This window comes from Aotus nancymaae, unplaced genomic scaffold (assembly GCF_030222135.1).
Source record: "Aotus nancymaae isolate 86718 unplaced genomic scaffold, 86718_ANA_hifiasm-v0.15.2.pri h1tg000014l, whole genome shotgun sequence".
In the NCBI taxonomy this organism is placed as follows: Eukaryota; Metazoa; Chordata; class Mammalia; order Primates; family Aotidae; genus Aotus; species Aotus nancymaae.
This window is the reverse complement of record NW_026988425.1, coordinates 72,270,930-72,415,108: the sequence shown is the minus strand read 5'-3', so window position 1 is coordinate 72,415,108 and position 144,179 is coordinate 72,270,930. Positions and strand designations below refer to the sequence as shown.

Below are 144,179 nucleotides of genomic sequence, written 5' to 3'. Positions count from 1 at the left end.
ACAGCATGCAGGTCCCAGGGAAGGGAATGGAGAAAATGGACCGAAGTTTTTGATAAGGTTCATCGTGATCCGGACGGCCTGGGCCTGTCCCATTCTCTGTCCAGGAAGAGGAGGGGAACACAAGGTGAGATTTTCATTTGTTTTTTTCCCCAGAAACTGTCAATGCTGTAGACTTAAGGCCTCCTTAAGAATATCCTCTATGCAGGAGGGGATGGAAAAATCTCTGGCCCTAACTCTGACAGGAAAGCCTGGTTTTAGCATTGAAAAGGTGATTGAATACAGCTTGCTTTTCTCCAGGGAGGAGAGACAAGATGGAGTGCCAGAGAGGCCGAAGGCAAGGCATTGCTGCAGCAACGTGGAGGCTTTCTGCCCTGCCCCACACCCCTCATCCATCAGCCCCAACCTTCCCCGTCATGGTTTTCCCAGATGAGGCCTGATTGTTGATTTCTTTCACGTGTGTGTGGAATTAACATATTCTATCCCTTTCAATGTTGAATTAACTTTGCGACCAACTCATTAAGGACAGAAATTAAAGACTTAATTTAAATTAAATTTAAGTCTTTAATTTCTGTCAGCTTTGACAGAAATCCCACTGAAGGTTTGTCAAAGAGCCATTGGAGAGTTCTAAGTGGTCTTGCTTGCAGAGGGCAACTGCCCTTGACCTCCATTTATACTTTTTGCAGTACTCCTGCCTGGCCTTCAGGGGTGCAACTGGGATTGAAATTACATTTACCAAACATCAACGTACTGATATTAGACCTTAAAAGAAGAAATGTAAAACAGTAAACATCTACAGTCTTTTATGTAGAAACAGTAAACTCGGGACATTTTTATTCATTGATTCCTTCCTTCAACCAAATTGTGACTAAGAGTATCTACTATTTGTCAAATTCTAAGAATAAATTCTAAGAAAAAGAACAAATTCTACCCTCAGCTTATTCAAAGTCTAGACAGGGAAGCAGAAAATAGCAAATAATTACTATATGGTGTGATATGTACCATAGCCGGAAGAGAAATATACTGAAAACTGAGAATTCAAAAAAGATTGAATTAATGGTTGGTGGGTTCATAATAAGCAACTACAATAAATGAGGAATATTAGAGGATTATTCTGAACCTGCTAAGATCATTGGAGAGGACAACCTTGTATGATGATAGGTCTGATTCCTGGGTTGGGTATTGAGCAAGCTCGGGCTGGACCTGGGATGCATTTGGGTTATACCGTATACCCCCAGTTTCACCCTAGCAGCAACGATTGTTGGAAGCAGTTTATCTACTTTATGTCTGTCCACCCCATTTTTATAGTAAAACGTCTGCTAAAAATGATGTCAGTAAAAGCAGTCCCCGTAGTGAAGTCGAGTGTTACTTATTTCTGGGACACTGGGTGTGTAACAGTTGCTTGTAGGGAGTAGGTGGCTCCACTTTCCCTAATCAAAAACAGGGAAGTTCTGGCATTGAGCCAGGAGGGTTGGGCAACTGGATTGGGAGGCAGAAAATCAGTCATTGTCTCTGCTTTTTCCCTGGTTTGTGGAGTGTCACAGCTCCAGAGACACACTTTTCTTGTCTATAAAATGGGAATAATGTTTGCTTCCACCTTACTCATTTAAAACCATTTCTTACAATTCCTAGTCATTGTGTCATTTGTAAAAAGCTTTTGTGGATGGTGGTATGGTTTGGCTGTGAATCTCCACCCAAATGTCATCTCAAATTTTAATCCTTCCATGTTGAGGGAGGGATCTGGTGGGAGTGATTAGATCATGGGGGCGGTTTCCCCTGCACTGTTCTTGCGATAGTGAGGGAGTTCTCATAAGATCTCATTTTTTTTTTTTTTTGAATTGGAGTACCACTCTGTTGCCCAGGCTGCAGTATAGTGGCATGATCTTGGCTCACTGTAAAACCTCTACCTCCCAGATGTCAAGCAATCTCTTGCCTCAGCCTCCCAAGTAGCTGGGGTTACAGGCATGTGCCACCACGCCTGCTAATTTTTGTATTTTTAGTGAAGATGGGGGTTTCACTGTGTTGGCCAGGCTGTTCTCTAACTCCAGACCTCAAGTGATCTGCCTGCCTCGATCTCCCAATGTGCTGGGAATACAGGTGTGAGCCACCACACCTGGCCGTGATCTGATGGTTTAAGAGTGGCAGTTTTGGCTGGTTGTGGTGGCTCAAGCCTGTAATCCTAGCACTTTGGGAGGCCAAGGTGGGCAGATCACCTGAGGTCAGGAATTTGAGACCAGCCTGACCAACATGGTGAAACCCCATCTTGAAAAAAAAAAAAAAAACAGTGGCAGTTTTTTCTGCGTGCTCTCACTCTCCTGCTGCCATGTAACATGTGCCTTACTTCCCCTTTGCCTTTCACCATGATTGTAATTTTCCTGAGGCCTCCCCAGACATGTAGAACTGTGAGTCAATTAAACCTCTTTTCTTTATAAATTACCCAGTCTCAGGTAGTCTTTATAGCAATATGAAAACAAACAGAGATGGCCAACATTTTCATTAGGTGAAGATGTTTAGCTTTCATTTGTTTGTTTGAGCCCACTCCTTGTAACTTAGCATGGAGACGGTGCTGAAGAAATGGGGCCTTGGTCATTGTTAATAGAAGGAAGAATCCTGGGAACATTGGGTTATCATCATGAGGGCACCCGGAGATGGGAGAGTGAGTGGAAGTACCCAGAGTCTGGCAGCAAAGGCACCAGGCCTGGGGTGCCTCGCTCACAGGCATAGGGGGAACAGCATGGCAGATGTTATGGGTGGGTGCCGTCAGGTGGTGATGCATGATATGTTTGGGCTGTGCCCCCATCCAAATCTCAATGCCCAGTAATTGTATCTCCCAGAATTTCTATGTGTTATGGGAGGAAACCAGGTTGAGGTAATTGAATCATGGGGGCAGGTCTTTCTCATGCTATTCTCGTGATAGTGAATAAGTCTTATGAGATCTGATAGGTTTATCAAGGGTTTCTGCTTTTGCTTCTCCCTCTTTTTCTCTTGCTGCTGCTGTGTAAGGAGTGCCTTTCGCCTCCTGCCATGATTCTGAGGCCTCCCCAGCCACATGGAACCATAAGCCCATTTGAACCTCTTTTCCTTCCCAGTCTGTTATGTCTTCATCAGCAGTGTGAAAATGGACTAATACGATGCATATCCCCTCGTGCCCCATCTTCACTCTCCTTAAAATGAGAGCACCAAGGGTATGTCCAGACCTGTCACAGAAGAAACATGAATGTCTATGCCACTTAGAAAAAAATGTTCAGCCGTACTGAGTCAAGCAAAATGTGGACTAGAAATGATACTAGTTTTACCTACCAAAGTGGGAAAAAATAGAAGATAATGCACAGTGCTGATCATTTCCCGAAACAGGCACTACTGCTAGAGGGGATGGATTTGTTAAAGCTTTCTGGAAACAATTCAACAACATCTATCAGGAACTTTAAGAGTATTTAAACTTTTGTTCCAATATCCCAATCCTGGAAACCTAAGAAAAAAGAAGAGATTATAGGGTTAGAAATTTCAATAAAAACATTGCAAGAATAAAATTATTTATATTAGAAAAGAGTTAAACCACTTCATTGTCCCCAAATAGGGCAAGCGTTAAGTAAATGATAAAAAATCCATAGGATTAGACTATTATGCAGCTATTAAAAATATTATACTTTTTTTTTTTCCAGACAGCGTCTTGCTCTATTTCCCTGGCTGGAGTGCAGTGGTGCGATCTCGGATCACTGCAACTTCTGCTTCCCGGGTTCAAATGATTCTCATGCCTCAGCCTCCCAAGTAGCTGGGATTACAGGCACCCACCACCACGCCCAGCTAGTATTTTTATTTTTAATAGAGACAGGGTTTCTCCATGTTGGCCGGGCTGGTCTCAAATTCCTGACCTCAGGTGAGCTGCCCTCCTCGGCCCCCCAAAGTGCTGGTATTACAGGCATGACCCACTGCGCCTGGCACATTATATATATTTTTTCTTTTGAGACATGGTCTCACGTTATTGCCCAGGCTGGAGTGCAGTGGTGCGATCACAGCTCACTGCAGCCTTGAACTCTTGGGCTGAACTGATCCTCCCTCCTCAGCCTCCCGAGCACCTGAGACTATATAGGTGCACACCAACATGTCCAGCTAATTAAAACAATTTATTATTTTTTTTAGAAATAGGGTTTCACTATGTTGTCCAGGCTGGTCTCAAACTCCTGAGTTCAAGTGAACCTCCCACCTTGGCCTCCCAAAGTGCTGAGATTACAGGTGTGAGCTATTGCACCCAGACTAAAAATCATACTTTCCAAAGAATGACCGACATGGATAAATGCTTCTCCTACGGTGTTAACTTTTTGTTGCTGGGAAGCCCAGTGCAGAATGGCATATAGACCACTCCTGTGCACGTGAAAGGTTGGAAGGATATTTTCCAAAGTGCTAACACATCATTTCTGAGTTGTAGGATTGCACGATTACTTCCTTCTTTGTATTTTCCAATATTTCCTAAATATTCTAAAGTGAGTCGCACAATTTTGATGAGTAAGTGGGGAAAGATGTCATTAAAAAATGATTGCACCTGCCTGACTGCAGCCGGTGCTCTCTGCAGCGGATCCTCTGCCTTTGGCAAGAAGCAGATTTCATGAGCCTGGAGACCCTGCCAGGAAAAGTGCAAGGAATTGGAATAATTCAGCCTGGGGCCTGGCCAGGCCTGGTAGAGAGAGGGATGGGGCAGAGAAGCCCATCTGGGGAGAGGGGCCTTGTTTCTCAGGTGCATCCCCAAATTGAGCTATGCTCACCTGTGGACTCCCAGGACCCCAAATGAAAGAGTAATTGCTGGTGCCAGACAGAAGGCCCAGCTAAATGCCACCTTGACTCTGGGGCTGTCTGCCCAGTGCCGTCTTGAAGAGCGAGGGGATGTGCCTGGACAGACGCTCAGGTAGACCCAGCTTCTGTGCCCTAACCTCCATCACACTTCCCTCCAAAACCTGTGGAGCAGCTTGCCTGGGAGTCCTGGTTAATTTCCCCCCTGCTGCATTGTCTAGCACTTTTCCTCTCTGTTCAGTAACGTCAGCATAGCCAGGGAGCAGGTTAGATGTGCAGAAGCTCAGCTCTGGCTTACAGAACAAGAATGTGCAGTTCAGCAAATCCCCGGGGTACTCAGCAGCACTGAGTTTGCAGCACTGCTCAGCTCCCCTTGCTGGGGGATGGACCTCAGACTGGGCTGGGCTTGGGGGAGCAGGGAGGAGGAGGAGAGTGCTGAGGAGCTGCGGAGTGGGGGGCCTGAGGGAAGCCCCATTCCAATCAGTGGGATGGAAGCAGGAGTGGCTCCTGAGGGGAGGCAAGAACACCTGGACAGAGCACTGAGCAGCCCTCATTTCTGCCACTTGGGGTGAAAGGGTGAGCAATAGCTTATCCCAGGGCAACCTTCACTAGGAATGTGCAGGGTTTGGGGATAGTCTCTCCCTGTTCCTCGCAGGGTCTCTGGAGCTTGGTAGGAAGCAGAAGGAATTATTTTCATTTTCCAGATGGTTTTATAGGGACTGGGGGAGGGAGCCTGGGAGATTGTCAGCCTACTGGGAAAGCTCAGAGCCCTCTCCTCACTCTAATGGTGCCAGCTGGCTCTCAGGCCAGATAGGAAGGCTGTGCCCAGGCACACCATCATTCCAGATCCTGGGAGAGTTGCCAGGAATTCGGCAGCTGGGTTTTCTCATCACAGCTGAGGTCCTTCATTGGGGTGTCTGGGAGGTACAGAGAACTTGGGCTACTTTCTTTTCTTTCCTTCTTTCTTTTTTTCTTTATAGTCCATTTTATTAATTTTCCTCAGCTTTATTAAGGTATAATTGACAAAGATGAGCCACTGTTATTTTGAGGGGTGGTGGTGGTTCCCAATGTACTAAAAATGCAAAAATGCCAGCCAGGTGCAGTGGCTCGTGGCTCATGCCACTTTGGGAGGCCGAGACAGGTGGCTGGCACTTTGAGAGGCCAAGGCAGGTGGATCACTTGAGGTCAGGAGTTCAAGACCAGCCTGGCCAACATGGTGAACCCCCAACTTTACAAAATATATAAATTAGCCGGGCCTGGTGGTGCATATAGTCTCATCTACCCAGGAGGCTAAGGCAGGAGAATCACTTGAACCCTGGAGGCAGAGGTTGCAGTGAGCCAAGATCGTGCCACTGCACTCCAACCTAAGCGAGAGAGCAAGATTCTGTCTCAAGAAAAAAAAAACCTGCCAAAACAAGTTAAAATGTTACAGTATATTTTTAAGAAATGTTACATTTTAAAAATGAGTGCTTAGAAACACATCTCGGGTGAACATGGATAGAACTTTATACTAGTTTGCTAGGGCTGCCATAACGAACTACTGCAGGATAAGTGGCTTAAACAGACATTTATTGTCTCACCGTCCTGGAGGCTGGAAGCCAGGGATCAAGGTGTTGGCAGGGTTGTTTTTTGAGGCCCATCTCCTTGGCTTGCAGATACCATCTTCTCCTCGTGTGTTCATGTGGTCTTCCCTCTGTGTGTGTCTGTGTCTGTGCCAATTTTCTTCTTCTTATAGAGACGCCCTTATTGGATTAGGGCCTGCCCTCACGACCTCATTTTAACTGACTGACCTCTTAACCCTATCCTCCAAATGCAGTCACATTCTGAGTTGCTGGGGGTTAGGACTTCCACATATAAATTTTGGAGGGAGACAACTTGGCCCTTAACAAACATCATTTGGAAATAACATAAAAGTCTAAAAGTCCTGTCTTGAATGTAAAGCCCAGGCCCAGAACCTGTCTTCTTGCCCCTACCTCTGTCTATGTCCTGGACTCTTAAGCCATCTAGGTGGGCAGCAGGAGGTATCTGATTTTTCCTGGTTGTGTGTTGTCTTAGTCTGTTTGGGCTGCTAAAAGAAAAATACCATAAACTGGTGCCTTAGAAACAGCAGAAATTTATTTCTGACAGTTCTGGAGGCTGTGAAGTCCAAGATCAAGGTGCAGGAAGATTCAGTGTCTGGCAAGGCCCACTTTCTGGTTCATAGAGGACACTTGCTTGCTGTGTCCTCATGTGGTGGAAGAGGTGAGCTAGCCCTGTGTGGTCACTAAATCCTAACCACGACGGCTCTGCCCTCATGACCAAATTACCCTTCAGAATCCCACCTCCTTATGCCATCGCTTTGGGGTTTAGGATTTCAACGCATGAATTTTAAGGGGACACAAACATTCAGTCCATTGTATGTGTGGGGTGGGTAAGGGAGAAAGGTCCTCTCTCCCTCTTGCCCGACTGGCTGCTTCTTGCCCACTAAATTCAACTCTACTTTGCCCTCACATGGATCCCAGCAGCTGGCTTCCCTTTTGGTAGGAATGTTTGAGGTCATGGCGTCAGCTGATGCCCATGGCTGGGTGCAGTCTCCTCAGGGGCCAGGATTCTGTTGCCCCTGTGGTTGGGGCATGCATGAAGAAGCAACATGGTGTCTTCTGTCCCTGAAGATGTTCCTCAAATCTGGAAGGACATCCCTGAGGAATTATTCAGTAATCACAAAGTACAAAACCCTCCTGTGTTCACCTCTGCCTGAGAACCTGCCCTTTTAGAAGGGAGATTCTGGCTGGGTGCGGTGGCTCATTCCTGTAATTCCAGCATTTTGGGAGGCAGAGGTGGGTGGATGACCCGAGGTCAGGAGTTCAAGGCCAGGCTGGCCAACATGGTGAAACCTGTCTCTACTAAAAATACAAAAATTAGCCAGGCATGGTGGTGGATGCCTATAATCATCCCAGTCACTCGGGAGGCTGAGGCAGGAGCATTGCTTGAACCAGGGAGGCGGAGGTTGCCGTGAGCTGAGATGGCACCATGTACTCCAGCCTGGGCAACAAGAGTGAGACTCCATCTCAAAAATAAATAAATAAATAAGGAAATTCTCCTCTTTCAAGGAGAAATGGGTTATGGGTTGAATTGTGTCTCTGAAAAAGATATTTTGGAGCCCTGTATTAGTTTACTTTAACACTGCTGATAAAGACATACCTGAGACTGGGTTACTTATAAAGAAAAAGAGGTTTAATGGACTCACAGTTCCACATGGCTGGGAGGCCTCAAAATCATGGCAGAAGGCGAAAGGCACATCTTACATGGCAGCAAGCAAGAGAGAAAACTTGCTCACAGGAACTCCCATTTATAAAACCATCAGATCTCATGAGATTTATTCACTATCATGAGAACAGCACGGGAAGGACTCACCCATGATTCAATTACCTCCCACCGGGTTCCTCCCATGACACTTGGGAATTATGGGAGCTACAGTTCAAGATGAGATTTGGGTGGGGACACAGCCAAGCCATATCAAGCCCTAACCCCTGGTACATCAGAATGTGATTATATTTGAAGATAGGGTCATTATAAAGGTAAAAAAAAGTTAAAATGAGGTCACTAGGATGGGCCATCATCTGATATGACTGGTGTCCTTAAAAGGGGGATATTTGGGCATGAAGACATCAGACAGGCGTAGGGGGAAGATGATGTGAAGAGACACAGGGGGAAGATGGACAGCTGCAAGCCAAGGAGGGAGGCCTGGGGCAGACCCCTCACAGCCCTCAGAAGGAACCAGCCGGCCAACGTCTTGATTTCCTAACCAGTTCTCCAGAGCTGTAAAGACAGTAACTTTTTTTAAATTACTTCAAGTTCTGGGGTACATATGCAGCACATGCAGGTCTGTTACATAGGTATACACGTGCCATAGTGGTTTGCTGCATCCATCACCTGGTCATCTACATTAGGTATTTCTCCTAATGCTATCCCTCCCCTATCCCAAGACAGTAACTTTCCATTATTTCAGGCAGCCTCAGCAAACCGATACACCATCTGTGGTAACTCTTTTCCCTTGCACCACTTCTTATTCACCCAGCTGCTCACTCTTGGACTATACACAGATCATAAGCTTCCTGAGGGCAAGGACTAGGATTATATCTCCCTTCTGAATCCCACAGGCCCCTGCATGGTGCAGAAGCTCAATGAAACCATGCTGTTTTAAAGGACTTTCCCTCCCTTCCTCTGTTCCCCTTCTTCTCTTAGACTTTCTGGCACTGTTTGCATGGGAGGCTGAGCCTAATAAACGTGGTCCTTGCTGGTGGGCCTGAGGCACAGCTATGCCTTCACCCAGCTCTCGGGTTCCTGTGACTTATTCTCTTTTTCAACTTCCAATCTGATCCTGAGAACAATCTTGCTCAGCCATAGCATGTATCACCATGACCTTGAAAGGGCATCACAGTGCAAACATGGTAATCCCCAAGAAGCTCTAGGGTTCAGGGAGGGCATCCTGGGGAGTCCTCTCTGGGTGCTGAGGGGGTAGGGATAGGGCCTTCTGGCTGCCCGCTCCTGGAAGCTGCCTCTAGGTCCCAGGGCTTGAGACATCACAGAAGCCTGGCTCTCCCTGGGGTGGCAAACTTGGTCTCCCTGCAGACTCTTCTCAGAGTACGTCCCGTATGAACTTTGATGATGACAGCCTCTAAGAGGCTCTAAGAGGTGCCCGCCCCTGCTCCATCCTCAGGCGCAGCCCTCACAGCTGCGCATGTGCTAGGGATTGCTGAGGGGGAGGGGAAGAGCCTTAGGGTCCCCAGAGGGACAGACTACTAAGGGAAGACACTGTGCACTAGAAAGAGGAGGCGCTCCTAGAGGAAGGGGGTGGGCTTTCGATGCAGGGAGGGGCCCGTGGAGGGACCTGTGCAGGAACTAGCTCTGGGGCTCAGAGGAGAGTGATCACAGCTACCTGAAGGGTTGGAAGCCACACAGGGGAGGTGGCATCTGAATTAGGCCCTGGAGAGTGAGCAAAAAACCCATAAGGAAGAGTGGAGGCTTCAGAGCTTCCCACAGTCCTCCTTGCCCGGCACCTAAAGGTGTAGCCCGTGGCGGGGAGACACTGCTGGCCGAAGAGCCCCATTTCTCCCAGATTAGTTGCCAAGGATGGGGCCTGTGATGGACCAAGTGCCGAGGACATTTTAAAGAACAGAGCATGTCAGGAGAGTGGCAGGGAAACAGGTTTGCGGTACTAACCCCACTTTGCCATTCTCCAACTCCCTGTCCGCCTCCAACTCCCAGCAGTGACTGCAGGACTAGCCCCGGGATTGTAAAAGCCCAAAGCCACTCCAGAATGGATAGGACACCAGATCTAGCCAAAATATTCGGTATCTGGGAGGTTTGATGAGAGGGTGATTTCCTTGGTGGTGAGAGGAAGAGGGAAGGCAATGACAGCCCAGAGAGGGGGGTCCCTGGGAAACAGGGGGCAGAGTGTCCTGTTTCCTGCAACCTAGAAGGAGCCCTGGGACACCCCAGAGAGGAAATGGTTGTGTGTGTGTTGAGGCAGAAGGGACCTTGCCTTCTAGAGGTTCTCATTCCAGCATGGTTCAGAACAGAACCAGTTCCTTCCCAAGACAGCCGCAGTAGGGGCAGCAAACCTCCAGCCTTAAAAAGACCATGACCTTGACAGGGCATCTGTCTGGTGACTGGGGTGAGAAGGGAGTGATGGCAGCTGCCCTGCACACCTCCAGGGATGTGCTCGCACGGGGGCCTCTGCTGGAGGCAAAACTCTAAAGATACTCCCCCTCTCCGGTTCCCTATTTGGTCAATCAAACACGAATTTAGGTTCTGCTGGGAAGGGGCTTTGCAGATGGAATGAAGGTTGCTAATCAGCTGAACTTAAAATAGGGAGGTAACCCAGCACGTCCAGGTGGGCCCGATGTAACCAAGCAGAGGAGGAAGGTCGGAAGAGTCAGAAGAGCCCGCGAAAGAGTCAGAGCGATGCCGCAGAAGGCCAAGTCTGTGATGTGTGAGAAGCCTCTGACACCTTGTGGATGATGTGTAAGGACCAAAGAAGGAACGCTGAGGAGCTAAGGGTGACCCTGGCTGCCAGCCAGCAAGTTTACCCACAAAGAACTTTTCGGAGCCAGCAAACTGAACAAGCCTGGAAGAGGATTCTTAGAGTTGCCAGTTAAAAGCTCAGCACAACCAACACCTGGTAAGACCGTGTTGCATTTCTACAGAAACTGAGAAATAAGCTTGTGTTGTGTTAAGCCATTAGATTTGTGGTAATTTGTTTACAGCAGTGAGAGCAAACTATACAGCCTTTGAATAGTGGTCTGCAGTTGTGTGGGACACAAAGTAAGTGACAGCAGGTGGCACCCTCCAGACACCTGTGTGACAAAAGACAATAAAGCCCCCCATCTCCCAGAGCTCAGTGGGACTTTGACAACAGCTAGGTTCAGGGCGTGGTAAATTCTAAATTAACAGAGATTACATTTCTGCCACATTGGCAGGATAGGAATGAAACAGAATTAAACTCTGTGACAGAAAAACGATTTGTAGTCCAGGCGTGGTGGCTCACGCCTGTAATCTCAGCCCTTTGGGAGGCTGGACAGGTGGATCACCTGAGGTCGGGAGTTTGAGACCAGCCTGGCCAACATGGTGAAACCCTGTCTCTACTAAAAAATATAAAAATTGGCTGGGCGTGGTGGTGCACACCTGTAATCCCAGCTACTTCGGAGGCTGAGGCAGGAGAATCGCTTGAACCTGGGAGGCAGAGGCTGCAGTGAGCCGAGATAGTGCCACTGCATGCCAGCTTGGGCAACAGAGCAAAACTCCATCTCACAAAAAAAAAAAAAGGAAAGAAAAACAGTTTGTTTTCTGCACACCTGAATTTGTGGCCTAAGATTGGGACCCAGTTAAAGAGATATCGCATTAAATGGAGATGGAATTAAGGCCTCCTAAATGGGAGAGCTTCTGCATCCAGGTCAGCTTTCAAAAGGCAGGAGCAAGGGGGAGGAAGGCAGAACAGATAAATGGTTGAAGAGGTTCCCAGACAGGTCTTCACCTGACACAGCCGGGTCCACAGAACCTTCCACCAGCCCAGACAGGCTAACCCTGCTGCCGTCATGCAGGTGGGGCTCCGAGGCTGACTGTGCTGCGTGAGGGAAGAGCCAGCTGCCTGGGCTCTCAAAAGTACCCACAGTTCTGCTTTCTCTGGCTTCCAACTGTTGGGACTCAGAAAACAGTACCCTACAATGAAAGTCTCAGAAGTTAAAAGCTTTTCTCTGCATGCTTGCCCTCCTGTCTCTCAGGCCCATTCTCCTCTAGTCTAGCCGTAGAGACTAGAATCCCTCTTCCCCAAGTGGGGGTCATAGAAAATCCTAGCTGTGGATTGAGCACATGCCTTTGGCTTGGTCAGTTACACTCTCTGTCCTGGAGACTGTCTCTTTTCCCCAAAGCCAGTCATAAATCTTAAAAATATTAGTCTTGGCCAGGCGCAGTGGCTCACACCTGTAGTCCCAGCACTTTGGGAGGCCGAGGCGGGCAGATCACCTGAGGTTGGGAGTTTGAGAACAGCCTGACCAACATGGAAAAACCCTGTCTCTACTAAAAATACAAAATTAGCAGGGCGTGGTGGCGCATGCCTGTAATCCCAGCTACTCAGGAGGCTGGGGCAGGAGAATCGCTTGAAGCTGGAGGTGGAGTTTGCAGTGAGCTGAGATGGCACCATTGCACTCCAGTCTGGGCAACAAGAGCGAAACTCCATCTTAAAAAAACACACACACACACACACACACACACACACGACTCTTATTTTCCTTCTGCCTTTCTGTGTAAAAACTGGCCATAAAGAAATGATCTGACTTTTATGTTGTTTGACTGTAGGTCATAAGACCCTCTTCCAGAGGGGATCCTGCTCCACACACAGAAGGAAGGGACGCAGCGCAGAGAGGCCAAGATCTAGACAGGCCTCGCTGAATTTCCCAACTCAGTCTGTTAGCATGAGATCGTACCCTTTTTCATCCAATTGCATTTCTACATAGCTGTTTGTACTTCGTTAATCCTAAGCATTAATAGGCCAATTTCTCCATTATCTTTGTCTTTTTATTCTGAAGGCTCCTGTGTATAAACGTCAAGTAAATGTGTGTGACTTTTCTCCAGTCGACCTGCCTTTTGCACAGTACATCTCACCTATAGGGCTCACGTACCTTAAAGACATCTCATTGGCTCCTTGCTCCAGATAGGAAGGAGCAGGGGCTCCATTTCTACAGCCAGAGCCAGACTGTGGGCAGCCCCTGAGTGAGGTGTGAGATGCGAAGGAGGCCCGATATCTAGTGGCTCCTCCCAGCACCCCGTGACTTGGGAGGGCTGATGGACCTCCTAGGGTGACCAAGCATGCCAGGGGCTCTCTGAGCCCAGTGCTGGGTTGCATGCAGAAAGCTTGGGGTGTGTGGTTCGATGGAGGCTCTCATGGCCACTTGATGACCTACCTTAGGTCTTTTTTGGGGTCCAGAATGCGGTGAGGCATTGGGGTCACCGGGGGCACTGAGCAGCCTCCTGGGAGAGGTACACCACGTCCTGTGGCATAAGGGCACAAGCTCCAGGGTCAGGTTACTAGGCCCAAATCCTGGCTTTTCTCTGTGTTAGCTGAGTGAATCTGGGCATGCTTCTTAACCTCTCTGGCAGTAGTGTCCTGATTTATAATTGGGGTTATTAAGATCATTTTCTTCTTTGCTTTGTTGTAAGGCTTTAATGAGATAATGCATGAGAAACAATTGATGCGTAGGATGTGCACAATACATCTCAGCTATGATAACGCACAACAGGCCTAGAGAGGGAGGCTTTGCATTTGATAGGATGCAGAAATCTTAAAGTGCTCGATGAGTAGTTACAGAAGAAGGTGTGGTTACTAGGAGTCAACAGAGGTTCCTGTGCAGGGGACAGTGGTAGCTTTTGGCTGTATTCATCTAACCCTCACTTTCTAAGAGCACCTATTACCTTTCCTTTTGGGGGACCATACTCCTGGGTTGTAGGGGGAGACAGTGCCCTTTCCTTATAGACCCAAATGGGCCAGATCCTCTGTTTCCTACCTAGCTATGGATCGGGCACAGGCCTTTGGCTTGGCCAGTTACAGTCTCTGTCCCGGAGACGGTCTCTGCGGTCTCTTAGTGGACTCCTAGCAGGGAGATACTGCGTCTTTTGGATTGGTCATCTTTTCTCCCATTTTCTATCTATTTTTGTTCCATTTTCTGGATAGTTATCCTACTTTATCTTCCAGAGTTTCTGTTGAATTTACTACTTCAGTTGTTATAACTCCATCTCAAAGAACCCTTTCACGTTTCATGTTTTCTTTTTCTTTTTTGAGACGGAGTTTCGCTCTTACCCAGGCTGGAGTGCAATGGTGCGATCTCGGCTCACCGCAACCTCCGCCTCCTGGGTTCAGGCAATTCTCCTGCCTCAGCCTCCTGAGTAGCTGGGATTACAGGCATGCGCCACCGTGCCCAGCTAATTCTTTGTATTTTTAGTAGAGACGGGGTTTCACCGTGTTGACCAGGATGGTCTCGATCTCTTGACCTCGTGATCCACCCGCCTAGGCCTCCCAAAGTGCTGGGATTACAGGCGTGAGCCACCGCGCCCGGCTTCTTTTTCTTTCTTTTTTTTTTGAGATGGAGTCCTGCTCTCTTTACCAGGCTGGAGGCAGTGGCATGATCTTGGTTCACTGCAACCTCCTCCGCCTAGTTTTGAGCCATTTTTGTGCCTTAACCTCACAGTAGCTGGGATTACAGGTGTATGCCACCACAGCCAGCTAATTTTTGTATTTTTCATAGAGGTGGGGTTTCACCATGTTGGCCAGGCTGGTCTTGAACTCCCGATCTCAGGTGATCCTCCCCGCTCAGCTTCCCAAAGTGCTGGGATTACAGGCGTGAGCTGACACACCCAGCCCTCTTTCATGTTTTCTGATTATCCACCGTCCTCGTCTGTTTCTCGTTCATGGATGCACATCTTTTCATATTTCATAAAGGATATTATTTATAGCGTTTTGTTTCATTTTGTTTTGAGTGATCCTCTGATCCCTTATGTTTTCTCTCTTTTTTCTCGGAGCTGCTTTTGTTCTGATTTGATTTCTCACTTTTTAAAGTGAAGCACTAGAAATTGAATTGAAAGTTTCCTGGGCATTCCCACCCTATCACCCCAAAATTGACAATCATCATCATGTTAATTTCTGTGTTCCATATTTTTCCTGAATGTTATTTTAACACTTTTCATTATTTTATATGTTCCATTAAGCTAATGACCATATTTACTTATAATTTCCCAATTTTTTTAAAACATTTTTTTTCTTGCTCTTAGAGAAAAGTTTATTATAAATATCTTTCTACATGTGGCTTTTATTTCCATCAAAATTATTTTCTTGGAATAAATTCGAGGAGTAGAATTACCAGGTCAAAAGCTTCTGGGCATTTTCATCAGTCTTTCCTGTGTGTTGCTAAATTTCTAATGGTGGTGGATACAGGTACCATCGCAGCGGCAACAGGACTACAACCCTCCTGGCACTTTTTTTTTTTTTTTTTCCTGAGACAGGGTCTTGCTCTGTTGCCCAGGCTGGAGTGCAGTGGTGTGATCATAGCTCACTGCAGCCTCGACCTCCCAGGCTTAAGCTATCTTCCCACCTTAGTCTCCTGAGTAGCTGCGACTATAGGCGTGCATCACTGTACCTGGATAATTTTTTGTATTTTTTTGTAGAGATGGTATTTCATCATGTTTCCCAGGCTGGTCTTGAACTCCTGAGCTCAAGAGATCCATCTGCCTCTGCCTCGCAAAGTGGTGGGATTACAGGTGTCTGCCACTGCATCTGGCCAGCACTTGATTTTTGAGTCTTTTCTTTATAGTTGTTTGTTGTTACAAAGGTACAAAATAACACCTTAATCTAACTTGAATTTGTCTATCTTTGAGTATTGGTGCGATTGAACATTGTTTCATCTAGAAATGGGAAAATTGGCTGGGTGTGGTGGTTCATGCCTGTAATCCCAGCACTTTGGGAGGCCGAAATGGGTAGATCTCTTGAGGTCAGGAGTTTAAGACCAGCCTGCCCAACATGGTGTAACCCCGTCTCAACTAAAAATGCAAAAATTAGCCGGGCGTGGTGGTGCATATCTGTAATCTCAGCTACTCAGGAGGCTGAGGCAGGAGAATAACTTGAACCCAGGAGGTAGAGGTTGCAGTGAGCCAGGATTGCGCCACTGCACTCCAGCATGAGTAACAGAGGGAGACTCTGTCTCAAAAAATTAAAAAAAAAAAAAAAAAAATTAAGCTAGGAGAAAACCTGTTAGATATAAAAAAGTTAGTAAGAGGATTTCCAAATAGATACAAAAGCAACATTGTTTTGTGTTAGCTGTGGTTCTTAACCTGAGGTCCAAGGGCTGGGGTGGCTTGACTCCCTGAAATAATATGCAGAGTTTTGTGACCATACACACATTAGCATGGAGAGGGTCCCTGGCATTCATCACAATTTCACAAGGATCTGGACATAAAAAGGCTCAGTTATAGGATGGGCGATTTCTGCCCCAAGTAGAAAAAAGGCAATAGAAGAAAGCTCGCGAAGGACACTTTTTGTTTGAAATCTCATTCCGCCACTTGCTAGCTCTGTGATTTTGAGCAAATTATTTACTTCTCTGTGCTGCAAGTTTCCTTGGCTGTCAGGTCAGGTGGGGGTAATAGCATCTATTTCATAGGCTTGTCTTATGATTAAATGAATTGACATAGGTCAAGCACTTTTAATTTAATTTAATTTAATTTTTATTATTAAAGGAATTGAGGTCTTGTTCTGTGGCCCAGGCTGGGGCGCAGTGTTGCAATCACAGCTCACTGTAGTCTTGATCTCCTGGGCTCAAGGAATCCTCCTGCCTCAGCCTCCCAAATAGCTGGGACCACAGGTACACACCACCATACCTGGCTAGTTAAAGCACTTTTAATAGAGCTTGACACATAGCAAATATTTAATAAATGATGTTTACTGTTAAGAATCATTAATAACTAGAGCCTTCCAACAATAGGATAGGCTGCATCATACAGCAGTGAGTTCCCTGTCACTTGAGGTGTTCATGAAGGAGGTAACAGCTGTCAGTCAGGCTCTTGAGGGGATCCCTGAGTTGGGAGGGAGGAGGAATCTGGCATTCTGAGTTTCTGTGAATTACATTTTCCTGTCGTGCATGTGGCAAATGGTGAGACTAGCAGTTCTCAAGAAGCCAGCAGGCCTCCAGCAGGAGTGACAGCTGCGCCTGCTAATATGGAAATGTACTTCTGAGCAAGCAGCCTGTTTCAAGAGCATGTTCCTGGCCCATTCTCCTGAGGGTGCAGAAAAAGAGGTTTTTTTTTTTTTTTTTTTTTATTTATTTATTTTTTGAGACGGAGTCTTGTTCTGTCACTCAGGCTGGAGTACAATGGCGCAATCTCAGCTCACTGCAGCCTCCGCCTCCCATGAGTGATTGTCCTGCCTCAGCCTCCTGAGTAGCTGGGATTACAGACATGCACCACCACGCCCAGATAATTTTTTGTACTTTTAGTAGAGATGGAGTTTTGCCATGTTGGCCAAGCTGGTCTCGAACTCCTGACCTTGTGATCTGCTCACCTTGTCCTCGCAAAGTGTTGGGATTACAGGCGTGAGCCATCACATTTGGCCTGAAGAATAGTTTGAAAAAACCAAGTGCAGTTTCTTCACCATTCTGTGCAGAGAGACTAAGAGTGGGGAAATCATTCTTGGTGCAATCAAGATAATAGAGCAGGGGTTGGGGGCAGGTGTATGGCGCAGGGCAGAGTGTGTGCTTCCAGTAGCTTTGCTGACTAACAGATATTTACTGAACACTTACCGAGGGCTGTAGGCTGGGTGTGATGGCGGGTGGTGAGTGGGGTTAAACAGATGAATTAGATCCAGTGTTAGTGTCTCATTGTTCTAGTTTTCATTGTCCTTACCGGATTTCTAGGCTATTCTTGAAAGGGCAGTAAAGCTCAGCTGAGTGGTTGGGAGATATGACTGTCTTTGGGTAATTGGCTCAGAGAAAAGTTGGAAATTTCTTTTTTTAATTGAGATAGGGTCTCACTCTGTCACCCAGGCTGGAGTGCGGTGGTGCCATCACAGCTCATTGGAATAATCTTGGACTTCTAGGCTCAAGTGATCATCCCACCTCAGTCTCCGGGTAGCTGGGACTACAGGTGCACACCACCACCCTCAGCTGATCATTTGTGTAGAGATGGGGTCTCCCTGTGTTGGCCAGGCTGACCTCAAATTCCTGGCCTCAAGTGATCCACCTTGGCCTTCCAAAGTGCTGGGATTACAAGCGTGAGCCACTGCATCCGGCCAGAGATTTCTGTATATATTTCTGTGTGCACGCTTGTGAGCACGGGTATCCATTCAAACTTAATATTTCCTAATTTTGGATTAAATAAAATCTGAGTGCTGAGGAAGGTTTGCTTCAGGTCAGCTCCCTAAGAAGCAGACTCTGGGATAAGGAGTGAACCCTCGTTAATTGGGAGGTGAAGCACCCCTAGACTGTGGAGGGAGGAGGGGCAATTACCACTGAGGGCAGCTGGAACCTAACCATGGGGAAAATACAAAACACATTCTTCAGACTCAGCCCCCACCAGGCGAGGGGCTGGGGCTTTACGTACCCACTCCCTTCACCCCCAGCTGGAGCCCATTCCCGAGGTCTCCTAAGTCCCCCGCACCTCCAACATTGGCAGAAAAGGCGGCTTCTGTACCAGAGGAGGCCCAGAACAAAGAACCGCAGGTGCTGGTGCTTTGACATCCGTGAGTGACAAAGTGGAAAGGGAAATGGGCAGGCCACCAAAGCACCTGCCACAGTGTTTCCAGCGGGAATGAAACTCCCTCGGTGTGAGAGGGGCTGGGTGTGCATGGGGAAGCTAGGTGGATCCCAGCTAGCTCTTTCTCAAGCCCAGTCCTCTGTAAAAAGGCTGTCGATCTGCGTACTTCATTGAGGTGACTGGCCAAGAAGGCACAGGCGGGGCTGTCACCATTGCCTGGAGAGGATAGGAGTGCAGTGTGGGCCAGCCGACAGGAGCTGAGGTCTCGGGTAGAGGACTCCTGCCTTGTAAACAGATGGAGTGAGATTCAAACCCAGCATCACTGACTCTGGCTCCAAAATCTGAAATTCTTTTATAGTTACAGCACACATTCGTCAGGTGTGCAGAGAAGATTAACAGCGGGCCTGAGATGGCTGGCTATCCTTAGTTAGAAAGGCCTAATTGCAAAGTTGGCCCTTGGCTGGTATCTGAGAACGTGGCTTTCCACAGCGTTCCCACCATTCTTGAAACTGGTAAGAGTCGTTCACTGTGTCTTGACTATACAGCGTGGTGTATGCCGAGGACCTGCTTTCTTCTGGGAGCTGGAATTTTGCGACATGATAGGGAGTAGGTGCCTACAGGACCAGACCCTAATAAAAACCCTGGGTGCTGAGTCTCTAATAAGCTTCCCTTGTGGCCAACATTTCATATGCTTTGTCACAACTCATTGCTGGGGAAATTAAGCACATATTATGTGACTTCGACCCAGAGAGGATTCTTGGTAGCTTGCCCCCAACCGACTTGTTCTCACGGCCCAATAATGAGATGCAGATAAACTGGGAAAAGAGAGAGTTTATTTCTGTAACTGGGTACAGGGAGAAGGCCAGGAAAATATCACCAGACCAACTTGAAATTACAAAGTTTTACAGTGCTTACATACCTTTGAAGCTATATGTCTACGTGTAAGTGTGCATTCATCTAAAGACACAAGTGATTGATTCCCTCTAATCCATAACTAAGGTCTGGCTCCTGGAGACCTTCCCCCAGAGCCTCAGTAAATTCCCTTAATCTAGATGGGTCCAGATGCTGGAGGTGATTACCTTTATCTTGTCTCCCTCTGAGTTATGGAGGTCTGGGGAGTTCTTTGCTGACCCCCAATAAAATGCATTTAACCCTAAACATGGGTAAGAGGAATCTAAGAATTTCTTTGTTATTTTGTCACTCTTCAAGGCCCAGAAAAGACCTGGGCAAGCCTCTTGGTGGGCTTTTGTTACATTCCAGCCTTTGCGTAAGGGCACTGGCCCTTGCAGCCTTGAATATTTAACCTAACCACTCGGTGCTGAAACAGCTGTCATGGCGGCCTGCCTGTTCTGCTGTTAGTGAGACCTGGCCCGCCGCAGAAGGGGTTGAGTGTCAACCTTCTCCGTATCCCCTGTTGGCCTCACAGGGTGCCTAAGAAATCCCAAGTGCGGAGTCTCATACCCCATCGCTTACAGGACCAGGCAGGAACTTACATGAGTGGGCACTGTGGTGCATGGAGAACACAGGCCCTTTTCAAGGTTCCTATGCAGGAATGCAGATGGTGAGGCCGGAGCTTTTGACTTTTTAAAGAGAAGTTGGAAATCCAGGTTTTTGTGTAAAAACACTTGGATTTTAAATGTTTGTTCAGGTTAGCAAATAGAAAACCCAACAACAGCCACCAATACACTACGTGGGCCAAACAGTTTTTGGCTCAAGTAATTTATGTCATGCAGTCTGTCCTGGGCCAGGAAGCTGCCTGCCCTCTGCTCCCTGGAAGAGTTCTTCCTGGCAGGGATGTTTAGGATGAGGCTCTCTTTAGATCCAGCTAAAACCTTTCAGGATTAAGTCTGGGTTCTTACAATAAACAAATGTATTCTAAAGATAGTGAGAGAGTAAGAGAAAGAGAATCTAGTGATTGGCTTTGAAGCACATTTAATTCTTTTTCTTTTTTTTTTGAGATGGAATCCCACTCTGTTGCCCAGGCTGGAGTGCAGTGGCACAATCTCACTGCAACCTCCGCCTCCGAGGTTCAAGTAATTCTCCTGCCTCAGCTTCCCAAGTAGCTGGGACTATGGGTACATTTCACCACAGTTGGCTAATTTTTGTATTTTTAGTGGAAATGGGTTTTGCCATGTTGCCTAGGCTCGTCTCAAACTTCTAACCTCAAGTGATCTGCCCGCCTCTACCTCCTAAAGTGCTGGGATTACAGGTGTGAGCCACTGCACCCAGCTAGGCTCATTTAACTCTAAACTACACTATACTTTTGCAGTTATAATCAGTATTATTAATAGTGTAACAAAGGCTTTCGGTCATACAGGGGCCTGAACTAAAATGGACTGGGTTTGTGGACTTCTTTAAATCCCTTCCAGTACTTAGCACAGTGCCTGGTATAGATTAATTGCTCAGTGTGTGTCTGAAGAATGAGTGAATGAGGAGTGGATAGATGAATGGCTTTTTGCTTTGCTCATGGAGAAGACTCTATCCTGTGAATGTAGGTTGAGGGGCAAGGCAGAAGTCTTTGCTAGATGATGCCTAAAAGAAAGTGAGGCTTCAGTTTTCATTCAGAGACTAATTTGCAATAAGTCAAATTTAGGTGGTGGTTTCCTTCCTATGTGGTGATGGTGGTTTTTTGTTGAGATGTTTGTTTTGATAAATAAAAGAGTTCTTTTTTTGTTTGTTTTTAGAGAGGGTCTCGCTCCATCACCCAGGCTGGAGTGCACTCGTGTAATCATAGCTCACTGCAGCCTCGTCCACTCAGGCTCAAGCAGTCCTCTCACCTTAGCCTCCCAAGTAGCTGAGACTACAGTGCACACCACCATGCGAGGCTAATTGTTAAAACATTCTCAGTAGAGACAGGTCTCACTACGTTGCCCAGGCTGGTCTCAAATTCCTGGGCTGCAGCAATCCTCCTGCCTTAGCCTCCCAAAGTGCTGAGATTACAGGCACGAGCCACCAGTCCTGGTCAATAAAAGTGTTCTTAAGCACTGAACTGTTAGCACATAACATAGTGTGAGGAGCAGAGTAAGTGTTTAATAAATTGTAGTAGTTGTTATTCTACTTTTAATGAAATTGAGTCATCTTTTAGCTTAAAAAAGTTGCCGGTTTAGGGGCTATTTTTAGAGGATTGCTGCCCCCTAGTGGATGCTATGGAAGAGACAAGAATTTGAGGCCTCTTGGCCCCTACAATTCCACAAATTTGTACTTTATTGAGGGGTGGAGAGTGAGATAAATATGGCACGGTCCTCATCCTCCAGGAGCCCATAGAAAACCACAGGGCTACTGGGACTTTGGAGAGTTAGTTCTCAAGCCCTGATCCTCAGAATTCTGGTAGGAGGCGTAGGAGTGGGATGGAATTGCTGTGAAGAAAACGCCTTAAAAATATATTATAGCCATATCAGAGAAACTTAGAAATACGGGGAAAAAATATGCTAATAGTTCCGGACGCGGTGGCTCATGCCTGTAATCCCAGCACTTTGGGAGGCCGAGGTGGGTGGATCACCTGAGGTCAGGAGTTTGAGACCAGCCTGGCCAACCTGGTGAAACCCTGTCTCTACTAAAAATGTAAAAATTAGCTGGGCATGGTGGCAGGAGCCTGTAATCCCAGCTACTCTGGAGGCTGAGGCAGGAGAATCACTTGAACCTGGGAGGCAGAGGTTGCAGTGAGTCAAGATTGCGCCATTGAATTCCAGCCTGGGCGACACAGGGAGACTCCATCTCAAAATATATATGCTAATGGAGAAAACTTTCCATTTAAATCTTCCTTCCATACATTTTTCTTAGACATTAGATATCTGCTACTGTTTACTCTAGTGGGTGCTACAAAATAAATAACTAATGAATGACTATTTAGTAAATACCCCCAGTGAGGCAGCAGATGCTCATGCTTAGTTGGATGACTCTTGTGAACATGTATGCTCACAGCAGTGAAATGCTATATTGTGCTTTGCAGTGTATAAATTTAATGTTACTCAGCAAGTTAAACTTAATGAAAGGGAGATTTCTGTGCTGAATCACAGCTTGGATAATGGATAAAAGCAAACCTTCCCCCCCCACCCCCAACCCAGTGTATCCTAAACTGTGACTTCCTAGGTCTCCTCCGCAGGCCAGGATGGGAACTGGGCTCAGCCACCCATCTGCCTGGAGCCCTCAGGTCATAGGCTATTTGTGGAATTTCTAGGGTGAGTGATCTGTCCTGGCCTAAACACAGGCATCTTTTACTTTTAGGAGAAAATCTAAACAGTAGGAGGCTGAGTGTGGTGACTCATGCCTGTGATCCCAGCACTTTGGGAGGCTGAGCAGGAGGATTGCTTCAGCCCAGGAATTTGAGACCAGCCTGGGCAACATAGTGAGACCCCATTTCTAATTTTAAATTAGTTATTGAAGTTGTTCACAATATGTCGTGGTAGCACTTGGAGATATTGCCCCATTTCCTTTTCATATTTCCCTTTGCCTCAATCCTCGCATTCAGGCAGAGTGGACCCTGGGCTCACTGTATCAGTGAGGCTGTGGTAGTGTGAGTCAGAGCCAGCCTGAAAACTTCAAGATTTTGTGTACTCAGAGCTAAGCCCGTAGTGGAAGTCTGGGGCTCCGGGGAGTGTCTTAGTCCATTTTTGTGTTGCTATAACAATACCATAGACCGGTGATTTATAAAGAAAGGAAATTTATTTCACCTGGGAGGTTGGGAAGTCCAAGATAGATCAAGGAGCCGGCATCTGTGAAAGGCCTTTGTGCTGTGTCACCCCCTGGTGGAAGGTGGAAAGGCAGACAGCGTAAGAGAGCAAGAGATGGAACTCGCAGCCTCACGCCCTTTTATAACTGACGTTAATCCCTTCACAAGGGCTCCACCCTCATGAATTAAACACCTCCCATTAGGCTTTACTTTTCCAAAGTGTTGTATTAGGGATTACGTTTCCAACACATGAGCTTCAGGGGGCAGATTCAAGTCATAGTGGGGCGAAGTGAAGGAACACTGGGATTGGAGAAGATTTCTTGGCCAAAAGCAAGAGGGAGAATGAGGCTTCCCTCCTCATACTTGAGAAGGATTCTCCCATGCTGAGCGAGAGGGAAGGGAGGCCTGCAGGGGCTTTCTGCAGTCCATAGGTGAGGGCCAGTTACGGAGTGGCTGCGAAGGCTCCCACAGATTTGAGGTCCACGCTGTGGTCTGTTAGAGTATGGGGGTGGGTGCGGACTCTGGTCATGTTAGAAGAAATCTGTGTGGATAGATGTCCCCCTCCCCAAACACCTTGGTACTGAGAAGACATCCTGGAGTCTTGATTCTGGAAGAAGAATGGGAACCCCAAGAAAGACTGAGGTTATGTTTCTCTAGAGTCTGGCACAGTAAGTTCTCAGAAGAAAAACAAGGTGAAATTTGGAAAATAAAGTTGTTTTTCTCAAAAACCTGAGTTGAAGGCCTCCTCATAGTTGAGGAGGTAGATGGTGTGAGGAAAACACTTTTCATTCTTTGATGATAAGCCAAAGAAATAAGCTAAAGTTACTTCTCAGTCAGGCGGTGCAGCCAGAATAGCTGGAGGCCTCATTCACCTCAGCCCTCCAGATAAGCAGACACGTTTAGGCACCCTTTACATTTTTAATGTAGTAGGGAGAAGAGAGAGGTGCTCCTTGCCACATTGCCAGACCAGGATCCCAAGTTGGGGCTAGTGCGTTCTTCAGGCCATGTGTCCTCGCAAATGAGGGGTTTGAGAGCTGACAGCAGGATAGCTCAGGCCCCTTGGCTATGCTGCAGCCAGCCACTTGGCGATGCTCTGGAGCCAGGGAGAGCTGAATCAAGGTCCTTTACTCCTCTGTTCTGTGACAGTCCCCAGTATAGAAAAGGGCTGTGCTCTGGAAAGATTGTTAGCCTCTTATTTGGAGCTGAGGCAGTATTTCTCCAGATCTCCACCCCGTAATTAAAAAAAATCTGATCAGTGCTGACTGTCACTGTGCTGTTTTTTATTGATTTTGTTATTTGCTTAGAAGGGTAACTTTTGTACACAGAAAACACAATTTATGGTGACTGGCTTTTAAAATTAATGTCTGATTAGTTAAAGTTAGAAATTACAAAACCTTAAGTATAGAAGCTCAACTTAAAAATCTTATGACTCTACTATATTCTATAAATATGCAAATCTACTTATAGCAAAATTTATAAACACTTTTAAGCTTTTGATTAATGTCTAGTGCCATTTGTAAACTTAAATTTCTTTAAATGCTCTAAATTCCATTTTAAAATTTAATATATTTATAACATAACATACTATGCTAATTTGTAATACATTATAAACAATAAATTTAAATTGCATTTATAAAGTTAATATATTTTATTTTTATGTCACTTGTCTGACAAAACCTACCTATGCACTTAAATAACTCTTGTAAATTAAAAAAATTTATATAGTGGATCATAAATTATCTGAACCATCTCAATATCATTTACATATTCAACCAAATTCTCCTACCTTCTGACTTAAAATCACAAGTCTGAAATCAAATACTCAACTACAGACAATGCCCAACTTACAATGGTTTGACTTAAAATTTTTTTGACTTTATGATGGGTTTATCAATATATTAAATGCATTTTAACTTATGATATTTCTGACTTACCGAGGGTTTATCAGGATGTAACTGCATGGTAAATCAAGGAGCATCTGCATGCATTTTAAATTGGAATCCCACGTTGAATTTATTGCATTCTTTAATTATGCCAAATTCTCTTAGATATTTCAAGTACTTTGCCACATATTCAAACATAATTCCCAAACACTGCACAAAAATATTAGGATGATAGGTCCAATTGACTTCAGCATCTCTGTACTTGCTTCTACAATTGCAGAATTATTTCTCAGGAATAAAAGACCTTTCCCCACTAAGGAAACTCTACTGCCTCAGGAAATCCGGGGTGCATGTCAATTGACTGAGGTTTATGAACCAAAAGTTTGGGCAAGATGGTAAGATGTGGGGCTTGCATGAGGCTTTCCTTATGCCTGAGGCCTTCAACTCAGGTTTTTGAGAAAAACAAAATGCCTGAAGGAAAGGTTGTCTTTTACAGAAAACACGATTTTGGTAACTTTGGTTTTAAAATTAATATTTGATTAAAGTTACATATTGCAAAACCTTAAGTTAAAAAATTCAACTTAAAAATCTTATTACTCTACTATATTCTATAAATATGCAAATCTACTTATTACTCTATAGCAAAATATATAATTACTTTTAGGCTTTTGATTAATGTTTAGTCCCATTTGCAAACTTAGTTAATTAAACTTCTGTAAACACTCTTAATCCCATTTATAAACTTAAATATTAATTTATGACATAATCTACTATGCTAATTTTTAACATTAAAAACAATATAAATTTCATTTACAAATTTACTGTTTTTCTGTCATTTGATGAAATCTACCTACATGCTTATATAACTTGTAAATTTAAAAAATTTATATAATGGATGAGAAATTATCTTAATCACCTCGATAGTTACATATTCAACCAAATTTTCCTACCTTCTGACTTAAAAGTCTAAAATCAAATACTCTCTTTGGGAGGCCAAAGCAGGAGGATCATTTGAGCCCAGGAGTTTGAGACCCGCCTGGGCAACATAGTAAGACCCTATCTTTACAAAAAAATACAAAAAGTTAGCTGGGTATGGTGGCACGTGCCTGTAGGCTTATCTACTCAGAAGGCTGAGGTGAGAGGACTGCTTGAGCCCAGGAGGCTGAGGCTGCAGTGAGCTGAGATTGTGACAGTGCACTCCAGCGTGAGCAACGGTGAGATCCTGTCTCAGTAATGATGATGATGATATATCATCATTATCAAATATTCAACTGTAAACAATTCCTAACTTATGATGGTTTGACTAACAATTTTTATCAGAACATAAGCCTATTTAAATTGAGGAGTATCTGGACTTAATGATGGATGCCTTAAAATTTTTGACTTAGGTTTATTGGAGTACTAAATGCACTTTGGACTTAAGATATCTTCAACTTATGGATTTATTAGGATATAACCCCATTTTAAGGTGAAGAGCATCTGTCTGCATTCTAAACTGGGATCACAAGTTCAATTTATTGCATTCTCTAATTATGCCAAATTCTTTTAGATATTTCAAGTATGTTGCCACATAGTCAAATGTAATTCCTCAATACCACACAAAAATATGAGGATGATGGGTTCAATTGACTTCAGCATCTCTATACTTAATTCTTCAGTACTAGAATTATTTCTCTGGAATAAAACACCCTCACCCACTGTGATATACTGCTTCAGGAAATTTGGGGTGAATGTCAACTATCCTGCCCTAGGAAATTTGAGGAGAGTGTCTCTGTTGCCTGAGGTTGCCTGTGACCAAATTGGGCAGGGTCATAAGATGTGAGCTGTGGACACTGCAGGGGGTTTCTTCATGCCTCTGAAAGAAAAGTTGAGCCACCCTTTACAGTCCCAATGTTACTGGGGACCCCAGCTGTGTACCCCAAACAGGGGCACCCCACCTCTCACCCCTAGATTCATGCTGTACGTTATCTAGTTCTCCTGTGGCCTCGCTTCTGGACCAGATTCTTTTTGCTCTTTGAGTCTGTTCCTAGTTATCTTCCAGCCTGGGCCATAAAAAACGCCTATGAATATTTCAATAGCAGGTGGCTGGATTCTGTATCCTCTTCCTTCTCTTTGACTCTGTAGCCCGTCTCCAAAATTAATCTAAGGGTCATCACCATAACACTTCTGAAGCCTAGGACTAATAACCTGGATGGGGAGAAGGAAGAGGTTTTTTTTTTTTTCCTCTTTCTTGGGTGTAAGCAGAAAGGGCTACACCTCCCATTGTGCACCTGCTCCCAGACCGCAGGCCTCCTCCTGCTGCCCCCCGAGCCCTCTTCCTGCCCCTAGAGATCTCCCACACATCCTGTGGGATTCTCCTCAGCCATGGTCTTTTCCCTACAATGACAATGCCTCTTTTCTTTCCCAGCCACACCTTCCCTTCCCCGAGTACTTAAAAAAAAAAAAAAAAAAAAAAAAGGCTCTTGCTGTGTTGCCCATGCTGGACTTGCCTGGACTCAAGTGATCCCCCCACTCAGCCTTCCAAGTAGCTAGGACCACAGACGCACACCACCGTGCCCAGCTCCTCAGTCTTCTTGATCTCCATGAGAAGTCAGGAGGTGAAAGTGCATTGGAATGAATTTGTACTAGTTGGTGAGAGATTGATGGCCACTCAGTCCTAGAGGTTTAAGATTCAAATGAGATTCTTACTAACCTAATGGAACTGTAATAGGAATTGAGTCATTGTGCTAAGGTTGAGTATAAAAAGCATCCAAGTAACTTGGGGAGTTACTGGGGGGAGAACATATCACACCTGCTAGCTCATCTCCTGAATCTGTAATTGGCTAGCTTCTCTTGAGTGCTTCCTGATTTTCATTTTTTTTTTTTTTTTTGAGATGGGTCTTGCTCTGTCACTCAGGCTGGAGTACAGTGGCACAATCTCGGCTCACTGCAACCTCTGCCTTGTGGGTTCAAGAGATTCTTGTGCCTCAGCTCCCCTGAGTATCTGGGATTACAGGCATGAGCCACTGCATCTGGCCTAATTTTTGTATTTTTAGTAGAGATGGGGTTTTACCATGTTGGCCAGGCTGGTCTCAAACTCCTGACCTCAAGTGATCCTCCCACCTAGGCCTCCCAAAGTGCTAGGATTACAGGCGTGAGCCACAGCGCCTCGCCTATTTTCACTTTTCTTCATTTCTTATGCAAGACATTTTCTGAAAGCCTCAAGTTTTCTACATCAGCTTCAAAAATATAAGGCAGGCCAACTAGGAATAGGACAAGGTAGAATAATCACTTGTGTGCTGATAAATGTTTAACAACCACTTCTCTGGAGCCCTGATTTTGTAGTGTTTGCCAGTTTATGTGTAAATACTCCCACCATGGCCAATTTCAAACTACCAGCAGTTTAACTGGCTCACAACATTCCTAAAACTTGAATAGTTGGCTCTTATGAGCTGGCAGGAGCTGGCTTCAGCACACTGCTGGATCCACATGCTGCTTTGTTTCCTATTTTGCATAGATAACAAGTTTTGTCTTCTCCAAAATGTAATAAGCTCTGTAAGGGACGGAATTACGTTCTAGATCTCCTGTGGACCCATGAGTTCTAAAGCAATTATAGACACAAAAGATTTAACCAAGAGAGTGTTTCCTGTGCATGTAATGTGTTCTTGGGGCTTGCACAGCCAACAGCAGGGAGGCTGCCCTAGGGGTGGGCATGGGTGACCTCCTCCTTCCACCAGCCTCAGGGGGAATATAAGAGTCTCAGGACACTCACTCTTGTTGCCCAGGCTGGAGTGCAGTGGTGTGATCTCGGCTCACTAAAGCCTCAGCCTCCCAGATAGCTGGGACAAGCACCAGCATGCCTGGCTAATCTTTGTATTTTTAGTAGAGACAGGTTTTGCCATGTTGTCCAGGCTGGTCTTGAACTCCAGGTCTCAAGTGATCTGCCTGCCTCAGGCTCCGAAAGTGCTGGGACCACAGGCAAGTGCCACCACACCCAGCCCCACTGGAGTTTTTGATGTAGGAGATCAGATGTCCTGGATTACAAGGCAACACACATCTCCAGGCTGTACATGCGAGGAGGGTGTCCAGAAATCCTCCGTATCTCATGCATGCCTGATATGGGTGGTCACACATGTACGGTTGTATTTTCTCACTGTTAAAGTCATGGTAAAACTGTGGTAAGAGTGTCTGTTCTTCATAAATGATTTAATGTATGTCTAGGAATTCTAGAATAAGAAAATATATAACCACACAGCAGTGTTCTTTGAAACTAAAGTTCTAGAGAATTTATAAAAATTTCCTTGAGTCTCTGACTTACAGCTGAAATATAAGAAAGGCTAGTGTACAAACTAGGCAAGTTTCTGCCCTGTACATCCAGCTACTGGTACCACAAATAGAGCCTGTGTTGTGACTTTTTGAGCTGAGGAAGACTTTTAGGATCATATACACTCTACTGTCCTTAGACTTAAGAGGCTTTCATTTCACTTCATTTCTTTCCTTCCTTTCTCTTCCTTCCTTTCTTCCTCTCCTTCGTTTATTAATTCAGCAAACATTTACTGGCTATCTACCACATTCCAGTTACCTTGGCGATACTGATTACAATGATGTTTTATTGTCAATAAGCGTACATTCCACTAGGGGGAGCCAAATATATAAATAAGCTTAAGAATTACGTTAAAGGGGCCAGAATAGAAGTCTGTGGAAGGTGTGGGATGGGAGGAGAGCGTCAAAGAATTGGGCAAATCTGTCCCAGGACTGGTCAGAAAAACGCCTTCCTATTGAAGGTGCCCCCTGAGCACGTGTTTCTGAGATTCCTTACCCAGAATAAGGAGGATGTAGAGGTGAGCATGGAATGGTTAGGCGTTGTGTGTGGAGCAAATTGGGGGTACCCCAGGTGAGACCTCTGGCCTAGGCCTTGTGACTCACGCACAGGCTCATGTCACCGGCTACCGGGTCTGAGAAGAAACCACCATCCTGCAAGTTAATGAGGATCCCTTCGAGAACGGGCACCTCAAAGCCTGAGCCACACGAGAGCCGTATCTGAGCAACACGGATTTTAAAAATGATCTCTTCTCCTTTATTGCCACATTCATAGAAAACGTTTTGAGATATCTGGGTTGGTAAAAGAAAGCCACAGTGTATATAAAGAAAATTAGAGGAAGTTAAAAAATATATGCTTTTAGTGTTCGGAAAAGCAGTTACGGATTGCTTCCTTGGTTTAATTATCCAAGCGGTCGAAATTCTGGGTTTGAAACTCTTGGAAGTCCTCAGGGATGGTGTCTGCAATAGGAACGGGCACAGGGAGGTTAGCAAGGCTCCTTCCACCCCGACCCTGGACCCCACCCGTGGCGCAGGCATCCTGTAGGGGGCGCTGTCAGCCCGCCCAGGAGGCCCCGCAGGCCCTCGCCGCCATTTTTTCCTGCAGGCTGCTTTGCAAACCGTTGGCTTAAAGCCCAGGAGTGCTCCTTCCTGGGCCTACAGAAAATCAGCAGGCAGAGTGGATTTTGTATCTGTGATTATGTTTGAACCACATGAAAACAAAGGCTTCCTGTAAATTAAATCTGACTGAATTTCTCACTGAACCCCAAACCCTAAACCATGCAGTTAAATTCTGTGGGTCTTAATTTCCATATGTATAAAATAGGATAAATGCAATCTGCTTTTTACTTCTGGTACAGGGACTATCAGGTTTTAATGACTGTGGCATGGGCTTTTGGGGGGAAGTGCAGTATATAAATAAGGTGGCAGTATTTTATTAATTCTAGTAACAACATTGAACAGTAACAAGAATGTACGTTACCATTGCAGCGATACTTGAGGTTGGACCAGATGATGTTTTCTTGAGAGAAGCAGAAAACGCCAAGTCGGCCTCCACGCATTGTGGTGTCTATGGTGACTCCAGAGTCGGCCACCAACTCAGAGCCTTCATAAAATCGCACCCTGCGGACAACACAGCCGGAGGGATCTCCATGAAATCCAACCCGGGGTAAAGTACCCACTGTGAGGCCCAGGGGGTCCCACTTCTTACACACCTGCATCTTTACTGTTTTCTTTTTGTTTTGTTTTTTTTTTTGAAGACGGAGTCTCCCTCTGTCGCCAGGCTGGAGAGCAGTGGCACCATCTTGGCTCACTGCAACCTCCACCTCTTGGGTTCAAGCGATTCTCCTGCTTCAGCCTCCCAAGTAGCTGGGATCACAGGAGCATGCCACCACGCCCAGCTAATTTTTTGTAATTTTAGCAGAGATAGGGTTTCACCATGTTGGTCAGGCTGATCTCGAACTCCTGACGTCGTGATCCACTTGCCTCAGCCTCCCAAAGTGCTGGGATTACAGGCATGAGCCACCATGCCCCGCCTACTCTGTTTTAGGCTCGTTTTTGCTGACCTGTATTGTGCTGTAGCTGTTCCCCCTTACTTACTAGACTGGAAGTCCCTGGGGGTAGGGATCGTGTGTGTGTGTGTGTGTGTGTGTGTGTGTGTGTCGGGGGTTGGGGGTGGTTGGTTCTTCCCAACTTCTGTCTCTCACAAGGCCTAACATGATGTTGGGGACACTATCAAACTCGAGTTAAAAAAAAAATAAAACCAAATCTGATGTCATGAATGAGAAAGTTTGGTGTCTTGTCATGTGAGTTACCTTGTCTAGGTATCATGCTTAAAAACTTCTGCTTTTCCTTTGATCTGATTTATATCTTTTGGTAAAATCTCAGAGCAATGATTCTCAACAAGAGAAGCACTCCCTAAGTAGAGGTGAAGAAATGTGCCGGGAAGCTTTGGGTTGTCAGAGTGGCACTGAATGATGGAAGCCAGGGATGCTGGATGGTGTGCAACGCCCTGGAGAGAACAATCAAAACCTGTCCTGTGTTCCATACACTACTGGAATGTTCCTCAGACACCTGGGTAGGTGCAGAGTCTGTTTAAAACTATTGGGGCCTAGAACCAGGCTCCCTTTCATTTTTTTGCACAAATTTTAATATAAACTATTTCCCAGAGTAAATTGAGAAAACTACTGAGTACTTTGTTTTGTTTGAAAATCAACATTTTAAAATGTTCACCATTTGAGAAATTCAAATCACTGTCAGCAACAGCAGTGTAACCTTTGAGTCACTGATAGAACAGTCTGTGTTAGAATGTCACCTTTACGGTGATTCTAGGTATGGTGCAAGTGTCTATTTCATTTTGTCTTCTGGTGTGGCTGTGACCAAGTATTTAAATTGTTTTGTTATAAATCATTCTTATTTTTCTATTATATTGTTTGTTAGGGGTCAGATTGATTTTCTTTTTCTTTTTTTGAGATGAGTCTTGCTCTGTCACCAGGCTGGAGTGCAGTGGCATGATCTTGGCTCACTGCAACCTCCGCCTCCTGGGTTCAAGTGATTGATTCTCTTGCCTCAGCCTCTTGAGCAGCTGGGATTACAGGTGCCCACCACCATGCCCAGCTAATTATTTTTAGTAAAGACAGGGTTTCACCATGTTGGCCAGGGTGGTCTCGATCTCTTGACCTCATGATCCACCCGCCTTGGCCTCCAAAAGGGCCCTGGGATTATAGGTGTGAGCCACCATGCCTGGCAGATTTTTTAAGATTATGTGGGTAGGTAGATTGTAATTTCTATGATTCCATTTTGGGACGGAAAAGGGGACATTTCAAAATATTTATTATAAAAAAGGGGCATTGGGCTTAGGGCTGAGAACATGATCATCTTACTTGAGGCAAAGAGTACATTTGACATAATGTCACAAAGAGAAACAAAATCTGAATTTGCCCTCGTCACTCTTTTTTCCACGAGGCTGCTTTCCTGGCCTGATGTGGAGAATGCACTCAGTACTGCTTCCTAAATATACTACGTAGGCTAGGATGGGTGTTGATCTGCAAGTTCAGTAAATGAAAAATACTATCTACATTTCAGAGATACAGCCCTAAGACTCCTAACTAACTCCTGAGAATACTTTCTTTAAAAAAAAAAAAGTCCTATAAAGAAACAGGACAGACTACTTTGGCTTACATGACACATACTCTCTTTGCCTCACAGTAAGATGATCATGTTCTCAGCCCTATTAAGCCCAATGCCTCTTTTTTATAATAAATATTTTGAAATGGCCCCTTTTCTGTCCCAAAATGGAATCACAGAAATTACAACCTACACAGTTCATGCCATGTGTAGGAGATGCCAGGCTTTGTGCTAGGCAGTGAGGAGACCAAGATAAAATAATAAGGTGCAAGTGCTGCCCTCAGGGAGTTTGTGATCTAGTAGGAAGACAGACTGTAAGGGACGTAGTGCTGTCAGGGTGAAACGTGCATGAGTAAGTGATTACACAGGGCCCAGAGGCATCACAGGGCAGGTGTGGAAAACAGACCCCGCCACACCTCTTACCTCGTACCCGTTGGCATGTCCACCCACAGGCTTCTCTGCAGAGCATGGCAGAAGGGCATAGCCATCCATGAGCACCAACTCCACAATGCTGGGTCCTCCTCTCAGCTCTGCTCCTTCTATCCCCATCTTGGCCCTACCATCCTGTCCGGGTGGTCCGTCTGAGCCTGAGTGCCTTCTCCCCCACCTCTTTTCTGGGTTGCCCATCCTGCAGTCACAAAAGTCCTGGCATGTCCTTGGGGACTATCCTAGGTCAGAATAAGGCTCTGGGATGCAGAACAGAGTGTGCTTTGCTTCTAGAGCAAGGTGAGGAGATGGATCTCCCACCTACCTGATGTAGCCCACTTGCGGCCTGTGCTGCAGAAACCAGCGGTAGGACACCTTGTCCTTCCAGCCCACGTTCCTGGAGTCCTTCCACAGCAGCCTGACCTGGTCGCTGGTGTCCCCCGTGTGCCACAGGGAGTTCCGGAGATGCTCCCCTGGACCTGTCTTAGACTTCACAGCCTGGATGATGATATGAGCAAGGTTTTAGGACAGGACAGAGACCCTGCCCTTCCTGCTTCCTGGATCTGAAGTGGTTACAGTCATGGTTACAATCTGGCTGCCTTGGATTTAGAACAAAGCATACACACTTAAATGTCATTTCAAGGAGGTGACCCCAACCCTTTACTACTAAGCCTTGCCCGGTATTCCACTACACATCCCATGTTGCTCCTGCTGCAAATCCACTGTTCCCTGCATTTGCCCAGTGAGGGCTCCCATCAAACATCTAGCTACTTAGGTCAGCCTTGTGTCCTAGCACAAGTGACAGAGGTAGCCCTTCAGCCCTCCTGTACAAAGTTGGACCCACCAATGAAACTTATTAGCCAGTTTCCAACACAGTGTGCCTGAAGATGCACTCCAAGCCTTCCCCTCTTTGACCTCATGTGGGCTGGAATTCCCACCATTAGAGGTTAGAATGTAGCTGCTGCACAGGAATGAAGGCAAAGCCCTGGGTGGGCTCTAGTCTTCCCTGAGTCTAACGTGAGCATAAATACATTAATTTTTAGATTAACTAAGTGCCATATGGGAGAATACAACATTTTAAAAAAGCATGAAGTTTCCAGAAGAAAGGGAGATGAATGACTTCAAACCACCAGTACCTTGAGCTGAATGCCAGGTTCTGCAACTGCTCGGAATGGGGTGGCTTGCCAGTACGTCTGCTCCGTCTGCTTCCACATGACCACATAGAAGCTGGAGCTATCCTGGTAGCCAAAGATAAAGCCTGCATAGTCATCATCTGTCTGGGTATTGACGTGGAAGGTCCCTTCGAAGTCAACTCCGTTAAAAGCTGTGTAACCTGTAGGGATCAGATAAGATTAGAAAAGTAGCCAAGCCACACCAGTAGCTGGAAGAATTCTATGGGAGTGGTAACTGAGGCCCTGGACATACCCACTGCCAGGCCAGGATCACTGTTCATGGTCTGCACAATCTCCATGCCCTGCAGAGAGAGTAGTGGGACTTCAGAACAGTCTTGAAGAGGGCCAAGTAACCTTGAGGAAGCTCAAAACCTCAGGCACCATGAGTGAGTGGCCAGTGACATCTGGCCTCCATATAAGATTTCATTATCTGAGTAGTTGCTCTATTGTGTTATGTGCTCAAAGAAAGCACGTGCTTGTAAAGGTTAAGAAAAGCTCAAAGCTGAATAGAAATAAGTTTGCTAAGACTGTCACTTAAGTTGATTCAATGGGCCCTTAACTGGGGAACATACAACATACACTTCTAATCAATGTGAATTGCTCTGTGACTCTGAAAAATCTACCGAGCCTCTCTGTGCCTGCCTTTGTAGTTACACAATGAGGAGGATTTGCAGAAGGCAGTCTGTTGCAGAGATCAGAAGTGTGGGTTCTAGGGTCAGACTGCCTGGGTCCCAATTCCAGTCATCTCAGCGACTTACCACAGTGCTACCGTCATTAAAGCTGTTACAATCATTAAATCTGTAGCAGACTATTTCATCCTCAGTAAAATGGGTATAATTGGTCTGTCGTAGGGCTATTGAGGAATAACAGGATGTGAACAATGCCTGGCTCATTGTCTGCACCCTCTAAACATGACCTACCACTATCAGAAGGGCCTCTGTTGAGAGGCAAAGCTGAGCCGCTGCCACCCATGTGACACTCACCTGGTTCAGGACTACCCAGTTGGGATCGATCTGGGCATCCCCTTCAGGATCCAGGACCACGGTCTGGTAAGCCCTGAAGTCGGTCAGGGTGACCTCTGCGTTCTCTGGGCAGACGTCAATACGATCGATGACCTGGTCCTGGTCAAAGTCAGACTCACAGATGTCTCCCACCCCATCACCTGAGTGGGGTAGAGAAAGGACAGAAGCTCAATAGCACTCACACCCACCGCTACTCCTGGACAGGGAAAAGGGCTGCATGAGGAACAGAAGGGCCCAGGCTCCCGCTACCAGGGCCATCATTTCCCAGCAGTGTTGAGAGGAGCCCTGGGGTCACGTCTGAGCTGGTCCCAGGCCCCATCCTGGAGTCCTTGTACTGGGTGAGCAGGCCAGTCCTCCCAAAGCTTTTTGAAAGATCAGTGTGAACAGTTGCCCTCCACTCTGTCCCCAGCAAGTTCTTATTACCTACAGTTGGGTTCACCAACTGGTAGATCTTAAGCTTGAGCTGACATAAGCAAATGTCTACAGCACTTTCTGGGCTGTAATGTGTAGAAAACAGGGAAATTATCATTGTTACCAGAATATCTCTAAGACTGTAACTTCTGGTGGCCCCTAGACTGAATGTGGCCCCCAGGTGTGTTCTGCTCAGCTCATGAGCTGGCACTGCATTTTTGCACGTGCACTGCTGTGGATGGGCACGGCCTCTCCAGGTCACCGCAGTCTCCAGCACCCCTGCTGTCTCATGTCTGGCTTGGTGCAGACATTTTCTTATCTGCCTGGCCCCTGCAGGCGTCTGTGTTTGTGAACCCAGCATACACCATTTCTGCTGTGCCATTCTCTCTATGCTGCTCCTTTTCTGGGACTCCCAGGGGAAGGTGGCAGGTGACAGGTTAAGATGGTGGAGCAGCTCTCCAAGCCCTTTGGGGACTGAGCCACAGTGTGGCTGCTTCCCTGCCCTGTGTGACTGCATCCTAGGGTTGTTCAGGAAGATGCAAAGCAGCTCAGTCCTGACTGACTTGAAGACTCGTGTCTACCAGATGTCTGCAGTCCACACAAGCTGCAGCTATGCAGAGAAGCTGGGTGTGGAGAAGCAGCTGATAGGAGCTGGGGATGTTCTGAGTCCGTGCCTGGAGAGAGGTGTGCCCCCACGTGCCTGGCCGAAGGGAGCCCAGGGGTGCTGTGCAGCTCTGGGGTGAGCCGGCTTACTGTTGCTATCCTCCTGGGCTGGGTTGGGGACCAGTCGGCAGTTGTCTGGTCCAGGGGGCACCAGGTCTGGGATTCCATCGTTGTCATCATCATCATCACACTCGTCACCAATTCCATCCTTATCGGTGTCCAGCTGGGCACTGTTAATGACGGTGGGGCAGTTGTCTGTGCTGTCCTGGTGCCCATCTCCATCACTGCGGGAGAAGAGACAGGTGATGTGGCTCACAGTTCAGCAGGGAATAGGAAGCCTCCATTCTCAGGAAGGAGAGTCTGTGCTTGAGGGGTTCTGGGTTTTTTTTAACCGGGGTTGGCTTTTAAAATCAAACCACTGGAGTCATTCCCTTAGATAAGACTGCCCTATGGGCCTCACAGACAGTTTTCCCATCCTCAACCTCTGGAAACAAACGAGTCATTTCCTACTCAAGAAGATAAGGGTCTATTTCTAGGAAATGTGACCAGATGCTCCTATTGGTCCCTGGGAACTGCTAGATGACACTCAACTCAGAGGATGTGTGAGGGGAACAGAGTGACAGGCAGTGGAACCAGACAGCCTCAGTGTAAATCCTGGCTCAGCCAGTGGCCAGCATGTGACCTTAGGCACGACACCCAACCTCTCTATGGCTCAGTGTCCTCATCTGTCAAATGAGAATAATAGCACCTACCACATAGGGTTGTTATGAAGAGTAAATGATGAAAATCATCAGAATTTTGCATACTAAATTTCAATATATGAAAAAGCACTGACTCTTAGGAAGCCCTACAGTATTTTCTGTTATTTACTCTTCACAATCCTGGCTAGTAGATCCAAAGAGGATTCAGACCTGAACGCCATGGGGAGAAGGGAAAGCGAACACGGCCACACCTTCCTGAGGGGAGTATGTAGGCCAGGCTAAGCGCTGGTCTAAAAGACTTCTCAGAATTCTCCCTCTCTGTCCACCTGACTTTCCAGGCTGAGAGGCCACCTGAAGATGAGTGTGCCCTGCCTCCCGGAGGTCTCCTGGAGTCTGAGACCTCTCAAGGTCACTCTGGAAGAGAGTGAGTACTCCTTTCACCCTGGTCCACCTGCAGCCTGTCCTGGGTCAGGGGCTGCCCGTGCACCCTCTTGGAGAGGCAAGCCAGGGACCAGACCATGCTCTTGGACCACACTTTCCAGATGGCACAGGGGGACAGAAGGGGCCCAGCGAAAGTGAGGCCAGCCTGGACAAGCAGAAGACGATGTGGCTCAAATAGCAGAAGCCCTGTGCCCACAGCAGGGCTGCTGTATAAGACACAAGACAAAGCCATTTCCATTAGCAGCCGTGCTATATAGCCCTGAACATTAAAAACAAGCAGTTCCTGTCCTTTTCTCCAAGGTTCACCTTTGTGGGAATTAAAACATAGCAGAATGAGTCATCTGTTTTGGGCAAATATCTAGAGGCTGGTGGGATAGGATATTTTAGAAATTCTTGTAGATAGTAGTCAGAGTGCAAGATGACCTGCACCAGGGAACATTCTTGGTGCACATCATTTAGGGCAGTTGTCAGGATACAGTCCCACCTTCCCCTTGGAAAAGGAGACGGACACCTGATGTCAGGCTCTGCTGCTGACGTGCCTTTCCTTGTACCGTGATATCAGTAATAACACGGCCCCTGTTTTCTGCATGTCACCTGAGGGCCAGCACTGTTCCGGGAGCTTTACCTACATTATCTTGAATTTTCACCATAACCTGCCTGATGTATTTCTTTCTCTCTTCTTTGCAGATGAAGAGGTCGAGATGCCAAGAGATTGGGAAATATGCTTACATTGACTTAGCTAGAACAGTAGCCCTCCGTATCTGCGGTTCTGTATCCACAGATTCAACCAATTGAGGATTAAAAAGATTGGAAAAATAAAAAATAACAAAAAAATACAAATAAGAAACCAATGCAGCATAATAACTATTTATGTAGCATTTACACTGTATTAGGAATTAAAGAGAAGATTTTAAAAGCATATTGGAAGACAGGTATAGGTTAGATGCAGATACTACATCATTTTATTTAAGGGACTTGAGTATTTGAGGATTTTGGTATTCTGGGGGCAGAGGGGTGTCCTGGGAACAATACTCCAGGATACTGAGGGATGACTATATATACTTTCCAGCAAGGACACAGCATAATGAAAGAGATGCACACTTTGGAAGGCTGAGGCAGGTGGATTACTTGAGGCCAGGAGTTCAAGACCAGCCTGGCCAACATGGTGAAACCCTGTCTCTACTAAAAATACAAAAATTAGCCAGGCATAGTGGCGCACACCTGTAATTCCAGCTACTCGGGAGGCTGAAGCATGAGAATCACTTGAAGCCAAGAGGTAGAGGTTGCAGTGAGCCGAGATTGCACCACTACACTCCAGCCTCTGTGACAGAGCAAGACTCCATCTCAAAAAAAAAGATGTGGCTTCATAGAAGCTGTTCTTGAGTAAGGTTTGGGTCAAGAACTGCTTTCTACAGGGCAACCTCTGATACAGGTATCAGGAAAGAAGTTGCATCTTCTTGCTTTGCCTTTTAGAATCCTTTCCCTCTTTTATCCCTGTCCTGGCTGCCTTTGTAAGAATTCCCTAAGGAGACAAAAGGGTTTAGAACCTTGGGTTGCAGGTGCCTCTAGGGCTGAGTGGCACATGTCTGTTTTTGGTGATACTCTTCCAGAATCTGAGCAGCTGATGCAGCCTTGAGTCTTAATGTAAGACTCCATCATGTTGAGCTAGGAGGGCTGACAAAACTCACTTGCACAGAGCACTTCCACTTAAATAAGGGAAACTGAATTAAAAAACAATTTCAAGGACAATGAAATAATAGCAATCCCTCAGCAAACCGACAGCCTTCTATTTTGGGATGATGGTGAAGTTTTCCTGAGCTGAAAGAATATAAAAATAAGAGAGCTAATATCTGTTGAGTGCTATGTATATAACAGAAAGCATAAGAAGCACTTTCCATGGATCAACTCAATCTTTACAACGGTCCTATCAGCTAGATCTAGTGTCATCTTCATTTTCCAGATGAGAAGATTGAGGCACGGAAGTATTAGGTAATTTGCCAAAGATTAGCTGGCATATAAGAGAAAGAGCTGACATTTATGTCTAGCTGTCTTAATCCAGAGCCCATCTGTGAAGCATGATGCTATATTACCTCTTCTGAAATAGATCTCACTTGCTGGAGTGCCTAGTGACCTATTCTGACACTGTTCTGCCCTATACAGAACTTTCAGGGAGAATTCTCATGGTAACCCTGACCAGAAGCAGGGTTATTATCCCACCCGCCGCCCAGCCCCCAGAGAGATCCCAAGGAATGGAGCAGCAGGAAGTTCTGAAATGTAAAACCCTCTCTGGATGTTTGCATCCGGCTCTCTGCAGTTGGGAGACAAGCCATACCTGTCCTGATTGGTGTCACAGGAATCCCCAACCAGGTCATTATCCACATCGGACTGCAAAGAGAACAGAATATGTTATTTATCTCTGGGCCTGCAAGTACAGAATGCTCCAGAGAAGGCAGACCTCACCCATCATCATTGGATTTGGGGAATTATTTCTCTGGAACTGGGGTGGTGCAAAACTGCAAAAGGACAACACCATATTGGTGTAGGCACAATGCTGAATTTTCAAAAAAGCCTTCTAAAATATCAGGCTACATGGATGGGCTGCCCACACACCAGATGAGCTGATTGGAAAGGGGCGCTGGGGTAGCATGGTGGCAGGTGGAGACATGGAACCCTGGCATGGGTCAGAGGGAGCCAGCCGCAGGCATGGGGAGAAGGCAAGTTGAGTTTGCTTTGCTTCTGCAATTTGAAATTCGGCCAGAATGGTGAGTGAGTCACAGAGGGCAACCATGACTCCCCTCTCTCAGGGTTTTAAAAATAAATGACACATCATACCCAATTATCCAGATGGGGAGGAGGCGTGAGAAGGGAAATGCAACACATCACCGGCTGAACTTAATCTGAAATGTCCATACATAGCTGTGTAGGGGTTTGGGGACTAAATGGACACAAGGCTCCAAATGGTTAATTTCCATGTTCCATTTCCCTTTCTGCAGAAACAAAACTCATATCGGGCATCATTAAGCTCGTATTACTAACCTCATAGGCAATTGACAGCCTGGGAGATAGTCCCAAGGGCTTCGTATCTCGTGTGGTGTTCATCCCACCATCTTCAGGCCCACAGTGTGTCATTTCTCCACCTCTGCTTTGTTAGGTAAGTGGCAACAGCTAAGAAGCTCTGCTGTTTCTCTAGACACCCGTCTTAAATGAGTCTCTGCACAGAGGGATTCAGCCTGGAGTCTGAATTCCCCAGTATCCTACTAACCTGGTTAGGGTTGCTGACATCAGGACAGCTGTCACAGGCATCCCCCACACCATCACCATCCTCGTCCCGTTGGTCACGATTGGGAAATCTTGGGCAGTTGTCCAAAATGTTTTTTATTCCTGCGAGAAATTCTACCTTGAGTCAGGGGAATGTCACTAACTTCTAGGTGCTGTAGAGATTAGGTGTGTGGCGAGTTGCTTCGGCCTGGGCCATTGTCACATAGGCACTACCCTTTTCAGCAGTTATCTGGAGGCAGCTTCAAAGGATGGATTCTGGGAGACTTAAAAATGAACAGCTCTCAGAGGCATTTACCCACTGAATTCTAATCTGCCCAAGATGTCAAGGGCTATGACAGCAGCCAAGGGGAGGTGTCATGATGGCTGTATGGGCTGAACCTGGAGAGGGAGGATCTCATGGGTATCTGAGCTATGACTGAGACCCTAGGGCTCTAGGCAGTGTTGTGCTGGAGCCGGGTCCACTGTGTCCCTCTCTTTTCAGTTCTGTGTTTGATGATGTCACATTGGTAGCTTGAAATCAGCAATGATGACAGTATGGAGTTACATCATGGAAACTGGCAAATGCTACCAACCAGGGCTTTTTGTGGTTCGTTCATCAGCACACCACTGGATCTGGGTCATCAGTTAGGCTTGCAGAAGGTGAGGTCATGTTTTGGGGTGTGCATGTTCTGGAGTGTTGCGTGTGTGTGTTGTGTGTATGTGTATGCAGGTGTTTTTTCGAAAAGCTTTATTCTTCAAGGGTCCACAATGGGATGTTGTAGCCTGTGATGCATAGTCTGTGACCCTACTCAAAGCCTTCTCATTAAGTTCTCTATTTCTAGGTCTCTCACATGTAGAAAGGATGGTGGATAGTAGGGAGACGTGTAAATGGGAAGGGAGATGCCCCACAAAGACACACCCTGCCAAGACACTGCTTGAAGGGATCCTACAAAGTTTCTGCCAACGATACAGGGTCCTGGAAACATCCAGAGCCATTAAATAGTGGAGTGGGCTGTGGAGTCTCCTTCCACAGACACAAGTCCACGTTGGGCCCTCCACAGATGCAGGCCACAGTGAGCCACCCACAGCTGGAAGCCCCCAAGTCCCTTATTCTGTTCCTACTCTTGAGAGAGAACAATGAAACAAGGTCAGATGAATCCCAAATAAAAGACAAAAGCAAGACAAATCTACCATCTCCATCCATGTCATCATCACAGGCGTCTCCTCTTCCGTCCCCATCTGTGTCTTTCTGGTCGTTATTTAAGACACTCACGCAGTTATCACAGGTGTCCCCAAAGATATCTTTGTCGCTGTTCCTTTGGTCCACATTGTGAATCAGGACACAGTTATCCTACATGATGAAAGGATGGAACATCACTCAGACTTTTAGTAAATCCACTTCCCCCACTGTTATGAAGTGTCAGAACTCTGGTGGCCCAAGTTTGTCAGTTTTATATGTCAAACATTTGTGAATCTTACAGGGTAAAAAGCTGCAGTGCTATGGAATGCAGGCATGGAAACTAACATTTGGGATGATTCATAGAAACAGTTGACTTCACAGGCTTTCTCCCATCATCCCTGTGCATGGCAATTCACAGGCCCTCCCTGCAAACAGGTACCTGCTCATTCAGGATCCCGTCTCCATCAGCATCCTCATCACAAGCATCGCCAATGCCATCTCTGTCTGCATCTTCTTGGCCAGAATTTGGCACATACTTGCAGTTGTCCTAAGGGGGAAAACACAGCTCCGAGTGACATCCTGCGTTTGTGTTAAATCAGTAACCAATTCGGACCTCAAGACACTGTGGCTTTATTGTTGGTGGCTGTTTCATTTAATCTGAGATGCAGCTACTTTACAAATACAATTTTAATTTAGATCCACAGAACCTCTCCTCATAGAAGATAGGACTTTGGGAAGCCACGGTGTATGTGTGCCTACTGCCGCCCCACACTCCTTACCTTCTTGCAGTTCCTGGCAGAGCATGGCAGTTCTTCGTTGGGGTAACTGTCGATGTCCACATCCTTGCCACAGACATAGCCATCGCCAGCCCAACCGACTCCACACTGTGAAGGGAAAGCTTATCAGAGGCCTGGGAAGCTGAGCCTGGCAGGGAGCTGGTGGCTGACAAGGGCCTCTGCTCCTTTGCTCGTTCCCAGCTGGAGGGCCCAGAGTCACACAGCTTTGTTGGGTGGGGCTTAGAAACTATTTAATGGTTCCCTATTCAAAAGATGTCAAGGGAGACGCAGAGAGAGAACTCTCCCTCCCACTCTCGCTTCTAGGAACGGGCAGAGCAGACAGCAGAAGGGAGACAGGAGGAGGGGACCCAGAAAGTCACGGGGAACTGGAAACAGAGGGAGGGAAAGCTGACCTGGGACCAGAGGTAAAGGAAGGAGGAGGGAGAGAGTCTGAGGAGCAGAGTCTGGGCCAAGGGAAATCAGACTTATTAATCAGAGCGCAGGTTAAATTTCCTGGCCTCTCCACCCAAAATAAGGAGCTTTCAGACCAGTGACTTCCTCAGCTGCAGTCTGCCTGTTCTCAATCATCTGCGCTCTCCCTCTGCAACCAGGATTTAGGAGGCAGGATTCCACAGAGACCCTCCAGGGCTCCTGGTTCCTGCTCACTTGCCCCAGCAGGGCCTTTGGAAGGCCTGGAAGGCTGATCCACGGGGTGGGTCCTTGACTCACTTTAATGAGGAAAAAATGTCCTCTAGGAACAAATACATTTTTAATGAGCCATTTTCTGGCAGATTCAATTATTTTAGTAGTCATACCAAGTTTATTAATCCTTTACCATCTGTCGTTGTGCCTTATTACAAATTCAAAAACATATCAAGAGCCTCATCACCCAGCATCCCAGTGGAGTCGTCAATTTGTTCACAGAAAATGAGGATTTAAACAGAGATCTACACTTGCTTCTCAGTGACTGCTTTTTGGTAATAAACAAGCCCAACCACGAGGAATTCAGGAACTTGCTGGGGCCATTTCCCCTCCGATACAACACATTCCTCCATCCTGACCTTGTTACAGAATATCTGTATTGCCAGGGAGGACTGACTTTTTAATATTGATTTATTTAACTCATTTTTGATTCTTAGATTTTCTATTTGAAAAGTGGTAGGCTTATTATGGAAAATTGTGCATGCATAAAGATAAAGAAGCATGCTGGGTGTGGTGGCTCAGGCCTGTAATCCCAGCACTTTGGGAGGCCAAGGCAGGTGGACCACAAGGTCAGGAGTTTGAGACCAGCCTGGCCAATATGGTGAAACCCCTCTCTACTAAAAATACAAAAAAATTAGCTGGGTGCGGTGATGGGCGCCTGTAGTCCCAGCTACTCAGGAGGCTGAGGCAGAAGAATCACTTGAACCCAGGAGGCAGAGGTTACAGTGAGCTGAGAGAGCGCCACTGCACTCCAGCTTGGGGGACAGAACCAGACTCCGTCTCAAAAAAAAAAAAAAAAGATAAAGAAGTATAACTTTGAGATAAAAAAGATGGAAAAGGGCTCAGAGAATCCGTCTTGCTGCTCAGGGGTGATCACTGTGAACCAGTGAATCCAGAGTCTCATGGGCCCCCTGCCAAGGGCTTGGTGCTATGGGAAGTACAGAGGAGAGGGGCAGCTGATTTTTCAGTGCCTAGCATCCCCAGGACTCTGGATCCTTGGATTTGGGAATGGATGGCAGGCTGAGGACTCTGGATCCTTGGATTTGGGAATGGATGGCAGGAGCATGCCTACTCCTTCACAAAGGGCCCACCACAAGCTCAGCATGAGACCCACGTCAGGCCCTGACATGACTTCTCTACTCTCTTCCTAGCCTCCCCTCCCCAGACCAGCTCCAGGGCTGGAGACTGCACAGGAGGCGTGACCATTCATGGAGCTGTCTCTGATTGGAGTGGAGGTAGACATAGAGCATGGCAACCTCTGGCCCCTTCCAGTCACCTGCTAGAGATGGGAGGTTTCTTCCTGAGGGCCTATGACAGCCCCCACCTCTCCATGGTGCCTTCCCCACCCCAGGATCATTGGGGCAGACAGACCCTGGAAGTCGTAAGAGTGAGGACAGTTAGAGGTATAAGCATAACTAGCAAGCAGGTACGCTTGCCGTTATACAAGCAGGTAGATGGGGCAGAAGAAGGAAAGGGGAGAAGAAGGTTCCTTCACCTCCCTGCTGCTGGCTTCTAGGCCTTTCCACAGAAGAGGCTTGGGAGCTGGGGCTCCACTGGGGGCTTTGGCATCCAGGTGCCCAAGTGGACAGTGTTGCCCCACAGTCAAGAGGGAGAGAAAAGGCAGCTGATGGCTAGATGGATGTCAGGCTGCTCCCCACAAACTCGGTGTACCCTGTTCCTATTATGCTCTGTGCTCATTCTGATTGCGATGCTTTCATTTTGGAGTACTTTTAACCGGAAGCACGTAGAAACTGGAGAGAGGTGGTGTTTAGAATGAAAGAGGAAAAATGATGGAGGAAGCCAAAAAACAACTTACCACACACGTCACATCCCCCTGCCTCTCTTCAATGCACTGGGCATTCACACTGCAAGGGTTCAGCTCTGGGTTTCTGCAGTTTCTTTCCGTTTTGCATCCTCTTGTCTGATCACCAGTATACCCTGGCTTACAAGGCCCACAGCGGTAAGATCCCTGCAAGGAACAAAGATCAGACGTTGAGCTGGAAGCTGTGAGCAAAGGTACGGTTACTGTGTATATTTTCACAGGTACTCATTGCTGGCAGGATTTAGGCATCAGACCCATGCCTGCCTCTCTGCTTACATGTAAGATTATATGAATGTTGGTGAAAACACCATCAGACTGGAGGCTCCATCTGGCCACTCAGACAAAGAAGGAATAGAAGTGAAGAAAGAAGGCTGGACGGTGAACCAATGACACTGACTTGCCTGTGCCACCATGGAAGCCAGAGGGGGAGAGGCCAAAAGTTCCTATGAAGTCCTGGGAGGTGGTATGAGAAGTTTACTCTGGGGACAGGGAGATAATCTGCTTAAACGCAAGTTAATTTTTTTTCTTGCTATTCATTCAGCTCTTTTACAATGGAATGACAAAGGAATGGGTGCACCGAGAAATGCTGGTGGCCTGCATTGAGAATTTTTGATGAGGTAGGCTGAGAAACTGACAAATGAGCTGTCAGTGCCACTGCAATGACACTTCAGGGGCCAGGTTTTTTTTTAGCACGTGCGCGCGCGCGCACACACACACACACACACAAATACCAAATTAAAATTTTCAGCTTTATTGAGGTATAACAGACAAAACTGGATATATTTAAAGTGTGTAATGTGATGATGTGATATACGTATGCATTGTGAAATGATTACCAGTCAGTTAAGTAACACATCCATCAACTCACATAATTACCTTCCTTTTTCTTTTTCAGTGAGAACACTTAAGATCTGCTCTCTTAGCAGGTTTCATATATATATAGCATAGTATTAACTACAGTCATCATGCTGTACATTAGATCCTCAGAACTTTTTCATCTTATGCAGCTTTATTGACATAAAATTTACAGATCATAAAAGACATCCATTTGAAGTATACAGTTTAATGATTTCAGTCACTCACAGCCTCTTAATTGCCAAGTCCAAAGCATGCTTTCCAGTGACTCTCAGCTTCCCTGGCCGTGTTGTCAGCTCGCTCCTTTTTCTGGCTTCTGCTCTTTTTCCTTGGCCTACTCCTTCATTTTTGGAGTTTCCTGGAGTTCTATTTACTACTTTCTTTCTCTCTAGGTGGCTCAGTTCTTACCTTTATACCAAGGTTTCACAAATCTATTTGCAGACTACTTTGTCCTGGTAAAAGCTAAGAAGCAATAAATCCCCATCTATTCCTAAGCAATATAGCATTGTGGAAAAGAACTCAGAACTCTGTAGCCAACCTGCAAGTCTTATGGGATGTGTGATCTTAGTCTAAATACACATTTCTTTTTCTCTTTTTGGAGACATGATCTCCCTCTGTCACCCAGACTGGAGTGCGGTGGTGATCGTATTTCACTGTAGCCTCAAACTACTCTTGGACCAAAATGATCCTTCAGCCTCAGCCTCCTGAGGAGCTGGGACTATAGGCATACAGTACCATGCCTGGACTTAATGATGTAATATTTCTGTGCCTCAGTTTCTTCAATTGTAAAATGGGGGTAGTAATAATCCCCATTTATAAGGTGGTTGTGATAATTAAAATAAGTGACTTGATAAATGTAAAGTGCTTTTACTTACAAGGAAACAAGAAACCTAGGGGTTAGATAACTTTCAAATAGTCAGACACGGAATCAGTAGTTCTTTTCTTGATAGTCTACTCTGCTACGTCTTTCATCTTGGAAACAGTTTGATAGGAACTTTCAGAAATAAAACCCATACTTAAGTTATAGGCATCCCTAAGGGCTAAGCATTTTAATTTAATACAATGAAAAGTTTTGAAAAGTTTTATGAAAATAAATAATACCATTTGGGAATTGTGTAGTCACCAGTAAAATACTGAACTGTTAATATAAACTACCAAGCTCTTCACAATTTTAAAATACAAGGAGTAATAAATTATTCAACAAATAGTTATCTAATAGCCTAATATTGCAACTTTGATAGGAGATAAAGAACAAACTCAGCACTTACAAAATTATTCTTATGTAAAAAATTACTTATGCAATTACTCATATTAAACACTTTTTCAGCACAAACTTTTGCCCTTATTCTGGCAATCAAATATATTATGCCCACATGTTCTATGTGTGTTTCGAAGCTATGGTCTATAAACATACCCTTGTTTTAATAACCGGTTTTACTTTGATCAGCTGTGATAAATACTTACCAAAGTATTAATGCAGATCGAGTTGGGAATGCACACTCCATTTTGACACTCATCAATGTCAGTGCAGACCTAGTGCAGAGAAGTTCAAAGAAAGTTTAGCGAGACATGCTGCTTAAATAGAAATGCAAATAAATTTCTGTTTTGCTATCTTTGTGTGAAGTGAAGATGCAGAATTTCAGGTAGAATGGTAATCTGAGGGTTATTTGTGCCATCTCCCTGCATTTATACCAGTTTATACTTAATCTAATTGCAAATGAGAATTGCTTTCATGGTACTGAAGGTTATTCAGAAAAGACAACTTGTTCTATTCATCTGTTCCCCCACCTTTTAGGTTAGGAAAGTTTTTTTTTTTTTTAACTTGCTTGGGACTCAATGGAGTTCTCCTATCTGAGGATTCTTAGCTTCTCTTCTGGAACATTCTCAGCTTCCCCCGACTGCTTTCTATTTTTTCTTTGGAACTACAATTGGATGGATATTGGACTTTCTCATTAATATCTTCTTTTGACTCCTAACTTCTTATGTGCTCCATATCTTTATTTCTCTGTGCTGCGTTCTAGATGATTTCTTTAGATTCTCCTCCTAGCCCAATATGGATTCTGTGCTAAGCCGTGTCTAATCTGTTTTGCCCATCTATTGAGTTAATGTCAGTGATTTTCCATTGATAAATGTTTTATTTGTCTGTTTTTCAAACTTGTCTGTTTTTCTCACATTGCCCTAAACTGTGTTGTTGTTGTTGAGACAGGGTCTTGCTCTGTTGCTCAGGCTGGAGTGCAGTGGTGAAATCACTGCTCACTGCAGCCTTGGCCTCCCAGGCTCAGGTGATCCTCCCACCTCAACCTCCCAAAGTAGCTGGGACCACAGGCACATGCCACCACAACCGGCTAATTTTTTTTATGTGTATTTGTTGTAGAGGCGGGGTTTTGCCATGTTGTGCAGATAGGGGCATTGCCCTATTCTTTAAGTATGGTATTTATTTCTTTATCTTTTTATGTTTACTTTATATTTATCATGTTTCCTTGTGGTAGTTTCTTTATTCAAACTGCAATTTTTGTTTATTAGCATATCTTCAGTAGCCCAGATTTTGCTTGTGGGCATTCTATTGGCCCTGAATTTTGGCCTGTCTTTACAGACTGGTGTGCCTTTGACTTGAGTCAGGGCCCTGGGGATTTGACTTTTTCATGGCTAAATTTTTTGGCTTGTGTTTCTGCATTATATGTATAACACAGATTTGGAGCTCATAACTGTATGTGGTACAAGTGTGGTCCTTTGATTTGTTGTGGGCAATTTTCATTTTTGTCAACAATTTCTTAAAGCTGAAGTCAAGCTTCTTTGTTGTTTCTTAGGGCTAGTAAAGTTTTTCTGTCTCCTTGTAATGGACAGGGTGGTTCTTTGAGGGCCCTGGACTTATGCAGGAGTGTTAGGCCTTCCCAAAGTTCCCAGACTACATTGCTGCATCCACTCCACCCAGGTATTAAAAGCCAGGTCCCCGTTCTTAGGACCTGGAGCTGGCTCCCACCTCCCAGGATCTGCTGTGGCCTCAGCTCTAGTCACAGTTCTGGCTTTGAGTTTTCTCATTGTTTCTGGACACTGCACCATTTTCTTTTCTTTTTTTTTTGACTTTGGAATGCAGTAACATTTGCTGTTAAATTTTAGCAAGGTGGCTCCCTTCCACTTCAGTCCCGTCTGCCATGTTACTGGAAATCTATTGAGAAGCGCTCCTTACAAGTACCTTGTATTTCATTTTGTCTATTTCCTTACTAGAGACCATCTTAATTGCTTACTAGTAGGGAAGGCAATGAGCTGAGTGTAACTAATGTTACCATGGGCCTGCAGGAGCCCAGGGAGCCAGGGGCTTGGTCTTAGAGATTTCATATTTAAAGGACTCTAATAGCTACTTGTCATTCCTGTATGTCTAGCTTGCCTCCATTTTCTAGCCTAAAAAATCATGCCCTCTAGAACCCTTTGATAGGCAGCTAGGAAATAATAAATCCCTGCCCTTCTTCAAAGCTAATAATTTCCCTAAGGTAGTAAAATATATTTATAGACCAACCATTTTTAAGGGCTAAAAACATCAAAAAGAATTTCACAGTCAGTCAGTTAAGTAATGACCAGGATAGTAGAACATTTGGAAATAAACGGAGACTGTCATGAAGTACTCAAGTGCTTTATGGCAATTTATAGCTTATATAAGAAAAAGGGGAGGCTGCCTCCGGGGATTATTTCTTCTCTTAAAATCCCCTCATCTCTGAAACAGCCTCGGACTGGCAGCAATGACTCTACAAAAGTGACCTAATTTTTCAAAGCGTTTGTTTCCCTGGTTCTCCACTTATTCTGCAGGACGAAATGTTCAATGGCTATCAAGAAAATAAGCCTGAAGTTATGCCAATAGCCAGTATGACCCCACTTACTGTTTTTCTAGTGATACTCTATTATCCCAACTTAAAAGCTTCCTCCCTTCTAGATTTTATAAACGTAAATACTTGGAAATGGTTGAAAAACTTCCTAATTTGCTATTTTGCACCATGACATTCCACATGGTCTTGGCCGCTCAAGGAGGTAACAGGTTATACCAAAGAGGGGAGAACCAACCAAAGCTGTGCTGTTAAGATGAAACATGATAGAAACCATGACTTCAGCCTACCTGCTTGTTTGACTTGGCGAAACTGATCCCAACACCCTGCACCATGGGCCCTGTGAAGCCCACTGGGCAGGCGTCACATCTGAAGCCAGGAGACAAATTCACACAGCGCACGCCCAGGTAGCAGGGATGGTATTTGCACTGGAGACAAAAAGGTTCAAAGTCTTTAGCCACACCGAGAAAACACTCTCAAACTTCTCTTCATCTATTTGCACATGCTTGTTTAGTCATTTAATTATCTATCTTTTGGTGGAAAAAATAATAAAAGGAAATAAAGGCTTCCAACTCCAGTTACCCACCGAATCCCTGACCACACAATCTGAGGTTGCTTTCTAGTGGGATTTGCTGTATTGTAGCATAATGGCACATCCAAGTTGAAACGGTCCTTGGGATCAACCAGCCTACCTCTCAATGTAATAAGCTCCCTGATATTCTGACGTGGAATTTGCAAATCTCTGTGAAAGGACTATGTCCCTGGACCACTTAGCTGCTGCTAGATGACTCCAAAAGCATCAGCAAACCAACTACTCAATCGGAAAGACCTCAGGAAGGCAAAGCCGGGGCCGGTGCCTCTTCAGTAGCACATGATCCCTCAGGGCCTGTGCCTGCCTCCGTGTCCTGTCAAGTTCATGCTAACCAAGGCTCTAGGAATCTTGGAGATTGGTTCTGTTCTTTTTTTTTTTTTTAAACCACTTCAACTAATGTAAAAAACATGACCACTTCCTGCCCTTTCAGAAAGAGGAAAATTCCAGCTCACAGATAAAAACCAGATGCAGTTCAGTGAAGCGTGTGCAGATGTTTCTCCAATTGAGGGATTACTAGAGACCACCTTAATCGCTTACTAGTAGGGAAGATAATGAGCTGAGTGTTACTAAGGTTACTAGGGGCCTGCAGGAGCCGCAGGAGCCAGTGTGCGCCTAAGATCCCTACCTGTGTCTCTCCCCTGTGCTTCTCCTTTCAGCCTTCCTCTGGCTGGGTGGGAGGAGAAAGGCACATTTAAGGCATATTTTGGTGGCAGCCTTGCTACCTGCTATGAACATTACTTTGTGACTGGACTGGTGATTGCCTAACCAGGTTTTTGAGACAGTCTTGCCCAGGCTGGAGTACAGTGGTGCGATCATGGCTCACTGCAGCCTCAACTTCCTGCCTCAGGCCAATCCTCGTACTTCATCATCCAGAGTAGCTGGGACCACAGGCATGCGCCACCGTGCCCAGGTAATTATATTTTTTGTAGAGATAGGGTTTTGTCTTATTGCCCAGGCTGGTCTCGAACTCCTGAGCTCATGTGATCCTTCCGCCTTGACCTCCCAAAGTGTTGGGATTGCAGGCTTGAGCCACTGGGCCTGGTCTGCCTAACCATGGTCTTGAAACAGTCTCTTCTGGGGCTCTGCCAGCTGGTCAAACAGCTGGTGTTTGCTGGATGTGCCTCCTCTGGGCCCCTCCCCAAGCACATTCAGTTACTCATGTTACAGCACCTCCCCCTCGTTGGTGTGAGATTCCCCTCTGCTCCTTTATTTTAGGAAGCCTGAAGAAACCCATGGTGACTCCTGAAATATACCCTTACAAAAATCCTCCCCTTCCACATTTGCAAAAGTGGGGAAAAAACAAAATTGTACCACAGGCTGCTTAAGAGAAATAACCAATGCAGATGTCAGAGTGTAAAGCAGAAACTTCAGCACTGCAGCAAATGGACCAGTAGAAGAGTTGAAAACACAGAGGAAAAATGACAAATGCAGCCATAACCTTGGGTCACGTCTCCTTCCACCATCCCTGGTCTCAGGGTCTCCAAGCAAGTGGTTTTGATGGACCCTGGAGGATAGCCCAAGTCGTCCCTTAATCATTAGGGTGGCTTCTTTTTCCAAAAAGCTGCAGGGTGAGGAAGATACTTAGGGAGCCCCTCCCTGTCTAAGTGAACTTTTACCTCATCAATATCAATACAGGTGATCCCGTTTCCTGTGTAGCCCTCGGGGCACGGCCCACACTGGAAGCCTTCTCTGCTGTCGATACACTGGACGCCTCGGAAACACGGGTTGGAGTCACAGCGACGTGGTGGGCGTGTTGGCGGTGCAGGGGGTGCCGGGGGCACCAGTGTGCTTGGGGTTGGAGACTGAAACCTGAGAGGACCTAGAGAAAAGCAATGATCCACAGGCTTATTCACCGCCAGGAAGATACACAGAAGGCAAAACAAAATTTGGTTTCCCGTTGAACTTTTCCTCCCTCCCCTCCAACTATGTGGTAAACCTTCAGAAACTGAGGTCGATGCAGCCTCACCACAGGCCTTTCATCAGCCTGTATCATCCCACTCAGGCGAGCCTGTAACTAGAAAAGCACTTACCGCAAGCCTGGCATTCAGCTATGGTATTTCGCAAAAATGATGTCTCCTTAACCTTTAGAAATGAGAAGAGGAGAAAAGGATTGAAAAGGAGTGCCTGGTATCATCCAGGAATGAAAGAATCCATGTGGAGCTTTCTATGTAACACTTTTTATAGTAGTGTTAGGGGCCCTCGATGGCTCCTGCTCTGCTTAGAGCCATGGTATGTTCATCACGAGCTTAGCCCCCATTTCCAGAGACCTACCAGAGGAGCCCTGGTGGGGGGATCTGCATGGGCCCCCGGAGGTCTGGCTCAGAGGCCACCTTGGTGCCTGGGAAGGCCTGCAGCTCCACTAGCTTATGGGGAGCTGTTCTGAGAAGACCAGGACTTTTCTAATGATACGCCCCACTTGTTACCTGCTGTCTCAGAAGGTCCTTCACCTCTCCCAGTAGTTGGTTTAATTGTGCCATTTGACCCAAGAACTGCCGGTTAAAGTCCCCTGTAGGAACAGCAAAGGCAAGGAGTTTTCAGCCAGTGATGGTCGTTTCTAAGTGACTCAAAACAAAATGATCCCCCAGGAAATCATCATGACAAGATGATTCAAAAACCCAGAATATTTGAATTTGGGTAATTTCTTTAATTCAGCTAAAAAAATGATAATGATGCCACTGACTATTTAAGTCTAAATTCATGTGAATTATAAAAATAAAAGTATAATGAGAATATTCCTTGCCCTGGATTTTGTTCAAGAGCCTGATTTCTATAGAAATGTTTTGTTGGGCTGCTCTGTGGAGGGCCCCACTTTTCAGTGATGGGACCCAGCCTATTCAGGGTCTTCAGAGTTTGTGTTGATGAAGGGATGCAAACTGCCCAAAAGCCCACACCTGTGCCTGTGGCAGCCAGCGGCTCGCTCTGCTGCAGGAAGCAGTCTTGCAGGCTGGCCACCTGGAACAGCGAGCCTCTCACCACCAGCTTCAGCTCTTCCAAGAAGTCCTGGAAGAAATCACATTCATACCACAGATTGCTGACACTGTTCAAAAGCCAATGTGCTTGCCTACTCACGCAATTTTCATAATCAAGTTGTCCTGTATACTTGGACCCTCTGACATCTTACATAATTTTGTAGGATCACATTCTTTCCTAAAGCCTGCCAGCCCTATCTTTTTGACTGAAGTGAATATGTAAGTAGCCAGTACCTTAGGAAAATGCTGGCATCCAACTTGGCCTGAGAGTTCACCAAGAGGGCTGAGAAAAGGAAAGGCTCTTTTCCTACATGGTAAAGGAGTTATTTTGTAGCAGGAGCCTCTTAAGAATTGTCTGGAATATGTTTATGGAATTTAGATTGTAATAAATAAGGTGTTAATCCCAATTTTAAACAGTATTCTTTTTTGGATGTCTTGGCTCAATGTTCTAGCAAAGCCTCTAATTTCTTTGGGCTATGAGAATGAATAAATGATATCTTCTATGATTATTAGGTAGTTGGCATCATATTTTTACAATATGGGTTGATACTAATTATCGTTAGTCAAAAAGTCAATTTCCTTGCTCCTTTTTCTTGTGAATTCTGCTTGCAATAACTTTTATTATATCTATATACAACAAAATGTTTATGTTAACTGCCAAAGTAAAGTCATCATCTTCATTTTAGAAATGAGCACAACTAAGGATTTTCAGAGGAATTCTGTTTTTTGATTTAGTTAATATTTAGGCAACATGTACCATTTGCACATATTGTGTTGGACATCAGGCTATAAGCTCCACAGAGTCAGGACAATGACTGGCTTTGCCCACCATAGTAGCACTAATGCCTAGAATGTGCCTGTTTGTAGACTGAATGAGTAGGTGACTATGAGATTAAGCCACTGTGATCACTACCGATGGTCTGAGGAGGTAGAGCTTCTGGGAGGCCGAGGTAGGTGGGTCATGAGGTCAAGAGATCGAGACCATCCTGGCCAACATGGTGAAACCTCATTTCTACTAAAAATACAAAAATTAGCTGGGTGTGGTGTCGCATGCTTGTAGTCCCAACTAATTGGGAGGCTGAGGCAGGAGAATCGCTTTTGCCCAGCAGGCGGAGGTTACAGTGAGCTGAGGTCGTGCCAACTGCACTCCAGCCTGGCGACAGAGCAAGACTCCATCTCAAAAAAAAAAAAAAAAAAAAAAAAAATTCCAATGAGTACAGTTTCTGATGACTTTGTCATGGCTGAGTCCTGACTTTCAAACATGGACTTATTTGGTAGTAGACACTAATTTCTGAAATGAGCAGTGACATAATTTCTTACTGTCATTCTGATTACTTGGGCTACTCTGGGGATTCAGAAATAAAGCTTAGCATATCTATTAATTTTTTCAATATGTAAATCTACATTAAAATCTCTCTCTCTATGACTGAAAAACAAAAAAAAACCCCAAAAAACCTTGGATTTTAGCTTTCTTGGAATTTTTGATTAAAAATGCTTCCTGTGTTCAAGCGCATAACTTCTAGGATCAGATTCATAGTTTTTAAATTACTATCTAAAACTACACAGCATTCCTGCTTGCAATGGAAATTATTGCTTACACTATGCTTCTCTGTAGCTTGCAACTAAAGCATATATTAATATAATGAATTACAAATGGAAGTGGAAAATGAGGATTGAGAGGTAGCAGACAAAAATATTATGGGCCATAACAAATGAACGCAGTTACTGATTTTGACATTGGCTTATATATCGGATGAAATTCAGGAACTTTAGCCCGTTATACGACAAAGAATACTAGTTCTTTATAAAAACAAAGCACTGCCTAGCACAAAATTCTAAAAGAAATGAATGTGGCAATTTCTACAGCAGGTGCAATGACAGAATAATAAAAATACCATCAACATGGAGTAAAGCAGAAGACAGAGGTGATGGTATCTTCTGTTAAGACCAAATGGAGCTAAGCTAAGTTCCCTTTTGTTAGTGCATGTTCTGACAAAACCTGTGAAAATGCCTTTCTGAAAGCTGCAGTTTCTAATCATTCTTTTTTATTTTCATTGTAGAAAATTGAAAATGGATAATGTCATCACCCTGAGGTAGTTATTTTTATTTTTGCTCTTCTTTTCCAACTTTACAATTGTATACAACAGAGTCTCTACAGAGCTTGTGTATCAATGAAAGCACAAGCTCTGAATTTTGGCATCACATTAGAATTGGTGTTTTAAAAATATGCCGATGCCTAGGCGCCACCTGACAGATTCTGATTCAATTTGTCTTAGGGGCAGCCCCCCAGCAGTTTTTCAAGGTCCCCAAGTGACTCTGATGTGCAGCTGGCTTTAGACCCACTGACCTGCGGCAAGAATTTCTCAGCACACTCCTCTGCACTCCCCAGGCACTGGCAGCCCATTTTTCCACTTCTGAGGATGGTTTGTGGGTTCCTACCTGTGGTCTCCTCTGGAAAGTCCTCAATTCAATGGCTCCAGGACTCTGGGAGAGGCCAGCAAAGGCCCTGGGGAGATTGTGAATGGAATCCACCTGGGTGCAGTCCAGGTAGAGCTCTATGGCGCCGGCCCCTCGCTGCAAATTGCTCAGCTTCAGGAGGATCCTGTGCCGCCTGCCGTCCGCCAGCTGCAGGTTGTTGAAAACCACCAAATGGATCTTCCCATCATTCTTCAGGTAACGGAGGATGGCTGGAAGCAAGCACAGGTCAACAAATGGCATGATAAGTGGAAGACGGGGAAGCGGGGGAGAAGGGTCAACAAATGGTGTGATAAATGTCCTGTGCTGAACAGCCTCTTGGTAACAAGGCTGGGTGGCTGGACAGGATGTGAGCGAGCAATAATCACAAATATTGATTCACCACCTTCCGTGTGCTAGGCACTGTTTCAGACACTGGGAACCCTCTCCTCCTGAGGATGTTTAGTGCTGATGGAGAAACAGACAATATGCGGCAAATCTGAAAATAAACAATACAGTTTCATACAGTGATAAGTAAAATGAGCAAGCAGAACTGCATCTGAAAGCAAACTAAACTCTAAGTAAGCTTAGAGCACGAATCCATTCATTCACCAAACACTTGCTGAGCACTACCATGGGGCTGGGGGCTGTCCTCAGGTGTTTTAAATACTTGATTTCTTCCTTTTTCTTTTTTTTTTTTTTAGGAGAGGATCTTGCTCTGTTGCCCAGGCTGCAGTACAGTGGCACGATCTCGGCTCACTGCAGCTTCTGCCTCTGGAGCTCAAGCAATCCTTCTATCTTACCCTCCTAAGTAGTTGGGACCACAGGTGTGAGCCACCATGCTCAGCTAATTTATATATTTTTTGTAGAGACAGGGTTTTGCCATTTTGCCCAGGCTGGTCTCGAGATCCTGAGCTCAATTGATCCACGTGCCTTGGCCTCCCAAAGTGCTGGGATTACAGGTGTGAGTGACCGCACCCAGCCTAAATACTTAATTTCTACTCATTGCAATCCAGTGTAATTGGAATAACTATGGATGAGGAAAGTGAGGCTCAGATAAGTGAAGGCACTTGCTCAAGGACATAAGAAGTGGCAGGACTAGAATCTGAACCTGAGTAAGGTTCATTCCATGACTAAAAAAATGCTAGGCATGCATAGGCCTTAGTCAGCACACGTGAAATCAAGTGTAATCCATCACATCATCCCTCAGCAACCCATCCCTCAATTTAACAATGCTCAGCTAGAAAATAAAAGGTACTTGCTGGGCACAGAGGCTCATGTCTGTAATCTGAGCACTTTGGGAGGCCAAGGTAGGAAGACTGCTTGAGTCCGGGAGTTTGAGATCAAACTAGGCAACATAGTGAGATGTCATCTCTACAAAAAATAAATTTGAAAATAGTAGCCAGGTGTGGTGGCACATACTTGTAGTCCCAGCTACTTGGGATGCTGAGGTGGAGGATTGTTTGAGCCTAGGGGACTGAGGCTGCAGTGAGCCATGATCAGACAACTGGACTCCAGCAAGGGCAACAGAGTGAGATGCTTTCTCAAAAAAAAAAAAAAAGAAAAAGAAAAGAAAAAAGGTATCCGTGGTTGTAAGAAGGACTCACCTTTACTTTTTTTTTTTTCTCCTATGTGGGTAGCTATCTATTCACTTATCTTCTTAAGCTCATGTATCTTCTGGTTTTCAGCCTTGTTTGTTTTATTCCATTACTGTCCTGAACTTTAAGAGGCCCTGAGCTAAAATCTGCTCCTGGAAGCTGACCCTTTGTAATTGGAGCCCATTGGCTGAGGTTTGCTAGAAAGACCAAAGTGATTTCAGCTAGTGTCTAAACACGCCTCCAGGTGCACCCACAGGTACCATTCCCAAACCCAAATCATCAGTGGAGACAATCCTAGGAACAAGGTCAGAGGCTAATTGCAAAAGTTGCTGGATAAGGATAAGGTGGGTGGTAAGCATATCATTGCAGCTGCAAAGCTCTGGCCAGTCATCAGCTGTCCCAGAGTGGGAAAGACTTAAGTTAGTAGAACTTTTCTGGAGGGTAATTTAATCACATGCATCAGAACCTTAAAGACCAGTAGACCTAACAGCCCAGCATTGACACTTCTAGGAACTAAAACTGAGGAAATTAAAGAACAAAAAAAGAAGCACCTCAGCAGTGTCCTGGGTTATAGAAAGAAAACAAAAGCAGCACCAAGATGTGTGGATGAGAATGTTCATTTCAGAAATACTTATTGTAATCAACACTTGGCACAAGATATATGTCTAAAAGGAGAAGGCTGGCTACTTAAATTACTGTATAATCATAAAATGGAAACTGGAATAGCTGAATATTAAAAGGACATTCCCAGTATTTTGTTAAGTAAAAAAAAAAAAGGTTATAGGTCAACATGGTTTCATTTAGAAAAAAGTGTGCATGTGTATATATGTACGTATATGCACACATATGTATACATGAATACACAGAGTATTAGAAGAAAACATGTCTATGGTATGGTCATTTGCTGGGTGCTTGGATGGTGTGTATTTTTTTCTTTCTGCTCATCTTCATTAACTTTTCTACGAGAAACACCCATTACTTGTATATACATATAAAAAGAACTATATTACACATATATACCCAGACTGTGTTGCTGTTAATCTGTGTGATTTGTGGCAAGTAACTTACCACAAATCTTTCCTCAGATACCTTTTCTGTAGAGTATAAATGCCAAGATGGTGCCGCCCACAGATGAACTAGCTGAGAATACCTATTTATGTTGCAGTATCGCCAAAGAAAATAATCACTACTGTGGAACGTGAAGGATGTTTTAAGGATTTCTCCACATTAGGCTTTCTAGGTTCATTTTCCCACCCTTCCGAACTCTGACTAGATTTTCCATTTGACCAGTCTGAAGAGAGCCAGCTGGCATGGCTCTCTTCAGAGATGTGTGACCTACAGAGATGGTGGGAGGAGTCAGACGGGAGGTCTTCTCTTACGTCGATGTGGTCACCACCACTCACTTGCTGAGGGAGAAGAATTGGAAAGACCTGGCAAGACAGACTAGCTAGAAGGACTTTCTATGATTCCAGAACAATACTAAGTTTCCTGAAATAAAGTATTAAATAAATGGTAAGACATATATAAATGTGGTATGATGAGGGAGAAAATGGAATGGAGGCAAATAGACACAAATAGAAATTCTAAGGTATTTCTAATCTGGGATAGAACAGAATTATTCCCCTTTTATTCAATTTTTGAGCATTTGCATGTACCCCATAAAAATGTAAAAATTATGTATCAATAAAAATAATTTAAATCAATGAAAATTTTTAAATGTTGATAATTTACAATAGTAACCACACAGCTGGAAATTGGAACCATCTATAGTAACCAAAAGAGGGAGAAATTGAGTCCAAAAAACATGCACTAACTCAATTTTTTAAAAACTTGTTATGTTATTATTTAGAATAGTTTTGCAAATACCTGGAGTTTTTGCAGGCCAAGAAAAATACTACTTGGACCACCAAACTTGAATTAGGTCACACACACATGTACTCATATCTCCTTATTTGAGTTATGGCCACTACCTTTGTTCTCTACATTAACTGTTTCAGAGGATACACACAGTGGCTTACAACAAATACTCTCGATTTTTTCCTCCCCAAACTAAGATTTCTGTGAAATTCAAAGGAAACATATTTTCTTGGTCATGTTGCCTGCTTTTAACAGGGCTTCACAGGGCATGTGGGCCGTGGTTTATTTTCATAACTAAATAGCTGGGTTTAATTGTATGAATAGTACCTAGTGGGATACTTTATATATAGCAGGTGCACACTAAATGTTAATATAAACTTCCAGTGAATAACTAAATGATTGCATTTAAAGCTTTTTATGTAGAAAATAAAAATGTTTAGAGAGTAGCAATTCAACGTCTAACTCCAGGTAGCAAAACCTCCTACTGTGTTCATACTCTCATTTAAGTGGATTCTGTACTTCTGCCTTGCTTTTTGTTGCAATGTAACACTCAAATGACAAATTCCTCATGCTCCTAGATCTCATGACAATAGCAAAAGAAAAAGTGGACAAAGAAAAATCATGGCAACTCCACCTTCACAATGTCTGTTAGCAGAAAAATTATCAAGTGCCTTGACATTTCCCATTCTTCACACTTGATCCAATACTCATTTCTCTTATGGCTTCCATTTTTCATTTTCTTTTTTATTGCAAATTCTTTACTTCAGTGCCTCCACACTTACTTTATCATCAGAGCAGTAAGACTACCCAGAGGGCAGACAGGCTCAGGAAACTCAACGTTTTCACATCAGTCATACTGAGTCGGGAAGAAGCGGAAGGCTCTGGGCCCAGAAGCCTGCAGCCTGTTGGGTGAGAGTTTTCCTCACCTTCTCCAAAGAGGCAGCATCATCAGGAAGGGGAAGAGAATGGACAGGGTTCCCCTTCCTCTTGCCTTTCCCCTTTTCCCAGTGCTCATCTCGCCCTATCTTATCCCAACACATCCACACATAGCAGAAGGACCAAAACAGAGGGAAAAACACTACAGAGGGAGGAGGATGACCATTTTGCCCCTCCAGGAAGGAAGGAGAAGCTGGGCCCCTGAGTCTAGGACCATCCCCTCTCCCGGTTCTACCACACCTCTGCCTGGTCACCACCCTGGAGAGCACTCAGGAAAACAGCCACTGGCTATGAAACCACCTTTGCCAAATTATAACTCAGGAAATCATGACAGTGAAAGAAATCAGACCTAACTGCCTCTATCTGGCTTCTAACATTTAAGCTGTCCTTGTTCATTCCTGGGCCTAGGCCAAACTCACTTTGGGAAGGAATTCAGTTGATGGTTTGACTCTGAAGCAAAATTGATAACAGCCCTTTCCTGAAAAGACCCCCTTCTGGCCTGAGGACCAGTCTGCCTTTGCTGGACTAAGAAATTAGCTACAGAATTAGAAATTACAGTTTAGATGTCCTGCAGCTTCTGGCTTCTAGAGTCTGAACCTTCCCAAATTGCTCCTGGGGACAACATCACTATTGTAAAACCTAAGATCAGTGCTTGAGATATTTTGCAGACTCTGCACTGGATGGATCAGCTGACACCACCCAGACCAGTAATCTGGCCCAATCAGTTCTGCCATCACATCCAGCAACAGAAGACATTAAGAAAACCTAAGTTCGACCTGCTATACTTCCATTTCCAACCTGACCAATCAGCACTCCCCACTTCCCAAGCCCCTACCTGCGAAGTTATCTTTAAAAACTCTGATCCCTGAATGCTTGGGAAGACTGATATGAGTAATAATAAAACTCTCATTTCCTGCACAGCCAGCTCTGCATGAATTACCCTTTCTCCATTGCAATTCCCCTATCTTGATAAATTGGTCCTTTGTAGGCAGCGGGCAAGGTGAATCCACTGGGCAGTTACAGGTACAACTTTGTTTCTTCAGCTGCCTTCAGTTCGCATCCTCGGTTTTCATTCACTACCAGCTACACAGGTTTTCTTGGCAATTGTGGCTGGTTACCTTGCAGGGTTAGTACCGAGAATACAGAGTAGACTGGATTGGAACTGAAGGCTGTCAGTCAACAGGTGCTCAGATCTCAAATTGCTTCTCAGCCTCTGCTCCACCTCTGGGCTTCTCTGTTAAGATTTCCTGACTCTCGTTCCTATTTTAGGTCTCTTTCTGCATAGACTTTTTGGACTGAGAAATTGAGCTACTTATAGAACTGTTCTGATCAAGTTATTGCCTCCTCAAAGCAAGCAAGCAAATGAAATACTTCAATAACTCCCTAGTGGATTCTAAATAACGTTTAAACTCCTTATCTCAGGACTGGTCCTAATCTTCCCACCATCTTAAATGTCCCTCCATGCTGCCAAGTCTATATCTTACTAATTTTCCCAAATCCCATAGTATCTGAGGGCACCACTACAACTACTTATGGAGTGAAAAAAATAGATACAATAGAGTGTGTCCACTCTGACTTTTATTACTCGCAATTATGTCTTTTTAAAAATGTGGAATACTTTGTAGGTTATATAAATCCTTTCCTTCTAAACTTAGCATCTTTGTGTAATTGACAATTTGGGGCCTGATTTTAGGGCACTGTCCAAAAGCTACATTTCCATGCTTGGGACCAGCCGGACACAGAAACCACATAGCCCAGTCTGATTAAATACGATTTCAGCAACTGGCAGGAGATGAAAAAGCAAACCCAGGCAATGAAGATTTGAAATATTGCTATCTTCGGAAAGAATTTTTAAAAGGTGCGTTTTGAAAAGTGGACCTGGTAGTCAAAAGTATTATGATATTTTGAATGTCAAAGTTATGAACAGGGTGCCAGCTTTAAAGAACTGGAAATGATAATATTTTGTCTGTTTGGGCAAAGGAGTCCAGAGTGGCCTGGCCTGTAGGCAGCAAACTCACAAAGGTAGTCCGGAGCTCTTTGCTTTGTTTGGCAAATGGCTTTGCTCTTTGGCACTTTTAAACATATGATGGAAGCCATCATTGTCAACCTTTCCTCTTTTTAAATAATCGTACATTTAAAAATTGCCTCCTTGACATTAATGTCTCCTGTGATAGATATTCTTGTTTGCCTTTGCTTATTTATCTTCATGCCCTATACACTAGGTCTTTGTAACTTTGGAAATACATATAAAGGTAAATCAGCAAATTGCTTTTTCTGAAAGTACTCTGGGTGACTCCTAGCTGTGATAAATGCAGTCTGTTTGTTTCAAGATTTCTTTATGCTAGTTTGAACAAATATAAAGTATACAGAGTACACACACACACACACACACACACACACACACACATCTATCTAGTGAAAGGAAGCACAGCAATTATATTAAACATCTTCAGAGGACTTTATGTTAAAAAGTATGAGATTCATCATATTATGCAACTAGCTGGTAGGCAACAAAGCTGTGAGTGTGCACAGAAGCCCAAGGTCATGTTACAGGAGAGAGTTGCAGAGCAATTTATTAAATGCCCATGAAGCTTCTCTAGCCTTGGTAGAATGACTAAATATTAGCATTATAAGTCATCCAACCTAATATCTCACTTCACAAATTCCTTCAATAAAAGTGCAGCCTCTACCAGCACATTTCCAGTAACAAGGAACTCATTACTTTGCAGAGAAACCCATTTCACTTTTGGATCACTCTACAAGATTTTCCTAATACAGAGCCAATATCTGTTTCCTCTGCCTTCTACCAATGGGTCCTAATTTTACTCTTCAGAGCTAGAGAGAGATTCAGTCTGATCCTCATTCGAAATGACATTTTTTGAATTTTTAAAAAAAGTATTTTTAATTATTATTTTTTTGAAACAAGGTCTCACCCTGTTGCTCAGGCTGGAGTGTAGTGGCATGATCATGGCTCACTGCAGCCTCAGATTCCTGGGCTCAAGTGATCCTACTGCCACAGCCTCCTGAGCAACTGGGACTACAGGCATGTACTACTAAGACTGGCTAGATTTTTTAAAATTTATTTTTGGCTGGGCACTATGGCTCATGCCTGTAAGCCCAGCACTTTGGGAGGCTGAGGCAGGTGGGTCACGAGGTCAGGAGTTCGAGACCAGCCTGGCCAACATGGTGAAACCCTGTTTTGACTAAAGATACAAAAAACAACAACAACAACAAAAAATTAGCTGGTAGTGGTGGTGTGCACCTATAATCCCAGCTACTCAGGAGGCTGAGGCAGGAGAATCACTTGAACCCAGAGGTGAAGGCTGCAGTGAACTGAGATTGCGCCATTGCACTCCAGCCTGGGCGACAGGGCAAGACTCTGTCTCAAAAAAAAAAAAGAAAATTTATTTTTAATTTTTTACCTTAACTGGTCTAAGATGTGTGGGCTCAAGTGATTCTCCTGTCTTAGACTCCCAAAGTGCTAAGAGCCACTACACCCAGCCGTTTTTTCAAATATTGTAAGGCAATTTTCATATTTTTCTTGTCTTCTGTCTAGCTCCTTCATTTCTCTAGTTCCTTTAACTTTTCTACTTAAATGTGGCAAACAAACAAACAAAAAACAAACAGGGTCCAAATAGGTGCTCTTTTGGTGACTCTTTTCAAGGTAATCCTTGACTTGACAGTGTCCCTGTGAAATGTGTCCAGGGCTAGACACAGTATTATAGATGTGGCCTGGACAATTAAGAATACAGCAGGACTATTAGTTTCCTTAACCTGGCCGTATATATGCACTAATGAAACCTAAAATTTAAGGAGCTTTTTAGAAACAGTTGCATCACAGTATCTGTTCATTCATTCATTCGGCAAACATTTTTGAGCATTCGTTATGTGTCAGGCACCATCCTCAACACTGATTAGGATTTGCTGTTGATTAGAACTCTTAGGATAAATCTCCCACATCCTGCACTTCTGCAATTTACTTTTCACTCCTAGATGATAGCTTTATACTTATTTTTGTTAAATTTCATCTGATTGATTTTGGCCCATTGTATCATCTGGTAGGGCTTTGTAAATATTAATGATAGCATCCAACATGTTCAACTCTTTTTCAGCTTTGTACCAATTGCAAACATGATAAAATGCTGTCTTTGCTCAAGTCACTGACATGCTGAACAGTTCAATACCCAAAACAGAGCCCTGTCACAAACCAGTAGATAATTTGCTATACAGTGACTTATCAACCCCTAGCAGTACTATTATCTAGCTCATTCTTTTTTATATTATTTAGAAAGGTATAAGCTACTTCGTAGAATTCTTTTTTGAAGTCAGATACATTATGCTTACAGCATGTTTTTGATCTATCAGCTTTGAAACTTTACTGAAAAAAAAAGTTTGGCACGATTTATTCTTAGTAAATCCATTTTGTCTTTAAAAAAATCCCAGATTTCTTTTATAGGCAATCCCAAAATACATGAATAATCATATAACCCTCTGGAGCTCTGTCCTAAATTTCACTAGCCTGTGTTTTTCAGAATCCACCTTTCCCTTCTTTATGAAAATGGAAACATTTGCCCGTCTTGTCTTTTAGGATCTTTCTGTTCTCTATGATTTCTAGATGATACTAACAGTAGCTACACTATTACTTTCTTCACTAAATATCCCAATATGTAATTCATCTGGACGTGAATAGTCAAACTCACTAAACAGATTGAGTGTTTTTCTGCTATCTCCTCATCTAGCTTAGATTTTTATTTTCTTTTAACCATTCTTGACAATTTGAAGAATATTCCCCTTGATGGGTAAGACAGAAACAAAAGAGCCATCTATGACTTAACCTCAATCACCTGTTAATCTTGTGTTACCTTTTCCAGGTGAGCTTATTTCTTCCATATCTCCCATATCTCATTCTGAACATGACTAAAAACATCAATTTTATTATCTTATGTGTGAATCACCAACTTTGACTCAATTAGGTTTTAGCTCTTCTGTCCTAATTATTAGTTTTGTGTCAAGTTTTAAAATTCCTTCCATCTTCTGCATATGACCATTTTAAAAATTAAGCTAATTCAAGGGCATCTCATAGGAATAGTGTGAAAGTTAAAAGGGAAAATAGGCTTTGAGCTTTTAACACAGTCTTGGTACATAAAAAGACTCCACAAATATTAGTGTTAATGTTTGAGGCCCCTCATTTTCTCCATTCATTACTGGATCTAAACTTTTAATTTTAAGCTCTACTATCACTCTTAATCTGTATTTCCCTTTAGCGTGCAAGCTTCAGAACCACTACTTTGAACTATTTGACATCTCCTATCCTTAAGCTAAGGAGTTTGACTGACACTCTCTGGTCATTACAACCAACACTTTGGGTTTCCTTCCCTTCACAGCACCAAGCTGTTTTGAGACAATCATACTAAGATGAAAGAAGCAGTTCTTCTTGTTTTCTTTTTCTGAAAGGTGAAATTTTCATCAAGGCAAGGCAAGAGTTCACCAAATCATCATCATTAGAAAACAGCTGCTTAAATAATAGACATCTCTCCCTCTCTCTCTCTCTCATACTGTTAATGAAAATTTTATTGAGCCTCATAGTCTAAAGAAAATTATTACACCTTACATAATTCAGTTCTTGCAATCAGCTTGTGAGGTAGCTATCATTATCCCCACTTTATAGGCAATCAACCAGAGCTAAGAGAGATTTAGAAATGTATTCATGGTGATGCAGTTGGTGAGATTTTAAACTGTGACTCAAACTCAGGATACAAACTGGAAAGTTGTCTTTATGCCAGACACTATTAGAGCGTGAACCATATCTTCTATCCAGTCAGGTGGTTTCTGTAGGACACTCATTTCTATCAAGATTATTCCACCTGTATTACTAATAACCTGACAGATTACTTCTATGAGAAATACTGCCTGTATCATCTTATATCCTATGCCAAAGGCCTTCAACATTTATTCATTTAACAAAAAAAAACTTTTTTTTGGCTGGGTGCAGTCGCTCAGGCCTGTAATCCCAGCACTTTAGGAGGCTGAGGCAGGAGGATTGCTTGAGTACAGCAGTTTGAGACCAGCCTGGCCAACATGGTAAAACCCCATCTCTACTAAACAAAAACCAAAAAACAAACAACAACAACAACAAAAAAAAACCCAGAAAAGTTGGCCAGGTGTGGTGGTGTGTGCATGTAGTCCCAACTACTCAGGAGGCTGAGGCAGGAGAATCAGTTGAACCTAGGAGGCAGAGGCTGTAGTGAGCCAAGATCTAGCCACTGCACTGTGCTCCAGCCTGGGCGACAGAGCAAGACCCTGTCTCAATAAATAGATAAATAAATAAATATATTTTTAAAATTACCTACTATGTGTCAGATATTGTGGAATCCCAGAATTTCACAATGGTGTGTGTCATTTTTCACAAACAAGTCTACTTTTCTCAGCCTCCATTTATTCTTTTCAATCTGTCCATGATCCATCCACTTCTATGTGCAAGGCACTGTGCTAGGTGTTGCAGCAGATGCAAAGATAAGGGCTGTGTAGTCCCTGTCTCAAGGGAGCTCCCAACCAAACGGAGAGAAGACCTAGAAGTGATTCAAGTACAAGGTGAGCTAAGATGAATGTCTTCCTTAGGAAATAGAAAGTCATATTAGAAAGAATATCAGAAGGAGTTGAAGATGGGTCTTCAGTGTGTAGGATTTGGGTGTCGATAATTCAAGTACAAGGTAAGCTAAGATGAATGTCTTCTTTAAGAGGTACAAAGTCATATTGGAAAGAATATCAGAGCAAGATGCGATAGCTCATTCCTGTAATCCCAGGATTTTGGGAGGCTGAGGCGGGTGGATCACAAGGTCAGGAGTTTAGACCAGCCTGGCCAAGATGGTGAAACCCCATCTCTATTAAAAATACAAAAATTAGATGTGTGTGGTGGCAGGTGCCTGTAATTGCAGTTACTCGGGAGGCTGAGGCAGAACTGCTTGAACCTGGGCGGCAGAGGTTGCAGTGAGCCAAGATCATGCCACTGCACTCTAGCCTGGGTGACAGAGCAAGACTCCATCTCAAAAAAAAAAAAGAAAGAAAGAAAGAAAGAATATCAGAAAGAGCTGGAGATGGGTCTTGAATGTGTCGGATTTGGGTGTGGAGAGGTGATGCAGGACACGTGCCAAGAGAGCAGGAACAAAAGGAAGGAGGAGGAGAGGCAGCATGGGCGGCCCCAGGAGATGGCACTAGCCTATCTTGCTGAAGCTCAGGCTGCATGGAGGCTGGAATGAGGGATAAACTAGAAAGCCTGCTTGGGGCCCTGCAGCGGAAGCCCCAGTGTCTCGCTGAAACATGTATACATTATTCAGTTTGGAAAGGGGGCCACTAGAGGTCTCAGAGATCAGGTGTATCTTGATCCAGATTCTGTTTGTGAACAGTTAACGAGGTGGTCTTGGGTAGGCTGACTTTGCGAGGGTCGGAGTAGAAGCAGAGAGTTCAGTGGCAAACTCTTTCTTTGCAGTCTTCATTAGCTACATTTTAATTTGTTTCAGGAGCTCATATGGGGCCCAGACGACCAAATTCTGCTCTTTGATGCTGTGTGGTCACCCTCCTTCCTCTCCCAGTCCTGGACTTTAACGGAGGGAAGGGTGTGTTTGATTTCCTACTCAGGTGTTTTAAGTCAGTAAAGATCCATTTGGGTTTCTTCTGTTTCACTGTTTCCCACGTGAATCAGCAGCAGAGGAGATCAGCTGAACCTTGGTCAGATGAATGCTGTCTGGAGTGTACCATCCAGGAAGATCATTTATGGAAGGTTAGGGGAAGAATTACGTCAGGCCAGCATGGCGGCCACTGAACACTGTTCAGTGGGGAGTCTCAACCACAGGCTCTGTCCTTGCCTTGGATCTGATGGACCCAGTGACTTCTTTTTAATGTTCCAGTTAGAATGGACTTCTGCTCCTTCTTGGAACTTTTACATTTACCAGTGCTGGCAAATCTTCATAGTTTTTCAAACTGCTCCAGTGAAACAACTTCTCTGTGTCATTCTTCAACTCTTCAAGCTCTAATAATAGCATAAATCCCCCTTTACCTTATGAGAATTTTCATTCTAGATTCCTCCAGCACTCCTTTTACCCATAGTTTCTAAGAACAAATTATCTTTCTTATCTTAGGTTGGAGAGCAGGGAGATGTGCATCTTTCAGTCCTTCAGCTCAACCTTTTCACCTTTTCCTACTTTTTTTTTTTTTTTTTTTTTGGAATGGAGTCTCGCTCTGTTGCCCAGGCTGAAGTATGTAGTGCAGTGGCATGATCTCAGCTCATTGCAACCTTCACCTCCCGGGTTCAAGCGATTCTCCTGCCTCAGCCTCCCAGGTAGCTGAGATTACAAGCACCCACCACCGCGCCTGGCTAATTTTTGTATTTTTAGTAGTAGAAACATGGAGTTTCACCATGTTGGCCAGGCTGGTCTCGAGCTCCTGATCTCAGGTGATCTGCTCACCTCAGCCTCCCAAAGTGCTGGGATTATAGCCCCTAAAATTTTTGATCAGCTGGTATTTACAGCCAACTCACATTACTGGTGATTCTTCAGCGGAAACATACTAACAATCCCCTTACCCTCGACCTACTGCCCATTAAATCTAGTGTTATTCTTATCTATATAAACTGAAAGGATCAGTTTGGGGGAAGTTGCTTCCTCGTGTTTCCCAGCAACACAGACTTTCCACAATGGGCTCATACATACTGGCCAATTTAGAAATAGAGGGTGAGAGGCAGTGAGGGCAAAAGCTCGGAGGAGTTTTTTACTCTGTAGAGGAACTTCTGGCCATTAAGCTGGATGAACCAAAAGAAAAATCTTTGCAATGCCTCTGAAATAGACAGGTTAGGAGAAGCTGCTGATCCACAGATGAAGAATGGTGATTTTTACAGATCACAAACTGAGTAGCTGGGCTGTCAGAAGATGAGCAGTTCCTTCAACAGATGCTAGGCAAAATGGGGCTGTCTGATTCAAGGCAGAGAGATGGGCAGAATCACCCCTCATCAGGGCTGAAGATGGGGAAAGGGGATAGGAATGGTTGACCCATCTGCTGGCCATGTCCCCAGACTCACTTTATTATCTGACACCTCCTCATGGCCCCTGACAGGCTGTGAAGCACATACAGAGAAAGGAGACTTGCGAGTGGGGTGGAAGTGGGGAAGAAGCGTGTTGGAATTTGACAGAAAAGAGGGGTTAAAGTTCCATTCCTTTACGCTTTTAACTTTAGAGACCTATGAAAGTTAAGAATCAGGAACTTCTTTCATCTCCCATGCCTACATATTTACGTGTACAATCATAAGTCCAATCTAAGAGAGAGTTTGAAGTGCTAGGAAGTGTCTTCTTTGTAAAGCAAACTGAAATAAACATAAAACCCAGCCAGAAGAACCAGTGCTCCTATTTTTTTCTAAATGCATGAAGCAGCAGGAACACGCATCTGTCACATTCCTTAAAAAAACAGGAACAGGTGTTGTCCCCAGGGCAGAAGTGCAGGAGAAGGCAACGAAAAATAGTGACCATTTTCTTTGGGACTCATTTCTCACTGCTTATAGTAACTCACTACGGCAGCAAAACAGATGACAGCAGAAGGATCAAACCAGTGACAGGCCTGTGTAACTTGGTACGCACAGGGAGAAAAGAGCCCTAGTCATTCTGTTCTACTGGTTAAGGTATATTCTCTTCATCATAGCCAGGTAGGTGTTCATGGAGCTAGGAGCTAGGTCTACCGAGTACTGGCTTCAAAGGGAACATAAGAATGGTACAGGGTGGCCGTCATGGCCAATTGTTTGTATCTGCCCCTTCCCCTCACCCCACCAAATTCATATGCTGAACTCCTCATCTCCAGTGTGATGGCATTTGGAGGTGGGATGTTGGGGAGATGATTAGGTTTAGATGAGGTACTGAGGGTGTGGCCCTCGTGATGGGAATAGTGACCTTATAAAAGGACACACAAGAGAGCTTGCAGTGTCTCGCCATCATGTGAGGATACAATACATGATGGCCATCTACAATCCAGGAACTGGCCCCTTATGAGGAGCCAAATCTGCTGGTGGTATGATTTGGATATGGTATGTCTGTTCCCATCAAAACTCATGCTGAAATTTGGTCCCCAATGTGACAGTGTTGGGAGGTGGGGCCTTGTGGGAGGTGTATAGATTATGGGGGTGGATCTCTCATGAATGGCTTGGTGCTGTTCTCGAAATAGTGAGTTTCTGCTCTTGTGAAACTGGATTAGTTCTCAAAGGAATGGATTAGTTCTTGAGAGAGTGGGTTGTTATATAGCTAGGATGCCCCTCAGGTTTTCTCCTCTTCCCATGTGTCTGCTTCCTCTTTGACCTTCTCCACCATGTTGTGACACAAGAAAGTCCTCGTCAGAAGCCAGGGCCATGCCTTGAACTTCGAAGCCTACAGAACCGTGAGCTAAATAAATTTCTTTTCTTTGTAAATTACCCAGTCTTAGCTAGTCTTTTATAGCAACACAAAATGGGCTAAGACGGCACCATGATCCTGGACTTTTCATTCTCTAGAACTGTGAGAAGTGAATGTCTACTGTTGAAGCCATGCAGTCAATGGTATCTTGTTACAGCAACCTGAGTTGACTAAGATAATGGCTGAATTGTCCCTTGTCCTGTCCGTTCCAGAACTGGATTCAGAATAACATGAGGATGACACAATGTCAAAAGGCATCTTGGTCACAGCAATTCTTCTTCTTTTCTCTCAATGCCACTTTCTCCCCAACTCCACCTCCCCATATAGGTAAATGTACAGTAAGAATAATTCAATATTGAAAACTGAAATGACTAGGATTGTACAAGGAAATCATCTTAAAGAAAGTATACCCCAAATCCTGGACTAGAAAAAGGAGATTTTTAAGAAAATTATTTCAGCAAATTTGCTTACCTTTGTTTAAGCGTCCCATCACAGTAAATTCAAAATATTTACTGTTGTCAGTTGAAGAGTAAAGACCGAAGATGGTGGCTGAACTTTTAGTCTGCAGCTTGAAGGTGGAAATCACATAGAGATCATTCAAGGTGGGGTCTGTCAGGACTGGCAGCAGAGCACCTGGGTTCAGCCTCTGACTGGCCGATGGGAGAAGGTCAAAGACTGGGGAGGAGGGACAAGAAGGGGTATAAGTGAAAGATTCGACTTTGGGAAAAACAGGGTTTTTTTGGGTGGGGGGGCAATTTGACAGTAAGCTACAAGTAATGTAAACTAATCTTGTAATCCCTTTCCCATACTGCCAAACTCACCAGTTCTTCCCTGTCACTTTTACAGTGGCTGGACATTTGAGCCAGAAGAAATGCAGCACAATATTCATCACTGGGTATAGCCCTCAAGAGAAGACTCAATTTGCAAACACAAAATTGGGTTTGGCTGAACAAATAGCTCTGAAAATGCCCACCAGGAAAAGCAGTAAAGGCTTAAAAGTACAAGGGGGACTGGTGAAAGCATCCAAGCCATTGTTTAACTGACGTCCCCAAGCAGTGAATTTCTGTCACAGAGTCCCTTAGGCACCTCTAGGACCAGAGCCAATTGTCTTTTCCTGGTCAGTGACAAATGACAGGGAATGCAGCAGAAAACATGAATATGGTGGCAGACGTGCTGGTGGAAAATGATTTGCTACTTTTGTGAGACCTAAGTGTTCCCTTTGTGCCTTTACAATTCTCCGGCGTTTCTCTGTTTAAAAAAATCCCAATGTGGAAACAAAACAAAACAAACTGATGTGGTTTCAGTGTCTCGACTGATAGAATTGGTCTACAAAAATCAGAATCTGCATTTGTATTTGTATAAGTTGCATTTGATCAAGCAAGCAGTACTTTCTCTCACAAACTTTTTATATTTATGAAAGCTATGAGAAAGTATGCCAGAGCCATTTGAAAGGCAAAGGCCAAATTTGGGTACTACTTATTAGAAGTTACTTAGCATATCTATTAGCATCTGCAAATATCATTTGAACAATTCCATAGCTTACAGGAACTTCAGCACCTACAGCTGTCTCTTGGATATAATAATTTGGTTATTAAATGGGTAATATTGACAATTCATAAAGAGTTCTTACAAATCAATAAAATAAGCATCCTAATAGAAAAATAGGCAAGGGATATAAAAGGCAATTTACATAAAAAGCATTAGAATAACCATTAAGCATATAAGTAAATGTTAATGTATTTATCTAATGATGCAGGAGTTGCAAACTTAAACAATAAGATATTGTTTTTACCACTGAATTGGAAAACTAGTAAATACAACAGCATCCAACTGTTGGTGATGGTTCACGGAAATGGGCACTTTCTGTACCACTATGTAAGATTTACACTAGTATAAACATTTTGAAGACAGTTTAAACAATAGTATCAAAGGCCCTAAAACATATGTGCTCATTGATCTGGCAATTTTACTTATGGGAATTTATCCTAAGGAAATAATGGATAACATGGTAAATGATTTAGGTACAAGAATATTGGCCACTGGTGGTAATTCTAGAATTTCTCTTTAGGAAAGAATTAGCTGAAAATATAATTGGAAGAGAGGTAAAACTGAGCTCTGTTGGCACAGTATTTTGCTATGAAAACATAAACTGTCCTTAGCAAAAAAAAAAAAAAAAAAAGAAGGGCTTGGCAGAGATTGAGGAGATAGTTAAGATCACCCCAAGCCATCTTGTGGCTCTTGTTCAATAAACTATTATTTACAATATCAAAATACGCTTAAGAGTTCTATATTACAACCCTGGCTAAATACATTTTGATTCTTCCGAAAAGCAGAATATTACCTATTTTTTAAAATGTAGCTTAATACTTATAGATATAAAAAGATGTTCATGATACATTAAGAAAAAAGAATTCTAAAACTATATGTATAACACAATTCCATTTGAAATATATATTTGCATAGAAAAATATTTGAAATGAAAGATAATACAACAACATGTTAATAGAAGCTATCCCTGGGTTGTATAAACATAAGTTTTAAATTTCCTCTCTTTTATTTTTTGCTTATCTAACTTTTATTTTTTCCACAATGGGCAAGCATTGCTTTTGTAATAAGAATAAAAGTTTTGAAGCAAACAGGTAAAAATCTAGTTACTCAAAAATGTCTACCCTTTTTAAAAGACAATTTGTCTTCAAACTGGATCTACACCATATTTTTCACATGTACCAGAGGTCCTTACACAAGAATGAATTCAATATTGAGACGTATTGGAAAGTAGAACATCTATCGTGTTCCTCTTAGTGCCTACATTCTTAAACCATAAATATCGCTGCCTACTGCATTTCAAAAGGGAAATTGGATTTCTTAATTTTCAAGAGAATTGGAAGCTTTGTATTTTCACTAATGAGGGCAAAGGGAAATAAGGCAACATGTTATAAAGTTCCATTCAGGACAAAACGTCCTGAGAAAAGAGACGTGTGTTTAAAGTAGGGGAACGATCTTCGAAACAAAACTCATAGTACTCTTGATTCTTACTTTGACTCTGATCAGGTTCATGATGTAACTCAAGCTAAACTTGTATTTCAATCTGTGGTTGTCTGATTCATTTGCATCTCTCTCAAGAGGCAGAGATGGGATTAGTTAGTAATGAATATAGAGAGTGTTTTGAAAAGGAAATGAGACACTACCACTTTCTATTAATGTTATTACGTTTTAGTAAAAGTGCCGGGATCAAAGCACAAACCTCTAATGTTAGAGGTGAAATTACTGCTACCAATGAGCCCAGCTACCATGGTATGTAAATTGAATATGTACTAATTTAAGATCAGTAATGCAGCTCAGAGGGAGAAGGAGATAAGCAAATTATCCTGTTAAGCCTGATAATTGCAGACTAGATAATGCAATAAAAAAAATCTATCAGAAACTTGACTCAATCAGGTCATCTACAGCAACTAAATTAACCAGGTAATTTAGGTTGTACAGGCTGAGTTCAAGTCTCCATAAAATGATCAGGTATGTCTGAGAAACAAAGTAACTAAGGTACACCATGAACTTGTATGTTCAAAAGTCAAGAATGTATATAACACGAAAAAATTATACCTATAAATTCAAACTTGCCAAATAGCATCACAATAAAACTTTTGAAGTGTGGTTAAAAGCTTCCTTTCTTACCTTCCTAGAAGTATGGGGCACAGTGTATATTACAGCATTTCCAATATTTCAACACAAACTCAAAGTTAGCAGTACTGTAGTCCCTGAAACCACAATGCCGGTTGTCTGGTCTGGAATCAAAATGAGTTATTTGGCGAAATGCAATTTAAATGCCCTCACAGGCATTCTCTGCTCTGGCTTCAAGAGGAATAACAACTTTTACTTCAGGTTGTGTGTCTCTCCCAGTTTTATTTCCGTAGCCAGGAATAAATCAACCCAGGCACCAAGTTCAAACAGATGAAGCTCACCACTGACCAGTGAGGGCCAGTCATAACCCTAAGATCTTTTTTGTTCTTTTTCTTAAATCATGTCTTCCTTTTGGTCTTTACAAAAAAAATTCTGTTTAACTGCTTTCTACCCAATGGCTATTTTCACTCCATTTCACCAAGGGGTTTGAGGATTGTTCAAGTATCTTTTCACATTATTTACTAAATTTTTACCTTTTCACAGAAAAAGACCAAATTCTTTTTTTAAAAAATTATAGATTCAGGGGGTACATGTGCAAGTTTGTTACATGGGTGCATTGCATAAGGTGGCATTTGAGTTTCTAGTGATCATCCAGTGAACGTAGGTAGTTTTCCCAACCCTCACCCCGCCTTTCGGAGTCCCCAGTGTCTATTGTTTCCATCTTTATGTACCCACTGTTTAGCTCCGGCTTGTGAGAAACGCTATTTGGTTTTCTGGTCCTGCCTTAATTCACTTAGGAAAATGGCCTCCAGCTGCATCCATCTTGCGGCAAAGAACGTGATTTCATTGAAAAAGCCCAGCCCTTCCTATTTATCTCAGAAATTAAGACATCAAGCCAACTCCTGAAAGAAACTTTCTTTTTGGGGTTCAAGCAAAGTCAGAGCAGAAAATGCAGGTGCCAGGGCGAGTTGAGTAATTCTGCACCTTTCTCAGGGATGTCCCGAGCAGACTCTGGGCGAACGTCGCTGGCCAGTGGAAGGATTTAGGGAGCAAGGCTGACTGGAGGGAACCGGCGCAGGGTGCAGGACCTGGAATTCACCCTACACCAGAGCTTAGCATGTTCGAGGTCTAGGGCCCCTGTAGCAAGTTTTGAAGTCAACCCCAGGTCTTTGCATAGTCTGAAACAATTTTGAATCCCCCAACTATTTAGGGAATTGTTGTCATCATTGGATAATCGAATTTCAGAAAATTCTAGACTAAGCACTACCTGCAATCGCAATATGCTTTGATTGGGCCCGGGAGGGACAGAGGGGCTGAACAAGGCCTCAGGAGCACAGGGCCAGCAGGTCCCCCGACTCGCTCCGCGGATGGGGCACCCGGTGCCCATCGCCCCCGGGCCCGACCCGAGCCCGCTTACCCTGGGGGGTGGCCTGGGCGCCGGCCGCCAGCCACGGCTGCAGGACCAGGTGCAGCAGGAGGACGGCGGCTCCGCGCGGGGCCAGCATGTTGGCTCTTCCTGCTCCCCGCGGGAGCGGGGGCGACGGCGGCGTTTGCCCTGCCTGGGGGTCCCCGGGCCGTGCGTTGAACCTCGGTCGGGGCCCGGGCCGGCGGCGCAGGGGACCGGTACGCGGCGTCCGGGCTGCCGTCGGGGGCGCGCTCGCGTCCGGGTGGAGCAGAGCAGGGGAGCTGGCGTCTGGGCTCCGCGGCCGCGGCCGGGCGCTTTATGGTGCGGCCGGGCGGGGGAGGTCCGAGGCGGGGGCGGCCCCCTTGGCGGGCGGGATTCCCCGTCCCGGAGCTGGGCGGCTGAACCAGCGAGCCGGGGCTCAGGGAGAAAGGCGGGGGGTGAGGATGGGAAGGAGCCTGGACGGACCAGGTCCTGGGGTGGGTAGACACCGCCCGACGCGCACGGTAGGGGTGAGGATGCATAGTCGGGGCTGGAGAGAAAGGGCTGCTGAGCAGCGGCACTCGGGGCCACAGGGGAGAAAAAAGGAGGAGAGGGGCGAAAGGGAGGAAGAAAGTGACACTGACCCACCAGCTTTGGGCACCTTCAAGCCCCCACCCCTTGTGCTCCTTTTGTTTTCTAAAAAGAATATCCTTTGGATCGGCTTTGAACTCCCACCTTGGGTTCCCTTGCGAATGAATCCTGAAGCTCTCCAGAACACTCTGCCTCCTAAAGTGGCCCAGAGAGCAACGAGTTTCTTTTATTTCTTCAAGCTTTTCTTGAACACGTGAAAGGCTGGATTTTTTTTCTCTGTGGTTTTGAGACACAGTGAAAGTTTGAAAGTTTTTGTGTTTTCAATGGAAATAAAACACATCTCAAGGAATCCATCCGGACAGAGCCATTTCTAGGCTGGTGAATCTGTGCTTTATGGAGAATTTATTTTCAGTCTGGTTTCCAAACACCCTCCTGCCCACCTCCATTCCTCTGTCACCAAAGATTCCGTGCGACAGTTCAAAGGTAAGGGGGGTAGGACTTGAAAAAGATCGGAGGAACATAAGTAATCTGTCCTCCTCCTGGGCGAAGCCCCTGAATGATATAGATTAAGTAGAGGAAAAAATATTTCATAAACTGTGGCAAAAATTTCTCCTACGTAACAATCTTTGGATGGAGAAGATCCAGCAAAGTATTGCTATCCCTCAAATAATTCCATTTCAAAGTTTAATAAGCCACAAACTGGGAGATTAATGCACCATTTTATCTCCAAACTGCACTAAAATAACCTGACACCAATTATCATTCCATTTACAGCTAGTGATCTGGAGATTTGTGAGCTATCTGCAGAGCTCTCTTCTATGTAAGGTCTAATACAGGTCTATCCAGGCTTCCTTTAACGCCACATTACACTAAAGTCGCTCTTTGGAATGGGGCACCATATGTCTACACATGAGAGAGCACTGAGAGACACAGAGGATGTCTGTACATATCAACGAATGAGATGGACTAGATTTGGGAATCTTCAGATCTCCAGACAATGTTCCCAAGAGTGGCCTGGGTTTGAGGGGAATCCAGGCTCCCAACCTATGCTTCAAGCACAACCAGCCTTGCTTTTCTATGTTTTGTACAGTAGACTTCAGAGATTAAGATTTTCTGTGAAGACAGTGTTTGGATGCTCAAAATTTTGAAAGCCACTATTCGGTGATTCTCAGCTGATTGGGTATATCAGAATTTCCTGGGAAATTAAAAAAAATAGTGATTAGGTGCCTACAGGGAACAAATGAAACCGAACTTCAAAAGAATATACTATATCGTACCATAGACTTCTCTGATACATAAAATAGGGTTACTCCTTAAATGAGTCACCGAGCAAGCCTGTCAGATGCCTGTGAGAGTTCTTGCACAGTGCGCCAGACATTGTGTGTTTCCTCTCAGATCTGGTGCTTGCCTGCTGCAGGCTTGTCAGCAGTCTAGGTAAAATGGGAGACTAGAGAGCAATAAGAAGGTAGAAGGTAGAAACTAGAGTATTTCCCTCTCTGTGACCTGAATGGATGCATCTTCTTTGTGACTCTTGCAGGTGAGGTCCACCATGATTCTAGCCTCTGCCCTCTCACCACTTGTGCCCTCCAGCCATGACGTTGGAGGTCACTTCCTGCAGTTGCTAAAATATGGATTGCCTTAGTCTTCCCTGTTTGGCTTCTCAGTTCTTCTATTATATATGTAATCATTTCCCTGTATTAAATTTCTTCTATTTAAAATACCTAGAGTATTTGCTAGGAATCTCCATGGTGAGAACGATGTACCACGTGCTGCTGGACATGGAAGTGTTGGAGGGCACCCTGCAGTGCCTGGAGTCTGGAGGTGTGTTCCCCATCAGCTGCAGGATCCCCAGCATGCTGCTGAATGATGAGGAAACTGAGTTGGTCATGCCAGTTGCCAGTTTTTCTTTTTATGATTGTGTGTATTTTTGTTGATGTTACCCTTTCTAAATTCTGCCATGTGTATCCCCAACCTTTGACTCAGTGACACACCAAACACACAGTGTTATTGAGCACGACAGTATTTTTTTTCCTCATTGAGGATTCAAAACAAAAAAAAAATCTGGAAATTTTTTATTTCTATTAAATTCCCAGCAAAATAGCTTGCACAACATGATGGTTAATATTGTCAACTTGATTGAAGGATGCAAAGTATTGCTCCTGGGTGTGTCTGTGAGGGTGTTGCCAAAGGAGATTAACACGAGTCAGTGGACTGGGAGAGGCAGACCTACCCTCAGTCTGGGTGGGCACCATCTAGTCAGCTGCTAGTGCGGCTAGAATAAAGCAGGCAGGAGAAGATGGAAGAGTAGACTTGCTGAGTCTTCTGGCCTTGATCTTTTTCTGTGCTAGATGCGTCCTGCCCTCAAACATTAGACTTCAGGTTCTTCAGCTTTTGAACTCTTGGACTTACACCAGTGATTTGCCAGGCTCTTGGGCCTTCAGTCACAGACTAAAGGCTGCACTGTCGGCTTCCCTACTTTGAGGTGCTGGGACTTGGACTGGCTTCCTTGCTCTTCAGCTTGCAGATAACCTATTGTGGGACTTCATCTTGTGATCGTGAGTCAATACTCCTTAATAAACTCCTCTTCCTATATATTCTATTAGTTCTGTCCCTCTAGAGAACCCTGACTAATACACACATATAGGCATACAATAAATTTTGGTTGAATACTAAGTGTAATGGAAAAACAAAAGAATCAAATGACTTTCTGTTAGCCTAACAGAATTTACAATCTGGTTTTTATGCAGCCATTCACTGGGGAGTCTCAGTAAATTTTCTCTTTATGTCCTCAGAGTCTAAAGTAAATTTGATCACAATAAAATTAATTTAATTAGCTATGAAATATATGATAAAGGAGGCAAAGGAGTTTATTTCATTTCCATGCCACTTCTTGTTAAAATATCTGTTGATGTACTTACACTGGATTTTATTTCATTTATTTAAATAATTTATTACTTTGATTTTTTTCCCCCAGTATCTGACTGTAAGCTCATTAGGACTACCTCATTTATTTTTGTAACTCTAATTCCAAGTACAGTACCTAACATTTAGTAGTAAATATATCATTGAATTGCCTTTCCTTCTCTTAATACTATAACCTAGGATAAGAGTTGTGACATGTTAGTAATCCATTAGTAGGTACAGTAGGTTACAAAAATGGCCCCAATTCTTCACTATATACACACCTTTTATTCTTCTGTATACACATCTCATGGCTTGGCCATGTAACATGTTTGGCCAATAGGATTTTGGCAAAAGTGCCACAAGCAGAGGCTTAAAAAGTGCTTGTGGGATTGGGCTGACTTATTCCTGCACCTTTGCTTTTGCCATGATAGCATGCCTGTGCTAGCCTATTGGAGGACGAGAGACATGAAGCAGAGTACAGCCACCCCAGGCAAAGCCAGCCAAGATCAGCTGACAGATGAATGAGTTCAGGCAAGATCAGCAGAGCTGTTTAGCTGACTCCAGATGTGTGAGCAGGACAGATTTATTTTTGTATACCATTGAGATTTGGGGGTTGTTTATTCTGTAACAGTACTGTAGCAATGGAGAATTGATATACTAGATCTTTTTTTCTTTTCTAATGTTGTAATACAGAATATGACTCAATTTTTGATGTTTGACTGCTGACAACTTTCAAGCCCCACCACCTCCCACCCTCTCTGCTCCACATCTGGGCAAACTGATAAGAATGCCTAGGTGCTCTTTCCTTGGCACTAGCAGGAAGTTCCAACAGCATAAGCCCTAGCCCACCCAGGAACCCTCACCACAGCCCCACTCCTAACCACAGTAAGAATCCCAAAACCATTCTCCTTTCTTGTTCTCTCTAGTTGTTTTCAGACCAGCTTGGGAGCCTATCTTACTCTCCTCCAGAATCCTTATTATGCAAGCAATAAACCTTTCAAACCCCTTTGCTGCATGTGTGATGGCATTATTGATTTTGACATCCAAACCCAATTTTGAGAGTGGGGATCTATCCTGCTCCTGTGGGTAACTATAGCACTGTTCTTCACAAGTGGGACAAATCGCCCATACTGTGCGTTGCTATTTGGTACAACTAAGTAGAAGTTTTATACATATGTGTTCATTGATATAGGCATAATAAAGTTTCGCTAGTTATGTCAGGTTTTCCACTTGAATTTTTGAAGAAAACAGAAATGGATATAATTATTAGCATTAAAAGATGGATAAAGGAGCCAGGCATGGCGGCTGACATTTATAATCTCAGCACTTAGGATGCCAAGGTGGGAGACTCACTTGAGCCCAGGAGTTGGAGACCAACCTGGGCAACATAGTGAGACCTCATCTCTATAAAAATTAAAATTAAAAAATTAGCCAGGCATGGTGGTGCCCACCTGTGGCCCCAGGAACTTGGGAGGCTGAGCTGAGATAATCGCTTGGGCTCAGGAGGTTGAGACTGCTGTGAGAGCCATGATCATGCCACTGCATTCCAGCCTAGCCTGGGTGACAGAGCAAGACCCTGTCTCAAAAAAAAAAAAAAAAAAAGATGTTTACATTCTACTCTGATGACATTTATGCTATAGCCACTGCATTCCAGCCTGGGCGACAGAGCAAGATCCCGTCTCAAAAACAAAACAAAACAAAACAAAAACAAGATAGTTACATTCTACTGTGTGATGACATTTATACTATAGCACTGGGAAATGTAGCCTTTGGACTCCTATTTAGTTCACTGTTAATAACAAAGGAAGGTGCCTGATTAAGTGACAGGAAAATAGCTCTTCTAAAAACTACTTAGCACAGATAAGGGCTCAGTAAATGAAGCAGGGGGCTTTTGATTAGTGTGCAATTCAAAGTTGAATTTTCCCCCCAGAATTTAGAAGACATTTTGCTTTAGCAATTAGGCACTGAAGATCAGTAAAGCAAGAAAAGAAGTGTGTAAATATTACTCATTTTCAGTCTTACCAAGGGTCTATAAAAAAATTCCTCACTAACCTCTTTAATATATTTTACTAAATAATGTGTAAAATCCTTAGAAAAATAGTCAGAAATCAATTGTGAGGACATTTGCTACAATTAATTATTATGTATACAATTAATAATTGTGTATATACAAAACTTGAAGTCCAGAGAGAGTTTTTAACAACTAGGATCTCTTAAAGTAATTGCTTACCTTCATTAAACAACACATTTATCCATCCATATGGTGGTTCCTGCAATGTTTAATGATAAAAATGATTATTGTGCCAGGAATATCCCTTACTGAGTGCCAGGTGTCTAAATGTATTTGCTAAGAAAATACAATGCAGAGTGTAATGAAATAATATGACATAAAACAAACATGCAAAATACACGAAAATTGCATCAATTTGGATCCTGCCTCAGCCTCCCAAGTAGCTGGGAATTTTGGATAGTCTGATTTTATTTGGGTTGAAGTTCATCTATGGGGAAAAACGGGTTTGCAAACAAATGAATAGTATTACTTGAATTCCTGAGGGCATGTTTAACCTAACTAAAAGAACTGTCACATTGAAGGATTTTAGTAGTTAACTTCCAGCAGAAAAATCAGTGCTGCTAATTACAAATTACCTCTAAATTAGTTCACTAAAGCTGTAGGTACAGATGAGACTACATAAGAAGTGTGTGTAAAATAAGAAAAAATGGGGAGGGAGGCACAGGAACACTGGGAAACACTAGCATTAAGTGCCCAGTAGAAGGAGGAGCCAGAAATAAATACCCAAGGTTGTGAAAGAAAATCTGGAAAGTATGGTTTTGTGGGCTGAGCATGGTGGCTCATGCCTGTAATCCCAGCACTTTGGGAGGCCGAGATGGGTGGTTCACTGGAGGTCAGGAATGTGATAACAGCCTGGCGAACATGGTGAAACCCCATCTCTATTAAAAATACAAAAATTAGCCCAGCATGGAGGCGGGTGCCTGTAATCCCAGTTACTTGGGAGGCTGAGGCATGAGAATTGCTTGAACTTGGGAGGTGGAGGTTGCAGTGAGCCAAGATCGCACCACTGCATTCCATCCTGGGTGACAGATCAAGACTGTCTCAAAACAAACAAAACAAACAAATTATGGTGTGGGGGAGGCATGGTGAGTATTATCGACTATTTTGATGTCTGTGGAGAGGTCAGGCCAGATAAGAGCTAAAAACTGTGCTTGGGTTTGTCAGCTTGGAAGTCACCGGTGACTGCTGAAAGCAGTCTGATGGAGTGGTGTGGGTAAAAGAAGGGCAGAGTATTGCTATTTGAGGAGTGAGGATGACAGAATAGGAAGTGGAGATAGTAAGGGTAGATAACTTGGTGGGTTTTTTAGAGACAGTGGTGGAGGTGTGGTTGGGGGGGGTGTCTTGCTGTGTTGCCCAGGCTAGTCTCAAACTTCTGGGTTCAAAACATGCTCCTGTCTCAGTCTCCTGTGTAGCTGGGATTGCAGGTGTGCACTACTGTGCCCTGCTAAGAATAGATTAACTTTTAAGAAGCTTGTCTGTGAAGCAGAAGGGGGACATAGAACACTAACTCTGTGGGAGAGATATGAATGCATTTTGATTTAGGTTGAATAGAGCTGCTGAGGAGGGAGAAGTTGGTATGATAGTTTAGGTTTTCATTTTCTTTTTTTTTTTTTTGAGACAGGGTCTCACTTTGTCACCTAGGCTGTAGTGCAGTGGCATGATCTTGGCTCACTACAGCCTCGACCTCCTGGGCTCAAGCGATCCTCTCACCTCAGCCTACCAAGTGCCTGGGAATACATGTGTCCACCACATGCCTAGGTAATTTTTGTATTTTTTGTAGAGACAGGATTTTGCCATGTTGCCTAGGCTGGTCTTGAACTCCTGGGCTCATGCAATCCACCTGCCTTGGACTCCCAAAGTGTTGGGATTACAGGTGTGAGCCACTGTGTCCCAATATATTTTTTTTTTTTTATAATTGTTTTTTAATTTTATGTGTCATATCGCTCCTCTAGCAATGTAAGCTTCGCAAGAATGAAGTCTGTCAGTGTAATAGACAGAAACAGAATTCCCATCTTGGGGACTTACGATTTCCTACAACATGAAGTCCAGAGGGAGAGAGCTGAGGAGGTGCTTTGGTGAATTAATGATGTTATGCTGGTGGACCAGTTCTTGGACTTCCCTCATGGTTTCAAAATGGCTGCTGCAGCTCCAAACATTGTCTCTTCACATGATATCATCCAAAAGTTGGAAACAAGGAGAGGGTGGGGATTCTGCTCTTGTAGCTCTTTTTTCCAGTGAGAAAAGCCTTTCCCAGAAGCACCCCAACAGACTTCTCTTCAGGTCTTACTGTCCAGAAGTAGGTCACAGACCTACCCCTTTGTTTGCCAGGAAGGTGGAAAAATGGCAATCTGGTTTTTTCAGACTCGATTATGAGTGGTGGACTCTACCAGGAAGAAAGAGGGAGAAGGGAATGGATCATTGCCCACGTCAACATGACTGGCCGCAAGTTCTGTGTCTTCCACTTTGTTAGTGCCTGCTGCGGTGCTAGGTGTTTACAAGTGAGTCTTTGGCAAATGGTCTTATTCTCCAGTGAGGTTTATAGTGTGATAAAACAAATATGTGAGGTAGAAAGGAGAAGTAATGTCCTGGTAAATCAGAACGGGAATGAGAGTGTGGGGGAAAAAATTAAAGTCTTAGGGGAAAAGTAAATGAGCAGAAAGAGAGAAAATGACTTCAATTTCAGCGGGTTTAATGTGAAGAATACTCTTAATGTATTAAAAGTTCTAGACCAGGGACTAGCAACTATAGCCTATAGGCTGAATGTGGCCCACTGCTTGTTTTTATAGGATCAGTGAGCTAAAAATAATTTTTATAGTTTTAAATTATTGGAATTTAATATTTATGATGTGAAAATCATGTGAAATTCCAATTTCAAGGCTCATAATTAAAGTTTTATTGGAACACGGCAATGCTATATCCATTTTTGTGACACAATGGCAAAGTTGAGTAGCTGTGACAGAGCCCATGTGGCCTGTGAAGGTCTCAGATATTTACCCTCTGGTCCTTTACAGAAAAGGTTACTGACCCCTGTTCTAGATCATGCCTTTTCTGGCAATCCTTATCCATTAATATTAGATTCAATTATTAAGCAGAAGAAAACACAGGAGGAAGGAGAAGGCAATATTAGTGGATTATTTTCTTGCTGGTAGTCCCTTCCCTACTTTCCTATCGATTGCTCAGATCTAGGAGTTGAGGCACAAAGGGCATTAGAGTTATCATCTTGCCTCCTAGTACCACAAACTAAAAAATATTAAATCTGTTGTTTATCTCCTTCTCCTTTCTCAGTATAGTATTTTCTTTCCAGCAGTATTAAAATGAACCAGCTTCATAACAATTTCAGGAGAAGTGTGAGGGAATTGGTCGCTGACTTGAAAACTGTTTACTGGAAATGTGATTTCATTTATGGATCTAGGGAAATGTGAACTGCAAACATCATTTATTATTCCATTTCAGCATTAAATTCCATTGGTATGTAGCATGTGCCTTATCATACATGTTAGTTAAAAATGACTTTCCAACCTATATAATCCTCACAACAGGTTTTCCTTGTGGAGTTCTGCCATGACCTTCACCAGAAGAGTTTTTGAGTATGGGTATAATTATGAGTGATGGGTATAATTACTATTCATTATTTTGGCTATCACATTTAAAAATTTATTAGTGGGAAAGGAAAATAGATGTAACGTTTACCCAGAAAACCAGGATGAGTAAATGTAGTCGAGGAATTTGGAATAAGAACAGAAAAGGAGGATGTGTAGAGGGTCTCAGAAGGACAGGTGAGAGGCAACGAAGGGTCCCTCAAGGATGAAAGAGCTCATCACATCCGGGGGTTTTGAGCACTGATTGCTTGGAAGCACCTATCAGGAAGAGCTCCTCCAGAGTGAGCCCCAAGCCCCATTCATAATTCCTTCTTCTTTCCTTGATGTTCCCCATGACCACTCCCTGCAAGGTTAAGAGCTCGTTTTCTATTGCCTTTCCAGTGGGACCAGGTGTTCCATCCACAGCAGCTCCCTGAAGTTGCTTGTGGGGTCATGGGCTTTGGGGCTAGTTCTCTGAGGGCTGCAGTGCCTTGAACACAATCTTTCAACACTGTCTATGTATCTAACAGTTAAGCAGCTGAAATCAGAGGCCTGCAGACTTGCCCTAGCAGGCTTTCTCAGGGCTTCTTCTGTGAGATTATGACTAGTTTTGCTCATCTTCTTTTGCACAGCACAATGTACTTACACAGATGTCCTAGTACTCATATGCATGCATGCACATATATGCATGTCTATGTATAAGTACACATATACCCACACACCTTCTTCTTTTTCAGTGGAAGAATATGGTAAGTTTTTACTGCCTAGAAATCCACATCATAATAATCAACTTTAAATATCTCATTCAGATAGCGAGCTTTGTCTTATATTTGATCTCATCTAATCTTTACAACAATAAGGTGAGACAGGTGGATGCTATAGTTATAACCCACCAATTTTTTTGGCAGGTGCTATAGTTATAATTTCCACTGCACAGATTAGAAAACTGAATGTCGGGGAGATTGAACAACCTTCCCAAGGAAATGCCAGAAACTGGGCTTGAACTCAGGTCTTCTGATCCTAGGTGCAGTGTCCTTCTACTTGGCTGCACTGCCTTAGATATGAATGTCTAATCAATGCATAAAACCTTGCTTCTTGGGTATACTATGTGAATTGAGGCCATGAGAATGCATTTCTTATGGTTAATTTAACACGCTTCCTTCTTCACATATTATGTGAAGCCAAAACCTCAATTTTTTAGTATTTGCTTTTTTTCTCTGTATTTTTAGAAAGCCATTGCCAAAATGGTTGTGATCACCAGCATAATACATCATGATATAGACCTGTCCTATGAAGGAATCATAATGCTGTGTATGATACGGAGAGGTAGCATGGTGGAGCCACACCTGGGTTTGAAACCTGGTCCAGCCTCTTATGAGCTATGTGGCCTTGGGGAAATCCCTGATGCTCTTGGGTGGGATAAAGGAGTGTCTTACTTTCCTCACTGGGAAATGGGAATGATAGCTACCTTATGAGTTGTTTAAGAACTAGCTCTAGGATGGTGCTCTCAATGAACAGCATTGGGCTTCTGACTTCAGGGACCTGAAACTGACTCCCAGGATGCAAGATCTTGAAACATTTCTGAGAGTGGCCAGTAAAAACAAGAAGGAGTAGCATCCTGGTTAGGAGTGCAGCCACCTTTGATGCTGGCTCCATGACTGTATGACCTTGGGAAGCCATTTAATGGCTCTGTTCCTTAGCGTGTCAGCCATAAGATGAAGATGATAATGGCATCTGTTTTCAGCTGAGTGGAAAAGCCAATAGTACTGTTATTAGGTGGAGGATGAACATAAACACTTAATCCAGTGCCTGGTACATGGTGGTTTCCTTATTATTATCTTCATTTTTGTGGGTGCTATGGTTTGGAAATGGTTTGTCCCACCCAAACTCATGTTGAAATTTGATCCCCTTTGCGGTGGTGTGGGGAGGTGGGGCCTAGTGAGAGGTGTGTGAATCCTGGAAATAAATTCCTCAGGAATAGATTAATGCCCTTCTGCAAGAGTGAGTGAGTTCTTACTCTTGTGGGATGGATTGGAATGGAGTGGGTTGTTAGAAAGAGCCTGGCTCCTGGTTTCTCTCTTGCTTCCCCTCGCACCACGTGATCTCTTTGCACACACCGGCTCCCCTTTTGCTTTCCACCATGTGTTGAAGCAGCCTCAGGCCATCACCAGATGTGAACTTGAACTTTTCAGCCATCACGAGCCAAATAAACCTCTCTCTCTCTTTTAAAATAAACTACCCAGTCTTAGATATTCTGTTACAGCAACACTAAATGAATTAAGACAGTGGAGTTCAGATGTTTCCATTTGCAATTGAGTTTGTTAATCTATTATCATCCAAAGCTTAATGAGAGGAAATTCAAAGATTATTTTGACAGTCTTTGAACAAGTAGAGCATACTCTGTTAGGGAAGGGGCACCCTCTTGTAAAAGGAAGGAAGAAACAGCAGGACTTAGAGTAAATTTTAATTTCCCTGACTACAGGTAGAGTGCTTTCGGCTGCTTTTGTAACCTAGAGCAAATACTGAGCTCCAAACTCAGGTGGAGTCTGTGTTACTGTATATAGAGATATAATGGTCTCACGTGTGTATGTGCAGGTACAGGTATATTGTCTAACATAGAGATGAGACAATTAGAATTCAAGGGCTGATTCAGGCCAAACAAGGTCTCAGGATAAAACCATCCAGCATCTACAACCTGTAATTGACATTGGGGAATAACTGTTCTATGATAATCAGGGACTGTGGATTATCATGTGATGTTATAATTCTGAGATTTGCTTTTTGCAGAATAGATAATGTCTGTTTATTTTATCTTTATTTTTCTTTAATAAATATTCCTGTTCTTCAGTTGAGGCTGGTGTTCTTGCAACTCAGGAAATTGATAATAACCTATTCAGCTATCCAGGGGAAAGGTCTATCCTAGATCTTAAGGGGAGGCTTGAATAAAGGGGAGTGGACCATCCTCACAGAGTAGTCTGATCCCGAGCATCCAAAGCCCACTACAATAAAAAGGAAACCATGAATGACATTGGCTTTAGAAACCTGCTTCTTATATAAAAATATCCTCGCAAATTAAAAAGCATGAAAAAAACAGATGTACTGGACTTCTCAACAGGGCTATTTCCACATTGTTATGGAAGTATTTATGACTTACTGAGAAGGTGTTCTTTCATGATCTGGCCTATCTTCATAAACTTTTTTGTACAGAATGTAGAATTTTGAATTCACAATAATTTGAATAAATGAGCTGCACAAATTAGGGGGAAAGATTGGTTTGATAGCACCTTTTTGTGTTGAGACAACTATATTTTCAACTGGGTAATTGAAAGGCGAACATGGTGAATTTATGCCTTAAGGCCAACAGCTTTTTTAACAGCATTATGGTAAGGAGTTTTTTTTTTTTTTTTTTTTTTTTTCAAAATTTGCTTGTGGTTGTAACCACTATTTGAATCTCTTCCTTGTGGTTGTAACCACTATTTGAATTTCTGCAAGAATTGTAAGAAAAGTGATTTAACTTTGATTTAAAATGCTGTTGCATTGAGACTTCCGTTTCTAGTACTGTAATGTGATAACATACCCTGAATGATCCTCCCAGTGAAAATAACTAAAAACTTGGGGTAGAAATTTTAAAATTAAATGAATTATTGAGCTGGCAAGAAAGCAAGAAATGTATAGAAACCAAATATAAAGTGAAAGCCTGAGTCTTGAGAGGGAAATCAGTGGCAAAGCTAGATTTTACCCTAAAAGTGTCTGATAAAACCTGGGACTTTCAACTTCTGTTTTATCAGCATCACGGTTGAAGAGATTAAGAAAAAGCTGCCCTAGGGTGAACAGTCCAGTAGGAAACCTTTCCTAGAAAGCTGAGACCTCAGGAGTTGCACCCTCAGTGTGGGGCAGCTTAGACAGAAACCCTCTGAAGTGGAGAACAAGGAAACTTGCCTCTCCTGATTTTGTCCGTAGCACAGAGGAGAAAACCTCTAGGGGACCTCATGTGATTTGTTGGTTTGTTTTTACACTTTTCCACAAAATTTAAAAATTTGTGGAAATTTTAAGCCTACAAAAAAGTTGAAAGAAAAGTACAATGAGGCCAAGTGCAGTGGCTCATGCCTGTAATCCTCATACTTTGGGAGGCTGAGGGAAGAGGATTGTTTGAGGATAGGCATTCAAGACCAGTCAGGGCAACATAGACCCCTTCTCCACAAAACATACAAAACAGAGACCCTGTGTCTACAAAATATACAAAAATCTAAGTTGGACATAGTGGCGCATGTACAGGCTGAGGCATAAGGATCCTGTGAGCCCGAGAGTTTGAGGCTATAGTGAGCTATGATTGTACTACTGCACTCCAGCCTGGACGACAGAGACCCTGTCTCTAAAAAAAAAAGTACTATGAACAGTGCTCTTAGAGTCACTGCTTTATCTCATATACCTATACATATGTGTATATGTGTCTGTATACAGATAAGTTTTTTCACTTATTAACATACTTTTATTTAAAAAAATTCAGTGAATAAGACTAGCATTGTTATACCTTTTTGCAAATCTCTTTTATGTCTGACAATGGAAGACAGTTGAATTCTCAAGTCTGCCTCTTCATTTGATGCACTATTTTGGTTAAAGTATATGAAGAAAACCTCGTTTCCCATAGACTTGCAGTTGGAGGGAGAACTTCATGGACCCTCTGAAAGGGTCTCAGGTAGCCACAAGAATCCTCAGACCACATTTCTAGAACCACTGGAACAAACGAAACTGTTTCTCGGTTGAAGATTCTCTATAGCCACCAAATTAGTACCAGAATTGGCAATTCCTTCTGTGGCCCAAACCATTTTGACAAATTGTGATGAAGCGGTGATGGTAAAGGAAATTTGAACTCTTATGTCGGACTGACTTCCATGTTCTTTCCTCAGTCGGCTGCCTGCTGCTATCACACCAGAGGAAGACAGGGCTGACTGCTGTGTTCAGGGCCAGCGATCCACATTCTCCCTTATGCAGTTGGAGTCTTCTGACTAAGCTCACGGGACAACCCTGCTCTGGCTCTAATGAACACACATTTCACTTTCAAAAGGTGGCTTTTTAGCCTTGGAAGAGGGGACCCTTCATTTACTTTTTTTTTTTTCCACATACACAAGTGACAGCATTTGCTCTAGAATCCAACTGGACTTTATTTGACACAGAATACAATGTGGCTGCGAGAACAGCAAATGGAAAAGACAAAGCAGAAAATACACAGTTCTATCTAATTCATAATTAAGTGACAGAAGGGCAAGTCATTAAATGAATCACAAAACATTTAAGCTTGATGGAAGAATTCTTTTTCTGGTGCCCATACTTTTTGAATTCCCACTCTCTGTTGTCCAACATACACAGCTGTTGTGTTTTGAGCCAGTGAGAGAGGCAGTGGAAGTGAAAAGCATGGTTACAGGCTCCCCGTGCAACGGTACATGCTTCTGAAGTGGCAGATGCTTGGTTAGCTTGACATTCTATGCAAAGATCCATGCTGTGGTTCCTGCAGATGGCACAGTTATCAACCACAAATCCGGGCCTGGGGCGCTACTGCATTCCCCTTTTTTACTTCAAAGCATTGCTGTTGGTACTGCTTGGGGTATCCACATCCATTGCCACTGCCATTTTGGACTGGTTTGTTTTGTTTGTCTGTTTGAAAACAAGTTATAAGCACAGTACACTTGACCCTTAAATACTTCTGCAGCCATCTCCTAGATGAAGGACATCTCTTGTATAACTGTAATATCCTTATCTCAACTAAGAAAAGTAACAATAATTCCATAATGCCATTTAATATACAGTCTGCATTCTAGTTTTCTTAAGTGACTCCCAAATATCTTTTATGATTTAAAAAAATCCAGAAGTCAATGAAGGGCATGCCTTACATTTGATTGTTTCCCTCTATAATTTCTTTTAATTTATACGTTATCTGCCGTGTGTGTGTGTGTAAGACTTTTTTTGAAGAATCCAGGCTTTATAGAATGTTCTATATTCTGTTCTATAGTCTTGATTTGATCAATTATTTCTCATGATTAGATTTAGGTTAAATATTTTTAGCAATAATACTTCACAGTTGATGTTGCTTCTTGTGGTTTTCCCTTAGTTCCAAATTCATGCTACTATATTTGAGCCAGTAAGAAATGAAGTGGAAAGCATGATCAAAAAAAAAAAAAAATCAGAGAGAACTGGTAGTGCTCCCAGGCAATTTAAGTAATAGAAAATCCTTTCTGAAGGACACCAATTTAACCAGTTCTCAAAAAATCCCACAGATAATGTTCTAAAGAATATGAACTCCTCTCCTAACACACAAAGACAAAGCATACTAGGCTTTTAGCATAAAGGCACACCAAGTAAGAGCCAGAGGAAACTTCAGACAACATCACACTTTCACAGTCTTGCAGATATTAGAAATATCAGAAGTAAACTATACAATATATTTAATATGCTTTAAGAAATAAAACAGACATCTGAAAATAAGGACAAGAAATAAAAACCATTAAAAAAAAATAGTATATTTGGGCTGGGCGTGGTGGCTCACACCTGCAATCCTAGCACTTTGGGAGGCTGAGATGGGCAGATCACCTAAGGTCAGGAGTTTGAGGCCACCCTGGCCAACATGGTGAAACCTCATCTCTACTAAAAATACAAAAATTATCCAGGCATGGTGGTGGGGGCCTCTAATCTTAGTTACTTGGGAGGCTGAGGCAGGAGAATCAACTGAACCTAGGAGGCAGAGGTTGCAGTGAGCCGAGATCATGCCATTGCACTCCAGCCTGGGTGACAAGAACAAAACTGCATCTAAAAAAAAAAAAAACATATTTGAACTGGAACTTCTATAAATGGAAAATATAATTTAAATTAAAATCAATGTATGAACTAAACAGCAGACTGGACACAAAGAGATAATTAATGAAGTGTAAGATAAATCCAAAGAAATTGTATAAAATACACTACAGAGAAATGAGATTTCAAATATAGTAAGTTAAGAGAAAAGAGTTTTTGAAAAAGTCCATATATCTAATGGGAGCTCTGGAAAAACATAGTAGAAAGAATGGAAAAGAGACAAAATTCCAAGGAAAAATGGCTGAGAGTTTTTCAGAATTGCTGGAAGATGCTAAGCCAAATCACAAGCAGATAAATACAAATAAAATAATTCCTTGGCACATTATAGTGGAAGTTCAGAACACCAAGGTCAAAGAGAGAATTTATCTTAAAAGTAACCAAAGATAAAAAAAAAAATCACCTCAAAGAAATAAAAATTAGAGGTATATCAGTGTTTCCAACAGCATTAATGGAAGCCAGAATATTATTTTCAATATGTCAAAGAAAAAAAAGATCAATCCCAAATCTCACAATTAGCAAAAAGATTGTTTAAGAATAAGGGTAAAATAAAAGACATTTAAGACAAACAAAACTGAGTATAGATCCTTACAAAAGAAAATTCTGAAGGATATACTTGAGGCTCCCAGAAAAGGAATCCAAATTGAAAGCATGAAGTGCAAGAAGAAATGGTGAGCAAAGACATTTATAAATAAATACATTTAAACATTGCCATATAAAGCAATGATGATGATAATAATAATATTTAATTTGTAGAACTGAAAAGTAAATTAGAACTAAAACACTTAATTAAAATAACAGAATGAAGTGGCATGGGAAGCAATTCCATATAGTCTTACAATCCCCTTGTATTTTTCAGGAGCAGATAAAAAGACTTAAACTTAGATTTTATTAAACATTAAAATATTTAGATTAACCTCAAATGAATAGACAGAAAATGTATTATTAAAAATTAGTAGACGGAAGAAATTGAACAAAGAACAAAATTCCCTCAAAAAACACACATTTTGTTTAGTTGCATGTTGTTAAGATTATATTGTGGTACTGTGTCATCCATATCACTGAGGTTTTCTTATATAAAGATATAAATAAAACATTGTTTTCAGATTTGAGTGCCAAGAAAAAGCTTTCTTCATTTTGAGAGGTTTTCTTTATGGTATTATTTTGTACCTATTATAATTTCATTTATGCTTTTGCCACCAGGAAGCCCAGCTTGAACATTGGCTAGCATTCTATATATCTTTCTAATTCCTCCTCCCATCTTTGTCATCTAACATATATTTCTTATTTTTCTTGATCCTGATTTTTTAAATATTGTGTTGTTATCGTCTGTCTTACATGCTTTGGAAAAAATTAAGTAGGAATGCAAATATAATTGAATGGATCAATAAATAAATACAAAATGATTAAAGCAAATAGATTGAAATCTGGGAAGCAGAAACTCTTTTGCTCTTTTGTTTCTTCATTAGTGTTGGCACAGGGAGTGTGGTATAGGTTAATCTATCCCTTTAGAATCAGTTCATCCAAGGTTGGAATTATAAGCAGTTTGTCTAAGCTTGAGGATTTTGGTAGCTGCAGGCAGTGCAAATCACTAACAGGACAAGCAAAATCTATTATGAAAAGTAGGAATAAAAACGTATTACCTAACACTCCAATACCTCACTGATCAATTTTTAGGGCCAGCAGTACTGTCATCCCAAACACAATAATATGTGTATATTATTTGTTCATCATTTTTGAAGAACTCATTTGGTCTCTCAAACAGAAACTGTCATCAGTAAAGAACCTGTCCTGCTTTCCTATAATGAAACAGTTGAATTTGTTACAAGATTTTGTCTCACTGGATTCATTTTGTGTTAAAAATAATATCCTTTTGCAGACCAATTCCACTCAAAAACATCAGTGAAACACATAAAAAGAACACAGAAAATAAAAATGAAATGAAATAAAACATGATGACATTTCAACACTACAGTGTAAGTGTTATATGGCAGGAAGGCAACAATGGGCTGACCCCAAGAATTAGGCTATGAAGGGACATAGCCCTTTGCCAGCTGAGCACATATAATGGGTCAAAACAGTATGCAGTCACATCCTCTAGAGAAAAGAAACTTGACTTTAATGTCTGGATTAAAGACATCAGTACATTTAAGGCAAGACCATGTCAATCAGAAAGAGAACTGGTCACTGAGGTTTGGAAATGGGTGAGACAGGAAGAGTCAGTGAGGCAAAGTTTGGCAGTGGACGCATAAATACTGTCCAGGTAAGGGTCTTCCTGGTCCCAAAGACAGCCCTTCTGGTCCAAGAGGCAGACAGAACCACATGGTGGAAATGGATGCATCACGTAATTACAGGCTGACCCCATTAAACATCACCTTGTTGCTTGCCAAGCAACTTTCTGTTAAATTGGCTTCCTTGCAGTTTGTCTAAGAATGTACTTGCCAGGCTGATGCTAATGCTCACCTCGTAAAAGACACCTTGCCTTTTAATGACAACACCGGCAGTCTGCTCATTATTCTTCAGCCTCTTTCAGGCACTCACAAGAGTTTCTGCATCTCCGAGACTGAAGCCCTGACCCTGGTCTCTGGTGCCTTCATCACGGAAAGGAACACCCGCCTTGGGAGCCAGCATGTCAGTCTTCCCTGTGACAGCTGGCCTCCCCAGGGACCTTCTCCATGAATGCTGACAACCAGCAATCATTTTACTAATGATGAGGATGATGTTGTTCTAGTGAAACACAGTATTATCAGGAGGTTTCTTCTCAGAGAGGGAAATGTGCCAGAAGGCATGGGGATGGGCTCCAGATCATGGACTTATCCCTCCTATTACACAGTTCATAGGGATACTGGAAATCTTGCCACCTCAAAGGTGAGACAGGCTTCAGTACTTGAGAGGGTGTCCTCTTACCTCCCCAGGTACTTGTAGGCCTTTATAGAGGGTCTCCCACTGTGACCAGGCCATGCAAGCCCTGCAAAAGCATACTCACCTTGGCTAAACCTGATACCTGGATCATCTAGGGGAAGTCCATACCTGAGATGCTCAGCCCCTACTTAGCTCTTGCTGCCACCAACTCATACTAAAGAAACCAAAACTTTCCTATCCCCTAATTGGATATTTATTTAAATGCCAAAAGGAAAAGTATGATAGGGTTATACCTTTTTTTCTTGCTTCATCTCTTCTCATCTAAATTTGGAAAATGTTCTAAGGTTGAGTACTGAATGTTAATTATTTTAGAAGATGTAAAGTTTCCACTAAAAGATTTCTTACCAGAATGGTGACATTTCCAAGTTTTTGAGAGTCACCACATTTCAACTGGCAAAGAGTGTTAGTGAGACCTTGGCTTCATCTGAATCTGGTAGTGATGAAATAAAATTATCAAAGAAAAGGCCTCAGTTATTGAGTGCTACTCTTTTTTTCTCCTTTCTATACATAATAAGGTTCAAAGAGATTGATAGACTCAGATAACACCTGATTCTCCAGACCGCTGGTTCAGTGCTCTTTCCACTTTCTCACTGAAATACAGGGCTGTAAATGAAGCTCTTAGTTTTATGCTTATGGTCGTGACCCCAGATAACAGAAGTGTACTCTATAGTTCCTTGGCTGTTTTCCTCACTATTGTCCAATTCAAAGTCTCTTCTTCACATTTTTCATAAGCTAAATGTCTGTATCTTGGGCTATAACCCACACATGGTCATAAATAAATACCAGCAGCTACTCCATGGTATCAGACATTTTCTCCTTCTCTCCCCGCAAGGACTGGCTAATACCACATCCTTGGGCTCGAGTACCACTCTTGCTGGGCCTAAGAGATACCCAAACTCCCTAACACCTCAATCAGTCTGGGAATGTTGATGCTTCCAAGGGTCCTGCTGTACCCACAGAGCATCATTCTCCCTGTTCCAGAGATCCCACCACATCTGCGAAGGACCATTGTCATGACTGCTGAAATCATCAGTACCTCTGTCGGGAACCAGAGCTATGTCTACTGTGTACCATTGGCATATCAGCTGAAGACCATGGTCATATCTGTTGGAGGCCACTGTCACATCCATTGAGTACTACCCCTGATACTTTGGACACTGTGAGATTCCAAAGCTGGGCAGCATTTGAAGCAAAGTTTGAGATGTTGTCTCTTTGCTGGTTAGACGGGGCATATGTATTGTAGGAAGTGGTGGTGGTGTCAAGACAACACTGTGCTGTACCCTAAAGCCTTAAGGAGTTTTTACTGAAACAGTTCTTTTCACAATTTACTTACAATCCCACCTCTATATGGGACTCAGTGATGAACTACAGGGAAGCTGGGCAAGGAGACATAGCCTAGAACTGGGCTCCAAGCTACGTTTGAAATCTCTCCTTCCGGGGTTTTGTTACTGGATCAAATTGACTTTCTTCTTACCTTAGGGTAAATTTCCTCCACGGAGGCTTACTTATGGGGTACCTACTATTAGAAGTCATTTATCAGTGCTTATTGCATTCTAGGCCCTATGCCAAGAATGAATTATACATCATTTAATTCTCACAACAGCCTTATGAAACTGTTATTATGTCCCTATTTTACAAATGAGGAGATGAAGAGTTAGAGGGGATACAGACTCTGCCAGGACCACACAGCTAATAAATGGCAGAGCTGGGGTTTAAACCCAGACCTGTGGAATACCAGAGTCTGCTTTCCTAACCCCATGCTACATGGCTTGGTGCAAATATACCTTGGGCAGGCTGTTACCTACCCACTATCATACAGGCCCAGCTACAGCTAAATCCAAGGCAGACATAAATAGGGCTCAAAGTGGGGCCCTTCATGGAGATATAACTTTATTCTTAAAATATGAGAATACAGGATCCTGGCTAGATACTTCTGGGTTTAAGAAATTACACACTTTTGATGGGGGCGGGGGCCGAAACTTGCCTTGTTTTGAGGATCCCTTGGCTCTGCTGACATGCAGCTGGGAAGTCTCCTGTGTTCTAGCACTGAATTTCTGGGAGATGATGGGGATGAGGGCAGAAGGGAGAGGAGAGAGGGTGTCTAGCAGAGTCAAGTGCTGCACAGGAGAGTCCCAAGATGGGGCCCAGTGGGACCTCGTGCGACAGCCCCAGTCAGTAGGGGTAGAGATTTTCAAACATACTTTGAAGATAGAATGCCACTACTTAAGTAGAGTGAAATGTCCTGTGCTGTGAATCTGGATCTTAGTTCCAGTATACTTTGCAGATGGTATCAGGCTTTCTCATTAGGCATATTTCAGGTGTTTGTTGTGGGGACACTCACTGTCTCAAGTGATGGACACTGGTGGCCAGGAAGTCAAGAAAAAGAGAGCCCAGGTAATCACAGCCTTGGAGGGACCTGTGGAAGTAAGAAGCCCTGAGGCTTGATAAGCTTCTTAACTTCAGCCTCTAGCTGAAATTTACCTCTGGGGAAGAGACCAAGGACACCTCTAGGAACTCATCAGCCATTCTAGAAGTCAGACATTTTATGGTCCCTACTACTCCCTCTGCTTGGGTTTCTAGAATTTTAATGTGTTTTTCCTGTTGCACAGTACACACCATATACCCCTCTCCCTGTCCACAAAAGGAGGATCACATTGGTTGGTTCAATAAACTGCACTATCTCATACAGTGTCACTACCCGTCAGAGTTTTCTCATAGGCTACTGATACCCTGATGTTCATCCTACAGATGGTGGCTGCTTTATGTTAGTTTCCAATCCCTGGTTCAATCAGTGACAGAGGCTGGTCTGGCTGTTTTGTTCAGAAAGAGGGTAGCGAGCCCTTAAGCATTTCTTGGTCTCCTTCCTTTATCTTTATTTTTAAATTGTATTTATTAACTTTTATTTTAGGTTTAGGGGTACACATGCAGGTTTGTTATATATAGGTAAATAGTGTGTCATGGGGGTTTGGTGCACAGATTATTTCGTCATTCAGGTAATAAGCATACTTTAGTCTCCTTCCTTTAGACAGAACATTATTATGTTGATAATCCAAGATACACTAACAAAAAGTGATACATTTAATAGTACTATCTTGGGTCAATACAATTACTATTTGAGTTTTTCTTTCTTTGGAAGAAATGGAATCATTTCTCAGTATATTTTATCCTTTACCTTAAGTGACTTTTTCTGATATGTAGCAGATCTTAGGAAGAAAAGCATCTAAATATCAGTTGTCCTTGTGACTTGGGGTTTGGGGGGTGCAGGTTGAAAGTGTGTCCTTAGGAGCCCCTTCCTGCAAAGCTCTGGGGAGTTGTCCCTGGCTCATTCCGAAGCCTACCTAAGTTTGGTACAGTCCTCACTATTCAAAATATATTACTGGATATGAGCAGATTCTCAGTTGTTCTTACCCCATTTTTAGCTCTCTTTCTGCCTGTATGTTTGGTGGGTTGCTTCCCTCAATGGGAAGTGGTTTTTGATCTAAAACAGTCAATAAGCTGAACAACTTCAAACAATGATTTTCCTTCTCTCTTGTGATTGCTCCCCAGTATCCCTTCTCCTTTCTTCCTTTACTGCTAGCTAGGCACAGGGCTTCCTAGCTAGAGACTGCATTTCCCAGTCTCTGTGGCAGCCATGGTGGCCATTCTAGACATTCTAGATAATGAGGGGTGAATGGAAGTGGTTTACCCTTGCATTAGTCTGTTCTCATGCTGCTGATAAAGACATACCTGAGACTGGGCAATTTACAAAAGAAAGAAGTTTAATGGACTTGCAGTTCCACATGGCTGGGGAGGCCTCACAATCCTGGCAGAAGGCAGGAGCAGCAAGTCACGTCTTACATGGATGGCAGTAGGCAAAGAGAAACATTGTGTAGGGAAACTCCCCCTTTTAAAATTGTCAGATCTCATGAGACTTATTCACTATCACAAGAACAGCATAGACTTGCCCCCATGATTTAATTACTTCCCACCAGATCTCTCCCACATGTGGGAATTCAAGATGAGATTTGGGTGGGGACACAGCCAGACCATATCAATGCTATTTCCAGGTCACATTCTGTCCCAGACGTTCTACTGTGCTGCCATCTGTCCAGCTGGAAGGCTATTGGCTGACAGCCCCCTTTGAGAATTGCCTCAGCTAAGAAGAATCATCTCATTCAAGGTCACATCCCTTTCCTGAAGCGGCTTGCAGCCAATAACTGGTCTCATCCCAGCTCTGAGGGACCAGCTTAGCTTCAATGCGCCATTATCAGTTGGGTCAAGAGCTTGTCATGACTGTACTGCAGCCTAACTTTTCCATCTTCCCAGTTCTGCGTCCTTCCTTTCCTCTAGTGGGTGTTAACCCACAGAGCACCCCCTAATGAACTTCCTGTACACTAATCTCCATCACAGAGTCTGTTTTCTAGGGTACCAGCCCTGAAACACAAATTTAAAAGAAAGCTATTTGCTGGTCTCTCTGCCTACCTTTCTGTAGAGAGAGGTTAGTGGTGAGTGAGCTTTGACCATGTGAATGAGGAGAATGGCTTAAAGAGTGGGGAGCAACAAGATAGAAAGTATTTGGGTCAAAGTACCTTACTTAGATGACCTTGTGGATCAAACTTCCCACAAACTCTGGACCACTGACCATGGCATACTTCTACCTTGGTAGGTGAGAGAATTATCAACTTTGAGCCACTCTATTTTTTTTATCTCTAACTTAGAGCAGCTTAGCCTATACCCCAAGAGTTGGGGAAAGTGTAGTCTGCTCCAATCAGATAATTTAGGACTTTGTAGACTGCAGTAAGGATTCTGGACTTTGTCTTAAGGGTAATGGGTTTTTGCTGTATCTCTAGGCATTGTGTATTATGTTTATCCAAAGAATAAACTGTAGACCAGAACTGAGTTGCTTTATCAGTGCAGTGGTCCAATCATGGTTTATAGCAGCCTTAAACTTCTGGGCTCAAGCAATCCTCCTGCTTCAGCCTCTTGAGTAGCTGGGACTACAGGTACACACAGCTAAATTTTTTGTATGTAGAGCAGGGGCACAGGTAGAGACAGGGTCTCACTATGTTGCCTGGGGTGGTCTTGAACTCCTGGCTTCAAGCAATCCTCCTGCTTCCTCCTCCCAAAGTGCTGGGATTACAGGCTTGAGCCACTGAGCCTGGCTGCTTTAACAAAACTTTTTTTAAAAAGCAATGTAGCTAGGACATTTGGCTCCTAAATTTAGTTAGAATGACTCAAAAGAATTTTTTTTTGCATTATCCTGACAAAATATAAAATTGTAGATGTCAATTAATACAGGCAGAATAAGAAGTTCATGTATTCTCTTTGGAAACTTGTTTGAATCCCTGTTTTTTTGTTTTTCATCATTGGAAGTAGATTTGATTTTTCATTCCAATCTGGCAATCAAGAAGAGTTTGAGTGGAAAATAGGATTATGCTGAAAATTCTTTGGCGGAAGGAATGCTTAGTGACTCTCACTATATAACCAAAGAGCAGTAATTAGAGCCACGAAGACTCTAAAGGTTAATTCCTTAAAAACTTCCCCATAATATGTGTAATCACATTACTTTCTTGGTTTAGACAGCAAACTAAATTCATAAGTTTTCTTGGGTAAAATAGAAAGAACAACACTTTAGCAAAATTCCCTGTCAAATTATTTTCTTAAAATCAAACAGTAAACAATTTTCCTATTCTGATTCTCAATGCATCTCCTGGCAATTTGTTTTTTGGACACACACATATAATTATTCAGCTAGGTGGTCTAGGTTGGAATTTCAGTTATTGCTATCCAAATAAAACACTCCTTTTCCCGAAATCAGCAGACTCTGTACTAACTGTTCTTTCAAAGCCTTGGATGAAGTCTATATTGGGAACCTGAGCCATGTCATGAGTACTTTCTACTGCCTTTTCCTCTCAAAGCTGCCGAAGCAAACAGAAGCTGCAGACATAGAGCCTCAGATTGCAAAACAATCCCACATCTACCAGATCTCTAGTTCCTCAACCATTTCCCATCAGTCCTCCACTGGTGCTTCTCCCAAGATACTTTAAAATAAAGACTACATAAAATGTGGCTTTCTTCTTCTTTTTCAAGATCAGGACAAGCTGGTTTTCTACAAATATATTAATACATACACCGCACTTATAAATAAGCTTCTTCCCTCATAAGAGGGGTCCTCATTCAGGGATGGTTTGTGACCCTCTCCCCACCAGACATCTTGCAATGTCTAGACATTTTTGGTTGTCACAACTAGGGTATGCTAGTGGTATCTGGTGATAGAGGCCAGGGATGCTGTTAAACATTGAACAACGTAGTCAATGTTGAGGAAACCTGCCTCCATGAGATTTCAAATTGTACTGAAGTATTTTCCAAATTAATTGGCTATCATATGTACTTTAGATCTTATTCAGGGACAGTGTTTGGAAGCAAATTTTGTTCTTTAGATTATAGTTGCCATACTTAACAAATAAAAATATGGGAAGCCAGGTTAAGTTTGAAACTTTTACTTAGAAGAAAAAATTATCTGTTATTCATATGAAATTCAAATGTAAGCGGGCATTCTCATATTTTATCTGGCAACCCTGCCTTAGATGGAGACATTTACCTTAGTTTCTCACTCGTAGACCCACATTTATATGTTAATTTAAGCCACTAAGTGTAGCTGGAAACTGCTTACTGTTTTTCAACATTAATGTAGTACATAAACAAACTAATTATCTTTCAGAAAGACAATATTACTATGAACACAGCCCTAAAGTACCATAAGTTTCTTCTTTGAAAATTATACCAATTTGATTTTCACTGAAAAAGATATGATGTGTTAATAAACTTTTTAATGCTTTTATGCTCTGCTAGAAGTTGTCCACATTTGTCCCAGATCCAGGCCCAGTTTGTTGTAAGATCTTACTCCAAATATACAAATCAGTGTCTTTCATTCTCTTTTCTTGTAAGAGCATCTATTGCCTTATTTACTCTCAAAATAAAACCAACTAATTACTATTTGAGAAGAATCTGAATAATTGATATTGGCAATCTCAGACAAAATCCAACATGCCATCCACATCACTAGAAGAAAAGTGACAATATGCCCCAAACGATGGTATTTCAGAGCACTGTGTGGTATGTGTATGGGCCCAGGGGTAGGGGTCAGAAGCCCTGCATTCTGGTTGAGGTTCTGCCATTGGCTCACACCTAGCATTTCACTGATTCTCTGGGGTTCAGTTTTATTCACAATTTCCACCCCTGAGGCAGATGGACCCCAAGAAGTGCACCACTTCACAGAGCTTGAGCCTTAAGGTAGAACTTGAGTGAGAACTAGGATCTGAGCAGTAGCCACGTCCTGCAGACAGGACACAAATGGTGGACAGTAGTGGGGATGCCTGCTTCTTAGAGGACTGGCCATGAACACCAGCCACCTAGCTTCATGTGGCAGACGAATTCCAGGAGGCACAGGGATGCCCCTGCACGAAGCATCACTGTGCTGGCTTTGGGCAACACAAAGGCTGCCCTTTTAAGGCCTGCAGACCACAGATGGGCATGGCTGAGACACGTAGGAGCTGACACAAAATATCAGAGAGTTGGAAAAAATTACTACCACAGAATTAATTTAGTTCTTTTAACCATGCTATTGTACATGTCTGTGAAATTCATTATGAAAAAATAAGCGTAATTACTGTCTGTTAGCATTTAGTCAGACTATGGTCAAGTCTGTGTCTGCACATTTATGGGCTATGGACTTATGAATGAGGATGAACACTCCTAAGCTTTATCCTATTGTTCACTGGGCATCATCCACTTTTCCTTCTCTCTGATCCTTCTGAGACTTTATGTTCTTGGCCTCATATTCTTGAGTGTAAACTCCAGAAAGGAAGGAATTTTTGTCCACTTTGTTCATTTATGCACTCCAGGCATCTACAAGAGTACCTGGCACATAGTTGGTGCTCAATAAATGTTTATTAAATGAATGAAGAGTATATCCCTTTATTCTTTTTAAAAATTCCTTTTTATTTACATAAATATATGGGGTACAAGTGTAATTTTGTTACATGCATAGATTGCATTTAACAAAAATCAGGGCTTTTGTTTGTAAAGTCAGGGCTTTTAGAGTATCCATCACTGAAATAATATACATTGTACCCATTAAGTAATCGTTCATCATCCACCCAGCCCCCTTTATTCTAAACCAGCTCTTGCAATGGTTGAGACTCCCTTTCTGGGCCATGCCCTCTTCAGACATTTTCACTCCTGTGGGACTGCCAGCAGGGTGATGTTGAGGCCCAGTGCAGGGAAGTGTCCAATCTGACAGTGAGTGGCAAGACAACCAAAGGGAAGAGGTCTAGTTCCAGAAAGAACTAGAGCAGAGATGTATTAGTCCATTTTCATGCTGCTGCTAGACATACCTGAGACTGGGCAATTTACAATAGAAAGAGGTTTAATTGAACTTACAGTTACACGTGGCTGGGGAAGCCTCACAGTCATGGTGGAAGCAGGGAGGAGGAAGTCCTATCTTACATGGATGACAGCAGGCAAAGACAGAATGAGGAAGACATAAAAGTGGAAACCCCTGATAAAACCATTAGATCTTGAGAGATTTATTTACTACCACGAGAACAGTATGAAGGCAACCACCTCCGTGATTCAATGATCTCCCACCAGGTCCCTCCCACAGCATGTGGGAATTATGGGAGTACAATTCAAGATGAGATCTGGGTAGGGACACAGCCAAACCACATCAAGCAGGAAGCTGACCAACCTGGAGGAAGAAAACCTCCATATTTTACAACTATGAGGGTAAAATAATTTCCTAGTTCCTTTTCTGGAAATCATTACTTTTCAGGAAAACTATAATACATGCTTTACTTTAAAAACAATGCCACAAACAAAACATACTGTGCACCATGTTCCAGGTTATAAATGTCTCTAACATATGTCATTTCTCCAGAGTCTCACAGTGCTCTGCCAGCCAGGGAGAAGAGGGATCAGGTCCCCTTTATACAAAACAGGACACCGAGACTCAGGGATGTTAGATGAACTGCTCAGGCCAATACATGGCAGAGCCTGGACCCCAGTTCTCTAGAATTCACATCTAGTGCCAATTCCTCTGTGCACACTCTTTTTACAAAGTTTAAGATACTTTGTGGTTTGGGTATATTAAAATACATTAGAAATGAATTAACTTATTCACAAACTTTTCAGGTCTTGTAAATTAAATTTGAAGTACACTTAATTCAGATAACTGCAAATTTGCTAATGAAATTAACCTTTAACTATACTTATTTGTATTACACATGGAAATAACAAGCTGCTAAAACCTTGAGAAATCCATAATCTATTTCTTTCTGCCAATATATGAAAAGCTGGAGAATATTATAGTAAAAATGAAGACATTTACAATGTTTTCTGAATTTTCTGTTCAGTAGCATTAAGGCACTAAAATAAACACTCATAAAAGGAGCTAAGGAAAACCCACCCTGTCCCAAGGTATATCAAGGGCAACTTCTCCGTGTGAACTTTGTTTAGTTACTGTCATCCTCTGAGCTCTTATTATTCTAAATTTTAATTTTAATTTTTTTTTTTTGGCTGGGTCTGGTAGCCTACGCCTATAATCCCAGGACTTTGGGAGGCCAAGATGGGTAGATCACCTAAGGTCAACAGTTTGAGACCAGCCTGGGCAACACAGAGAAACCCGATCTCTACTAAAAATACAAAAATTAGCCAGGCATGGTGGCGGGTGCCTGTAATCCCAGCTACTCAGGAGGCTGAGGCAGGAGACGCACTTGAACCCAGGAGGTGGAGGTTGCAGTGAGCCAAGATTGTGCCACTGCACTCCACCCTGGGTGACAGAGTGAGACTTTGTCTCAAAAAATAAAATAAAAAATAAATAAATAAATTGTTTTTTATTCTTTCACTTGCTATGTGTAAGTGAAAAGTGAAAGTTACACATGGTAAGTGAAAGAATAAAAAACTATTTGAAATTTAGAATAATAAGAGCTAAATAATACTAAAAGTTGTGGCTTTGCCCCAGTGGGTAAACACTTCTCTAATCTTTCATCTACTTGTTCACTTCCAGTCTTTTCTGAATTTCTAAATCAAACCCATAGGCCACAGTGGTGGGAAGACTATAGCAGATGAGAAGCAAGGGGCTATCCTAGTGTCCTGCAAAGGTCTGAGTCTGCGGGACCCAGACTGCATCTCCAGAATGAACACAGAAAGATGTTTCATGTCACCAACAAGTGGAAGCGCCTACCTGGAAGGCAGAATCCTGACTTTCCTAGGCCAGTCCGACATGGTGCTGGTCCCACTCACAGAATCTGAACAATATCGTTTACATATATTCATCATTCCTCTAACATGGATAATCTAAAATTTTCCATTTTCTCCATTATGGGGGAAAAACTCAACACCCTAAGTCAACCCTGAATGACACTTGAAAAAACCTGGCTTCCAGTTTCAGCTCAGTTATGGTGGCTGGGTTCCTTGCAAAAGCTACGGTCACATGTGGAAACTGAGGAATCTGACCGGATTTTCGGAGCTCTTTTAGCTGTAATGCTTAGTTCCCTTAATCTTCACCTCTGTGGCCCTGAATCACGCAGGCCACATTAGGAGCCTCCCAAGTATGAATGACCCTCCCTACTACTTCCTACCACCTCCTCCCTGTGCTGAGCTGTACTTTTAGCTTTTAAAGAAACAGACTTGTAGAAGAATCTTTAAACCCCAGGATACATGAAGAGCTTCTCCAGAACCTCTCAACAAGCTGCTTTGGATGATAAATGCCAGATGCTAGAGAAGACGATTAACTATGAAGACAACTTGTGTGTAAATTATACAGTAACACAAGAAAGGGGTCTGCAGGGATATAGGATTTCATTTTGAATTTGGCAAAGGCATCTGCTTCTGTCCCCAAAGGGGAGTAATTTAGAGCTGCTTTAGGTTCATTCATACCTACATACTCATTGTTTTTTTCTTTTCTTCTTGAGGGAATTGCAGTTGCTCTTTTTTTCTTTTTTTTCTGCTGGAAGAACTGCTTTATGTTGGCTGGAGCCGTTCTGTGGCTGGGTTGTAGAGATGAGAATACCATGGCAGCTGCTTGAGCCATTTGGTGAGAAATGGGTAGAGAACTGTTCAATCAGGGCAAGAATTGATAGGGCAAACAGCATGGTGTGATCTTTAACCTAACCCTTCCAAAAGTTCACAAGGTTCAAAACCATTCCTTGTCTTTTTCTCTCTCTCCCTGCTTATTTCTCCTCTTCTCATCCTCAGCTCCTCTGATCTCTTTCTTGCTCGCTCTCTTGTTTCCCTAAATATTGCCTGAACCTCCAATTCACTTTTAAAAGTTTATGAAATGTTTGTAGTATTTAGGCATTTGTAAAGGTATAAGGAATAACTCAAGATTATGGAATTTTAAGAAAGCATGATTGTTCTTAGTGAAAAAAATTATATTCCCTGTTTGGTTAAGAATCAGGGAATTTGTTACAATTTTAAAGAGAAAGACAACATTTTTTTTTTCTTTCAAATGAACTTTCATTGAAATAACAGTTCCTCTACCTACCTCTTGCCGTAGTGGGTATGTACTAAGTAAGCTTCCCAGCACCATCAGTGCTATTTTGTTCAGAAGTCTTTTTCTGATTCTGTGTAAATTTTAGGCTCTTTTATTTTGTTCTTAGGTTTTCCTTTTTTTTTTTTTTTTTTTTTTGCCTTCTGGAGTTTCCTCAGCTGTCCAGTGTTTCTCTACTATCTCCAATTACAGGACTCACCACAATGAAATTTACTGCCTGGACAATTTCTTCTTGAATATGAAATGTTCTCTCTCTCTGCACTCTGCTCTGCACCAAGTGATTATAGTTGACTTTGTCTGTACCCTTTCTATTTAAAAGATCTGATGAAAAAGCATGAACATCGTTCACATTAGGATAGAGCATGGGGTCACTGAGAGGGGACTTCCCAGCTTTTCTGAGGCAGCATGACTATTATACAAGGCAAAGGTCTTTGGTCTCCTGTTTCTTTTTGGGACACGCTAATGGGTTAGGGGCAGGAGAGTCATCCTTAGTGAGTGGGTCTCCCCTGGCATCCATTGAGGGTATGTCAATCTCCAATGCTAGGACTGGGAGAAACCTCTGCTTTCATCAGGCCCAGCAGATGTGTCTTGGTAGAGGTGCCCTTGAGGCAGTCTGGCTTTGGATTCACATTTTTGTCTGGCAGCTACTGAAGGTAATGGTTGGATGCCCCAAGAACAAATGCCTGTTGTACAGTACCCACCAGTGTAACCCCAGTATTAGATGCTGGTCAGTTTGCCATTTCACTATTAATGACAGTCAACAAAAACAGAGTACATGGTATGGTATAAAATATGAGACTAGAAAATGTCTAATCATTAGACTCAAAGTTCAAATTGAAAACAGAGATATTACACTGGCTTTCTCCAAACAATGCTTTTAAGTATTTTCTAAATAGTATTCTTTTTTTTTCTCATAACTTATTTACATCTTTGGTAAATGGCTAATTTGAAGAATGTCTATTAAGTAAGTGTGGTTTAATGTAAAAATCATGGCTTTGGAGACAGAACTGGGTAAAAATCCTCATGTAATCACTTTTTGAAACAAGATATTTACCCTTGGTGCCTCCAACTCCAAATTCATAGTGCGGCTAAAAAGGCCTCTGCCTGTGTCTGTAGTCTTATTTCTCATCATTATCTACCACTCACTTTCCCCTCCTGAAATGCTGAATTACACGTAGTTCTCAGACCACAATATACTACTGCTCTATTTCATGTCTTTACCTCAGCTGCTTTCTGTCTGGAACATCTCCCCTGGTATACCTCCTCCAGGAGTGCTTTCCTGACACTGTTTCATCCCCAAGCCCTCTGCAGATGGGTGAATGATCCCTCTTCTATAACCTCATAACCCTTAATTGATCCCCAATAGCACTCACCACACAGAGTGGATGTTACTGTGTTTATCTCCCCATATATGCCATTCAGTAATAACAGCTACATTGATTGATCTTGGTATCACTGGTGCCAGCATTTAGTAAACTCAATAAATATTAGTTGGATTGAGAGGTTTATATCTGCAAAACAAGTATAATACTATACCTTTAGTTATTGTGAGGAAGAATTCAATAAATGCCACTGCTAGTTCTGTTATCCAAACTTTTCCTAAAATATTTCTACAACATGGCAACAAACATGTAGTATGTGCAAAGAAAAGATATACTGACAGTCACCTCTAGATGTCATTTTTGTACTCGTAACGTTTTCTGGAGAAAAGTATGTTCAACAAAATTGTAACTATATTTGCCAATTTTAAGATATCATTTGGCTTATGAAATCCAAATAAAGAGAAGATGCTCATGGACCAGGTGAGAAGTTTTATTCAGAGTCAACCGGTCTCTCTTAATTTTTGTAAGTTGTTGACCATGTCCATAGGTACAAGTTATCTTGAAGAATAAATCTAAAACTATGCTGTTTTAAAAAATGCATAATGAAGACATCTGCATATAAAAAAAAAATCAGAGAAAAGAGAGAGACTCTTTTCTTTAGAATAGAGACCCTCTGGAAATGTCTCCTTTGGCCACAATTCCTGCCTGTAACCCTTCCTCCCCTCACCAGTGCACACACATATGCTTTCTTGGAAGCCTCATTCCTGGGTATTCATACTGAGTCACTGTTCCACACTGGACATACACCTCTCTGGACTTGATTTGCTCACTCTCCTCTTATCCTTTTGGTTTTCAGTGCTATGGTTAACCTTGAATGAAAGTTGAAGGTCACTTGATTATCCAAGCCAACAAACAGAAAAAAAGGCATATAAATTATACTTATTCACAATAGCCTTATTGTCCCATCCCTAGGATGGAAATGAGAGCTGGGGAGTGGAAGGCTGTGGTGGCAGTAACAGAAGGCATGACATATTGGGAAGCCAAAAGACGGAAATGCCTTGTAGTCAGGGGTCAGCAAAAGGAGTAAGGTTCCAGTTACTGGGTAGACGTGGGAGAAGGAAATGCAATGGAAAGACAGGAAACCACTGTAAAAAGTGGTGGGCTTTGTGGTAAAAAGAAAAGGCTAACTTTGAGACATTTGAAACTGAAGAAGCAATAAAAGTTCTATTCTTTTAATAACTGAATATGTTTTGTGTCCATCAACTATAAGAATCTATTATGTGCCTACTAAATGCTGTGGGGGATATGAGTTAGTCCCTGCATTTGAAGTAGAAAATGAGTGTGCAGCTTTATGCAGGAGCAATCATGGTGTAAGTACAGTAATACAAATTAATAATAATTTACAAATATTTACATACTGAAACATTTTATCAATAAGTTAAATAATATGCAATTCTCCCATATACCTACTCAGTATACTTCCTGGGTTGATTTTAATGTTGCCTCAGCACCTTGATGAATAGGGGAAGCAAGACACTCCCGAAAGCTATGAGCAATACCCAGCTGTAAATACCATTTCAGACTCATTGGACCCTGTTCTTCCTCTTCCAAAGTCACTTCCATTACTCAAAATGTACACTAATTTCTTTTAGCCTGCTTAGATGGCATTTAAAGCACTGATGTGAATAATGGTTGACATTTCAAGAGGAAGTTCCATAAATTGAGGTATCAGACCAGATATATCTCATTTTACACAACTGATATGATTGTGGATTGAGAGAATTCTTATATATGGACTATTTTTAAATGCTAGGAGAGTGTGCTGTTTAAAGCAATTTATGAATAAAGAAAAGAATCCTCCAATAATGAATCTTTCCTTAGGCAAATTTTAAGATGGCAGCATTTCACAAGACAGGATTTATTTGTTCTTCATTATCGATGGTAGCCTATTAATCTGGAAAAGTAATATAACTCCCTATAAATTAACCAATACATATAATGACTTAAGTTCTGAAAATAACTAAGACCATTTTATATATTCATTTTTAAACATTTCAGAAAATGGGATCGTATCTATAACTTTTCAATTATTACCATAAAAAAAGGAGGCATGTGAATTTAATATTTTTGCTCCCTAGTATACTTGGGTAATCCAGGGGAGGAAATATGAATAAATATATCTGTTTTTTCCCGTTTGGTGTAAACAAATAAAGCTTGATACAATTATTCCTCACAGGGATAGCACAAAAAATGAATAAGCTATAAACTCTGTCAGTGGGTTTAGAATTATAGTAATTCGTGTTATGCCATAGCCCCTTAATTTTAGTAATATGGCTATAAGAACTATGGATTCAGCAAAAAAAAAAAAAAAAAAAAAAAAATATATATATATATATATATATATATATATTTCAGTGCTATGGTTAGTTAACCTTGAATGAAAGTTGAAGGACAGTTGATTATCCATGCCAACAAACAGAAAAAAAGGCATATAAATTATGCTTATTCACAATAGCCTGATTGTCCCATTCCCTAGGATGGAAATGAGAGCTATATATAGTCAAACAAACCATTTTAATACGTTGCTTTTTTTTTCTTAAAGAAAACTTTGAAATGTATCTTCAGCCAAAATAGAGAATGTTGCATTGTTTGTAGATCATATTGAGGATTCCAGGGATTTCCAAGGTTGACTGAATCCCAGTGGTATAGGGAGGTTACCCAGTCCTGAGATGATTTCCTGGAGGGCATCTTTAATCCCGGCTGTCCATCCTTATTCATTGTTACTGATTCTAGACAGCCATGTGGCCACTGAACATAGCTCAGCACCACTTCTCAGAAAACATTTAAATGGCATGGTCTTGCTGATGAAAAGATGTTGGAAATACAAAGTTCCATGAAGGAAGATGGTCCACATTTTTAGTTGCCATCTGGTTGAATGTTCTGGATATTTCATATGCCCATTTTCTGCATCACATGCCATTACATTACCTTTAATTCTTTTTAAAAACATCTAGTTTCAATTAAGTATAGACTCACAGGAAGTTGTAAAATAAATGTACAGGGATGTTTCCCCCAATTGTAACATCTACTGTAATTATTGTACGATATTAAAACCAAGAAAATGACTTTGGTACAAACCACAGAGTTCCTTCAGATCTCACCAATTTTGGGTCTGTGTCTATGTCTGTGTCCCTATGTCTCTTTTTCCTTATAAGGTCATCGTATTAGGCCGTAATTGCACTGCTATAAAGGAATACCTGAAACTGGGTAATTTATGAAGAAGAGAGGTTTAATTGGCTCACAGTTCCACAGACTGTACAGGAAACACGGCTGAGGAGGCCTCAGGAAACTTTCAATCATGGTGGAAGGTGAAGGGAAAGCAGGCACGTCCTACACAGCTGGAGCAGGAGGAAGAGAGAGAAGGGGACACGTTCAAACAACCAGGACTCATGAGAACTCATTATCACGAGAATAGCAAGGGGAGAATTCCACCTTGATCCAATCACCTCCCACTAGGCCCCTCCTCCAACATTGGGGAGTACAATTTGACATGTGATTTGGGCAGGGAGACAAATCCAAACCATATCAGTCACCAATCAATGGATTTGGAGCCCATACTAATCCAGTATGATTTTATCTTAACTTGATTATATCTGCAAAGACCCTATTTCCAAATAAGGTCACATTCACAGGTACTGGGAGGTTAGGATTTCAACATAAGGTTTTGGCAGGGGAAATGAACCCACAACATATGGCAAGACAATGATTAGCTTTGGAAGATACTGTCAAATTGTCTTGCAAAGTTTTGCATTCCTACCAGCAATGAATGAGAGTTTCTATTGCTCCATATCCTTGCAAAATAGTTCGTGTTGTCAGTTTTTTAAATTTCAGCTATTCTAATAGGTGTATAGTGGTATCTTTGTTGTTTTAAATTGTAATTCCCTAATGACAAATAATATTGAGCCTATTTTTTTTTCTTCAGCTAAACAAGGCCAGAGTGCTTATTTTAATATGTTTATTTCCACAAATATATCTCTTTGGTGAGGTGTTTCTTTACATTTTTTTCTTATTTTTAAATTGGGTTGTTTTCTTGTTGTTAGTTTTAAAGAGTTCTTTGTATATTTTGGACCCAAGTTCTTTAACAGATATGTTTTGCAAATTTTTTCTCCCAGTCTGTGGCTCCTTGTCATTCTCTTAATAGGATATGTTGTATTTTTATTATCAATTGTATATATTTCTTATATTTCTTTTCTGTTGACACTTCCTCTCTGACTCACTGATTACTTAGAAGTATGTGTTTAATTTCCAAGTTTTTGGAGATTTTACTGTTGTTTTTCTGTTATTGATTTCTAGTTTAATTCTAGCACAGTCAAGTAATATATTCTGTATGATTTCATTAAAAACTTTGGTTGAGGTTTGCTTTATGGCTCCCAATAGCCTACTTAGGTGAATGTTATATAGGATTTAAAAAATAATGTATGTTCTGTTGTTGGGTGGAGCATTCTATAAATGTCTATTAGATCCTGTTGTTTAATTCACCTATATCTTTGCTTATTTTTTTGTCCAGTAGTTCTATCAATTGCTGAGTGTCAGGTATAACTATAGCTTATATGTTATAGTTATAATTATGGATTGATGTATTTCTTCTTTCACCTCCACCAGTTTTTGCATCATGTATTTTGAAGCACTGTTGTTTGGTCCACACATTTGGGGTTAACATGTCTTCTTGTGGACTGATCCATTTATCATTATGTAGTGTCCTTCTTGTCCCTAGTAATTTTCTTTTCTCTGAAGTCTACTTGATCTGATATATATACATATATAGCTCAGTATATACACATACTACTGTTTTTATTCCTGATCAATGTTTGCATAGTATAACTTTTCCATCCATTCAGGTTTCATCTACCAGTGTCATGTTTGGAGGAAGTTTCTGATGGACAGTATATATTTGGCTTAGGTTTTCTTATCCAGTCTGCCAATTTCTGTCTTTTAATTGCTGTATTGAGATCAATTTTACATTTAGAATAAGTCTTGGTATTTTAGGATTTAAGCCTGCCATTTTGTTACCTGTTTTCTGTTTATTCTCAACTTCTCATTTCTCTGACTACCTCTCTACCACCACCCTATCACTCCCCTCCTGGCCCCTTACCTTCTTGTGGGTTACTACTTGGACTTAAAAAAAAATTTGGATTTATTTAGTATTTTTGAGGATATCATTTGTATAGTTCTCTTAGTAGTTACTCTCAGTATTACGATATACATATATAACATCACAGTCTATTGGTATATTAGGTTTTACCACTTTGAGTGAAGCGTAGAAATAAGGCTTCCATTATTTCCATTATTTACTTCCATTATAAGGTCCATATTTCCAACTAGGACCCTTTACCAACCTCACTTTTTAAGTATAATTGTCCTATTTCCTCAACAAAAATTGAGCACCATGTCAGATGATATTATCATTTTTGTTTCATATAATTCTTTTTCATACAAAAGACAGCAGGTGAACTACACTGGAGGAGCAAAATGAATCCCTATCAGTACATATCACTGCCTGATCACCTTCACATAGCTATCAAATGAATACATGAAGTGAGCTTTTTATGATTCTGGTAGAGGAAGCCACACAACTGTACAAATTTAGCTAGATGTCAGGATGGCTGAGCCCCCATCATGCTGAAGTCACAGAGTTCAACCTCTTTCAATTGCTGGGGCAACTCCTGTAGTCCCATCCCTTTTCTATCATCCTCAGGACCAACTTTTAAGTGATACTAAAATCCAGATTTCCAAATAAAACTTTTAACATAATTGTTAAAATATAAATTGATCTTGTTATATTCTGGGGCCAACTTCATTTCCATTTAAAAAACTGAATATTTAAAGAATATCTGTTTAAAGAGGCATCTAATCATTAGCCTGCCCATAGCTCTCCCTTGATTTATCTCCTTAATACTAATTTAATTTGACCTTTACCATTGTCAGCAATGCTCCCATTTACTTTTTACTAACCCCCAATATAGTGTCTAAATTGTTCCCTGTCTTTTTTTTTTGAGACAGAGTCACTCTGTCACCCAGGCTGAAGTGCAGTGGCACGATCTCAGCTCACTGCAACCTCTGCCACCTGGGTTCAAGTGATTCTCCTGCCTCAGCCTCCTGAGTAGCTGGGATTATAGGCATGTGCCACCATGTCTAGCTAATTTTGTTTTTTGTTTTGTTTTGTTTGTTTGTGTTAGTAGAGACCATGTTTCACCATGTTGGCCAGACTGGTCTGGAACTCCTGACCTCAAGTGATTCTCAAGTGGTTTGCCTGCCTTGGCCTCCCAAAGGGTTGGGAATTACAGGTTTGAGCCACCGTGCCCAGCTGTCTTTTTAGAGCCCCAATCTCTTTATCTCAGGCACTTTTGATAATGTAATAGGGAAATTTGAAGGTAACTGATCTGATCTACTCAGCATCCCATAGTTCCCCTTGAAATTTCCTCCAGTGTCAGCAAAAAAGCATGTCTCTCATTTTCAATGCCAGCCCCGCTGCTCAAGCTCCAGATCTCAGCCTCAACTCTTGGGGCAATTCCTAGGACCTCATCCTTCTCTCCAGCATCTTCAGGCTTTTACTCACTAACAGCCAATTTTGTCTTCATATGTGTGTAGTTTCACCCTGTCATCTCTTTCAAAAACTTTCTTGAGTCTTTCACTCCTGTCCCATTTCTCTTCTTCCTTTATCTGTCCTATTCCACATGCTCTTATACCTGTCCTTATTGTTTATACCCTTTTCTCCAGTAATCCCTGGCCACTGGATTTCTAACAACCTCCTCTATAAAAAATGTTCAGTGGAAGGGTGTCAAGTGACCTTCCTCCAATAATATTCAGCAGCATTTTCTCTTCATTTTCTACCATATTTTTACTTTGTTTAATACAGTTTATGGGTTTATAAAATGCTTCTTCTTATAATGTCCATGTAACAATAGCTGTCTACCTCCCATCCTTGACTATGTAAACCCACTAACATCATATTTGGACTTTTACTTGTCTTATTTACTTTCTCAAAACTACAAATTCCCATGCCTTCCAATTCTGGTTCTCAAGTTAATCAATCAATACTCTCCCTGAGCAGCTTCCAGCTTATAACCAAACCTAGCATTCATTTATTCATCTTCAGATTCCTTGCTATGGTCAGTCCCATTTCCATGACTTCACTCATGTAGCACAGCCCATGTGCAATGCCATACTCTGTGCCAATCTAAATGCAACGTACCCACCCTTCAAGATCAGCTAGCATCTTACTTCTTTCATTAGGCCTTTGCCAAGCATTGCACTACATTAAGGCCTTTGTCTAAAATCATATTAGACTTGTATTCTTGACAAAATGGTACTTCCTAATAGTCTCTAGTTAGTTCAATATGTGGGCCTTGTTTCATCAACTGTGCCTCTTAAAGCTTGAACATAAGTTTCTGCAATTACAGCTAATTGCAATCTTCTCCTCCTGGGTTCAAGTGATCCTCTCACCTCAGACTCCCAAGTAGCTGAGACTATAGGCACACACCATCATGCCCCGCTAATTTTTGTGTTTTTGTTGAGACAAGAGTTCATCATGTTGCCCAAGCTTGTCTTGAACTCCTGGGCTCAAGCAATCCTCCTCCCAAAGTGCTAGGATTAGAGGCGAACATGAGTTTTGTTTTTGTTTTTGAGATGGAGTCTTGCTCTGGCACCCAGGCTGGAGTGCAATGGTGTGATCTCTGCTCACTATAACCTCTGCCTCCTGAGTTCAAGCAATTCTCCTGTCTCAGCCTCCCGAGTAGCTGGGATTACAGGTATGCACCACCATTCCTGGCTAATTTTTTGTATTTTTAGTAGAGATGGAGTTTCATCACATTGGCCAGGCTGGTCTCGAACTCCTCACCTTGTGATCTGCCCACCTTCGCCTCCTAAAGTGCTGGGATTACAGGCGTGGGCCACCATGCCCAGCCACAAACATGAGTTTTTATTCCCTGACAGCCTTGCAGTATGCTAGGCATAAAGAAGCTGCTTAATGAACTTGTTTAATGGTGTAATACTAAATAAATATTATTTACATAAGTAATAACGGTAATATCATGGCATTGATATTCACTTTGAATGAAACTGGGCTTTTTAATGGACTACTTAGGAGGCTACATCTGGCAATATGACACAGTGGTTAATAGTATAAACTGAACCAAAACTGCCAAGTTTCAAATCCTGATTCTACCACCTACTGGCTATATGGGTACTGATATTTTCTTCTATTTTCAAGGAGGGACCCAAAGATGGTAGTTAACCTTAGGAAGGTACCTGTGTCATGGAGTTATTATGGAGATCAAGTAAGTTATGTTAGATACTTGAAACAACTTCTAGCATTTAGATATTGCTCCATAAATGTCAGAAATTATTAAATGTTCATTACACATAAAATGATAGGGTCTCAGAGATAAAAGAACTTTTGCTTTATAAATGAACAAGCAGAGGAATCAATGTAAAATGATTGGTTCAAGTGCATATGGCCAATCAAAGGCCAAGTCAATAACTTAGCTCTCCTGCTTGTATTCAGTGTTTGTTCTTTTTTCTCCTTAAGGATTTTACATCTGATGAATTACAGAAACTTCAAGTTCAAAGGAGTATTTAAGACTCTACAATTTTCCCATAAGGGACCAAATACTGCACCGTCACTTGTCACAAATCTTTCATCTTTTCCAACAGCACCATTTCCCAGATTCTTAATCACCCAGACAAAAAGAGCCTAACAAACCTTGCACCATGGCTCCCAAGTTAAGAAACACACGAAGGACAGGAATGGATGCCAAGGTCAGAGTGCCTGAGTTCAGATGACTATCATCAAATATAACCATTTTTAATGATCATCTTTTGAAAAATAAGGTTTCTTTTTTTGGGGAAAACATTGTCTGGGATACTCATTATAAAGCTGTGATTCAGGCCATCCCACACATACATGGATGTCTTGCAGATAGTATTCTTCCCGGTAGGAATCTGAAATTATGATTTTGATGAACTCTGAACAATACTCTTTAGCAGCCAGGAAAACGCACAGGAGCCAACTACCCATACCAGGCATAATTTCTGAAGGTTTCAGTTTTCTGTGCGGTTCTCTGGAACAGTATTCAGGCTGTTTGTGCAATCAGCTATGTTAGAGTTTTTAAATTCAATCTAACAGATACTGACTCTTGGGAGGAACTGCAGCAATAAAAGATTGCTATTAACTATGCACTAATAAAGCTGTGTGTAAGGATTCTTTCATCAGATGCAATGGCATGCTATTCTGTCTTAATTCAACACTAAGGGAAGAGATTTAATTTCTCTTTAATGCAAATGAAATCACTATATGTAGCAGCAGCAGTACGGGAAAAGGCCAAACTAAGTAATTGTGTTATGTGTCCACTAAGAATGTTCATCCACTTCTCTCAGTCCTGCTACAAACAAGACTCAGGAAATCCACATTCTTTCTGTATGACTGTTTTAAATGCCTCATTGTAGTATATGGACTCTGAGCTTTACAGCTTAGGAATTTTCCCCTGCCTTGCCTTTGTCAGCCTATGGCTTGGCATTTTTAATGCTCAAAACAGGGAGGTTCCATTACTTGAATCTGAAAGTTGAATTACTTTCTTCTATTTCTAACCCCACTCATGATTATCTGACTTGTTACACCTTGCTGTGTGTATGTCTCCTTTGTGCACTGTAAACTCCTGAGGACGGAATTCATATTTTATATATCTCTGTATTGTTCCAGAGCCTTATAATGTCTTAGACATAGGAGCTGCTCAATAAATGTTTCAATATTTAGTTTTAATGGTACATATGTTAAGCATTTCCCAGTTACACAGTTATTATTAATGAATTCTCATCTCTGACTTATCTCTCATTTCTAATAACACTTGTTTTTGAAACATGTAAAAAAGACTTTAGCAGGCTGGCAGGGTAATTTAGATGACTATGTAAATAGTAAAGGAGCGTCTAGCAAATATTTGTTGAATAATTTTACGAAAAGTTGTAGAGGTTTCTTTTGAGTTTTAGTTGTTTAAAGAGACCCAACCATCTCCGTGGGATAGAGAAAAGGAAAGGACTCAGAGGCATGACTGGGAGGGTATCCCAGAAGGACTGCTGCATCTTCTAGAAAAAAGACCCAGCACCAAAGTTCTAACTCTGAGACCCAGTCATATGCTTGGATCATAGCATTTCCAAGACCAAAATTTTCTCTTTAATAGTTTTTCTGAGAAATTGTCAGGTTTAATGTTAAGAAACATTTAGTCCGTGCTCATTAAGCCCACAGACATGACTGGCTTGATGATTTGCTGGGCCCAGTCCAAAATAAAAATAGAGCCCCCTGTTGAAAACTTAAGAATTTCAAGACAGTGATAGAAGAGCATCAGCCAAATGAGGAGCCCTTTTAAGCATGGAGTCTTGTGTGACTGCACAGGTCCCACACCTTTGAAGCTAGCCCTCTTCTGTGAAAGTCAAAAGGTCTGTAGCTAGAGAGAGAAGCTATTAAGTATGCACAAGGGGCTGCAGGAACCCAGAGATCCTAACTTTGTAAATGCGTCACAGGGAAGGTGAGTTAAGCTCATTTTCGAGGGAGCAGTTGCATAGGGAAGAAAGATTCCAGATTAAAGAAGCAGCACTGAAGGTAGACAGAATTTACCTGACAACATTCAGGAATAGTGTTAACTTTTAAGCAGGGTGGTGCCAGTGAACATTAGGGTGAGAACTGAGATTGAGATGGAAAGGCAGGCAGAGGCCACATATATGGGAGAGGGGTTGAACAATTACTGAGTGCCTCCTTTGTGCCAAGTTCTTCCCCTCCATGTAATTTTAAACACCACAATCTTGTAAATACTGTGTCATTCCTATTTTACAAACACGTTAATTTAGGCCTCACACAGATTGAATGTTCAAAGGTTTTGGAACACTCTATGGATCTAATAAATATTAATATTTGAAGAATTACTGATGGGTCTTTCTGACTTAAGGCTCAGGACTCTTACCCTTTAGGCCAAGCTGCTCCTAAGAGTGCATTTTAATCCCTCCAGTCGTTCTCTTCCCCCAAATTGCCCTTCTCTCCCTTCGCCACGCCCCCGCCTTTCCACGTGCAGGAAATTAGGCGGCAAAGTACTTCCGGGATAGTAAAGGTCGACCCCAGCAAGATGGCGGCCCCCTTGGAGCTCAGTTGCTGGGGAGGCGGCTGGGGGCTCCCATCGGTTCACAGCGAGTCCCTGGTGGTGATGGTGAGGCCGCCTTGCGGGCCAGGTCGCGGGAAGAAGGGGCGGGGCCAGAGGCGCGAGGCTGACTTGCCCCAGTTTTCCGCTGCGCTACCGGGTCCAGGAGAGCCGGGCCGCTGCACGCTGCATCGCCCTGGGCTCCCTCCCACCGACGAGTCCCAACCTTGCCTATGACCCCCGCCGAAGGCCAGCGGCAACGTCAAGGCTTTTCGGCTTGGGTCCGAGTTTTGTTCGCCTCACAAAGCTGTCTGGGCGGTGGAGTGAAACCCTGAAGCAGGGGGCGCGCCCTTCGTACTCCGCATCCCCAGGACCTTTTGGGGAGCAAAGTCCCCGAAAGCCGAGTAGCTGGCGCCCGCGTCCCTACTGGAGATCACGGGGAGGGATGTGGCCTCAGTATCAGTCGCCTTCTGCCTTTGGGGGATGGGGCTGTGCAGTAAAGCTGCTCTGAAGATTTGCATTACGCACTCGGTCTAAAATGTTTGATTGCAAACTCTGTTTCAGGCTTATGCCAAATTTTCTGGTGCACCCTTGAAAGTCAATGTGATAGATAACACCTGGAGAGGTTCAAGAGGTATAGTGTAAACCTTTACACTCCCCTTTCTGCAGTCGTTTTTTTTTCTTCTTCCATTTAAAGCTACGAGGTATATAGCTATAGAATACATTGAGGATTTAGTTTCTTACCGTGACCTTGGCTCTGGTTGCTTATGGTTTGATCATTCTGAGTAATACCTCAAAGTGCAAGCCAAATCACTGAAAATTATGAGAAATGAAAATGTTCTCTAGAACCACTCTTTATGAAACTGCAAAAAAACTAAGACAAGCTTACTCATTTTTACCCCTCTAAATGTGCAATTGCTATAGTTTTTAGGGTATTGGAATCTCTTCAGAGGAAATCACACTGTCCCCTTGTATATAAACTGTTTTTTGATTATAGGCGATGTACCAATTTTGACAACTGAAGACAACGTTGTTTCTCAGCCAGCAAAAATACTAAACTTTTTAAGAAAACAGGTGGGTGGTTCACTTTGAAGAAGAAGTAGATTGGTAGATTATTGATCCCTCATGTTGTGCTTTTTTTTTTTTGCACTCACATTAGACAATTGGAGATACCTGGGATATGATTTTAAAATAGATTTGATAGATTTGAGAATCACTACTGCAAAGCATGAGTATCTGTGATTTGAAAGTCATGATAAGGTAGAGTCAATTTATATTTTAATACACTTTGCTTGAATTTTATTGAAATTTGTATGTAAGTAGATTTAGCCATTTTCACTATTACACTTACTGACAGGATTGCATATTTTGTCACATAGTTGGTACACATTACACATTTTGTGCTGGGCACAACATCTGAGTTCCCACCAACCAGCAACTATATTATTTTATTTTTTAAAAACTCAATAATGTATCTAAATGTTTTAACAGTAGAGAGTTATGTATCCAAAATGTTTAAATGTGTAAAATTTTATATAAAGGCAAAAGTTATCTTGGTTTTTCCCATACTGTACTTAAAAAAAAAAGTGTGTTAATAAAATTTTGAACTTTTATAAATTGGAAGGTTTTTTCTTTTTTCACGGGGAGAAACACAGCCAATTGGAACTGTTTCCTTCTTGTTAAAAATATTAGTTGCTTTTATTAAGTTTGTGCTACATGCCATGCACTGAACTAGGTCATTTACAAGCATGAAAATAATAGTAGTTAATAAATTATAACATTTATTGACCGCATTGTGTCTGTGATGCTGTGTTAAGAACTTTATGTGCATTAAGCAATAGGTTTCACTGGGTTTGTATTTCTCTTTCCCCCATTTTAATACCACGTTTGCCACTTGTGAGGAAGAATAGGAATCCTGATTTGATTAGTTTTACTGTCTTTGGGATTCTTTGATTTCTGAATTTCTTTCTTTTTTTTTTAAATAGAAATATAATGCTGATTATGAACTCTCAGCAAAACAAGGGGCAGATACATTGGCTTATATTGCTCTCCTTGAAGAGAAGCTTCTCCCTGCAGTGGTGAGTGTTCTTAAATATTACAGGATTTTGGTGGCCTAGTTGCAAATGTATGTAGTCTGTTTAGAAGAAAATCAATGAGATAAGTCTTAAGAGAAAATTTTACTTCTATGTTAATCTTGATTGCTTCATATTAGCATGAAACTGGATTCTCTTAGGCATTCAACTAGTATGTGAAACAACAAAGTAAAAGAAAATGTCATTTTGGAAATTCTTTGTGGGAGATGGATCTTTTTGCTCCAAGTATAGAATTGGGTGCAATTCATTCATTCACCGAATGTTTATCGAGCACCTGCTATGTGTCAGGCCTTGTTCTGGGTGCTTGGGATATAGCAGTCAACAAAACTCACACATTTAAAATAATCTTGTTTTATCCTGAGTCATTCTAACTGGAAAATTTGTATGAAGTCACTTTATATAAAGATTATTTATGAAAAACTCTCACATTGAGTGGTCTTTTAATAAAAGAACATCTTTGTAGTGTTTTTTCCTCCTCTTTTGCAGCTTCACACATTCTGGGTTGAGAGTGACAATTACTTTACTGTGACAAAGCCATGGTTTGCTTCACAAATTCCTTTTCCTTTGAGTTTGATTCTGCCTGGAAGAATGTCTAGGGGAGCACTGAACAGGATTCTCCTGACCAGAGGACAACCTCCCCTCTACCACCTCCGAGAAGTGGAGGCACAGGTATGATATGGATTATTCTCCAGGCAAGGGCCCTAGAGAGAAAGGACAAGAGAAATAGCAGAAATGATTTTACCTAGAGATGTCAGCCTCAAAGATAGTTTTAGAGTATCTTTTCTACTTTTGAGATATAATTTCATCCTTATTAGATATACAGAGATGCCAAGGAGTGCCTAAATCTTCTATCAAACAGATTGGGAACATCTCAGTTTTTCTTTGGAAATACGTGAGTATTCCCTTAAAAATCACTCTGATATTTTGTGCACGTATATTCAGTGAGCAGCTATTTAAAGCAAGTCCTCTTATCTCCCCAAAAGATGAGTTTTTCACTTAAAAAAAAAGATTTAATCGGTTTTTATTATAGGAAACTTTTTCTATCAGTGATAATCTAACATTGACTTAATAGGCTGCAAATGTGCATTTAAAACATCTAAGACTGTTCCTACTCTGCCTCCAATCTATTTAACACTTGTGAGTAAAAATGAATCTATAATGACAGTTTCATTTTCTTCTAAAAAAATAGTCTAAGCTACTCAATGAGTAAAACCTTAGTTGTATCATTTTTATAAACTAAAATCGTTAATAAACCTTTTAAAAGACTATTGTGTAATTCAGAATTGAGAAATTTGAAAAAAAATTTAAACACAATCGCAAGTTAATATTTTCTTATGTGCTTAAAAAATCTTTAATATTTTCTTTTCTTTTTCTTTTTCTTTTTTTTTTTTTTTGAGACAAAGTCTTGCTCTTGTCACCCAGGATGAAGTGCCAGTGGCGTGATCTTGGTTCATTGCAACCCCTGCCTCCTGGGTTCAAGCAATTCTGCTTCAGCTTCCCAAGTAGCTGGGATCATAGGTGCCCACCACCACACCCGGTGTTTTTGTATTTTTAGTTGAGACGGGGTTTCACCATGTTGGCCAGGCTTGTCTCTAAACTCCTGACCTCAAGTGATCTTCTTGCCTCTGCCTCCCAAAGTGTTGGGATTGCAGGCATGAGCTACTGCACCCAGCCTTTAGTTAATATTTTCTTACATGCTTAAAAGTCCTTAATTTACTTCTAGGCCTTCTACCTTGGATGCCTATGTTTTTGGTTTTCTTGCACCTCTTTACAAAGTACGATTTCCTAAAATTCAGCTACAAGAACATCTGAAACAGCTCTCCAACCTCTGTCGCTTTTGTGATGACATCCTGAGCAGTTATTTTAGGATTAGTCTTGGAGGTAAGCTGACTCTTCTTCAGCTAACGTTTGTTTGCATATTCTCCTATGGATGTATAAGCAAAATCCACTAATTTTAATTTTAAAAGTTTGTGTATTGTCTTTAAATAGTGGTTTATAGGACTTCAAGGATTTGCATTTTTGCAACTTCATTTTTATTCTCATATGTTAGTTCTTATTTAAATAGAGAAATAGTTGCCCTTTATTCCTCTGGATTTTTGCATTTCTTGCTGCTTGTTCTTTAAATATTGCCCCTTTAAATTGGGTCATTTTCTTCTAAAAGGTTAAAACCACAGGTATTAATTCTTTGTTGAAAAACAGTATTTATCTTAATGCAAATGGGCAATTACTTTAAATGATTCTTACCTGCTGCTTCTAGCATTTTCCTGCGTGAACAGATATCAGCAGCAGATTGATTTTGGTGAGGTACACTCCCATGATTCCACTACTTGAAAACTGATTGCATCAGAATGGAGGTATAGTAAATAAAGGGCACCTGTCACTGAGGATGTGCTTTGTTGAGACAGTGGGGCATTATGCTTAAGTGATTCAGATACTAAATTTCTATTGGGAGGGTTGGCTGAAATTGTCCTTTTAAGAAACAGGTTATAAAGATGGCTGGCTCAGGTGGATAGTTTATTATTTTAAGGTGGGGCATGTGTTGTATATAGGAAGGGGTTAGCAGTTGGGAGTCATGAAATTAAGTATGTTCAACCTTGTTACTTGGGAGCAATGATTAACAAACCTGACTTTGACAGACAAAAAAACTTGGGACCTATTCCAGACTTACTAAATTAGAATTTCTTAGGCATCAGTCCTAAGAATTTGTATTTTTTAAGTTCTTCTAAATACTCTGGATGTCTGGTGGGCATCTTTTTGGGAGTTACTGCCTTAGAAAACTATCCAGATAGTTGTGACTGAAGACCTATTTGAAATGGGTGTGAGAAAGGAATAGCTTAAATTTGAGAAGGAAATGAGGACTGCTGTGCTTTTTTTCTTTTTTTTTAAATTATACGAATTACTGTGGCCAGTTGCAGAACACTTGGTTAGCAGTGTCTATTTAATGGACAAATTTTCATCCTTTTTTCAGGGTTTAGTTTTGGATCATTCAAATCCCTCTCTTAACTTTACCTTTAAACCCAGAATGGTTTTTCTCTTTGCCTTTTTTGGGAAGGGTGGGGCACTGCACAGGGTGGGTAGACTCAAAATTCTTTCAATCTAAACAGTTTTAAATGCTTTAAAAATTTCCTGTCTCTCTCTGATTTCTGTCCTGGCTTCTTAGGCATCTCTCCAGCTGGACAAGATATGGTAGATGCAAATCTGCAGAAACTCACACAACTTGTAAATAAGGAATCCAACTTGATTGAAAAGGTCAAGTCTACTTCAATCATTTTATCATAGTTTAGCATTTTCCTTTCTGTAGCTAATAATGTCATTTGGGTCACACATTAACTGTACCCTTTTAGGTGTTTAAACAGTTTATTTTTCAGAAAACTGTTTAAATATACTTTTACTAAAGTTGTATGTAACATAGTGTTTTGAAGCCAATAGTGGCCCTATTGCTTTGGGGAAAGTTTAGATAAAAGGGTATTGGGTTTACTTTTGCCACACAATTAGTACCCTTTAAGCTGGGAAATGCAAAAGATTTGCTTTAAAAAAACAAAGCAAAAACACTGCTTGCTTGTGTGTCTGCCTCTCTGTCTCTTAAGTTAATGTTTCTTGAGATTGTAAGCACCGGGCTTATCCTTTCTTATGAACAGCACCATGATGTCCTTTTCTTTTTTCCACATGAAAGTTTTATTTTTTCTCCTTCTTGTTCTTCTGTACTCTAGACGCAGTCTATAGTTTTTCACCAGTGTAGATATTTTGCCACTTTGGGATATTCTTTCATGAGAGAGAGATTGAGGAACTGGATAGGGGAGAGAGCCAACAAAGGAAATTTCAAGTGTGATTCTAGTTGGAAAAATACAAGAGGTTACATATTTTTTCTCCCAGGAACTGATAAACTTGCTTTTTTTTTTTTTTTTTTTTCCTGTACAAGTAAGTAATACTTATTATTTTACAAACTCAGGGCATTGAGGCCTAATGACACTGGCTAAGAGTTTTTGAGGTCCAACACTGTGTTTCTTGAGCTTGATGTGGGTTATCTCATTTAGAACTGATCCAGTGTTTCTGGATTAGATTAGATTTAAAGAATTTATCTTTCTTTTTGCCTAATTTCCTAGCTTTCTTTGGTCTACACAGTCTCAGCTTTAAAAAGCTGGTCTTTTTTGATTGGAATACAGGTCATTTTCATTGAGGCAAAGAAGTATGGTTGAAAGAATAATAGTTTTGGAATCAGAAGACCTGGGTTCAAGTTTCAGCTCTCATACCAGCATGTGACCTGAGGCAAATCACTTAACCTTATGGAGTCTTGTTTTGCTTCTTATCTGTACAACAGGGAAGATCTGTGTCTGCCTTTTCTTCACAGTGTGTCAGGAAGATCAAATAAGATATTGTACACAAACATAGTTTGCAAACTGGAGCTTAGAGTACCAGTACTGCTTTTACGCTTACTATCAGAAGACCTCTTTAAATTATGCTATAGTTGAGTTCAGTAGAATATTTATTTTATGGAATTACTATAATTCTGTGAAGGTATGTGAAGGTATCAGGGATGAGGCACATTGCTTTTTACAGAAACTGAGTCAGCTGGTATTTGAGGTATGACATTTAGAATTCTTGAGATTATTTGCAAGAAAAAGGTTTCTCTAGCAGCCCAGGAAACATATGGTTCTGTACTCCTCTAGGCTATAGTTTGGATGGGGAGGCCACAGTCCACATGAGCAGTGCCACAGCATTAGTCAGATGTATCTTTTGTACTTTCTACAGATGGATGACAATCTTCGCCAAAGCCCTCAGCTTCCTCCTCGGAAACTGCCAACACTTAAACTGACTCCAGCAGAAGAAGAAAATAATTCCTTCCAACGGCTTTCACCCTGACAGTAGTCATGCTTTGTGGCCAAAGTCAAACGATTGTTGCAGTAATCTCTTACACCTAGTGTGTGAAGGCAAAAAGCAAGCTTACGTATTAAGGGAGACTCTAAACCAAAAGGAACTTTCTATGACATCTATTTTTATTATTAATATTATTATTAAGAAGCTTGTATTCTAGCTTGGCAGTGCATTTTAAATAACATCAGTTAATGCTAAATGAACTTGGTGGGTGGGGGGAAGAAAAACACATTGTACTGTATACAAAAAAACTGCCTTATTCATGGCAGATTTTTGCCTTTGGTTCACATGTTGCTGACCAAAAGCTACAATTCTGTTCTGAATGTGCACTCCTAATTTATTTGAGTTAATTTAATTTATTCAGTTTATTAACTTAGTTTTCTTAGATCAGGCTGAATACCTAATATGTGGCTCTTTGGCTGAGGCTTTTTACTTCTGTTTAGAAATTTGATGCCTATTTTAGGAACCAGAAAAAGATAAATTGCTTCGATAGAAGAGACCATATTTAACTTTAAAAAGTGATAAGGAATGTGCTTTTTAATTATGCTGTCACAAGTCTAATCTTTTGGGGGTTTAGTAGCACATAGATAAATATTAGAGGTGGTTACATATAATAACATCTGATAATATGCACTTCAGTATAACATTGGTCTTTGCTGATGTGTTCAATATGGGTTAGGACGGGTTCTTTTAGTTTTCTTGGGCAAATGTGACAGTTTTAGACTTATGTCTTTGTAGTAAATCTTTAGTTGTCTTTCTTGTATTAATTCCAGGAGAGCTGAACATAGTGGTCATCATTACTATGCTAAGCTGTAACATGTTACTGAAATTGCTCAATTGTTAGACACTGTTCAGGAGGAGCCCATAGCCAGGGTAGTAGAAATACTTACTGTGCATCTGGTCCAAGTTCTCTAATCTTGGCCCAGGCTAATATTCTTTCATAAGATGCATATCATGTAGTCAAAAGCTTTCTGACAACCAATTATTTTCCATATGTCATGTGTTTCACCTACAGTTGAAGAATACAAAGGAACAATCAGAAATAGCAGCTTTTAAAGAATATTTTCTATTTATTGGTTGCTGAACTGTTAAAGGACGTGCTGTGTGGTAATTTTACTTATAATAGAAACTTGCTTATTTTAGTGGTTGAGATGCTTCTGTTGTCCTAAAACCACTTCTGAGGTTTTTAAAATACAGAACCATGTTTTGGATTAATGTCTTAAAAGATTACTATGGTGCTTAGCCAATCTTATCAAGTCCGGCGGAAACCCATACGTTAAGAAAATGAGCTTTGTAGTCAAAAGACTCATCTAATTTGACTGAGTAGAGCTCAGCTATGTTTGACCCACATCCTTTCAATTTGTTCTGTATTTAGGTAGCTATTTATACAAGACTCCTTAAGTCATTGTAAATATTTTTTCTTGAAAATTTTAACCAAATGAGAAATAAGGTAGTCTTCAAAATCTTGGTGATCTGTTTGAATGTATTTAGGGAAAGTACCTCATGAGATGCACATTACTTCTACAACGGGGTGTGTGTGTGTGTGCGCGTGTGTATGTGTGTGTTTCAGTCATCTTCAAAGGCAGATTATTAGATTCCAGCAGTCTGAAATCTAAATAGTTTATATTGGAAATCATGACTGTGAGACTTTATTGTCCTCTAGGATGGATGTATATTGGAGAAGAGTGGTTAGCACATTCATCAGACATCTGTTTATGCTTTGATCAGAGCCAGTCATTTTAAATTATGATTTATATCAGACCCTCCAAAAGTATTTGAAGTATATTACAGTTATAATGTACAAGTACATTACACGTATATTACAAGTATATTACATGTAAATAGAACAATTATAATTTAAAATTTTAAAATTTAAGGAATTTAAAAAATTAAAAATTTAAATTAAAAATTTGTAGAGGATAGAACTATGTCGGCACTGACAGATTCTAAAATTAAGTGGTAAATTTAACTCCAAGTTTCTCCATGGGCAAAGTCAAAAGATAATGCTAGGTTATGTCAGTTTTTCTTTTAATAAAACTACTGATGTCCATTAGGAAGAAAAATGTGTTTCAAGTTTTGCAAGAACATGGAGCCCATGTTCTTCTGATATGTAGACTTTGATAAAGAAGCATACTGTAATGTTTCATGAATCAAAATTTTAATCAGAGGAGGTCATTTTAGAATAACAAATATTTGTCTTTTTTAGTAGAGGGAATGACTGTCAATATGATTTATTTGCTTTTGTGTCATTACTTCAAACTGTTGTTAGCCTTACATTCTCACTGTGGTCCGTGATACTTCCAGATTGCCTTTCCTAAGATACAACATGTGATTTTAGTGAGAGTTTATATATTGGGTTACTTAGTTGAGCTATTTGTGTATAAGCAGATGAGATGACAGGAAGCTGTAACTGAGCACAAAGTAATTGAGGGACCAGCCACGCAATATAGGAAGCTCTTAGAAAAGAATGTTTTTTCAGACTGAACAGACCGCTTCTGACCAGCCTGTCATGATAGGTTGTGGATAAAATTTGAGTTTGCTGGGATAAATGGTCTACAATCTTAAACAGAATACTGTGAGCCAATGTCTTTTGGAAGTGATGGTCGAGGATAATATGATTAAAGGGAATATGCTTGTGTTTATTTTTGTTGGTAGTATATGATTAGAAAAACTGGCCAGATTAATTCCCATGAGATGAAGATCTTCCATGAACAAACTGTCATCAATCATCCGTAAGACTGGACTTTTTAAAGTAACATTAAAGAAGCTGTAAAGAACATTGAAGGTGATCATTCCTTCAAAACTGTGTTTTGACCGCACAGAAGGTGGGCATTAACAAACCAAATTTCAACTCCAGTCTGTTTATATTATTTTGGACTGGAAAGCTGGAGATTTTATAAAAGCAAGGATTTTTATTTCCATTTATAATTTATATTCATTCAATATTGCTAGATATAGTAATATGAAGGATGGGGAAGATTATTTCAGTCAGAGAAAAATTTTCATAAGTCTGTAAAAATGGAAAAACTATTGAAAGAAGCAGAAATAGATAACAGGGATAGTATCTTAGAAAACCTATTGGTTAAGGCAGCTTCATGTGATAAAAGTGGGATTTGAACTTGGTAGTGTTTCCTGAGAACCTCCTCCAAAAGTATGTATTTACCAGGCCTGTTACATCCTTCTGATGGTTTTTTTATCAACTGTTCAAAACTTTAATCCTTTTAAAACCTACATATAAATGCTTACATGTAAAGACAGGAAGCTAAGCAATGGGTATCTGGGATCTCTCTCAACTATTTTTATAACTTCTAGTGAGTCTCATTATTCAAAATAAAAATGTTTGTAAAGTAAATTCATAGATTAAATGTATCATTATATAAACTGATTTAAAATTTAATTTTCTAAACATAGTATTCAAGTTAGTTGAATATATGATAGAAATTAAATATAATTTTTATTTCATTCTTAAGAAAAAACTCGTGTTTGTAACAAATGATATCTAAAGATCTATTTTGCCTTACCAGAAAAGAAAAAAAAAAAACTAAAACCAAAAAGTCCTTTTCCCTAGGATGTCAAAAATGCTGTGATTTTAAGTATCTGATTATATTTTTCTCTTTCTATGGTAGCGGGATTTACTTCTGAGGATAAAATATTTTGAAAAAGTTCTGTCCCTTAACGTTGTAGTTCTCCCGTGCCTTGTACTGGTTCTCCCTCCAGTTGCACAGTGTGACAAGATGCTCACTTTTAATGAAGAAGGTGTAGCTTTTCGTTTTAAGCTCTAATTGTCCTTGTCTTGATTTGGTTATTTTTATAATTGAAATCTTGAGCAACAGAGTTAATTTGGGTGGCAGTGACGGTCTTTTGTATATGTTCTTGATATAAAGAAGTATTTTTTGCTGCCATTCAGCTTTGTGGAATTTATGTTTACTTTTCAATGTTTCCATATTTCTTAATCAGATTTTAAGAAAATTTGTTACTTTGAAATCAAAGGTCAGTAATCCCATTGTCCTCAAACTTGAAGTTTCATTAGATGTTCAAAATGCTAATTTTTGCAGAGATATAAGGATAAAGTTTTTTTGTTTTTTTAGTTTTTGTTTTTAAGGGTTTGCAAAATAATTTGGCTCCCAAACTCTTGGGGTGTAGTGTTCGCTAGGAGCCCAGGTTACCTGCCTTGGAATTAAATTGTGATTGAAGTAGAGAGGTACTCTAGGAATTTAAAAGGACACAAAATTATTTTTTTTTCAGACTAATGTGCCATGGATTTCAGATAAGAATTAACACTCTTTTTTTTTTTTTTTAAAAGACAGTTTCACTTTTGTTGCCCAGGCTGGAGTGCAGTGACACAATCTCAGCTCACTGTACCTCTGCCTCCTGGGTTCAAGTGATTCTCCTGCCTCAGCCTCCCAAGTAGCTAGGATTACAGGCGCCCACCACCACACCCAGCTAATTTTTTGTATTTTTAGTAGAGACAGGGTTTCACTGTGTTGGCCAGGCTGGTCTCAAACTCCTGACCTCAGGCGATCCACCCACCTTGGCCTCCCAAAGTGCTGGGATTACAGGCGTGAGCCACCGCACCCAACAAGAATTAACATTCTTAAACAAAGGTATCAGAAAGGGTAACTCGATTTGAAGGTTTGTGAAAAGAAAGAGAAATGTGATAGAAGATTATTCAGAACAAAATAAATAGACAACAAAATAACAAGACAGGAAAATAAGTCTTTGTATCCTTATTATTAATCATTCGAAATTATGCTATAATATTTTTTAAAAATAATCTTTTTGGTTCTGGGAGCAGCAGTTCCTAAAGGAGTGTTTTTTCAGAATATATTGTTAGGTGAATAGAGGGTTCCATGGCCAAGTGAGTTTGGGAAACAGTGGGTTAGACAAAGTTGAGTTACTGTTGGCCTTTCAGAACCTTTGATATGCCAATGCACATTTTCAGTCTCCAAGAAGCACCTCTATCTTATACATCATTTCCCTAATTTATATGGAGTTTTTGGTTTTGTTTTTTTGAGGAGTCTTGCTCTTGTTGCTCAGGCTGGAGTGCAATGGTGCGATCTCGGCTCACTGCAACCTCTGCCTCCTGGGTTCAAGTGATTCTCCTGGATCAGCTTCCCAAGTAAGTGAGATTACAGGCACCCACCACTACACCCAGCTAATTTTTGTAACATGGGGTTTCACCATGTTGGCCAGGCTGGTTTTGAACTCCTGACTTCAGGTGATCTGCCCACCTTGGCCTCCCACAAGGCCAGCGTGAATTCCAGCGTAATTCACTGTGAGCCACTGCACCCAGCCAGATTTTTTTAAAAGTAGGTATCTTGTGGGATTTGTGTTCTGAGAGATACACCTAAGGAAATGCTGCCCTAGAGTCTTTTTGCTAGTTTATGTTCATTGCAAATGTTTCTTATTGTTGGGTGCCCCTCTAGCCAGTGGTAGTAAAATGGGAAGAGACAGGTCAAGACTCACTTGGACTATGGTGTTTAGAGAGGGATGGCTGTGGGCATAGATATGTGGTTATTTAGGCATTTGTGAGGCCCCTTGTTATTCCAGCCCCTTTCCTTAGAATCTCAGTTGGCCTGGAACAACTGTACAGGAGTCTAAACTGGTGGTTTCAGAGGACTAACCAGTTCCTAAGCATCCATGAGGCAGAGGGAACCAACTTGTATTTCCAGAATAATTTTCCAGACCTTTCCTGGCTGTGCTTTAAAAGTACCAAAAAGGCAATGGGTGTTTATGACACTAAAGTCATATACAAGCTAGTATGATACATACATCATAGAAAGCTTATAGTTGCTTCAGTGACAAAGCAAAGGAAGTTGAATATTTTCAAGTTTTGTTCATTACTGAAGACAGTCTAAGGTTCATAGTTTTCCCTAAATTCTAAGCAGATTCTATATCCAAAAACATTTAAACCTCACTAGGCCTCCAAATTGGAGAGGGTTAACAACTAAATATGCTTGATTTCACTTCAGAGTCTAAAACCAGATTACTAATCGTGTAAGGAAGCATTTTTTTTTTTGCAATGTATGCAACTGCATATATGGAACACCGTTTTGAATGTGTATATGAAAGAAGTCTCGCCTGTGGGTTTTGAGTTGTGGTGTAATGGTGACATGTAGCCACATGAAAGACAGTTGGATCTTTGTTCTGATTCTTCAGTCTTCCTCTCACAAATTCAGAGAAATGTCTTTTAATCATTTTGTTTACATATCCCAGATCCTTGGAGATCATGAAAAATAGCTTGCCAGTGTTTGCATCAGCCCATAGAGAAGGTCATGGGGCCGTTTGTTCTTTGGACTGTTGGTTACTTCTGCAGTACTGGCTTGCTTCTCTCTAAGAGAAGGAGTAGTGTACTCAAGATCTTAAGTTAAATGCATAAAGATGAGTTTTACTTCTTTTCTGACTTGATCTTTAATTTTATGAAATGGGAAATCATGTTTTTCCATTTTTCTATTCCTTTTGAAGTAGGAATTTGAGGTGCTTGTAATGTCATGTTAGTGTCTGAACAATTGACAGTAAAGAAGAAAAGAAATATATGTATGTAGTATGCATATTAGTTTTGTCCCACCAAGCCTATCTTTGAATGGCAAACATTTTAAAACATCTGTTCTGGTTGCACAACTACTATAGCTTCATTATAAACAATCTTAAAGTAAGCAATGTTGGCCATAATTTCAATATTCTAGCCTTGCCGAGTGTGACTGTATTTTATTCAGAGACTATGTATAAATACACTAAAGTGGTGATGGTGATCAATATTGTAAAGAATTTATTCTGATAAATCAGAAACTGGATATAATGTCAAAATAGATATTTTCTCAATAAAATCTCAAATCGCCTGACTGCTTATTAATTCTTGATTTAATGTAATTTATTCCTTGAGATAAATCTTTTCATTGGGAAGAATTTTTTGGTGGTTGAATGTAGTTGCTCGGGGGTGGGACTGAGCTATATACATTTTTAAAATGTCCATTTTTTTTTTTTTTTTTGAGACAGATTTGCTCTTGTCACCCAGGCTGGAGTGCAATGGCGTGATCTTGGCTCACTGCAACCTCCACCTTCTGGTTCAAGCAATTCTCCTGCCTCAGCGTCCCGAGTAGCTGGGATTACAGGCACCAACCACCATACCTGGCTAGTCTTCTTTTTTTTTTTTGTATTTTGTTAGTAGAGATTGGGTTTCACCATGTTGGCCAGGCTGGTCTCAAACTCCTGACCTTAGGTAATTACCCACCTCGGCCTCCCAAATTGCTGGGATTACAGTGAGCCACCATGCCCGGCCAAAAAATGTCCATTCTTTCTGTTATGTGTTGAGACCACTTGTGCTCTTTCCACTGCAGGCTAAGGGAGGTTAGAGGCCTGCTCTCTAGGGCATTGGTTTGTCTAGGACCTCAGATGCTCACACAACTTTTCAGGGTTATAGTTTTCTCATCCCTTCAGCTCTGTAAGTTTCCTGTAAATTATACCTTTTGCTCATCCAGACAGACCGGTGATAGTCCACTCTAATTGAATGGAAGATTTAACTGAGAAAAATAATGTAATTTTAGTTGGAGGGAAGAAGATACTCAGGTTTTTTTACTGCTTTGTTTATGGGACAAAGTATATGGTTATAGAGAACCCTGTTATTTATAGCTGTAAGTTAGATAAGGGCAAGTGTCTGAGAGAATGGGTGTCTTTGCTAGTGGAATTTTAAAAATTGAAGTGTAATTTACATATAGTAAAATGCATAGGACTTCCAAGTAGAACTGTGCAGGTATGTAAGCATTTTTCTCACATGAGAAGCCAGCTACATCTTCGTTGATACTTCTGTCCTCAAAGAATACAAATCTTAATTACTTATGCACTTTGGGTTCCAAGTGAAAGCCCTTGGATGGATTGAGTTGGTGAGTAATGATCTTGCTGCAAGACATCAGAAAAGGGGAGTTGCTATTGTGGAATAATGGAATTCTTTTGTGGAGAGACAGCTATTTAGAGTCACAAAGCTGGGAACCATATGACAAAGAGTTTCAGAAATTTTGGTTCTTAATTGCTCATCTCAGAGGCTTGACTTTCATCTGAGACTATTTGGGGAGCTCAGAAACTCCTGGATGTCCATACTGATCTCCTCCAGTGGATGGTAGGCTACGACACAGGGTGCTCTCTTTCCTTTTCCGCAAATAGCAGCTATTGCTGGGAAAACTCTTTTAAGTTTTGCCATGTTGGGATCTTGTCTTGAGTGAGTCTCCATAGCAGAAAGATCACTAAGTGCTGCACATTATGCTTGAGACAAATGTAAGAAAACAAAAAGGAAATGGTGGTGAAGAAATGTCAGGTTTTATCTTACTCAAGATCATCCTGTAGTTAAGTTCCTAGAACAAAGGAGAAACTGGTCTCTTCTTGACCAGACAAGGGCTTCAGTAAAAAGAATGAGAAACCATGGTCCCTCTCTCCAGGTATATGAGTCAGCCTCCTGGAATGCTTTAGACATCTGTGATTAAGAAACGAAGACAGCTGTGCATCATCAAAGACATTTCTAATTTCCAGTGCAGCCAACTCAAGGCTCCAAAAATTGTGCTTTTCCAAGTAGAAGAGAAGTTATTATATTTAATCTGCGTTTTGAGTGAGTGGAAAGAACAGGGAAACTTTAACATATATAAATACAATTAGGATTGGCTGCCCAGATCCTGGTTTGGCTGGAGAAGGTAGTCTACTCGCAAATTCACATTTTGAAGAAGCTACGACATCTTTTGGTGTAGAAGAAAGCATGACACTTTGCAAATACCACAATTAAGACCAAACAGATTTCAGCTTTATTTTAAATGCAGGAAGCACGCTGACTTATTTGAAGACTCATATCGTGCCCCTTCTGATACGTGTTGTCCTAGTTCTCTCCATGAAGGGAGAAATTGCGTCTTTCATCTAATGAACATTTTCTATTGCATATGACATCCAATTCACAGGGTTGACTACTGCTAAAATGGTTTAGAAAAAGTTGAGGAGTGGGGAGTGTATATAGCAGATGTAGAAATTAAGAGGAAAAAGCCCAAAACAAAGGAAAAAATAAGGAACACACACACAGCCTAATAGAAATTTAAGCAAATTTAATCCAGTCTCTGGATTTGGAGCCTTGCAAACCATGTTCATGCCAAGATTGACATCCATCACTCAGTGTACTTAAAATACTTAAAATAGTTTGCTTACAAAGTGATGTCCCAGTGATGACTGCTGTGTGGGAGTGTGGAGATGCCCACATGTCTAAATCATCATATTCCAGCCACCTAATCTCTCAGGGAAGAGGCTGCTGTGGAGGTCTTGAGTGCCTGAGATTTCCAGGCACTCATTTATTTGGGGAGAATTGAAGGTTACAAAGACTGCCCTCAAGGAGCTAAAAATATGAGAGAGATGCACATAATTTAAATGCAGTACAATTGATTTGGCATTCATGTAGTTTTTGTCTTCTGTCCCAAAGAGATAGTTTAGAGATACCTTCCCAAAACATAGAAGGCAAAAGGAAATGCAGACTCAGTTTTCAGTTCAGACCTTGCAAGACTCTGAGATCCTGTGGTAGCGGTGCACAGCTTGGGAACATGTGGAATCAGTGATTAGTTTTATTGGTTAGTTCATTTACAGTTGGGGAAGCTGAATCAAATTTAAAAGGGATCAAAAACCAATCAAGTGCTTAAAAGAGAGGGAATTGAATACAGGAACTGCTTGTACAGATGAAAGGAACACCCCTCCACCCCACTCCCCACCACCAAATCCCTGCCTCTGTGGGCTTATAAGAAGGACAGCAAGGAGGCCAGTGTGGCTGAAATGGAGCCAGAGAGCCAAGGAGTAGAGAAAGATGAGGTCAGAGGGTGAGCTGTGGCCCATCAGAGGGCAGTCCTCAATTGCCCACCCTTGGGATGTGTTTGGAAATGTATGGTGGCAGTTCTGTTGTCACAGTGAAACGCTGAAGGCATTTAAGCTGGCGAGGGATAACAAAGCCCTGCTCAGCAAAGAATTGTTCAAACCCAAATACCAATGTTTACTGTTGAGAGAAGCTGAAGACCTCATAAGCCCTTGTCAGGTTTCACAGAACAAAAGCAGATGATGAAAATCGTGATGACCTGCCAGCAAGCAGGCTTTGTAAAAAAGAAAGGGTTGCTTAATGCAGAAAGAGTGCCAGCTTAGAGATTTTAGAACAGCAAGCCATTTTGGTGGGAGAAATGAATCTTATGATAAAAAGCCTAGACACTAGAAAGATCAGCAAGGAATTACTCTAGATAGGATATAATTGGGGTTATGGAGGTGAATGAGTAGGTTGTAGAAAGACAATGGATTTTGGACTTAGAAAGCAAGACTTAACATACCAGATGGGTGGTTCTGAGCAAGTTACTTGACTCTTAGTCTGCATTGCTGTTTATTGCAATACAGTTGAATAACTAGATCTGAAGGTATGATCATTTTTATGTTTGGGTTTTTAAAATTATTGAATTTAGAAGATACCAGTAGAAAGAACTCTGAATAACCTGTTAACATGTTACCTATTCTTCCAGTCTTTTCTCCATGCTCACACACACACAATCCTGTATATATTGTCATCTGATAGTATCTACTACTCTGTAATACGCTTTTTTCATTTAATATTTGGTAAATGTTTCTAGGTTGTTACATATTCTGTATGATTTTTGCGTGGCTATGTACAATTTCATTGGATGGACGTAACATCATTTGTTTCTTTCCCCTTGCGATGGACAATAAGGTGAGTTCCTCTTGTAATGGTCCTTGTTACATATTGTTATACGGTTTCTCAGGAAGATTATGCCTCTTTATATTCCCTGCAGCCCTATGCAGGAAAGCCTGTATTACTGCAACCTCGACAGTGTAGAGTATTATTTTTCTCTTTCCCATCTTGATAGGTAAAAAAACAGCATTTCATTTACTTAACAAACCAGTTACTTAATAACTAGTATAGTTGAGTATTTTTCCATATGTTTATTGTCCATTTGTATTTCTTCTGTAAATGTCTATTCATATTCTGCATCACAGGCAAATTACTTCTCTAAACTCCTGTTTTCTCAGCTATCAGGTGGGATTTCTGTGGGGCTAAAAGGGATTATACATGTTGCAGGTCCAGAATATGGAAGGTACTCAACAGTATTATTTCCGAAACTTCATGTTTTTTCTTGGATTAACAGCTCCAGAGGATGGAGACTCTCTTCTTTATTGTACCCCAGCACTGAGCACAGTGCTTGGAACATAGAAGGGACACAAAAAGTTTTGAGGAAGGAAGAATAGGTGAGATTTGGAAATATTTTGAGTATATCAGGAAAAGGGGTGAGAAAAGTTGAAGCCAAGATCCAATGAATCACCAGTGGGAAAACTGGCGGGCTCCACAGATGCTTACTAATATTAATGTGGAAGAATTTGAATCTTAAATACGAGGAAAAAATTTCTTACAGACAGATGTAGCTAAAGGGTATTAAACACCTATATCCAAGGCTGTAGCCAGCCTTGAAAAGTTGGGTAATTATTACTTTGTAAGCAAAGTATTTTAAGTATACTAGGAAAGGTCACTAGTAAAGGGATTAATATAATTAAGTTTTTGTAAAATGAATAACTTTTTTTTTTTTTTGAGACAGGGTCTTGCTCTGTTGCCCAGGCTAGAGTGCAGTAGCGAGATCTCGGCTCACTGTAACCTCCACCTCGTGGATTCAAGCAATTCTTGTGCCTCAGCCTCTCGAGTAGCTGGGACCACAGGCATGCACCACCATACCCTTTTATATTTTTAGTAAAGATGAGGTTTCACCATGTTGGCCTGGCTGGTCTGGAACTTCTGGCCTCAAGTGATGCACCCTCCTTGGCCTCCCAAAGTTCTGGGATTACAGGCATGAGCCACCTCACCCAGCCTGTGAATAATTTTAAAAAATCCTGATTTTCACATATTAGATTTGCCTACATTGGGAGTACATGTGCAATAATAATATAATATAAAAATGATATATAATATAAATATAAATATAAAGTAACCCAGAGAATTGGTGCCTTAAATGGAGAGGAGAGGATTGGTGTCAGGTCTTGTTTCATTCAACATGTCCTGTGATCGTGAGGGAGCAATCAGTGGTTTGTTAATGAGATTTGCAGATGGCTTTAAATTGAGAGGTATTGTAAACAGCAGGAGTGACTGAGAAATGATACAAGAGAATCTGGAAAGGTTAGGAACATGGACAGGAAATCAAATGATTCAGCCTGGAGTAATGCAAGCCAATCTGACATCTGGGGCCAAATAAGAAAAAATACAGATACGCTATGAAAGAGGCAAATATGGAAAATAGTCATCTCAAAGGAGATTGGAAGGATGGGTACTAGAGGAAAATGAGAGACACAGGAAGAAGGATGTCAAATGCCCACTATGTGCCTAGTATTTATCATGTTGATTTCTTTTTGACCAAGGTTAAACAATTCAGTGCCGTGAAAGAAATGAGTTTTTTGAGGATTAATTATGCACAAGAGCTTGGGTACTTAGTGAAATAAAAACTCAAGCTGCCTCTAGTTGATCCTAATGTTGTAGAGTGTTCTCAGTATAGAACGCATTGTGGAAGTGGCCTGGGGTCTCTAGAAGAGCTCCAGTGGGAGATATCACTTGCCACGTACCTGCCTGGGCATTTCTCATTCCATGACTATTTCTTAGAACTCTTGGAGCAGCCTCCACCACGCTATCCTAGGTGCCCGCAGCACGATTGGGAGCTAAAAAAACCTTTGGCAAGTTAGCCCATTTGTCCACCTTAGGCAAAAATAAGATGTGTGCCCCATAATCTGTTCCTTCCAGTCATGCCCCTCTTCCTCGCTCCTCTGGGACATTAATGTTAGCCTCTTGTAGCATAGAACTCCCAACCCAGCTCTTTGCCTGGGTTTCCCACTATACCTTATCCATCTCTCTTGCTATAAAGTTCTGGCAATCATTTGTATTTCCTCTAGATGTCAAGGAGCTAAATCTGGTTTAACAGCAGCATTGGCTCAATTTACAATCTGCGATATTTTTTAAAATGGAGCTACTAGTTCTCATTTTTTTTAGTTTTAAGGCCTTGAGAAATTGGATCACAGTGAAGATTCCATAGGGATAAGAAGGAAGAGGACACAGTTACTCTAGGGAGGATAAACCCCAAGCAGACACGATTGACTGTATCCATTCCCCTTCCTGAGGAGAGGACCAGAGCACTGGGATGAAAAATGTGTTGAAGGAGTGAGCTAGAAAGGAAATGGATTAAAGACATCTAACTTGTGTTTCAGTTCAAGCTTGTAAGGTATGTTAATGGCTCAGATTGGAAGCCTGAAGCTGATTACATTTGCCTTATAGTAGGAGCCTCTTGTGGCTGAAGCCTAAGACAATCCATCCATTAATTCAATCAGTATTTACTGAGTGCCTCCTATGTTCCAGGCACTGTTCTTGGTGCTCAGGATACATCAGTGAACAAAACAAAGACCTCTGCCTTTGTAGTACTTACACTCCAGCAGGAAAGACAGTTAATAATGAACCTTATAAATAAGCAGATTGAATCACATAGTAGGAAGTGATATGTGTGTAGTAGTGGGATGCGAGACTAAAATAATTCACCAAGACAAAAGTATGCCAAATTGCAGGGTCTTTATTGCCGGCGACCATGGAGGACTCACGTCTCTCAAACCCGCGGCCCCAAAGGGAGGGTGCAAAGTCTTTTCATACCCAAAAAACCACCTTGGGAGTGGGGGGACGAATGGGGAGGGGGATTAACGGGCTTCAGACATTCCGAGGGCTGGTGGATTCTGCAAATCACCTCCTGGGCAGGGACGGGGGTGGCTGCCTCCGGACATTCCGAGGGCTCAGGGGCTTATTGTCACTCTAATTGCTACATAAATGATTCACAAAAGTCAAGATAAACATTAGTTTACACATTGTCTGGGTAGCAGTGGAATTTACAGATCTTAGTTCACAGGGGCCAAGATGAAATTAGCTTGGGCCGCGTATCCTGATAAGCAAAGGCCGGCAATTCTGTCAGTTACTGATGAGAAAGGTAAACAACTTCACCTGGTGGACATTATCCAGAGCAGACTAGCAGTCTTATTTACAGAATCCAAGTCAGCAGTTATTGCAAGGAGAATGGGGCAGTTATTACAACTCATTTTTGGAGACACAGCTTTGTCTTATAAAATGTCATTGCTCAGGTTCTGGCTCCAGGCCAGCTATAGCACATGTGCTCTGGAAATGAAAAAAGTAAAGCAGGGCAAGGAGGCTGGGAGCACTGGGGCTGGGACAAGTGACAGTATGAAATATGGCAGGATAGGTGGCAGTGGGAAGATGACACTTGAACAAAGGCTTGAAAGAAGTGTGGGGCTGGCCTTTAGTATCCAACAGCATTAAAGGCAGAGGGCACAGGTAGAGCTTGTCTGGCATGTCTGAGAATGAGCAAGGATGCTAGTGGTCGGGAGCAGAGTGAGCAGGGGAAAGCACAAAAGATGAGGTTGAAACTTAGGGGAGAGAGCAGACAAGGCAGGAGCTTGAAGGCATTTGCAAGGCTTTGTCTTTTACGCTGTGCTATTGCAAAGTTTTTGAGTAAAGAACTGATGTCACTGATTGCTTTTTAAGGATTGCTTGAGCTATGGTGATGAAGCTAGACAAGGACATATAAGCAGGAAGAGAAGCTGGGACTATATTGCAGTGACTTTGAGCCAAGAGATGGTGGATCAGGATGGTAGCAGTGGAAAGTTAGGAAGACAGTAGATTCTGGGTGTACCTTACAGACACTATCAACAAGATTAGATGTGGGTTGTAAGAGAAAGACAGAAAGATGGCTTCAAGGTTTTTGGCATGACCCCTGGCTTAATCAAGTTGCCATCAACTGAGATAAGGAAGGCTATAAGTAGAACAGTTTTCGAAGGGAGATTAAGAGTTCCATTTTTGACACATTGAGTTTGAGATGTCTATTTAACATCCAAGTGGAGATGTTGAGTAAGGCTGGAGACCAAGAGGTATCAATTGAAGAGTTGTCAGGGTAAAGGTGTTATTTAATACCACGAGAGTGGATGAGACCATCAAGGTTTAAGTTATAGAAAAGAGGACTAGGAACTGAGCCCTGGGGCATTCTGAACACTAAGAGACCATGGAGAACACCAGCAAGGAAGGCTAAGCCCAATGAGGTAGGAAAAAATGGAAATAATGTGTTATTCTTGATGCCAAATGAAGAATGTGTGTCAAGGAAGAGGTAGTAATTGGCTGCACCGAACTCAGTTGATGGATTATGTTAAATGAGGACTGACACTTGACCATTGGATTTAGCAAAATGGAGGTCATCGGTGACCTTGACAAGCAGTTTTGATGGAATGGTGGGGGCGTAAGTCTAATAGGAGTAGGTTCAAGAGAGACTGGGCAGAAAGAAATTTGGAAGAGGGAAAAGAAAAAAATGATGAATATGATAATTATAAACAGCATAAGAAGGCTGGGGAAGATATCTAGAGGTAAAAATGCCTTCCCCTGGGTCCTCGAGCTCACATCAAGGAGGCAGCCATTTATTTATTTATGTATAGCTGGAAAGCAAATTAATGTGCAGCAGCAGTGTTAAGCTAGGTCACTGGGAAATCTTCCCTATTAACAGAAATCCACATGGGGTTCAACAGGGTTTGTTGAGGGACTTCTTATTTATTACGAAAGGATTGCTGTTTGAAACATGGGCTTTCTCTCACAATGATGAGCTAAATTATTTTATAAATAGGGTCTAGCATATTAATACTTTTATACTTAGTTAAGCCAGATGATGTGGAGACCCAAGTCAATCACTGGGATATTTTCTTCTTTATGGAGGATTTTACTTCTGTGGTTTAGGTAATAGAATTTTCTTTTTTTCTACCCAGGCCTGGGGCCCAGAGTGCATATGAAGTAAGTCTGCATCTTTATTTTCCACTTGAGCTAGTTAATGACTGCGTGCATTCATCAGGAGACAGGATGAGAACATATTTGAAAATTAAAGTGTTATCCCTACAGAAGGCATTGAGGGTGCTGATGGATTAGGGAAAATGTAATGTTTTAAAGGCACAGAATAGTCTGAACAAAAGCAGAGGCCATGGAGTCATCCTCTCTCTTACCCTCTCTAACTAGTCAATCACCTCGTCCTATCTGCTTCTTGCTGTGGTCATTACTTGAATCGGAACCACTGGCCTCCGCATAGCCCTAGTTTGTCTTTCCTTTGTCTTTGTCTTGCCTTTTCTTTCCCGGATTACTGTTACAGATGCACCAAAGGCCTCTCAGCTTCTGGATTTGCTTCTTTTCAATGCATTTTCTACCTTGTTCAACAAGAGATATTTCTCAAATATGAAATAATCATGCTTCACTGTTGCTTAATACTTTGAATGGCTCCTTACTGTTACCAAGTTCAAACTCCTATGACAGCTTATAAGACATTTCATCACCTGGTTCCAGTTTGTGCCCCACCTTCTGTCTTCACCATTGAAGATCCAGCATGAAACTACTCATATCCCCAGGTACTCCAGACTTTCTTTTAAATCTTGGGATGAAGAGATTCCACTGAGGGATAGGAGAAGCCACAAAATCAATGTAACAGGGCTAAACAGAAAATTAGAGTTTTAAGCTCCATTAAAATAGAAATGCAGGGATGTCCTTTGTTTTAATATTCCTTTATTCAAAGTATACCAGATGTTTCTATTTCCACTTGTATAATGCATGTGTATAACAGCACTACACATAAACCAGTAGTTGGCCCCTCCTTCTCTACTTGGCTTTGAGACCTCTCATGGTCAGTCCTTGACCCTGTGTTCATGCTTTGCTCACTCTACATGCTCTTTCTTGCTTGTCTTTTCCATTCCCTGGGCTTCAAATGTTGCCTGTATTTGGAAGTCTTATGGATTGACATCTCCAGCCCAGGCATCTCTTCTGAGATCAGACTCCTACCCAAGGAGAAATGTCTAAGAGGTCTGAGCAATCTCAAGCCTGTATAACGCTAAACTCTGATCTTCACTCTGTCAAACTCTCTTTTTCTGCCAGTCTTTTCCATCCCAATAAATGTCACCTGTATTGCTCCATTGCTCAAGCCAGAAGCATGGAAACTTACCTCTCTTTTACATTTTAAGTAAACCGACATGCAGGCATTGTTTGAAATGTTTTATGCATGTTAACTTGTTTAATCTTTCACAACAAATCTTCAAGGTAGCTACTATTATCACCCACTTTTTAGATGAGAAAACCAAGGCACAATGAAGTTAATTTGCCGAAGGTCACATAGCTTACTAATGGAATTGGGATTTAAACTCAGACAATCTAGCATCAGAGTTCATGTGCTTAACCTCTACCCCAGCTTAGGCACCTCCCTTTAATTCATCCTACATAGAAACCACCAAAGTGTAATCAGTTCTGCCCCCAAAATCTCCTGAATTCATCAGCAGTCACAGGCATCATAATCTTTTGCTGAGACTATCATAATAACTCCACAGGGATCTCCAGTTCCATCCTTGTCTTCCCCCAGCTCTCTACTCCCAGTCATTTTCCCCAGAAAAGCCAGACCTTAGCTTTGATGTAATTTTTCTCCCACTGGGAATCCTTCCTTGGCTCTTACAACTGAATCACATCCCCCCAGTTATTTTCCTCATAGCACCCTATTGTCTTCTTTCATATTAAGTTTTCTAATTTAAAATGGTACATCTGTGTTTTATTTTTATTTTATTTATTTATTTTCTGAGACAGAGTTTCATTCTTCTTGCCCAGGCTGGAGTGCAATGGTACAATCTTGGCTCACTGCAACCTCCGCCTCCTGGATTCAGGTGATGCTCCTGCCTCAGCCTCCTGTGTAGCTGGGATTACAGGCATGTACCACCACGTCTGGCTATGCATTTTTAGTAGAGATGGGGTTTCACCATGTTGGCCAGGCTGGTCTCGAACTCCTGACCTCAGTTGATCCACCTGCCTCAACCTCCCAAAGTGCTGAGATGACAGGAGTGAGCCACTGTGCCCTGCCCTGTATTTTATATTTTTTAATGTAAGTACCATGACAGCAATGATTTTATTTTGTTTTCTGCTATCTACCCAATCCCCAGCACAGAGCTTTGAACATAGGTACTTAGTAATATTTGTGAACGGTTGGATGAATGAGTCTCTAATAATAAGTAAAAAATGACTAATCATTTTTATTTTATGTGTTAAAATGAAGGTACAGTTATACCTCTTTATA

General features: G+C 42.0%; 2 protein-coding genes and 1 pseudogene across 5 annotated transcripts; 1 reads left to right on the top strand and 2 right to left on the bottom strand.

Moving 5' to 3' along the window:
* Positions 1-30,137: 30,137 nt before the first annotated feature.
* Positions 30,138-118,952, bottom strand: THBS4 (thrombospondin 4). 2 transcript variants are annotated; one of them, XM_064376084.1, is made up of 23 exons: positions 118,874-118,952; positions 111,167-111,262; positions 71,573-71,776; positions 56,272-56,519; positions 53,755-53,863; positions 53,287-53,369; positions 52,894-52,945; positions 52,480-52,682; positions 50,562-50,699; positions 47,921-47,989; positions 45,596-45,748; positions 43,081-43,185; positions 42,741-42,848; positions 42,313-42,472; positions 41,126-41,244; positions 40,196-40,248; positions 36,812-37,005; positions 35,609-35,787; positions 34,879-34,927; positions 34,590-34,786; positions 33,779-33,951; positions 30,884-31,023; positions 30,138-30,363 (listed from the first exon to the last, which is right to left on the bottom strand). In XM_064376084.1, exons 2-23 carry the CDS (start codon positions 111,222-111,224, stop codon positions 30,302-30,304), a joined length of 2,856 nt encoding a protein of 951 aa, XP_064232154.1. In that variant the 5' UTR covers positions 111,225-111,262; positions 118,874-118,952; the 3' UTR covers positions 30,138-30,301. The 2 variants fall into 2 exon arrangements, with proteins under 2 accessions (XP_064232154.1, XP_012317509.2); XM_012462086.3 differs by lacking the exons at positions 111,167-111,262; positions 118,874-118,952 and adding an exon at positions 76,137-76,410.
* Positions 90,495-111,245, bottom strand: LOC135274754 (RING-box protein 1-like; annotated as a pseudogene).
* A 66-nt stretch (positions 118,953-119,018) lies between the features above and the next one.
* MTX3 (metaxin 3) lies at positions 119,019-132,848 on the top strand. 3 transcript variants are annotated; one of them, XM_012462087.2, is made up of 9 exons: positions 119,019-119,113; positions 119,609-119,678; positions 120,042-120,118; positions 121,030-121,122; positions 121,624-121,806; positions 121,953-122,029; positions 122,861-123,018; positions 124,298-124,386; positions 125,887-132,848. In XM_012462087.2, the coding sequence occupies exons 1-9, from the start codon at positions 119,033-119,035 to the stop codon at positions 125,995-125,997; spliced, it is 939 nt and encodes a 312-aa protein (XP_012317510.1). In that variant the 5' UTR covers positions 119,019-119,032; the 3' UTR covers positions 125,998-132,848. The 3 variants fall into 3 exon arrangements, with proteins under 3 accessions (XP_012317510.1, XP_012317511.1, XP_012317512.1); XM_012462088.2 differs by lacking the exon at positions 125,887-132,848 and adding an exon at positions 123,395-123,491; XM_012462089.2 differs by lacking the exon at positions 124,298-124,386 and having other exon boundaries at positions 125,887-125,973.
* The last annotated feature ends 11,331 nt before the right edge of the window (positions 132,849-144,179 follow it).

Bases quoted from the DNA above. Each gene is read 5' to 3' on its own strand.
- THBS4 (XM_012462086.3), bottom strand. From the start codon at position 76,224: ATGCTGGCCCCGCGCGGAGCCGCCGTCCTCCTGCTGCACCTGGTCCTG. The intron at 42,473-42,740 runs GTACCTGTTTGC...TTCATCATGTAG, and splicing joins ACGGGATCCTGAATGAGCAG to GATAACTGTGTCCTGATTCA. The intron at 30,364-30,883 runs GTAACGTACATT...TTCCTATTGCAG, and splicing joins CCTCAAGTATCGCTGCAATG to ACACCATCCCTGAGGACTTC.
- MTX3 (XM_012462087.2), top strand. From the start codon at position 119,033: ATGGCGGCCCCCTTGGAGCTCAGTTGCTGGGGAGGCGGCTGGGGGCTC. The intron at 119,114-119,608 runs GTGAGGCCGCCT...ACTCTGTTTCAG, and splicing joins GCGAGTCCCTGGTGGTGATG to GCTTATGCCAAATTTTCTGG. The intron at 124,387-125,886 runs GTCAAGTCTACT...TACTTTCTACAG, and splicing joins AATCCAACTTGATTGAAAAG to ATGGATGACAATCTTCGCCA.